Genomic DNA, 137,423 nt, shown 5'->3' with positions numbered 1-137,423 from the left:
CATGGAAAATGGATAAAGGCTGCAGTACTCTTAGCCTAGGAAATAACTAAATTCTTGTTTGCTGGTGTCCTTGAGTGATCAAGTGATCTTGGAAATAAATAAATTTTACTTGCTAGTGTCCTTGAGTCAAAGAACTTGACTATCAGCATGGAGCTGCCCCAATATAGTTGTAGTAATTGCTAGCTGGGTCATTATCTTTTCGTACTGTTATACTCTTGGGCTCTTGGCCCTCATATTCAATACGGTTAGCTATTAACTATTGAAAAGTGCAACAAATTGAGAAAGCGGCTGAAATGTCTTCAACTGGTTTTCTTTTAGGTTCACCATTATTGGGCAGAGAAGGGTGTAGCTGGGTTTACCGTATTTAAGTACCGTCTGAAGCGTCTTCCAGGGCAGCCTAAATTGATCAGTAATCAGGTAATTGAATTTAAGATGTTTCATTTTATATTACTTCAATATCAAGTCTATAATATTACATAACGAGCAACCAAGAGGTAGTTTTCCCTTTTGACAATGTTTTCAGCACCACATTATGCAGCATATGGATACCACACAGCAAATAGCAATACTTCTTTTTCAGAGACTTTGCAAGATCTCTAACAAGATTATTGGAACGGCTTCATTTTCAGGTTTTATATACTAATGGGAAAGGGTCTAAAGCTCAGTCTGAATTACCTGGGTATGAAATTAGTAAACTGCTATTTATATGATTTTCTGATTTCCTCATGCATATGTTGCATACAACAAATGCAAACCTAACGGTATATGTACTTTTAAGGTTGGTGTGCAAGGACATTTGCAATGGTCTAGAAAATATAAAAGTTCCAGTTACCAATATAGTTGATATTCCTCCTGTAGCACCTGAAGGTATGCTACAACTACTTAAATTTTGGCAGACTATATTACTTCTCCAAAGTTATTAATTGTGTCACTGCTGATGACATGGTAAAACTAAACAATGCAGGCCTTACATATATCACAACTACTGAAGTTGCAAAAGGTGTGAAGATTCCACCACGTGCTCATGGGTGCAATTGCCAGGGAAACTGTACTAATTCAAAGACTTGTTCCTGTGCTCAACTCAATGGTGGTGACTTCCCTTACGTTAGCAAAGATGGTGGAAGGTATTGTTTGAATTATGGCATAAACTTCTTGATCCATTTTTTTACCTGCTTCCATCTTACTGCTTTTACTTGTTCGAGTTTTGCCCATCCTTGTTTTTGTATGAAGTAAATGTTTTGATGAAACACATGTATCTCATTGTTTTTAGATTGGTTGAAGCAAAGGCTGTTGTGTTTGAGTGTGGTCCACAATGTGGCTGTGGACCAAGTTGTGTGAATCGCACATCTCAACGGGGATTGAAGTATCGACTTGAGGTCTTAAATTTGAAACCAAGTGTCAATGGAGTAATTCAGTTATTTATTTCATACTATGGTGGATTTGATAAACTTACTATTTCATTGAACAGGTGTTTCGGACACATGACAAAGGCTGGGCTGTTAGGTCTTGGGACTTTATTCCTTCTGGTGCACCAGTATGTGAATACATTGCAGTTCTTAGGAGGAATGATGAAATAGACAATATCTCAGAGAAAGAGAATGAGTATGTATTTGAAATTGATTGCTGGCAGACAATGAATGGAATTGGGAGAAGAGAGGTACTGTCTTAACTATTTGATATGGAATCATTGATCTTCCGATGCTTTCTTCTTTTCACCTCTGATTCAATTATTCTGTTATGCTGGTTTATTTGGATATGTTGTCTTACTGCCTATGCATTCTTTTGAAGTACCTATATTATATTGCAGAAACGAATGGGGAATGTGGCTATTCCAAATAGTGATGTCATATCAGAAAGTGATCCAGAGTATTGCTATGATGCGGGTTCACGTGGCAATGTAGCTAGATATATTAATCATAGTTGTGAGCCGAACCTCTTTGTACAGTGTGTTTTGAGGGAGCATCATGATGTTAGGCTTGCTAGAATTGTGTTATTTGCTGCAGATAACATACCTCCATTGCAGGTAACCATCTTTTCGCGCCTCTATCTCCATTTAAATCATTTCTTCAACAATACGAGAGAGATATTGACAAAGGGTTATTTTGTGTCATAAATGCAGGAACTTTCATATGACTATGGATATGAACTTGACAGCGTGGTTGGTCCCGATGGAAAAATAAAGAAGTTATTTTGCCGTTGTGGTGCAGCAGGCTGTAGAAAGCGTTTGTACTAGGAACATGGAGTGCATCTTGCCCTTTGACCCTCTTCTGTAGTAGTAGAGTCGCACCCATCCCTACTAGTTCAATTCAGGGAGTGAAAATACTAAACCCTGTAATTTTTTGAATGCTCAGTTGGATCAGTTGCAGTTTGCATATTGTATCCAATTTGATTATTTATACTGGCCAAAAAGGCAGGCTGGGTAGGGTTTTTGTGGAGTTAAGTGCTGAAACAAATGGTTTAGGGTACACAGGGTTTTGGAGTCACAGGAAACTATTTTGCGATAGGATTGTTGTATCATGAGCAATTCTGTTCTGCTACTATGTTCTCATATTATCAATCTAATATTGGTTGTTATCCAAGCTTGTTGGGCGTTTGTTTCCATGCATGACATTGAAGCGATTGGGCTGATGATGATCATAGTATTTTTACTGTTACTTGACCATGAAGTCGCACAAAGCACGCTTCAAATAAATGTCAAGATCTTAAAAGAAAAGTTGATTAATTATAAAGGACTTATCTATGGTACCATTGGATTGAGATTGAGTTTGACCAAAAGAAATTTATAGTTCCCAGACATCCATGGTATGAACTCATTCATGTGTCTTCTTCTGTGGGGAAGGTCAAAGATTCTAGCCTATGAGTGAGCATATTACTGAAGATTCTAGCCTATGAGTGAGCATATTAGTCTTTCACTCTTTCTTAATATAGGTGATTAGTCTGTCCGCCACTTAAAAACTCTGTAGTTTAGACTCAGTGATCAAGTGGTGATTAAAGTAATGAGTAAAACGTGGTTATGCGTAATAGAGAAGTAAACCCAATTAGGCTTGGGTTAATCAGGGTGCCCTTTGACAAAGATAGTTATAGCCTAGTGCTCTTTACGTTTTTAACACAACCTTGTGCTTTGGAGTTTGACCTACTGTTTTTTTGAGTATCGAGGATAAACACCTCCCTCCGCCGGCAATTTTGAAGTGGTGTACACTCGTTCGTAGAGTCTCGACAACTGTTACCTGAGTTTTACAATTCATCTCACTATTATCTTACCAACTAAACTTGACTAGAGATGCGCTCTTTTGGTATTAGTGAGAATCAAACTTGGGTGACTACAATTACAGTCAAATCAAATTACGAATGCACTGACTTTTTGGGGTTTGTTTTGGCCTATACAGTTTTCAAATCAAAGGCATGAGAGTCAAGTATAGATTTACATTTACTCGTGTTGCTCACTAGATAATTCAGTTTTTGCATGCTAAGTCCGTGAAACATTGCATGGACTAAGGCCAAGTCTTTTTGACTAAAACATTTTGAGGAAATTAAGAAAAGAACACTCATTTATAATATTGGAATATTTAGCCATTCGTGCATCAAACAATCTTATTCTTATATGCACAAACGAATTGACTATTAAATCTTAGATATTGGTCACATTCAGCACATTAAACCCTTTGAGTCAAAATGACTAATGTTTTTTTTTTTTTTGAAATAGAAGTTGAATTCATTAGATCAACAGCTAAATGGCTAAAGTCATCCATTATTCACACGATTAAAGCAATTGATAAATTTGTAATGAATGCCCAATCTTTTTTGTTTTAGATTCACTCCAAAAAACTCGGACCGCGCGTAGTTTTTTTTTTCAAAATCTCCTAGCCTTCTCGTCCGGCAGCGCTCGTCGGTGGTGGTTCGCCATGCCGAATTGGCTGCTGCCGGGCGGGGTGAAAGCAATGGCCGTGTAGTCTTCTGAATGGGGGTGGCTCGAGGTTTTGGCAAAGGAGTTCGGGCTGATCGGTTTGTGCAGGTTTTGAGCGATCTCGTCGGGGGTCGCGGCCACTACAGGTCTGGCGGTGATCGGCGGCGCTGGAGGAGGATGTTTTGGTGGCTGGCTCGGGTCAACCTTTTGTTGGGCCTTAGGCTGGACTCATTTCCTTGGGCTGCTCTCTTGGGCCTTATTTTGGGCTGGTTTTGTCCTAGTCCCTATTTACTTTGGTTAGTCTTCAATATTTCCCTACATTCAAGGACACTCTAGGCACCTTTGTGCATCTAGTTTAGTATTTGGTCTTGGTCTTGTTGACTTAATTTTCAGTGTCTCTAGTTGTACACCAATTGAGGTATCTAGGCGACTAGATTTGCTGGTTAAGAGTTAGGTTGGGAGGGCCGAACCATTCTAGCGCCTCCGGCGTAGTACCAAAGGGGGATCCCGCTATGTCTGCGTATTGATTGTACAATTAGTTGGTCTATTTTCTATGTACCATTGTGGGTACTATCACTATCTTCTTGTCTGTCTAAATGGCAGCGGAAGGTTATGTAATGGCATATTCTGGCTTTTGATGAATATATATTCGCCTTACTGGCTCCATTATCAAAAAAGAAAAAAAAAAACAGCTAAATGGCTGAAGTCTACCAAAACTTACATAAGAAATCCAGCAAGAAAATCCTGAGTAACCTACCTAAGCTAAAGCAAACCTTTAAAGATCACTGGGACGCTCACATTTAAGCGAGCCTATACAAGAATGAAAAAACCTCGCCTCCTACGGAAAAGAAATCATTCAACTAACCCTCATTTGCCAATCACGCAATTGTGGTACAAATAAGAGACTAGAAACGTCATAGAAGACTCATAGAAGTTAATCCAACCTCACACAGGCTCATACCCTAATACATTAGGGCCCCGATTGCCTTGACCCGAGCCTAAGCCCGTAGGCCCAAGCCCAAATCAAGTCTTGCCTAGCAGGAAGACTCCCCTGCCCCATTAGCCCAAGATTGAGCCCAGGCCCAGAGACCCAGGCCCAAACCCAAGCCAATAGAAGAGAAGCCTCATGTTGCCCCTTTGTCTCCACCGCCATTTGGTCCGGCCGGCAGCCAGCCTATCCACCACTGCATTAGATCTTCGTGTCAAACTCTGCAGACCTCAATGCACTGCGGCCTCCACCACTGATTGAAAGCTTCAGCGGCAATACCAGATGGCCAGACAATGAACCCCGACCACCTCGACCTTAACTTGTCTGTATGAAACACCGGCTAAGACCAGTGCCAATACCACACAAACCCGACGCGATCGGAGCTCGTCCCCACTGGGATCGAACACACCACACCCTCGAACGCCTCAGCCTAAAGCCGCCTCAAATCGGAGCCGTACCACCTCAAGTTGGGTCTTCGAAGAATCCCTAGAACCCGACGTCGCCGACCAAGGAATTGTTGCTTCATCTGCACACCGTCGCTCTGGTCTGGACACCGCACAGTCTCCGCCGCCACACGAAACCCTAGGTTTCTCACTCTCGAGATCGCTCCGTATTGCTCGGAGCTTCGCTTGGTTCGCTTTTTTCAAAATGACTAATGTTATTAAACAAGTCCCATTTTATATAAGTTTTGTACTTAAGGCCTTTTAATTTTTAAACCAGACGGTCAGACCATTGACATGAAACTATTTTTTACCTAACCCTTCATCCTCAAGAAAGAAGAAAAGGGTTGATCACAGAAACATTTCTTCCTCATCCATTTGAATAATGGCCCTTAATTTAAAATATGCTATACCAGCTCTGCATACAAATATATAAGCTTGATTAAAGCCTAGTTCTTTATTTTTTAAGTAGGATTGCTTATTCTTGCTTTCTTAATTCTCATCAAATTATTGGGTGCGTCCTAGAGAATGTTGTGTGGTTAGAAAATAATGTGATAAGCCTTAATAATATCATAATTTTTTTTTTTGAAATTGAATTCTTGGAGTCCGCATTCTATATTTTTTTGATCGGAGAGCACACGAGGGATAAACGTCAGTCATCCAATTTAACTGACCATTTGGTTTATTGACATAAATCTCATTTTTATAAGGGGTCCTGAGTTGAGTTTGACTTAAGGATGACTAGATACATGATATAATTTTTATATTATCTGATGATGAACTTTAAAGGTGACTTATAAAATAACTAAATCATATCTATCCCTAATTGACAAAGTTCAAGTGGAGGGAGACTCAAATATCCGTGTTGACAGCATTAATAAAAGCATTTATATCACTTGGAGAATCGAGATACCTGTTCAAGATATCTCAAGGGGAAATGAAGCGTTTTGACATAGCTTCCCGGCATTGATTAATTTCTAGGCCTAGAAAACTTTTAAATATACTGTGTGATCTCAATAAAAAAAGATTGACAAGTCAATTTCATTCCATTAGTTTCAGACAAATTTGGAGGGAGACTAATTTTGTAGCTGATGCAATTGCTAACATAGGCCACTCAAGAGATATTTCTTTTTGGAAACATGCTATCTTCTTTCGACCTTGCAACCTTATGGTTTTGATGTTTTAGGAGTTGGTTGTTTTAGCAGTAGTTTATTGTACTTTTCTTTCTTATTTGGAAAAAAAGAAAAACAAAAAAAACATCCACTAAAGTGGTGAACGAGGAGACTCATCAAGCCCAACTGCCAAGTATGAATTTTAAAAAATAAAAAAAAATGTATGCAAACTAAGCACTAGAAAATTGACAATTATCTCATTGTCTACCTACCATTTGGTATCTTATATGATTGAATTAAATGGTTGGAACTTGAAAGTCATGAGGGAGTATCCTGATGAAGTTTGACATGCTACCAAATAATGATATTCTTTCAGATTGTTTTCAAAACTTTATGCTACCTTTTGTGCCATTTGGCCTTCTGTAATTGGGTATTTGGGTTTTCAGCAATTTTTTCCCAAATAAAATATGGAATTGGCCATCACTGTGTCATTAACTCATTATACAGATGAGACCCTAATCCTCAACCTTAATAATTCTTACTAATAACTTAATATCCCAGGAAACTCTATAGTACATTTTATCACTTTTAAGAGTTAATTAATCAAACGATAACTTATTTTACTCTCACAAATACTTTATATATCTTGGGTGCTGCTATTCGCACACCCATTTTTTCTATTCACACACCTCCTCTATTATCTATTATTTTAATTTAATTTTTTTTAACAAAGTACCCTAACTACCCTCCTTTGCAATTCTGTTTATTTATTAATTTTTTTTCTTTTTTCTTTTTGGCAAGTCAATTATCCCCAAATCCTAAACCCTTATTTTCCCGCAGGCACAAATTACTTCACGGCTCTCTGCAATTTTCTCTTTTCTTTTCTATCAAAAACTTCTCTAGCATAGTTATTCTATCTCTCTAACGTGATGTTTTGAAGTTTAATTATGGTAGAACAAGCAACTTTAGACCAATCTTTGGAGAAAATTTTACATCTGATTTGTAATAGAGACATGAAAGAAAAATATGAGTTTAATGATCATTCGAGCCCCTATCCATCATTCCTGGTAAGATTCTACTAAAATTATTTGGTGTATTTCAATCCATCGCTCTCCGCTAAAAAGATCAATTACTCAGCGATTCGGTGGATTGAGAGCTTTAAATGTGTGCGTTCTGTTCGTCTTAGTTTGATTTTGGTATGACTTGCTTGCTAATCATGATTTTGACTTGAGTTGATTGATAATTTTGAAATTGTTGACGCTTTGATTTCATTTTGACTTTAATCATATCATCACTCTGCATGGTGTAGCGGATAATTTTGACTTTGATTTCATTTTGACTTTAATCATATCATTTTGACTTTGATAATTTTGAGTTGATTGATAATGAGGTGGATGTCGGACTTGTCTGGTGTAGCGGTGGTCTTCTCCTGGTCGTGCGGTCGCTGTTCTTTCCGGTTTGGCTGGAACACGAAGGATGATGATTTCTTCATTCTCTTCTGGACTGGATCGACGTGGTGGTTGCAGGTGGCGTTCTCTGCTAGGGTTACTTTCTAGGGTTCTAGAAGGCAAGCTACAATCTGCCATGGATTTGGATATTCTAAGTTGGAATTGCAGAGGGATTTGCAACGACACCACAACTAGGGCTTTGAAAGATTTGATCTCTCAAAATTGGGGTCAAATCATATTCTTATGTGAAACAAAAATCAGCAGAACGGAGGATTTCCAGAAGCTGCATCGTGCTTTAGGGTTTGCTAACTCGGACACTGTCTTGAGCGAGGGGCAATCAGGGGGCCTTGCGGTCTTCTGGAATGATGATGTTAGAATCAGAATGGGGACAAAATCAGCGTATCACATGGATATGGTGGTGGAGGGTAGTCTGGGTGATTCGACCTGGAGACTGACTGGATTCTATGGCTTTTCAAGAACGGTGGAGCGTAATAGATCTTGGCAGCTGCTGAGAGAGTTTGATTTGGATTCATTGCCTTGGATTGTGGTTGGGGATTTTAATGAAATCCTTAACAATGATGAGAAGATTGATGGCCCGATGAGGAGTGAACGGCAGATGCGTGGTTTTCGTGAAGCGTTCGGTTACGGAGATCTCCTGGATTTAGGATTTCAAGAAACTCGGACGACTTGGTGGAACTCTGATACCAAGCTATGTCTAGATAGAGCAGTATGTACACCTTCATGGTGTGATATTTTTAGCTATGCAAAAGTGGTTCATTTGCCACCTAGTGACTCTGACCACATTCCTATATTATTACGGGCCAGTACAATCCCAATTGCTCAACGTCAGAGGCTACACAGATTTAAGTTTAAAGCTTTTTGGCTCCAACATTCTGAGTGTGATTCTCTAGTGGAAGAAGCATGGCAAACTGATGTCACAGGGATCCCTATGTTTAGAGTTACACAGAAGATTAAACATATTAGGATGCAACTTAATAAATGGCAAAAGAACATTTTTCGAGTTAGGCAGCAATCCATGTTGGGAGTGCGTGGTAGACTTGAAGAATTGATGGATGTGAATGTTAATGAGGCCGTGCAGGCCGAGAAGAAAGAACTAATGAGTTGATTGCAGACTTTACTTTCCCAAGAAGAAACTTTTTGGAAGCAACATTCCAAAGTGCAATGGCTGAAGGAAGGTGACCGTAACATGGGTTTCTTCCACAGAAAAGCTGAGAATAGAAAGAGGAAGAATCTGCTTCAAGGATTGTATGATGAGAATGGATCTTGGTGTGAAGATGACGCTGGAGTGGAGAGGATTGTCTCTTCCTATTTCACCAAAATGTTTACTGCATCAGAACTTGATTTTGAGGCCATGGACACCACTATTTCTGCTATACAATCTTGTGTCTCTCAGGAGATGAATGAAGAGTTATGTCGACCTTATAGTGGAGAGGAGATAAAATGTGCTTTGTTCCAAATGTATCCTACAAAGTCACCTGTACCGGATGGAATGCCTCCGTTATTTTTTTAGCATTATTCGGAAACCATTGGAGAGGAGGTGACTAAAGCTGTTCAAGATTTCCTTCACACGGGTCAGTTTTTGAAGCAGATTAATTTTACACATGTATGTCTAATCCCAAAAGTGAACAATCCTGAGAATATGTCTGATCTTAGGCCTATTGCCTTGCGCAATGTGATACATAAGTTATGTTCGAAAGCTATTGCTAATAGATTGAAAGTTATCTCAGCTTCCCAGAGTGCTTTTGTTCCAGGAAGATTAATAACAGATAATATTTTGGTGGCTAACGAGATGGCTCATTTTATTCATAATAAGAGGGAAGGTCTGAGGGTTTTATGGCTTTGAAATTGGATCTTATCCAAGCATATGACATGATGGAGTGGTTATTTCTCCGAAAGGTAATGGGACGGTTTGGTTTTGCTCAGTCTTGGATTGATATGGTTATGTTGTGTGTCACCACAGTCAGATACTCTTTTCTGGTTCGAGGTAAGCAGCGTGGTGTCGTAACTCCTTCTAGAGTCTTAAGGAAAGGGGATCCTCTTTCCCCTTACTTATTCCTTATTGGAGCTGAGGGGTTTTCAGCCTTGTTGCAGATGAAACAGAGAGATGGTTTACTTTCTGGAATTGAGCTTTGTAGGGATGCACCATCAGTTAATCATTTGTTGTTTGCTGACGACAGCATGTTATATGCTAAATGCCGGTTTGGAGGATTGTTATCAGATACAAGACGTAATTGAAACATATGGAAGAGCTTTTGGGCAGCTTGTGAATTTTAATAAAAGTTAAGTTGTTTTCAGTAAAAATGTGTTAGATTACATACAGGAGGAGGTGTCTAGTCTATTGGGAGTGGAGAATGTTGATTCACATGAAAAGTATTTAGGCCTCCCAACTTATGTTGGTAGGGAAAAAACTTCAACTTTTCAGTACATTAAAGATAATTTGGCCAAGAAGTTGAAGAATTGGCAGGGCAAATTGTTATGCGGAGCTGGGAAAGATATTTTAATCAGAGTGGTTGCTCAAGCCCTACCTACGTTTGCTATAAGTGTTTTTCAACTTACAAAATGCTTATGTGAAGACTTGGAGCAAATGTGCGCTCGCTTTTGGTGGGGAAGCTCTCTTGAAAAAAGAAAGATACATTGGTAGTCCTGGGATGCTTTGTGTAACCCTAAGGAAGAAGGTGGACTAGGATTTCGCAGTTTATCGGAGTTCAACTCAGCGATGTTAGCAAAACAGGCTTGGAGAATTATAAACAATCCTTCATCATTGATAGCTCGTATCTATCGAGCGAAATATTTTTTTGGAGGTACTTTTTGGACAGCAAAGGCGCATGCTTCCCTTCTTATTCTTGGAGAAGCATTATTTCTACAAGGGAGTTAATCCTTCAGGGTTCTTACTGGCAAATTGGAGATGGGGAGCAGGTGCGAGTTTGGGGGATCTTTGGGTCCCTGGAATCCCAAATAATATGCCGGCTATACTTCCTTCAACTGTGACTACTTCTCTCAAGGTTAGTGACCTTATGCTTGACTCTCTTGCTTGGAATGATGCTTTGGTAAGAAGTACTTTTTCTGTGGGAGATGCAGAGGCTATTTTGAGTATTGCTCTGAGTACTAGGAGAGTTGAGGATAGGTGTGTGTGGAGATTGGAAAGTGATGGGGTTTTCTCTGTCAAAACTGCCTATAGTCATTCTTTCTCACTCTCACCCTCTAGACGTCCGAATACGCTTAATGTCAATGGTGAATTTTGGAAAAAGATTTGGAAGGGTGGCATTCCAACTTCAGTACGGGTACATGCATGGCGTGTGTGCAATAAAATTCTCCCCTCTTTGGAAATGTTAGCCTCTAAACATGTGGAGCTAGACTCTCATATATGTGTCTTGTGTGAGACTAAGCAGGAATGTACACTCCATTTATGTTGCAACTGTCCTTATACTAAGCTGGTGCTCCAGACTAATAGCAGCGTATGTCAAGTGTGCTTTGATGCTCAAACTGAAGGCTTTGGGATCATAGAGTGGCTGAGCTTCTGTGCCAAACAACTCCCTCAAAAAGCTTTTGAGGAGCTTCTGTACTTATTGTGGAATGTGTGGAACGAAAGAAATAATAGGGTGTGGAAACAAAAGAAATCTCTTGCTATTGATGTTGCTCTACGAGCCTGTGCCGGGCTTGCAGAGTTTCGGCTGCATAATGTGAGAGCAAGGTTCTAAAAATCAGCCTGGGCGGCGCCTAGGCGCTAATCGCCGGTGTACCGTTCCGATTTTGGCTTGGGCGAAGGTATTAGGCGCTGGCCTCTTAGGCGCCCGCCTAGGAGAGCTAGGCGGAGGTTAGGCGGCCTGAGCAGAGGCTGGGAGGAGCAGGCTTGGCGCTGGGCGCTTGAATTTTTTTTTTTTTATCCTCATTCGTCAAATCAACGATTGTCTTCTCTCACTCTCTTAGTTTGCTGACAACCTAGAACTGAAAAATCCATATTGTAAGCACACAAATCACAATTCAAAATCAGAATCATCTATTTGGGTGCAGAGAAAACATAGGATTCCGCTCTTTGGTTCAAGAAAAGCAAAAGCTTCAATCTTTACTATAATCCCCAATTTTCTTGACCACATTTTCTGGGCAACGAAACAGAGAGAGAGTAATAGCTTACTGTTAAAGAGTGGAAATTGTAGGTGGAGATCTTGGAGGTCTCAGATCTGTGGTGGCCTTGCCTTGGGTCTTGACGCAGAGAAATGGAAGAGCTTGCCTTGGGTTTTGATGTACAGAAATGGAAGAGAGAGAGAGAGAGAGAGAGAGAGAGAGAGAGAGAGAGGTAGTTGGTTTGGTTTAATTAGTACTTTAGTGGGATAGGTTGGAATTAAGCCGAAGACTCAAGCTTGGAATTTATTTATTTATTATTATTATACTTATTGCCCAATTGACGTCTTTGTCCATGCCATTCTTTCTATTTTCATACATTATATATATCTTATATTTTTATTTAAATAATTATATGTTTTAAAAATAAAAATAAAATATAAAAATAAAAACCGTCTAGTTCCCTAGGCGCTAGTCCTCGGGTCACCGCCCGACTAGCGCCTAGCGTTTTTTAGAACCTTGTGTGAGAGTGATGAATACGGGACAGCGGTTTGCACTGGCATCTTGGAAACATCCTCCAGTGGGGATTCTAAAGGCTAACTTTGATGGGTCTTTTCATTCGGAAACGAAGAAGGAGGGTTTAGGTTTCGTTACCAGGGATTCATTTGGAGCCTTGATAGCAGGAGGGGTAAGCCACTTGACAATCTTCACTCAGCTGAGCATGCTAAAGCATTAGTGTGTCAAGCTGCTTTGGAGTTTGCTAGAGATCATAGCATGATGCCAATTATTTTGGAAACAGATTTTATTTTGGTGCAACGTCAAGTTTCATCTGGAGCTATAAGGAATACTTCCTTATTGGGAAGACTTTATGAGGACATTGTGGAGGTATTGAACTGCTATCCAAATGTTAGTATACTACATACCAGGAAGGGGGCCAATCTGGTGGGTCATCTTACAGCAGATTATGCCAAGTCTTTACGGCATGGGAGCTTTTTCTTTTCTTTACCTAGTTTCCTTGTAGCTGCAGTTGCAGCTGATTATAGTGCTGTGTAATTCTTCCCTATTTCAATAAAGTATGACCTCATTTTACTCAAAAAGAGAAGAGGGCTTGCTCACCATAACTGAAATTTTTTACTTTTATACCCTAAAATATTAAATAACTTTATATATCTTTCTAATTATCAAAGATAAAAAAGTCAAAACTTAAATAAATAATTAATAAGAAATTTTATTATTTTCAGAAACTAACTACCCACTTCTAAACGGGTGACCACCCACTTCTCCACACCCATAGGGTGTGAACAGATTCCTAGTATTATCTAACAAAAGATCATATCAACATAGGTTATCAACGTGAAAAGAGAAGAGGTTGGAGAACACGCCCCACGCGTTGGTGTTTTTCTGAGAAGTTGATGTTCCGTCCAGCAGCGCGTCCTTAGGGCCCTGTCGTCGGACGGGCCTGTGAGGTTACGGTGAGCACTGGCGAGGTTCTATGGCTTAGGCGTGGCTTGAAAAAGGTGGATGCAAGGTGTATGTTTGGTTGGGCAGATCTATTCCGGTCTGACCTTCTGTGGTCGTGGGCGAGCACAGGGATAGAGCAGCGAGGCTAGGTTGTTGGCCGGCGGCAAGATCGGGGGTCACAGTCTCCTGCATTCTGATTGGGCGGATCAGGGCTTTGATCTCTTGGCAGAGGCGATCCCACAAGGGATCTGTCGTGCCTTGAGGTTTGGCCTCCAATGGCAGCCGAGATCGTTGGTTGGCAGTGTGGGAATGCAGGGTTGATGACGTCGGTTTGTTGGCGGCTGAGTTGGTGGTCGGATTGGAGGATTGTAGCTCTGGAATTCCTTGGGGAGTTTGGAGGTTGGGTCGGGCTTAGGGAGTTGGGCCCTTGCTGGTGGGCTGCTGTTTTTAGTTGGTTCATTAGTAGTTATTTTTTTATGGTCTGTTTGTTGATTATAATAAGTTTCTGCCATAGTTTGGTAGGATGTGATGGGCTTCATGTTGGTCTATGCACCTTGTCTGCTCTAGGTAGGTGACGAGTTCCTTGCATTAGCAAATGGTCGCAACCTTCTAGTGGCAGTAACGTGTCTGCTCTAGGTAGGCGGTGAGTTCCTTGCTTGGTCAAATGGTCGCTGCTGCCTAGTGGCAGGGTGAAACTAAGTGTCACCGGATTTATTTTCCGGTGGCAGCATAGTAGGAAAGCTGTGTTATTGGTTATGATGCTTCTTATCTTTCTGGTATGTCACCACAATTGTAAAGTGAATGGAGTAGCCAGTAGAGCACTCTTCGCTATTTGGTGCTTGCTAGAATACATTGTTTTAGTTGAGACTCTTGTTATTATCTCCGGATGTTCTCTTATTGCTTATTGTAATCCAGGGTTTATGCATCATGTCCCCCCCCTATGTATTCTGCAGTTTCATTAATTAAAGCTTGAAGCTAGCCGGCTCTTAAAAAAAAAAAAGGGAAAAAAATACAAACAGTACCCAACCTATGGCCGACTCCGAATTTCTGTACCTAAATTTCCAAAACTATCACAATGGTACCCAAGTTATCTAGCCCGACCCAACATATGTACCTGCCGTCCAAGACGGCGTTAACCAGTGTGCCACGTGGCGTATTTGATGGGTATTTGTGTCATTTACTTATTGTTCCTCTTGATAATCTCCTCCGGAAGAATATTCTCCTTCTTCTTCTCCCTTTCCTCCTCTTCTCCTCCTTGTTCCTCTTAATCTGCCCCTTCAGCTCCGCCATTCTCTCCTTGTACGCCTTCTTCACCGACTTGTTCTTCCCTCTCCTCGAATGTCGTCCCCTTCCGACTCACCTGAACCGCCGACGACCTCTGCTTCTGCGTCTGCTTCCACTTTCACCCGGAGACCTTCCCGACGATCACGACTGGTTTGTCCGGATTGTCCGAGAAGGACACCACAGATCGCTTCGCCGGAGGTGGGTAGGTGGCGTCGATTTCCATGGCGGCATCTTCGTCGTCGTCAGCGGCTTCGGGGTTCTGCTTGCGCTTGTAGGTTTTGCCGCCGAAGCCTTCTTCTAGGCAGCGGAAGTCGATTGTGCAGGCCATACAGTGAAAACTAGGCTTACCCTACCCAATTCTTGAGTCCGTTTGTTCTCTTCCTCTCTCTGCATCTCTGCCTCTCTTTCTCTATCTCTCTGATTTGTTCTCTCTCTCTCTCTTCCTCACTTGTTGCAGAATCTTGTTGGGATGTTTTGTACAGTTGATATTGGTTATGTGGTTCGGATCGTTGGGATCGTTGTGGAATTTTACTTTTGTGTTTATTCCTTGGTTGCAGCTATTCATATTTGGGTCATTCTCTGAAGATGAGACCAAGTCATTGCTTCTAAAGCAATCACCGGGGAAGCCGTCGCCTGTGAAGGATGAAAAGCCAGTGGAAACAAACGTATTGCAGTTTGGTTCGATAGATTTTGTTACGGATAAATCTTTAGTTGAGTTGAATGGTGAATCAAGTAGACAGCAAAGTTCTTTGAAAGGGCTGAGCAAATTGCAGTCTCTAAATGCAGATAATAAGCACAATGAAGTTAAGACTGCAAAAGCAGGAGATGATAATTTACTGGGATCAGTAGCAAGTCCCTTTGCTCTCTTCCTCTCTCTGGATCTCTGCCTCTCTTTCTCTCTCTCTCTCTTTCTCAATCAAGATACATAACTAATAAAAAAATTTCAGTTAAAGAAAAATACTAATAAAAATTAAAAACTAAGATTAAGGTACGGAAGGACTAAAATGTCCCTGAAATTATGCCACCTAGCATAACAGTCATAGACGGCAGGTACATATGTTGGGTCGGGCTAGATAACCTAGGTACTATTGTGATAGTTTTGAAAACTTGGGTACAAAAATTCGGAGTCGGCTGTAGGTTGGGTACTGTTTGTATTTTTTTCCAAAAAAAAAAAGATCATGATCCTCGTAAATCAAATCAACAAAATCGAATTCCTAAAAATAAAAAGAGTGCTTTGAATATCACGAGTTAGCTACATAATACATCACGCGAACATTTCATTACACAATATAATCACATAATTTAAAAATTTTCAACTTTTAGGTCATCCACCAAACCTCATTCTTGAAAAACTCAGATCATAAAAGATAAATGGACGATTCTAAAGCACTTATGGAGATGGTATACTAGTTAGACTTCTAAGTTCATGAAGGATATTGTCTGGATTCAAAGTCTTATTAAAAGTCATAGGAGTAGCATTGATGCACTCGTAGTTTAGTGAAAGAACTCAAATCCTTGTCAAATTTCCATTGGTTTACAGAAGCAAGACAATTGTATCAGTGCCTTCCAATGAAGAGTTATTTTGATTATTAATTTCATAATCTCAATTGTTGAGGTCAATTTTGTTGAATTAAGACTTCAGAGAGGTCTGTTCAACTTTGAAATTGGACTTAAGGGCAAACTTTCCATATGACTATTTTTGCATTTCTCTAATGAGTCTCATATTCCTTGTATCTGTCAGGTGATATATTATGACATTATTTGGATGATGATGTGAATGACCCAAAGTCTTATTCTACCTAATTACCCAATAACCAGATATATTGTGCCTCAAAAGGCCAAGTGATTTGTTTTCCTTTTCCTTTTGTAGAGAAAAAAGGTAATTTGCAACTGTTTGAGATCACAAAGGTACAATAGCTGAGATGTGATATGTTGTTACTTTTGATTTCGAAAATGAGTCACATATCAACAGATAGACGTACAGGTGAGTTTATTAATTTCCAGTGGGAGCTTTCTAACAGTGATTTAATAGGAGGATCTGGTCTAGGGTAACCCTTAAACTAATGGTTTGCTAATTATGTTTTTGTTAATGGACATCTGGTTAGGCAAACCTTAAGCAGCAGGTTAGGTCCGTTGGGATAGATTAGTGTTCGATGGATCCCTGCCGTAGTGTCCCTGAAAAGAGTTTGATAGAATATATAAGAGTACGGTTGATCTTATTGAGTGCATCACTATTTGTCAATTGCTTCATGAAGATCACACTAAATGCAATTTATTCAAATAAAATGTCATCCCATCAACCAAACAATCTAGACATATTGCTAACAAATTTACAGCCTGTCCCCATTAACCCTTAGGGACACAAGTCGAGTTTTATACATTTGAATTGACCCATCCGTTTTGTGCTTGATGGTATACATCCATTAATTTGCATTCCGCTATTGTTATAGTTGCGATTTTGTTGTAGGCAAGTTTACAATTGATGACTTATTCACGTAATTCAATTTTCATTTCATCAAGAATTCTCAGATATTTGTCCGTACTTTATAGAACCCACAACCATATAATTCAAATAACAAATATTAAAAACATCCATGAATCCATGATCATCTCTTTGTCTTCTTCACCGGTACGACTCGCCATGCTTGCCCTAGAGCTCTTCCCTAGGTTCACATCTTTCTTAGGGTTCACGAGCAAAGATATGGCTGCCCTCTGACCCAAACTTCTCAAACTAGACAATTACAAAGACCAAAAAAGAGAATACCATGGATGGCGATGGAAAACAAATATGAGAAAGACCTTAAATTCTGAAACAATTATTGCCACAAGGCTACCTTGTGGCGCAAGAAAAATAGCAAGAACTGGCCCTTGCCGTGTAGGGACTATTTGGATCACATTTTAACCCCACTAGGCCACTAGATTGAAGACGACCCGGTCCTATAAGTCCTATATAACCCTCTCCCTAATATGGACAACCCTAGGCCTCACCAAAGCCCATTTACAATATGATTATCCTGATTAGAGAGAATTAACTATTATAGAAGTGGGGGTTACGAAAGAGGCATGTATTAGTTGAAGGAAGGAGAGAGGGAGGGGTCATTAGTGGTACCACCCTCCTGAAATTATTGTCCAAAACAACAAAAAGAGAAAAAAAGAGGTGGCTTTTGAATGGGAGGGTCCGACCCCCATTATCATAATTAAGCATTAGCGATTAAGTAAAGATTAGGGCAAATGATTCAATGGGATAAGACTCTAAGAGAGGTTGAGAACGAAAGGAGAGGTGGAGAAAATTTTACTTAAGTGGTAGGGTAGGATGCCCTTATCACCTTATATACACAAGTGTTTGTATCTTCCACTCCATCAAATTGTCATTAAGCCACTTCTTTTTTTTATATAATTTTGTCACATATATAGTAAAATATATGTGTTTTATTCCATGATTCGAATCTTCGAAACCGAAATCAAAATCGAAATCCAATAATTTTCAAAAGTCTTGAAAAAAAAAATAGATTCAGATATTACAAAAGCTTGGACCAAAAGTCATGAGTAACATACCCTCCCCCAAAATTCAATCCATGGACAAATTAGAAACAAGCAAAGGTTGATAATCCAAAAATTAAAGATAAAATGTGGCCCCCTTGTCCAAAAACATAACGCGTTTAGTATGATATATCATACATAAAAATATAGGTCATTTTCGAGCGCCCTTAGAGATTCCATGCTCTTAGACAAATGAAATTAAAGTAAATCACCCTTTGTATAGTAACAAAATTAATTCAAAAAAATTAATCCCCCATTGATTAAGATTTTAAAAGATATGACTCTCCACAAATTAATTACAGGTAAAAACAACCCTAATTAGGAATTAAGGGGATTAATAGCAGTAAAAAAAAAAAACAGACCCTTATTATCTATCCCTTATCTCTCTCTCTCATATTAAACCACCCAAAGCCCTCAAAACCTCTTCCTCTCTCTCTCTTCCTTCTCCTCCCTAATTTCTTAGATAAACAACAAAACCCTTGAGCTAAACGGCGTAGAGGGACCGTGCCTTCCCCTCCCCCCCCCCCCCCCCCCCCCCCCCCCAAAACGGCGTTTAACCAAAGGATTTAAGTCACGTGCGGATTCAAAATAAATTCTTTCTATTCGCTCCGGCTTTTATATTTATGGTCATGGCCTTGGAGTTCGAGCAGCAGCAGCAGCAGTTGAGTCTCACCACCAACCCCGTTGACGGCGACACTAACGGCGTCGACGCCGCGGCGGGGCGAGCCTCAGCCGAGGCCGGGGATGACGCCAGCAAGGCGCCGAGGCTGCCGCGGTGGACCCGGCAGGAGATTCTGGTGCTGATAAAGGGGAAGAGGGCGGCGGAGAGCCGGGGCGGCGGGGGGAGGACGGCGAGGTCGGAGTTCGGGTCGGGTCAGGCCGAGCCGAAATGGGCCGCGGTGTCGTCGTACTGCAAGAAGCACGGGGTGAACCGCGGGCCGGTCCAGTGCCGGAAGAGGTGGAGCAATTTGGCCGGCGACTTTAAGAAGATCAGGGAGTGGGAGGCGCAGAGGAAGGACGAAACGGAGTCGTTTTGGGTGATGAGGAACGATTTGAGGAGAGAGAGAAAGCTGCCGGGGTTTTTTGATAAAGAGGTTTATGATATAATGGAGGCCGTTTCCGGCGCCGGCGCTCCGGTTACGCTGGCTCTGGCTCCGCCGCCGCTGATGGTATCGGAGGCCGAGAACAACCTGAAGGAGGGTCTGACCGATGAGGTGGAGAAGCTTTTTGACAGCAGACAGGGGCCCACTGACGACGGGTTGTTTTCGGACTACGAGCAAGAGGAGTCGGGTCGGAGCCCCGATAAGGAAGTCCGGCTCAAAAGCCCCACCGCGATCCCAGCTCCTTTGCCAATATCAGGTAATTCACACTTTGACTAAAAATACTTTTTTAATAAAGAAAAGTTTTCATCTTTTTGGGTGAATTTCAAACGTTGTCGCTAGTTTTGGGTTGTCCTGGATTTTTATTCATTTATTGGTGTTTGGTATTGATTTCTAATTTTATTTTTATTTTTTTTGAAAAAGGGAAGATTTTTTGGTGAGGAGTAATCAGTGATGTTTATAGAGTTGGTGATGGAATTTCTATCGGGGATTTGGGCCATGGTGGGGTGGGTTGAAAATCAAATAGCCTGTTTGTTTTGTTTTTTTGTTTGTTTTGTTTTTGGAGTATTTGAACTGGTACATAGTGTGCTTTTGGGAGTTGGGATTTTAGGGGCACATTGTTGGCACAATGATAATGAGGACAAGCAAAATGCTTATGTTGTCTATTGGATACTGTAGCTGACTCTTTGAAACGTGACTGTCGTGTGTTTTACAGAGAAGCTGTTCAAACCAATACAAGCGTCCCAAGGACAAGGTAATGTTGCCTTCCTCAACCTTTGATATTACCTGTATATGGTGAACGAAGAATACGAATATGTGTGGAAACGTTTAAGGAACGGCGAGTTAGGAAAAAAAAATAATAATAATAATCAGACTAGCACAACCAAGTTTCATTACATTTCGCTGTTTATCTGGGATTGTGATGGTACTTTTTCCAGGTTCTCAGTAGCTGGTTTTGAGTGACTGCACAAATCACTGATGAATTAGGAGTCACTGTGTTCATCAAGTATCTGCCTTGCAATTAGTTTGCTTGTCACAATCTAATCCATCATATATGTTATATTGGCCTAGGTTTTTGGTTGCGTTTGAGCTTACTCTTCTAGAGCCTAAAATGCACGATTGGCACTCATTTGATAATTTCACACATATCATGAGCATTTTCTACTGTTTCATTGTCAAAAGGGATAGGTAACAAATTTAAGGTTCTATCATGATGGGAAAACAGAAATCTTCTTGGTTATTATTAAATATTCTATTCCACCTGCTTCTTAATTTCTATTTGTTTCCAGAGCTTGATCTCATATGTTTTCCAAGTTGAAATGGATCAAAATTTAAACAAATATATTTGATTTTTGTCGAATTTGGTAAATGAATCTGATTGCTGTCTGCAGGTGCAGCAGGCCAAAAACAGCCACCTTCAATTCCCGAGATGGGTTCTACTTCTCAAGACCGAAAAAGGAAGCGCTTTGCAGTAGATGGAGAGGAGGAAACATTCAGTTTGCAGAATCAGTTGATTGAGGTCATGGAAAGGAATGGTAAAATGCTGGCTGACTATTTTGAGGCTCAGAATTCTCATTCGCAACTGGATAGGGAGCAGAGGAAAGAACATTCTGATAGCTTAATTGCTGTTCTTAACAAGCTTGCAGATGCTTTCATGAGAATCGCCGATAAGTTGTAGGGAAGGCAATCAGAAATCAGTGTACATAAGAGAAGTCTCTTCAAGACTCGTAGATGTTAGCGGGGCTGAGAATTGGTGGATCAAATTTGATCATTTATCTCGTGGGAGGGCACTGACATGTTCTTCTACTTATTTATTTACTTTAAATTTTTCTCCCGTCTTTTTGGTCTATGCTACCTTTGTGGCATAGTTCCACCATCAAATGCATAGAATCCATACACAGATAATGTCTAGAAATTTCAAAGGGTTAACACATTTCGGCTACTTTTTCTTAAATGTTTAGAATTTCAAAGATTTAGCACATTGTGATGTTTTTCTTTCATATATCCAGCTCTAATGGAATTTGAATTTCCCTGTCAAATGTCTCGGTGACTGTACAGGTTCTTGATATCAATAAGAATGTTACATTGTCAGTTACGTCTACTGCTGTTCCTAAATCACTTTGCGAGGGCATTATAAGTTGTAAAGTTTATACTTAAGGTTCTTCCGGGGGATCAGATGTGTATACGGACAAAGGTATTAAAGAAAAATCACCAATACATTGAGATTTATGTTTAAAAGGAGAATCTTCTCAGGACGAGTGTTAATATACACATTATCATGGTTCAAGAAAAATAATAAACACAGATTTGCTGCCAGCACAGCCCGTCTGAATCTAATGAAACCTCATTAATCAGACTCATCATCTGACATTGGCTTGGTTCGAAACTTCCGACCACTTTTTGATAAACAATCACTTAAAACGGCTGCATTTTGCTCTGACTTGTCTTCCTCCTCTGCCGCACTGATTTCATTTTCTTCCATAGCTGCAATGCCAACAGCGACGCCTTTTATATTTAAGGACTGCTTATCATCATCTTCCTCGTCCTGCTTTGTTCTTGTGCTACCATCGACAGTCTCTTTCTTTGGAACAAAAGTCACAGACTTGGGAAGTTGAGGTGAAGCATCCTCCATCTCCATCTCTGACCCTGAGGTTTCAACCTGAGTAATGTAGTCCATACAAGCCTTGGTGTTGCCACCTTCATCAACTTCACTTGTTGAATCAAAACTATAACACGTATACTTTGAAGGATTCACCAAATAATCAGGAACCTGAGAAGCCGTCTTTTTCTTCAATGAAACCCGGGAAGCAGTTAATCCAGAACCATTATCCGAAACCAAGTTTTGAACTTTTCCGGATGATTCTTCACCATCACTCTGATCTACAAAAGCAGGGTCAAACCTAACACGTTTCCGGGACTTGCTATCCGAGGAATTGTCTTTCCTTTTCAGTATAGGCTTTGGCTGACCGCCATCTTCAGGTGATTTAGCAAACTGTTGCTTAACTAGTGCAGCAGAAGCCACTGGTGTAGAACTAGGGTTCTGAGCTTCAGCATCATCTTCTTTCAGCCTGTGCCTGGCAGCCAGGTGATTCGCACGCGAATCCTTACCAACCAATACATTGTAAGAGTTCAAATAAGAGGCATGGTGGGTAACATCGTCCATAAACAAACGATCATCATCAACAGCTTCAGCACCCGAAGCCACTTTGTCATATTCATCTTCCTCTTCCTGCACAAACCAGAAGGTAAGTAAATTTCAGTGACCCACTTTCCATAAACAGCAAAACCAAAATGTAAATTCAAAGAACAGCAACTAATTTGGTTTCTCAACCAATTAGCCAAAACTCCAAAATACACAGCAATTTCAAACCTAGTAACCAAGCTCTAGTCTTTTTGATCCAATTAGGTAACCCGATCAATTTCTACGAACAATGTATGTGTAGGGGGTCCTATTTACTTATATATATATAGCTTAATTTTCTATGAATGAAATACTAACAAGAATCAGAGAAAAGGAAATACTGACCTCGAAATCCAGAGTAGGGTCCATGCCTATGGAAGATCCGATTCCAAATTCACCCTGAAACGACGACGCACAGGGCGTTTCGTCTCGGTCAGGGGCGTCGGTGGCGCGCCTCCATTGGCGGCGCTCGACCTCGGCGCCGGCGACGGACCAGGGAGAGGACTGCGGTGGTTGGAGAGACGAGGAGAGCGACGCAGAGAGGGATCCGAAAACCTTGTCCGCCCGGAGTCTGAAGCTGTCGTCGTCCATCGGGATTTTGATTCTCAGTTGGATTTTTGAGGCACACCATTATATTGGAATCGGAGCCAAAGAGCACCGGCCCTTGCTACCTTTTCCTGGTCAGAACGGGTTTGGGCCAGATAATTGACTTAATGGGCCGAAAGCCCATTCTTCACTACCCCCCTCCTCTGTTGGAGTGTGTTTTCTCAACGTGACAATGCTAAAACTGCACACTGTTGAATATTAGCATTTAACCTTTGATGATCATCCTTTTCTTCTTTATGCTACCACACAATCATCGGTTCATAGTTTTTCTTATCACGCTACCTAAACAAATTGAGAGATTGAAGAACCACATAAATCATTGATCCTTTTATTTTTCTTTGACAATACGATCATTCACAAAATTTTATGCATATATGTCATGCTATTATTAAGGTTTCAAATAGAAATATCTCCTTTTTGATAAGATTTCTTGTTCATCAAATATGGTATCATTGGTATGCATTTCCCTTGGTTTGTATAGGAGATAGCAATTATTTGGATGTAGATGCTCATGTTATATTATTTAACCAAGACCAAAGAAGATTTATCATTGTTTAAGGCAAGCAACACAAGAAAAAGGAAGGCAAAAGCTCCTATACCAGAATGGCAGGGGTACACATACTTTTTGAGTTCTACATAAACCCATGATCATGACCATGCACGTAGCTTAATAATATATGGATCCAACTTCAAAGAAGAAGCAAAAACCCAGCAGTCCACCACAGAGACTACAGAAATACAGGGAAATAATTAACCAGAAAGACAACAGAACGAGGTGTCGGCACCCGACATCGACAAGTTTGTATTCCAATACAACTCTACTCTTTTCTCATAACTGCATCAAAATCTTGGACGCGAGAGTTTAACGAAATTTCGCAGGGAGGCATATAGGTTGGGGGATGGCGAATGCTAGTCTCCGGAGTGCCCCCATTCTTCACTATAAAGGCAGCGTCCATACCCCAACTCAAGTGCTTTTCAAAATGACAATGCCAAAACCATACACCTAGAGAAAAGGAAAATTATATTAGTCTTTTAACATATAATGACCATAATCATCACATGCATTTCTTGTAGTTTATCTTGTACATATACATGCACACTAGCAAGGTGCCCGCGTTTTTGGGGGTGATATTGTGAGGTTAATGAAAAGTGGGTCGATAAAAAGGAATAGTGAATTTGGACATAGAATAGTGGTACTTAGGTTAGTTTTTCAAATTTACACTTTTGTCTATTTATATTTTGTTGGCTTTTATGTAAGGATATAATGTGTTACTTTAAAATTTGGTGAAACATTTTAACACCAAAAGAGAGCCTCCATTCATAATACTACTACTACTAGTAATGTGTGTATATCAATATCAATTCATCTTTCTCATGAGCTACATGGCACTCGCGAGATGGAATCGAGAAGCACATTATATAATAGAAGCTAGCTAGCCTCCATTCAAAATGATAAACATATATATAATGTGAAAATTCTATAGTACTTTAGAGTATTGAAATTCTGGAGTCGAAAATCGTTAAATTGTAAATTGTTTGCGGTGTACCCTCACCCAATGAGCTATCTAACTGCACTTCAAAGTTTCAATACTCCAAAACACTATAGACAATTTCATATAATGTAAGATTTCTTCAAGTGTACGTTATGAAATAGTTTGCAACAATTTGCAATGGTACGAAGGAAGACATACCAGGATTATTTGCAATAAATCTGATGGCCAACCATCCATTCTTTGGAATCGCAAAGGTAGTTACTTGAGGAGGATCAAACAAATTAAATCGTTTTGGGTCAGTCTCGTTGTCATAATTCCCAAAACCATATCCGACCACGTAGAAGCTATAGCCGTGCAAATGCATTGGATGACTCATGGAATGGTCTAGAACGTTAGTGCCTTGAAACACAATCTCAACTGATTCGTTGTAATTCAAGACCTTTACCTTTCTCGCTTGGTCTGTGAACACAATATCAGGATCAAAATTTACATCTGTGAAGTTATAGGAAGAAAGTGGTTGGTCTGGGAAATCTGTTGAATAAACTCAGCTTATGTTTCTGCATCAAAATGTTCAAATTAGTAATTTCACATACTATAAGATAAGCTACAGCAAATCATTTGTGAAGCTGAACACTCTTCCTTCTCATCCCTCTAAAGGAGTCAATGTGAATGAAATAGTATCACATTTTAAGAGATTTAATTACCTAACAAAATAATCTGCATGCATTATAGAAGTGTGCTGTATGTCGACCACTACTAATGAACTTATATATTGTGGCATGTTAGAGAATAATCCAACAATATGTATCAAAGCTATCGTACCAAATCAAAGTTGCTTGTGCACACAAATATTAGAGACGGATTAAAATCTCATTTAGCCATAATATATAAGAAGAGTGGAAGTGGGAAAACCTGTAGTATGCCTGCAAAACATCTATACCCGGGTTTGCCCAACTTATATTGTTTAGGCTTGTAGCGATTTGTTCGTCTGAATCACATCCAGAATGTTCACAGTATAGGGAATTCATAGACACTGCTATATACATTTTGGTAGTAATGTTCATCGGAACATTGACAGGGTATTCCGGAGTCGCTAGGCTTTTAATTTGGTCGGTAAACTTTAATGCTCCAAAATAATCCAAATATGAGGGAAGGGTACTCGGAAAAGAAGGAGATGCTGGAGAGGTATAGTTGCCATTGTATTCAAAGATCGCAGTAGCATTAGCATGGTCAAAATTATCAACTTCAGAATCCTCAGTCCAATATATCCGAGCAGCCATGTAATATTGGCCAAGAGGCTGATTTGCTTCGAATAGGACATCCATTGTTTGTCCGGGAAGTGTTATTATGTAGGCTGTGCTTATGGGTTTTATATAGGCTCCATCAAGGCCTACCACAGTAAGATTGTGTTGAGCAACTGCAAAGAAGACTTCTGCATTCAAGTTTGCATTCACTATACGAAGAAGATAGGTCTTGCCATAATCTATCTTACGGCGATAAGTTGTTTCTGCATGCAATATGAAAATAATGATCAATTTCAGCAATGGATTTCAGTTTTACTTATATATTGCCACATATATATGCAACAAAGACTGGCAAGACATGTATGTCGCGAGAGGATGAACGACTTTAAAGTAACAAATGAAGTTTATACATGAGTAATGTTTATATTCCAACTGTAAGAGAATGTGAACAGGAGATCATCCTGTTTATGGTAATAATCGAAGCAGCAGGTTTATGTCTCATCCACAAATTTGGATACTGGAAAAGTTGTTCATGAACATTCTATATAGAGTTGGAGTGCTAGCTAGCTACATCATATGAAATTAATTAGCCTACTTAAATATTTTATTCCAGATGTTCTTGTCTATCTACAATTTAAATCATACAATTTTTTTTTTTTTGACCAAACGCTAGATAAATTTAAAGACCAAACTTCAAAGACAGAAAATATCATATGGATAAACAGCAGGGGCTTTTTTTTTTGACCAAACGCTAGATAAATTTAAAGACCAAACTTCAAAGACAGAAAATATCATATGGATAAACAGCAGGGGCGGATCCAAGTACACCCTTTGGGGGGACTCAAGTCCACCCGAAATTTTTGAGCTTAAAAAAGAAAACCTATATGTATACTTCTTCTTTTTCTTTGGTAATTGGGTGCAGGCTTTGTCAAGCCCACCCGAAGTCCCAACCAGCCAAACTTGAACACCTGATGAAGACTGTCACTCCCTCTCAGTCTCTCGTTCTATACTTCTCTCAAAGTTCAAACCTTAGATCCGTAGTCCGTTGGCTCCGTCCATCTCTTTGTCTTCTACTCTTCTTCTTCAATTTGGGGCAATCAATTCAATGTAAGTATTTCAATTTTCGTCAATTTAATCAGTTCAATTTGGGGCAAATTTTAGGGTTAAGGATTGATGTCGAATTCAATTTCGTGGATTTTGACTTAGCAATGGGTTGAGGATTGTTTTAGGGTCTTTCTAAATGTATCCGGTAAATTTCTATGTAGACCTAGCAGGTTTTTTACACCCAATAAAAAAATAGAATTTATAATTATACTCAACAACTTTTCCAACAATACCCTTAGCAAAACTCACACCCAGCAAAAAAGTCGTACCCAACAAATCTCACACCCAGCAAAACTTGGATTATCTCCGCATCAATTTTTGATGTTGATTGTTGCAGTGTGCATTTGAATGGGAAAATGTTCCGTACGGTACCCCGCCTTTAGCTCCTTATAACTTTTGGTATCTGACAAAAAAAAAATATCAATACGGTACCTGAAGTTTTCTGCCCGACCGAAAATTGGTACATATGACCGTTAGCTCCGTTACGTCGTCTGCCAGCTGGCAATTTTTTAAGGGTATTTTCGTCCTTTCATGCCTTAATTTTTTATTTTATTTTTTCTAAGCATCTCTCTCTCTCTGTTTCTGCATCTCTATGTGCCGAGGAGGAGTAATAACTTCCTCGTCTCCTCCGGCGTGGGAGGACGGCGGCTGCTCTGGCGCATTTTCCGACGAGGCCATTATAAATATTCCCGGAACTCAGATCCCCGAGCACAAGCTCAAGGCCCTATCAGAATATCATGCACAGCCGAATCAAACCCCCAGAACCCAAAATCCAATTCCTACTCGTCTTCGAAATCATTCACCAAATGAACCCCAAATTGGGGAGTTTGGCTGCTTCAAATACAACATTTCATAATCAAATTCCCAATTAGTAAACACAAACACGAAAACAACGAAGCTCCTCATCCACCACCTAAAGAAACGGCGATGGTGGACGGAAAACCACCTAAAGAAACGGTGCCCTGCACCTTCCTTTCACTTTTCTCAGTCCTCACACTTCACCAGCTTCAATGGTGAGCCGTTGGTCCGTCGCCGGTCAGAAACGGTGGCTCCCACATCTGGACACGTGGAGGCAGATTTCTCCGACTTTTGCTCACCAAACGTCGTTGTGCCCAGAGTGATTTCGCTAATTTTGAGGTCCGAGTTGCCGAGCTTCCGGTACTGCAACGCCGTCTTCTGGTCCTGCTTGGCAATGATGGTGGTTGGTCTGAGAGAGCCTTCTCCGCCTCCGGAGGCTTCTTACGGTGGTTCTGGTCTTTCGAGGCGAGTAAGGTGAGGTTAATACGGCGGCGTGGTTGCAGAGGAAGGCGGTGGCGCACGAGGCCATGGCAATGGGTCAGCTTGCTCCGTTTGCTCTCGGCCCCTTATCGAAATTTAACCGTTAACGAAATCAAGGTTCTAGACTGTGTGACTCTAGTGCGGCCATTACAAGGAGCATAAATTCATTGCCCCTGTTTCTTTTGCATTGCCTCCAGATCCAAGGAGCATAGCTGCGTTGTTAGCTAGAGATATTTTAGTCATCCTTATGGCCCAACTATCTGTTTTGTTTGCTAGCTATTCCAAATAGCTTATGTACTGAAAGTCTGAAACGAGGCCATTATTCAGGCATCCAAGAAATGAAGTTAATATGCCCCAATTCTGGGTTTCTTCTTTTGGAAATGGTCTGGAGAAGATGATGCGTTTGAATCAATGTAAGACACAGTAGAGCAATACCCAATGTTCAGTCGAATCAATTCGTTAACCGAATTTGAAAATTCATCAAGAACTCTAGAAATTCCACATTTTGGGAATTCTCAAAAGATTAAACCATAAGCTTCAAAACATACCTCAATGGATTCGTGATGCAAAGAGTAGTAAAGACCCAGAAGGATTCGCATCAATTTGGTTTGTAATTCCGTGAAAAGAAGCTTGAAAATTACAAAAATGGAGGAGAACTGAGGAAAAAACGTTCAAAAAAAAATTGAGGAAAAAACAAAACAAAAAAAGAATAAAGGGTTATTTCAAAAAAATAAATAAATAAAGGGTAAATTGGTCATTTTATGATCAAAATTGCCAGCTGGCAGATGAAGTAACGGAGCTAACGGTCATATGTACCAATTCTCAGTCGGGCAGAGAACTTCAGGTGCCGTATTGATTTTTTTTTTTTTGTCAAGTACCAAAAGTTATAAGGAGCCAAAGACGGGGTACCGTACGGACCATTTTCCCCATTTGAATTAGCAAGTCTTAAAGCTCTTAGGTACGTTGACTCGGTAAATCCACTAGACCTTGAAGCAATCTGTTGCAGTAATTTGGAGGAGTCAAATCTTTGCATTCGTCGCGCCATTACTGAAAAATATATCCAGGAACTTATTCTTAGATTTCCATGTCTTTCGGATTTGGCCTTGCGGGCCAATACTTTCGGATCAATAGATGGTGAGATCAAACTTTCGAGTAACCAACTCAAGTCATTAAGAATAACTGGATATATCTGCGCAAAGAACATCAACATAGATGCTCCAAATCTCCTTTCTTACCATAGTCATGGTAAAGAAATTCCACCCTCCTTTGGGCTGAACTCCGTGAAGCTAGACTTCGTTCACCATAGTTTTCCTGATGTATCGATTCTTCACACCAAGTGGTTTCTTAAATTGCGAGAATACCTTGCAAAGTTCTCACCTACAACAATCAACATCAAAATTGATGCGGAGATAATCCAAGTTTTGCTGGGTGTGAGATTTGCTGGGTATGAGTTTTGCTAAGGGTCTTGTTGGAAAAGTTGCTGAGTACAATTATAAATTCTATTTTTTTATTGGGTGTAAAAAACTTGCTGGGTCTAGGGATGACAAAAATCCCCAGCGGAGCGGAGCTCTATTGGATACCCGCCCCTAATGAGGGGAGAATTCGGAGACAAATGGGGAATGGGGATGGGGATCCCCAATCCCCGCTACCTAAGATTGGGGATGGGGCGGGGATGGTATTGTGATCTCCATACCCAAACCCGCCCCAATAATATATACATATATTTAACTTATATATATTGTAATTTCTTTTTTATAATAAAAATCATAAATATATACATTTACTACTTTACTTTAATGTCTACACTTTTATTTTAATAGTGTTTTGACTTTTGCACTCACTGAATTATGATTTATGAATTTAATCATATTTTAAATTTATTTGTTGTAGATTTTGATTTTAAAAAAGGCAATATGAGAAAAAATTATTTTATTTATTAAATTCTTATTAGGGATTTAGGGCGGGTATGGAGGCTTAGTCCCCAGTGGAGATGGGGACGGGGAATCCCCAATATATTTTTATTGGGGATTGGGGCGGGGATGGGGGTAGAGAATGACTCCGGAGATGGGGATGGTATTGTGATCCCCATCCCCAACCCGCCCCATTGCCATTCCTAGGCCTGGGTCTATATAAAAATTTGCTGGGTACATTTAGAAAGACCCTTGTTTTATGTGCCATCGATATCAGAGGAATGATGAGGGCAGAGTTATTTGCGGTGGAACTTGCCAAAGAAAGTGGTATGGATTGTTTAATGAATCTGGGTTATTTTTTTGTGATTCCTTAGTTTAATGAACCTGAGTTGTTTAATGAGGCAGAGTCGTTTGTGATTACTTAGTTTAATGAATCTGGGTTATTTATTTGTTGGATTGGTTTGTTAGTTACTTGGTTTAGTAATTTAGTTGGACTAGTTGCCGACTTGCCGCCGTAATTGGAATGATCTGGATATGCATGTACGATTGGATACATGTCTTGATGATTACTCTTTTATGTAGCAATTTTCTTTATTGCATAGATACAGAGGAAACATGATGGTTAACCTCCAAGATTATTAGCATGTTTCATAGCAATTAGAGTGATATATCTCCTAATACAATAAAAAAAAAAAAGATGTGTATGGTTTTGGTATTGTTATGCTCGAATTCATGTATGGAAAACCAATTTTCAGGAATTATCGACTTGTTTCGATTATGCTATACTAATGGAATTCCAGCCAATTTGAGAGAGTTGAGCCCAACTTAATATGGCATTTCATTCTTCATGGCATGTATCTGCTTACCTATTTTTTTACAATTATTTTGCAGATACGAATCAAACATATGATTAGCCAAGGAGTTACAGAGCAAAGCTCATTGACATCCACCGTAATACGAGTCAGATGTTGTTTAGTTTTGTATAGATATGCATTTGAGGGGTAAGGCTCACTACGTCCCTGTCTCGGTGTATATATTTTTTTTTCAACTAATAAAATTCTCTCGCACCGTCGAGATTCTCCATAATTTATTTATTTATTATTATTTTTAAGAAACCCAAGCTCACCCAAGGTTTAAATCCTGGATCCGCCACTGATAAACAGTGATTTTCAAAGAAAAATAATTCGATGGGAGAATGAAGAATTCTTAATTAGATAATTACTTCTTCAAGTTTTAGTCATGCTCTGGTTAATTGGTTTTCTAAGAAGAGTATGTACCACATTGTTTCTTTTAATTCATTTTAATTGCAAATATATATTCAGTTATATTGCGTGTAGATTAACATACCACTGGAACATGGACAAAGATCCCCTGGCTGGCCATTTATAGTGTAAGCATCAGAAGAGGGTAAGTCGCTACCGGTTTCCATAGCCGTATCAACTACTGCTTCCAAATCTCCCATGTACCAAGAGGCTGAAAAACACCAAATACAATATACAACTGTAAATTGTAAACCAATACCAATGTATACATAAAAGTAGTTGTGTCTGAACTTTGAAGTCTGGACTTTGATTAGTTTTGCATACCCAACACAATGATCTCATCTTCATCTGGTTGAGGAAATGGAAATGTGGTTCCAACAGCAGGCAAGATGACAATGGCACCGTGAACAGACGCTCTTGTCCAATCACTATGAGCATGCCACCATAGAGTTCCTTCTTCTTCGGACAATATGACTTCATAAGTAAAATTAGTCCCGGGAGAAATTGGACATTGTGTTATAAATTCTGGACCATCTGACCATGGATTTCTCGGCTGTCTAACTCCATGCCTGTACATATCTCTTCATGAGAACTAAATTATGTTCATGTTTTATCGATGCATTGGAAAGAGAGAGGAGTGACTAAGGCCCTTTGAAAGAATTAAGAGCCATGTGCCATCGCACATGTATTGGAACTTGTTAAGAACAGGCTCTGATTATAAGCAATATATATGACATACAGGTGATGCATGAATGCAAGAGACAGGTGATTTAAAATACCAGTGAATAGTGAAACCATAATATCCTTGGTTATGAACATTTACATAAACCGTGTCTCCTTTGCGAACTCGTATCTCCGGACCTGGAAAGCTGTCATTTACGACTAGCATGCTCTTTGTTTCACATAGCCTAGTGAAGTTCTTCTCCCTAACCTAAACATTAAAATGTAAACCAATTAGTACACATATAAACAGCTGCTAAATCACCAGTTTGTATATACGAGTGTGAGATCGAGTATTGAACTCGAAAGTATACTGTCCACTTACAACAAATTCATAGTGATGCACCTCGCCATGAACCACCAGCAAGAACAGAATAGTAAGAAAAAGAAACCCTAAAATCTTCGTCAATGGAGAAATAGTCATTCGGGATATCATTTTCTCAGTCTCCGACTCTCCTCTACTCAGGAAATAAGAAGACACTGGCTACCTCTACTTGTTGGCGACTTCGATCCAGTCTATGACAGCTAGCTCTTTATACAAAATCGGTAGGTTCACTACTCTGTGTGTGTGTGTGTGTATTGGAACCGACGGTCAAATATGTTTAATTAATTGATCGAACTGTGATCCTCTAGTCTTGAATCAATTTTATGGCATGGTACTATATTATTTAATCACTGTGTGTGTGTGTGTCTTGCAACCAACGGTCAAATATGTTTAATTAATATTGATCGAACTGTGATCCTCTAGTCTTGAATCAATTTTATGGCATGGTACTACTACTATATATATTCTTTAATCACTTATATCAGTCTTATATGTGAACGGTGAGTGTATGTTATCGGATCCCTAATTCTTTTGATCGATACATCTTTTCTTATAGTACAAAAAGGTAATTCACTCTTAATTAGTTAAGTATCTCTTAGGATTAGTTAGTTAGGCATTCGTTTAGTAGTACTTGTCCAGAGTGATCATACATGCAGTCCTGATCACCTGGTCAGCAACTGACCAGGTGATCAGGATCATCATACATGTTCATGTGATGGGTAATACTTTTTGAATGCTCAATGCATTCATGTGGTGATATGACATGAAAGAGTCAACTATTGTTAAGCTAGTTAAGTTCTGATATGATATGAAAAATAGGGACCTTTACTGCAAATGTGTTTATAAGAATTTAGACAACTCTAACCATTGCGAATTAATTTTGATTGTAAAGCACGTCATCCTCAAATCCATGGTCTACAATAACTGATAAATGGGCAGTTAAGGTCCAAATCTATGTCGCAACTTAGGCACAACATACCCGACCTCCGCCTTAGTAGCTAACAGCAGCCATGGCAGCACCTGCAACGTTTTAAACGCGCGACCATCTGCCGCAACCCTCTAATCCAACCTCACGGTGAGGTTCTGAAGCAACCCCACAAGCACCACTAGAGGAAGGGGGCGAAGAGCCAATCCTAGAACGAGAGCATTTTGTTGATTCTTTTTATCACTGAGCGGCATTATTAGTTTGCTACAAAGTAATTAGTTTAGATATCCGTTACATATTTTTTTGAAGGGAGATATCCGTTACATATTAGACCTTGTTAATTTGAATGTTTGTTCGGTCGCTCGATGGCTCTGATGCTGCTTGTACAGTCGGAAATATAGCTTGTTATCTAGGCACAGAAAAAAGTGTTATTATGTAATCCTCTGACCAGAGATCGGGTTATACACTTGTAAACTATTCAAGCCTTGCTGTCATTTTTGTTTCTTAATTTGGTACTATTCTTCTCACATACCAATAAATAAGAAACTTTTTTTTTTTTTTTGATGAGAGGTAAGAAACAATTAAGTTGTGGGTTGATGCCTCTAGTGAGGATGATAGCTTTGCTAGCATTTCTCAGCGGTGTTCTAGCAAGTTTGGGCAGAGGAGTTGGGTATTCCAACGAATCCAGCCACAATGAAGACGATGGAAATGAGAGTTTCCTGTGGAGTCGTCTTTTTTGGATTATTGGGAGATTCTATTCATACCTCTAAAATTGATATTTAGACATCCTCACTTAATAGACCTCCAACTTACTTTTACAAATAATCAATATGCTATCTACACCTCCTTAATTTTCCCATAATACCCATCATCCAATAATATCAATAAAAACTTTTTTTTTAGAGTGTTCTATTCATATACCTCCAAAATCGGTAGTTAGACCTCCATCAATTTTTGAACGTTTCACAATATTATTTAACTCTTGATATAACTAAGCTGAAAAAAAAAAATTAAAAAATCTTTCAATTGATAGCTCTCCCCCACCTGCTTATTATTGTATTTTGTAGGCATACGCATCTTTAGAGGCTAAGAGCAGTTCATTTTTTCAACTTCCTAAGATTCTCTCGTTTCATATATTAGCTCAAACAGTACGCTGCAATGGATGAGTATGATTTTAAGCGAAAGTGGCCTGTTGGTGTTTTGGTTAGAGAATATTGCATATCCGAAATTGACTCGAGGAACTACAAAGTAAGGAACTGGTTAGTTGATTTCTCCACTGCTTGGTAAGGATGAAGATCATAACAAAAACAAAAGGGAAAAAATAGCATGAGGATGAATATTTGTTGATTTCATACCTCTAAAAGGGAAAAGACTTTTTTTAATTTTTGTTTTTTCTCTTTTGTGTCTTTATTGGTAATTTGACATGAGTTGAGAAAGTCAACTATCACTTGAAAAAAGAAAGAGGTCCAAATGCCAATTTTGGAGGTATGAATAGAAGCTTCCCTTATTCTTTTCTTGTATGCCGTGATTGTGGGCAGCGGCGGGTTTGACGTGGAGGTATCTGGTAGCGCAGTGGTGAAGTCAGGATTTGATGTCAAGTGGGGCACTCACAAAATATTAAAACTCATAAAAGAAAAAAGAATTTCATTGACAACTAAAAGAAAAAAAAATTGAGAGTTGACTCAATTGGCAAGGGCGGACTTGAGGTGTAAACCCACACAAGTTCGATCCCCGCTACCAACAATCTCTCATTTGGTGGGCAATCTAGATGTCCTGCATAATTCCATACCAATGGGCTGGGCTGGGACACTGGCTAGTTTCGTAAGTCTTGTTGGGTTGAGGTCGTAGGTTTGCCCTGGCCCTGGTAGTGTAGGGAAGTCTCCCTCTTACCTAAACTTTTTTGTAACCAAAAAAAAAAAAACCCAAAATGATATCTTTTAAATTATCTAAAGCAATTTGTCAATAATATACTATATTAAAAGTAATTCAAAACTAGTATTAATGTCCAAAACATAATATATATTATATATAAAAGATAAATTTTCAGACCAATAAAAAAAAAACACACAAAAGCTATCCGTGCATGGAAGTTCAAACCCAAGACCTAAATGTTGCTAACTGATCAACTTTCCACTATGCTAGACCAGTCACAATATATATTAGTCAAACTAGAATATATATAATCTACTAGGTCACGGGACCTAGTACGCCCCAACGTGGCTCCGCCACTGTGGTAGCGTGCTCAGGCGAGGACCGGATCAGGCTGAAACCGAGGTTGGAACGATCGCCCTAGGCGGGGTTTTCGGTGTTTCTACATCTGAGGACGTCATGGATGATAGGTTGAGCGATGGTGACGGAACCTATTAGGGATGCGAAGGTGGTGTTCAGAGCGATTCCGGTTTGGGATTGTTTTTTTTAACACTGGTTTATGCTGTAGCAGCTGCATCATAGCTGTGCTACTGGGGGTGGAGGCAGCGACAACTGCAACGCAGGTGGTGGCTGGATCAATGCAGTGGCAACAATACTATTGTCGTGGCGGGTACTGTTCGGGGTGCCCTTAGCAAGTTTTGGCTGCTTTTGGTCTCTAACTTGGTCTGGGCCTCATGGGCTAGGGTTTGGGCTTCAAATGATGTTAGGCTTTGGGATCTAGGGTTGCGCTTTTATTTAAGGTCTAACTTTGGGTATGATTTTCTACTTTTTTATTTCAATTTATTTGAGCTGGTACTCAGTGTCTGATATTCTGGCGATTTTCTTCTTTTTTGGGAAGGAGTTGGTAGGATCTCAAATGAGCCAAGAAAAATTACAATATTTGTGCCTTTGATTTTCCATAGTCAGTGTTGATTTTATTTTGGACGGGGTTCACAAGATCTTAGGATCTTAAAAGGTTGAATTGCTTATGTAATAGCTTCTTCTGTCACCCACCCTCCCCCGGGGAAATTTGTTATGTAATTCCGTTGAATTAATGAATTGTCATGTTTCTAAAAAACAAAAAACAAAAAATTGTGGGAGGTTGACATTAATGCTAAAATTACACACTGTTGAATATTAGCATTTAACCTTTGATGATCATATTTTTGGTCCTTTTCTTCTTTATGCTACCACACAATCATCGGTTCTACATAATCATATGTTTATCTTTCTTATCACGCTACCTAAACAAATTGAGAGATTGAAGAACCACATAAATCATTGGTCCTTTTATAATATGTTGTAAATATTATTATCTATGTGGCTGTCCACTTTTAATACTCATTAGTTATGTACTTTGATGTAAACTCTACCTCTATATAAAGGCAGTGGCGGACGCAGAGTTTTTTTTTTATAGCGAGCTGAAAAAATTGAAAGATAACAAAACAAAACTTCGATGAATGAGACAAAGTTTCAATCTGCATATTTCCTAGCAAATAAAAAGATTGTTTTTTCAATCAATGCATTTCTCAATACACAAAATTTTTTGCAATCGGTTACAAGAAAACATTCAATAAATTTTCCTTTTTTTTTTTGAGTTGAAGGAGGTTAGACTTTATTGATAATCAAAAAAAACTTTAGGGTAAACGCTCTTATTATATTTAAATACCAAAGACCAAAGAAGATTTATCATTGTTTAAGGCAAGCAACACAAGAAAAAGGAAGGCAAAATTTTTATTAGCTCCTATACCAGAATGGCAGGGGTACACATACTTTTTGAGTTCTACATAAACCCATGATCATGACCACGTAGCTTAATAATATATGGATCCAACTTCAAAGAAGAAGCAAAAACCCAGCAGTCCAGCACAGAGACTACAGAAATACAGGGAAATAATTAACCAGAAAGACAACAGAACGAGGTGGCGGCACCCACGTAGCCTTGACGGCACGTCGGCACCCGACATCGACAAGTTTGTATTCCGATACAACTCTACTCTTTTCTCATAACTGCATCAAAATCTTGGACGCGAGAGTTTAACGAAATTTTGCAGGGAGGCATATAGGTTGGGGGATGGCGAATGCTAGTCTCCGGAGTGCCCCCATTCTTCACTATAAAGGCAACGTCCATACCCCAACTCAAGTGCTTTTCAAAATGACAATGCCAAAACCATACACCTAGAGAAAAGGAAAATTATATTAGTCTTTTAACATATAATGACCATAATCATCACATGCATTTCTTGTAGTTTATCTTGTACATACACACACACACTAGCAAGGTGTCCGCGTTTCTTGGGGGTGATATTGTGAGGTAATGAAAAGTGGGTCGATAAAAAAGAATAGTGTTTTTTTTTTTATTGGACATAGAATAGTGGTACTTAGGTTATTTTTAATTTCAAATTTACACTTTTGTCTATTTATATTTTGTTGGCTTAATTTGATAATTATGTTATGTAAAGATATTATGTGTTACTTCATAATTTAGTGAAGCCTTTTGACACTAAAAGAGGGTCTCCATGCGTGTATTGTATATATATCAACATCAATTCATCTTTCTCATGAGCTACATAGCACGCGAGATGGAATTGAGAAGACACATTATATAATAGAAGCTAGCTAGCCTCCATTCAAAATGATATATATATAATGTGAAAATTCTTTAGTACTTTTGGAGTATTGAAATTATGGAGTCGAAAATCGTTAAATTGCAAATTGTTTGCAGTGTACCATCACCCAATGAGCTATCTAACAGCACTTCAAAGTTTCAATATTTCGAAACACTATAGACAATCTCATATAATATAATGTAAGATTTCTTCAAGTGTACGTTATGAAATAGTTTGCAACAATTTGCAATGGTATGAAGGAAGACATACCAGGATTATTTGCAATAAATCTGATGGCCAACCATCCATTCTTTGGAATCGCAAAGGTAGTTACTTGAGGAGGATCAAACAAATTAAATCGTTTTGGGTCAGTCTCGTTGTCACAATTCCCAAAACCATATCCGACCACGTAGAAGCTATAGCCGTGCAAATGCATTGGATGACTCATGGAATGGTCTAGAACGTTAGTGCCTTGAAACACAATCTCAACTGATTCGTTGTAATTCAAGACCTTTACCTTTCTCGCTTGGTCTGTGAACACAATATCAGGATCAAAAGTTACATCTGTGAAGTTATAGGAAGAAAGTGGTTGGTCTGGGAAATCTGTTGAATAAACTCCGCTTATGTTTCTGCATCAAAATGTTCAAATTAGTAATTTCACATGCTATAAGAGTATAAGCTATAGCACATCATTTGTGAAGCTGAACACTCTTCCTTGTGTGCAACCTCATCCCTCTAAAGGAGTGAATGTGAATGAAATAGTATCACATTTTAAGAGATTTAATTACCTAACAAAATAATCTGCATGCATTATAGAAGTGTACTGTATGTGGACCACTACTAATGAACTTGTGGCATGTTAGAGAATAATCCAACAATATATATCAAGCTATCGTACCAAATCAAAGTTGCTTGTGCACACAAATATTAGAGACAGATTAAAATCTCATTTAGCCATAATATATAAGAAGAGTGGAAGTGGGATAACCTGTAGTATGCCTGCAAATTAAACATCTATACCCGGGTTTGCCCAACTTATATTGTTTAGGCTTGTAGCGATTTCTTGGTCTGAATCACATCCAGAATGTTCACAGTATAGGGAATTCATAGACACTGCTATATACATTTTGGTATTAATGTTCATCGGAACATTGACAGGGTATTCCGGAGTCGCTAGGCTTTTAATTTGGTCGGTAAACTTTAATGCTCCAAAATAATCCAAATATGAGGGAAGGGTACTCGGAATTCGGAAAAGAAGGAGATGTTGGAGAGGTATAGTTGCCATTGTATTCAAAGATCGCAGTAGCATTAGCATGGTCAAAATTATCAACTTCAGCATCATCAGTCCAATATATCCGAGCAGCCATGTAATATTGGCCAAGAGGCTGATTTGCTTCGAATAGGACATCCATATATTGTTTGTCCGGGAAGTGTTATTATGTAGGCTGTGCTTATGGGTTTTATATAGGCTCCATCAAGGCCTACCACAGTAAGATTGTGTTGAGCAACTGCAAAGAAGACTTCTGCATTCAAGTTTGCATTCACTATACGAAGAAGATAGGTCTTGCCATAATCTATCTTACGGCGATAAGTTGTTTCTGCATGCAATCTGAAAATAATGATCAATTTCAGCAATGGATTTCAGTTTTACTCATATATTGCTACATATATATGCAACAAAGACTGGCAAGACATGTATGTCGCAAGAGCATGAACGACTTTAATGTAACAAATGAAGTTTATACATGAGTAATGTTTATATTCCAACTTTAAGAGAATGTGAACAGGAGATCATCCTGTTTATCGTAATAATCGAAGCAGCAGGTTTATATCCACAAATTTGGATACTGGAAAAGTTGTTCATGAACATTCTATAATCTATATAGAGTTGGAGTGCTAGCTAGCTACATCATATGAAATTAATTAGCCTACTTAAATATATAGGCTTGTATACACAAACTTATTTTCTCTATTCACACACCTCTTCTATTTTTCTATTACTTTAATTTAATTTTTTTATATAAATTACCCTAACTACCCTCCCTTGTAATTATGTTTATTTTTATTTTTTATTTTTTCTATTTGACAAGTCAATCATGAATCAAACATCATTATACAATAAATTAATTCTTTTCACCTATATAAATGAAGGAAAAATAACAGGTTCATTAATTAAGTGGAATGACTTATATTATTAGACAAGGAATATGTTTCCCAGGTAATTACGTTCATCCAACTGAATCTAAATTGCAAATGTTAGTGAGCCATGACCTGTTGGTTAGCTAGCCTAACTAACATCGTGGATGTCACGAGTTCAAATCTCATTGACATCAGGGGTGGGGAAAAAACTGTCGTCCAGAATAAAAAAAAAAATTAAAAAAAAAAAACAGAATCTAAATTGCAAAGTTTATCTCTTCTACTACGTTTAGATTCTTCATTTTCAAAAGCATGCTTCATACCCCTCCTACTTGTATGAGGACAAATTTTGCAATTTTGATTCAGTTGATGAATGTATTATTTTTCCTTTATTTATATAGGTGAAAAAATTGATTTATTGTATAATGATGTTTGATTCATAATTGACTTGTCAAATAGAAAAAAGGAAAAGAAACATAATTACAAAGGAGGATAGTAGGGTATTTTATATATAAAAATTTGAATTAAAGTAACAGAAAAATAGAGGGGGTGTGTGAATAGGGATGGCAAAAATCCCCCGCGGGGCGGAGCTTCATTGGATACCCGCCCCTAATGGGGGGAGAATTCGGGGACAAATGGGGAATGGGGATGGGGATCCCCAATCCCCGCTATCTAAGATTGGGGATGGGGCGGGATGGTATTGTGATCCCCATCCCCAAACCCGCCCCAATAATATATATATATATAAATTTATTTTTTATTATATAAATCACAAATATATACATTTATTACTTTACTTTAATGGCTACACTTTTACTTTAATAGTTTTTTTTTTTACTTTTGCACTCACTGAATTATGATTTATGAATTTAATCATGTTTTAATTTTATTTGTTGTAGATTTTGATTTAAAAAAAGACAATATGAAAAAAAAATTATTTTATTTATTAAATTCTTATTGGGGATTTGGGGCGGGTTTGGAGGCTTAGTCCCCAGTGGGGATGGGGACGGGGAATCCCCAGTATATTTTTATTGGGGATTGGGGCGGGGATGGGGGTGGAAAATGACCTCGGGGATGGGGATGGTATTGTGATCCCCATCCCCAACCCGCCCCATTGCCATCCCTATGTGTGAATAGCACCACCCAAATTTTATTCCAGATGTTCTTGTCTATCTACAATTTAAATCGTACAAATTTTTTTTTTTTTGACCAAACGCTAGATAAATTTAAAGACCAAACTTCAAAGACAGAAAATATCATTGGATAAACAGTGATTTTCAAAGAAAAATAATTCGATGGGCGAATGAAGAATCCTTAATCAGATAATTATTTCTTCAAGTTTTAGTCATGCTCTGGTTAATTAGTTTTCTAAAAAGAGTATGTACCACATTGTTTCTTTTAATTCATTTTAGTTGCAAATATATATTCAATTATATTGTGTGTAGATTAACATACCACTGGAAAGATCCCCTGGCTGGCCATTTATAGTGTAAGCATCAGAAGAGGGTAAGTCGCTACCGGTTTCCATAGCCGTATCAACTACTGCTTTCAAATCTCCCATGTACCAAGAGGCTGAAAAACACCAAATACAATATACAACTGTAAGTGGCGGAACCAGGATTTGATCTTGGGGGGGGGGGGGGGGTCCAGACATAAAGTGTCGGTCACATAACGGAATTACTATAACGTAAGTTGGAAGTCAAAAAAAAAAAAACAATAGTATAACAATAATCTAAAAATCTTATTCAATAGAATTCGTAAGCGGTAAGCCAACAATCATGAAAAAATAAAACACAATTCCTACAAAAAAAATCCAACCCAAAGGATGAGTAGAATATAGTTAACCATATATCAAAACATAACTCGACGTTCTTGCATGTCTCAAAAGTCATCTATTATTGAGTTGATGGTAAATTTTTCTGCAATTTCTTTCTCAATGTACATCAGTAACGAGTCTGTAAGGAAGTCATTCTCCATTCGGTTACGAAGCCTTGTTTTGACTATATGCATAGCAGAAAATGATCGCTCTGTAGTTGCTGTAGACACTAGAAGAGTAAGCACAAGCACAATCACTCTATAAACAAGTTGATACCTTGTTGATCTTTTAGTTCTTACTAACCACAGAGATAAATAAGAAATAGTTGAAATACTTTTGAACTCTTGATCTTTAACCACATCATACTCAAAAAATTCAAGTTGTTTCTTGAGTTGCAGCTTCTCAAGACTGCAAAGCCATGTGGATAGAATTTTTCTACCAACTGACATATGGCATCAATCTTGAAACACTTGCTTATTTAAGTAGGATCCAGAGCTGAACTAAGAGTAAGTAGCTCTACAACATGCTCATTAAACCGGTTATTTAATTCTTGCAATTGAGAATCTATGGCAACATAAAATATATCTACCTGGTAAAAATGTTGAACTGTCCAATCATCTTGTTGGTGACGAGCTCGACCTCCTCTTCCAACATAACGAGCATTCATATATGGGATATCTATGTTACGTGCCTCACAAAAAGAATTTACCTTAGCAAATAAAGTATCCCATCCATCATCTCTCAACTTTTGAATGAATGCTTTAGTAGAGGACACAAGACTCATGGCATTCAAAATGTCTTGAGATTGACTTTGTAAAGCTAGACAAAGTTCATTAGTATTCTCCATAATTTCTTCCATGAGATGTTAGATGAAGACAAATTGATACGATGTCATTGACTCATAAGTTGAATCTGCATCTCCTGCTTGAGGACTCTTCCCTTCCTCAATTATGTTCCAAAGAACCTGACAAGTTGGGCTAAATCTTTGTCTCAAACTAGAAATAGATCTGAAGTGCGAACTCCAACGAGTATCTCCAGCACGCTGCAAGGTTCCAATTTGGTTAAGTCCTCTTCCGGTCTCAAGTTCATCAATTGAAGTCAAATATGCAATCTCTTCTGCTTGAGCACTTTGAAATTCATCATTACGCTTGCATGAAGCACCGAGAATATTGACAATAAAAGTCAATTTAGTAAAAAACTTTTGGATAGGAATAACTTCTCTCGATGTTGCTACTAAAGCCAATTGCAATCTATGTTCTAAACAATGAACATAGTAAGAATACGGACAATCCTTCAAAATCAAAGCTTGTAGCCCATTCCACTCACCTCGCATATTACTTGCACCATTGTATCCTTGGCCTCGAATATTTTGGATATTTAAATTGTGATTTGATAAGACTGAATATATTGCCTTTTGCAATGTCGATGCCTTGGTGTCCGAGACATGAACAAGTCAAAAAAAACGCTCCCAAATAAAACCATCTTTGTCAACAAATCTCAATACTATAGCCATTTGCTCTTTCTTTGACTCATCATGAGCTTCATCAACAATTATGCAAAATTTTGAATCATCAATTTCTTCCCGAATGGCCTTTTTTACTCTTACTGAAAATGCTTGTCACTACATTTGTTTTTAAATCTTTGGCGACATGTAAGAAGCATTTCTTGGAGCATTCTGTAATATAACTTCAGCAACTTTTTCATTATATGAAGCCAACAATTCTAAGAGTTTCACAAAATTGCCAGGATTGATTGAATCAACGCTTTCATCATGACCTCTAAAAGCACAACCTTGAAATGCAAGCCACAAACTGCTTCAATTGAAGTTTTGACTCGTAGACGGTGTCTGCAATTTGTTTTGAAGTATAATTTTCAACAGCATTCCGTATATGCTGGGGTTGCTTCATCAAGTCGTCACAGGCTCTTATAGCATTCTTATGAAAAGAGTCAGAATCTTTACCCATATGACTCAGAAAAGCACAACCCTTTCCATCTCTTACCTTCTTCCAACTTTGAAATCCCTAAATAGTGAAAGCTTTGTGGCCAGAATGGCCCGTGGGCATATTAAAACGAAAACACGGTAGACAAAAAGCTTTATCTTCAGTCGGAGAATATTCTAACCATGAAGAAAATAGTGCAAACCACGAAGATTGAAAGCTACGGTTGCGCTTTCCTTTTGGTGGATTTGATGAAAGTAAAGGCTGATATGGACCAAGTTTAATATAAGCACGTCGGACTTCATCTTGTAGATTAGGATGATATTCCCAAATTTGCGGACGTTTTCCCGGATCACGTTCTAGTGAATCAATCTGAATTTCATTGATTTCAGTTCTTGGAAATTTAGCACGATTTTCAGCCTCTTGAGTCTCAACATCAAATTGTGGTAAGGTAGCACTAGATTCGGCGTTTTCGGGTGTTTTTCTTTTAGTAAAACATTTATCAAGTGTCTTCTGTGTGGATGACTTTTTCATCTACAAATCAAAAAAAAAATTGCATATTAACAATGGGTATTCAAATAAAATCAATCGAACAGAAGCATAAAAAAAAGGGAAAAAATATAATACAGCACAAAAAAAAACAAAAAGAAGAAGAAGGATATCGCACCTTTCACAATTCGGTTGCTACAAATTAGAGAGAGAAAAATAGGTGACAGAGTAGAAAGTGGGATTTTTTTTTCGATCACAGTAGAAAAGAGGGATTGCAAGCCCCAACTTATATAGATAGCTGTCAGAATCCTTTTTGTTTTTTTTTTTTAATAAAGGGCTTGTGCGGTTGCCCTCAAACCTTGATTAATAAAACTGTCGAATACAAGGGGGGGACATTAAGCCTGAACCCCTGATTACAATAAGCATCTAGAGAATGTCCTGAAAAACTATCATGCGTCTCTACCAAATAATTGTATTCAACTAGGCACCAACTAGCAAAGAGCGCTCCACTGGCGACTCTATTTGCTTCAACATAGCGGTGACATAACGGAAAAATAACTCGATATGTAACCCGATTACAACATAGCATAATTACCATAAGCACAGCTTCCCCACTATGTTGCCGCCGGAACATAAATCCGACAACACTTAGTCTCACCCTACTACTAGGAGGCAACGACCACTTGACGAAGCAACGAACTCGCCGCTTACCTAGAGCAGACAATGCACTTTGAGTGCATACACAAGCAAAAAGCCCGGCTGTCAGAATCCTAATCATACAAGAATACTTATTTATTACTATATTGACTTTCTTCTCTTATTTTATTAGTTCTTTATAAACTATTATTATTGTTTTTATTTGTTTAAATATGACAATCACGTGGGTGGGTTTAGAGAGTGGGAGAGTTCCTTTTATTAGTTCTTTATAAACTATTATTATTGTTTTTATTTGTTTAAATATGACAATCACGTGGGTGGGTTTAGAGAGTGGGAGAGTTAGTAACTTAGTATATTATATATTTATGTACAATTGAATTTGGGGTGGGGGGGGACATACATAAATCATTAGTTTAATTAATAATAATATATACTTATATGTATCTGCCGAAAAGCTGGGGGAGGGAGGGGGTCCGGACCCCGTCAGACCGAATGACGGGTTCGCCAGTAAACCAGTACCAATGTATACATAAAAGTTGTTGTATCTGAACTTTGAAGTCTGGACTTTGATTAGTTTTGCATACCCAACACAATGATCTCATCTTCATCTGGTTGAGGAAATTGAAATGTGGTTCCAACAGCAGGCAAGATGACAATGGCACCTTGAACGAACGCTCTTGTCCAATCACTATGAGCATGCCACCATAGAATTCTTTCTTCTTCGGACAATATGACTTCATAAGTAAAATTAGACCCGGGAGAAATTGGACATTGTGTTATAAATTATGGACCATCTGACCATGGATTTCTCGGCTGTCTAACTCCATGCATGTACATATCTCTTTGTGAGAACTAAATTATGTTCATGTTTTATCGATGCATTGGAAAGAGAGAGGAGTGACTAAAGCCCTTTGAAAGAATTAAGAGACATGTGTCATCGCACATGTATTGGAACTTGTTAAGAACAAGCTCTGATTAATTATAAGCAATAGGGAGAATATCACAAATGATCACTCAACTTTTACCTATTCGACACTTTAGTCACTCACCTCTTAAATATATCACTTTGGTCACTCAACTTTAACTCTGTTATTCACAATACATCGCACTTGGAACTTGTTAAGAACAGGCTCTGATTATAAGCAATCGGGAGAATATCACAAATGGTCACTCAACTTTTACCTATTCGACATTTTAGTCACTCACCTTTTAAATATATCACTTTGGTCACTCAACTTTAACTTTGTTATTCACTTTAGTCACTTCGTTAATTTTTTTCATTAAAAAAAAATTATTTGCTACAATATTAATGATATTTTCGTCCAATCAATTGTGATAAATTGATAAATCTGTATTAGAATGATTCGGAGAAGTGATTAAAGTGAGATAAAATGCACCTTGGGTGACTAAAGTGATTGACAGAGTAATAGTTGAGTGACTAAAGTGATATATTTGAAACTTGAGTGACCAAAATGTCGAATGAGTCATAGTTAAATGACCATTTGTGAAATTCTCCCTAAGCAATATATATGACATGCAGGTGATGCATGAATGCAAGAGACAGGTGATTTAAAATACCAGTGAATACTGAAACCATAATATCCTTGGTTATGAACATTTACATAAACCGTGTCTCCTTTGCGAACTCGTATCTCCGGACCTGGAAAGCTGTCATTTACGACTAGCATGCTCTTTGTTTCACATAGCCTAGTGAAGTTCTTCTCCCTAACCTAAACATTAAAATGTAAACCAATTAGTACACATATAAACAGCTGCTAAATCACCAGTTTGTATATACGAGTGTGAGATCGAGTATTGAACTCGAAAGTATACTGTCCACTTACAACAAATTCATAGTGATGCACCTCGCCATGAACCACCAGCAAGAACAGAATAGTAAGAAAAAGAAACCCTAAAATCTTCGTCAATGGAGAAATAGTCATTCGGGATATCATTTTCTCAGTCTCCGACTCTCCTCTACTCAGGAAATAAGAAGACACTGGCTACCTCTACTTGTTGGCGACTTCGATCCAGTCTATGACAGCTAGCTCTTTATACAAAATCGGTAGGTTCACTACTCTGTGTGTGTGTGTGTGTATTGGAACCGACGGTCAAATATGTTTAATTAATTGATCGAACTGTGATCCTCTAGTCTTGAATCAATTTTATGGCATGGTACTATATTATTTAATCACTGTGTGTGTGTGTGTCTTGCAACCAACGGTCAAATATGTTTAATTAATATTGATCGAACTGTGATCCTCTAGTCTTGAATCAATCCTATCATTCCTATGTCACTTATATCAGTATTATATATATATATATATATATTTTTTTTTTTTTTACGATTCAGTATTATATATATATGAACGGTGAGTGCACGTTATCAGATCCCCAATTCTTTTAATCAATACATCTTTTTTTATAGTACAATTCTTTTAATTAGTACTATATATATTCTTCAATCACTTATATCGATCAGTCATATACATAAACAGTGAGTGCACGTTATCAGATCCCTAATAAAATTAGATATAAACCCAAAAATATAAGCTAAAATTGAGAAAAACTCATAGATATTTTTCTTTCAATTTACACCCATTCTACATAAGCAAACCTCCATATAGAGTATATATCTATAATTAATAGTTTTTCTCATTCTTTGATATATCTAATATGCCCGTCTTCTGATTATGGAGAGTTAAATTAAGTATCTTGCTTAATCTTATCATCCATTTGAATTTGAAATATTAAGCAAAAAAATCAATTCATTTTGACTTTATCATAATCAATTACGTCCTTAATTTCTTCATTACCCCATATTTGATTACTGAGTTGAGTATATATTTCTATATATGCTCATTACAATAGTAGTTCATTTCCAGCACAAATTTCAATTCTTGTTTTCCTTATATGTAGCTATTTTCTTTTCGAATAGATTTTCAATTTTCTTTTCCTTGATGGGGTCAATTATTGTTTCAAAAGATGGAAAGAGATTTTGATTCAATCACTGGGAGAAAATGTTTTCCTTGCTTGAAAGAAAGGGCGGGGGGCAAGCAGGTATGATACTTCTCGCTTGTGTCTATGAAGAACAACTAAAGAAATGTTCTTAAAGAAAAGAAAAGGATTTGAGATGGGGTCAAGAAATGGGGAAAAAACTTTTGTTATTGTGTTTTCACTCCTAGGCTCACATTTGGTGCCTCTCTATATTCTCAAAAGATTTCTAATTGTAAGGTATGTATCTTGTTCTTGGATTACTTTCTTCTTCTTTTTAGGTATATTGTCATATTAATCCCATGATAGCTTTTTACTCTCAACTACTACAATTCTAATTTACCTACTAAGTAATTAGATGAAAGTGAGGCTAGAATTATGGATCTTTGAATTATGTAAAAAAAGATCCATAATTCTAGCAATCATGATGAATTTAATGAAAATTGCAATAATAATGGGACCAATAAAAAAGATTTACAATTAAGGTATTTAAAGATGACGTTAATTTTGTTTGGACCCAAAATGAACATTTTGGCCTGACAAGGCACGTCTTGGAGAAATTGAGCCAATGTCAGTGGCTCAAGCTATATATTGTCAACAAGCTCGAAATATATATTTAGAGGCTAAATAAAGCCTACTATGGAAGTATGACAAGTCAACTTTAGCATATTTTCCTACTTCGGCTAGGAAAAACCGAGCTAGACAAGGAAGGAGGGGTGGCAGACTAACCAAATGAAATCGAAATGTGCTAAAACTTTCCAGATTAATTCTAGAAAGCCCAAGGATCATTTCTTATGAAGAATGTCAGAGCTAGATTTGAGTGGAAGGCCTTCAAACAATCAGTCCAATTTTCTACAGAAGCAAAACTGGAAAACTGGACCTGTAAGAGGTCCAGCAGCATTTCCAGCCGAACCGCATGAAATAAAGCTCTAAAAATTTGTCAGGATGATCTACACTCATAGTGGAACATTTTTTATGAAAAAGTCGAAGGCTCATTCTGAAGGCTTGTTGGAGAAATAATTGAAGGAATAAAGGGACAGAAACTGACCTAAAACCAGCTCAATATTCACATGTTCATGTTTCCTACCCACATGAAGAAAGCTAGATGCTTTTCTTTTTTTCCTTGGATATATTTTTCTACAACAATCTCTTTAATAGATCATCATCACTTCCATGTTTTTGCACCTTTATGCCTTGCTTTCATTTCATCATTTCTCTATCTTTTCCATATTTTACAAATCACTTTCATACTCCACTTTCATTATTTTTCTTCCACTCATCATTTCACTCTTCTTTTTCTTCCCTATATAAACACCTTCTCCTCTCATTCTAAAAACACTCATTCACAACACAACATCAAAACATCTCTAAGATGATCTAAGTTCTCTCTAGAGCAACCTCTCTAAGAGCAACTCCTCTCCTTCTCTTTCTCTTACCGGTGATCACACTCCTAGTCCTAGTCTTCTCAGAAGCCGACTTTTAGTGCCACCAAACCCTCTGTCAACGTACTTCGGTCCTAGTCTCCTCGAGAGCCGATTGTAGTACCACGACCAAACACAGACACCCATTCACATACAACAACAACATCTCTAAGATGATCTAAGTTCTCTCTAGAGCAAACCTCTCTAAGAGCAACTCCTCTCCTTCTCTTTCTCTTAGCGGTGATCACACTCCTAGTCCTAGTCTTCTCAGAAGCCGACTTTCAGTGCCACCAAACCCTCTGTCAACGTGCTTCGGTCCTAGTCTCCTCGGGAGCCGACGGTAGTGCCGCGACCACAACGGTTACAGAACCAGCCAAGCAAAGGTAACGCCCTAGCAACCCAGCCAAGCTAAAGTCACGCTTTAGCAAGATCTCAATACTTCCCGGTGATTTCGCTCTGCTCAATCTGCAATATTGAGTATCGACTTGTGAACAAGAAGAAACTTCAGCAAAGTCCTCACCACGAGGCAGAAAGAATCCCACGACGAGGTTGGTGCTCTCCTCGTCTACAATCGCTTGAAAGAAGTCAGGTCAAGGGACACCCCCGACGACCGCACCCGAACGGTGCTGGCACGCCCGCGCAAGAAAAGAGACTGTTGACCAGCTGCAGCAAAATTGGAGCCAAACAAATTTCCTTTCAAAAAAAAAAAAAAGATGACGTTAATTTTGCTAGTTGACTTATGTCTGTCATATTTAAATTATGGCAATTTGTGTAATTCTTCTAAAAATGAAATCTAATATTTTATCATAGTTGGCAATAATTGGGTGTAGATTGAAAAGAAATAATAGGTGGGTTTTTTCCATTAAATTTTCTCGAAATTGGGTATATAATGAAATGCCCCCTCTTTTAATTAGTTAAGTATCTCTTAGGATTAGTTAGTCAGCCATTCGTTTAAGTACTGTCCAGAGTGATCATACATGTTCATGTGATGGGTAATACTTTTTGAATGCTCAATGCATTCATGTGGTGATATGACATGAAAGAGTCAACTATTTTTAAGGTAGTTAAGTTCTGAAATGATATGAAAAATAGGGACCTTTACAATTGTGTTTTATAAGAAATTAAGAATTGAGACAACTCTTAACAATTACAAATTAATTTTTGATTGCAAAGCACGTCATCCTCAAATCCAATGTCTACAATAACTGACAAATATATGGGTGGTTAAGGTCCAAATCTATGTCACAACTTAGGCACATACCCGACCTGCGCCTCAGTAGCTAATAGCAGCCATGGCAGCACCTGCAACGACAGCAACGTCGACGACCATCAGCCGCAACCCGCTAATCCAACCTCACGGCTGAGGCTCTGAAGCAACCCCACAAGCACCACCCAGAGGAAGGGGGCGAAGAGCCAACCCTAGAACGAGAGCATTTTGTTGATTCTTATTTTCATCACTGAGCGGCATTATTAGTTTGCTACAAATTAATTAGTTTAGGTATCCGTTACATATTAGACCTTGTTTGAATGTTTGTTCGGTCACTCGATGGCTCTGATGCTGCTCATACAGTTGGAAATATAGCTTGTTATCTAGGTACAGAAAAAGGTGTTATTATCTAATCCTCTGACCAGAGATCGAGTTATACACTTGTAAACCATTCAAGCCTTGCTGTCATTTTTGTTTCTTAATTTGGTACTATTCTTCTTCTCACATACCAATAAATAAGAAACAATTTTTTTTCGATGAGGATAAGAAACAATTAAGTTGTGGGTTGATGCCTCTAGTGAGGATGATAGCTTTGCTAGGATTTCTTAGGACGTTATCAATGGTAGGTTGAGCGATGGCGACGGAACCTGGAAAGGGTGCTACGGTGGTGTTTAGAGCGGTTCCGGTTTGGGATTGTTTTTTTGAACACCGATTTTTGCTGTAGCGGCTGCATCATAGCTGCTTTACTGGTGGTGGTGGCGACGGCGACTGCGACGCAGGTGGTGGCTGGATCAATGCAGGTTGCGGCAACAATATTGTTGTCGTGGTGGGTACTGTTCGGGGTGCCCTTAGCAAGTTTTGGCTGCTTTGGGTCTCTAACTGGGTTTGGGTCTCATGGGCTAAGGTTTGGGCTTCAAATGCTGTTACGCTCTTTAGGTATGTTTTTCTCCTTTTTATTTCAATTTATTTTAGCTAGTACTCAATGTCTGATATTCTGGCGATTTTCTTCTTTTTTGGGAAGGAGTTGGTAGGATCTCTGGTTTGAGACATGAGCCAAGAAAAGTTACAATATTCGTGCCTTTGATTTTCCATAGGTAGTGTCGATTTTATTTTGGATGGGCCTCACAAGATCTTAGGATCTTAAAAGGATAAGATAGCTTCTTCTGTCATCCCCCCTAGTTGTTATGTAATTCCGCTGAATTAATGAATTGTCATGTTTCTAAAAAACAAAAAACAAAAATTGTGGGTTGATGCCATCTTCTTTATTTATTGGACTAAATTCAGTTTGCCCCCTCCAACTTTGGGACAAACATCAGTTTGATCCGTGATTTTTTTAAAATACGATCATCCATGCACTTCTAATTTCCATTACCCCCGCCCAAATTTTAAAATTGCCTCCATTTGTGATGTCATAAGCTGACTTGGCACCGACATGAGGGACTTTGACCCTCAGTCCGGACGAAATGTCCAAACTACTTTTGTTACCCATATTCTTCTTCTTAAAAGACTTGACCTTTATCTCTCTCTGTGGTTTCAGATGGAAGACGACGATGACTCAACCACCTACCACCTCCTTCAGCCGCCCCTGCGCTGCCATCATCATCGACTCTCCCTCCCACACCGACCACAAAAAACCTGGGTGCCCCAACCCGATCTACAAACTCCACAACCAATCTCTCCACAAAGGATCTAGGATTAGTAACTGCAAAAATTGCAGATTTGGTGAACCCTTATATGGGTTTAGCTTGGAACATGTTCTAGATTAACCAAAATATACTTGAATCTGCCAACTCATCATCGTCATGGACCAGCTCTTCTGAGACCACAAGGCCCCTTTACGCCTAATTATCATCTCCTGCTTCGCTCCACTTCTGAACTGCTCTATCTTCCCCCAATACTCATTGGAATCAAGAACTTCCATTTGTTTGCATATCATCATATATTCAAATTCAAACTCTCTCAAGCTCAAGCTCCATTAACCAAATCAAGACATAATATTGATCACAATTACCTCGGCGAGAGTTGAGATTACAGATCAAAAAGCAAGGAGTCGTTGCTGGGTCCTCAAAGTTTTTATATTATTCTCGAAGCTTTTGAATGGTTAAAATTCCAATCCCACACCTTGGTACGAAAAGGAAGTAACATCTTATCTTGATTTCTTTGAGAACTAGAAAACCAAATCAGCTATTGCTGGGTCGGTTTGGGAAGAGCTTGGCCTCCTCCTCCTGCGGCGAGCTTATTATGATTGACATCGGGAAAGACCCAGGCATAAGAAGAGGGGGTTGTCATTAGGGGAGAGGAGAAGCAGGGGGATTAGAGAGGAACTGGATCTAATTAAAAGGAGATGGGAAGCAGTGCCCAAGTTCTTTCACTTGGGGAAAATAGTGAGAGAAATAGAGAGGAAGAGAATTTTCATTTTCATTTTTGAGATTATTGAGGTTAAACGTCCATTTTACCCTTCTAGGGGGTTGAAAGGCTGAAAAATGGGCCCTCATGTCTTGCCAAGTCAGCTTGTGAGGTCACAAATTGAGGCAATTTTGAAATTTTGACGTGGGTGGTGGAAATTGAAAATGCAGGGACGATCGTGATTAAAAAAACAAATTTGAGACTAAACTGAATTTAGTCTGTATTTATTTTATTATTATTTGCTACAAGAACAACAGAATATTAAAAAGAGGAACCCTTGATGCACACCTTCACCATTTTCAGGAGCTACAGAAGTGGGAAGCGGATTTTCCCAATAATATAAGAGGAGAATGGGCATCACCAAAAGTACATGCAGTTTAGGGTTTAAGAGTCATTGGCTGCATTAATTCACCGGAAATGTAATATATACCAATTATACCTAAAGTTCCATGCCCAACAAACACAAGTAGCTCAACATATAGGACTAGCTTGGACTATATTGGAGACAGACCAGGACGAGAGGTATCTATATGCTAAAAGCCTAAAAGGTATAAAGCCAATCACTTATTATTGAAGTGGTGTTAGCTCAGTGGTTAGAGCACCCACTACCTATGTACGAAGTCATGGGTTCAAGTCACCATGGGAGCAAGAGTGAAACCCTTTGATCCTCTTTTAAAATGTAAGAAAGAAAAAAAAAAAAAACTTATTATTGAAGCCTTCGCTTGAATTGCACTCGTAATGGGGAGAAAAAGAGTTATGTCAAGGCCCGGACATTTTAGCCTGAAAGTCCAGCCCAGCTTGTCTCATCTCGGCTCGGCCGATGTGATCTGGGCCTTGTTATATAAGTTTTGTGAATAACGATTCAGTTTCGGTTCGAAGTTTATAATAAATAGTCTCGGTCGGGGTCCTAATTTTTCAAAAAAAAAAAAAAAAAAAAAAAGCTCATTAAGATCTAAATATTGAACAACGGTCGTTGTATATTCACAGAATATAAGGCTGTAAATACTAAACAGATGCCATTTACTCAAACGGGTGGCTTGTGTATATGCCATTTACTCAAACACCTTCTCTGGCCAAATCCTCCTCTTCAATTCACAGAATAGATGTTTGTAAAGTAAAAATTCCACAGCATGAAGCATACGCAATTTATAAGGATCTAGAACACATAGTTAAGTGGCAGAATATCCGAAAACAGGGTTCCCAAATTAGAATGATGTTGCAATTTGGACCTGAACATCAGCCACTAAAGTTAGGATGAAAGCATAAGATAGGAGTTCTAAAACTGCTAGGATTCTTCTTTTTTTTTCGGAAATGAGTTTTTGGGAGGGGGGAGGCAGGTCCCCCGACCCAGGAACATTATGATCAACCATTGGCCCAATTACTTGAGACAGGCCTTGGCAGGAGCCCAACTAACATTTGGGCCCCGAGCCGGTTACAATTGGAAGTAGACAGACCCCGCAATGTCCCAAAGCCCACACTACCACATTGAAGTGGTCAAGTAGTAGGACCCGCAGGCATCCGCAATCAAGCCTACGAGATGACTTAGACACCCGTGAAGTTGTCACGTTTCACCAGCGTTCACATGGGCCCTGCAAGACCTTGACACTCAGCAACCTACCAATAAGGGATAAATTAACAACTATGAGGCTCAAACCTTGGATGGGGGTGCCAACCAAGGCAAGATCCTTGCTTTTGCCAATCCTGCCAACCCTTGTTCGTAAACCGCTAGGATTTTAACATAACTATAGGGACCAAACATCAAATAATTATTTTATTTTACATTAAAAAAAGTGTTTCTATAATTCTATTCATACCTCCTCATTTAGTCTTTGGACCTCCTTTGATTTTTGTTAAAATCTAATCCCCATTTTACCCCTGTAGGCTGTAGGAAAAGAAAAAAAAGAATTTCCAACATAGTCGTTTCTCTCTACCCTTGGCGTGCGACTTTGATCATTGTGAAGAAAGCTCAAATGGGTTGTACTATAGAATTGCATTTCCAATATTCTAGCAAAGAATATATTAATCGATGTGTTTTAATGGTTTTGTATTGGATCTGATATGGTGGAGACTGGGAACAAATATGAATATGGATTTCTTTGTTTTTGGGAATTTTTTGAAATGATGAATAATTCTATCTTTGTGTAATTTTGGGAGTGTAAGATGTTTAAATAATTCATTTGTTTCATTTAATTATAACTATTGATTTTGGTAACCAAATGTAAGAGTTTGCATTGGTCATAGATCATTCATTCCTGAGAAAAATTAATAAAAAGGAAGATATTGAAGGGTTTATCGTGGAGCAGGAGAATTAGGAAGATAATGAAGTAGAACTGAGGACAAGGTAGAGAGAGACGAAGTCTGCTGCAATATGATTTTTTTTTTTGTAAATTTTGTTAAAAGGGTAAAATAGGGATTTAATTATTACAAAAATTGGAAAAGGTCCAAAAGCTAAATGAGGAGGTATGAATAGAAGCACTCTTAAAAAAAAAATTATAGCCGCATTGCATCGTGTAAAAAAAAAAAAAAGGGTTTTTGTCCATTTACCCCATTTCTAGAGATTTTTTTTCTCACTTACCCCATTAAGTTTATTTAATTCCCTCTTACCCAAAACACTCTAAGGAGGTCTTCCCTAATACCCCATTAAGGTTTTTTTTTTGTTTTTTTATTTTTTTTTAATACCATTTTACCCTCATCCCTTTGTTACTTAGAGAGAGAGAGAAAATGGAAGAGAGAGAACCCATAGAAGACTTCGCCGGAGCCGGTCACCGGTCGCCGAAATCCGATCACCGATCGCTGCCCACCGAAATTTTCTAAAAACATCTATTGCCCCCAAATAGAGGGACAATAAAATTCTATTGCCCCCCAATAGACGCCTATTACCCCTCAATAGAACTTTCGATAGCCAGAATGAGAACTAATATTCCTAAAATTAGACAAATAAAACTTTGATTAAAGAAAAAATGAAGAAATTATATCAATTTTAAAACGTCTATTGCAGGGCAATAGACATTCAAAACTTTTTTTCTTTCCTTCTGTCCCATTACTTAAAAAAAATAAAATTTGGGCACATATAAGCACATGCTCTGCCCTGTCCACATTCACATCCAATGCAATGTGTATCTACATAGCACAACGCCAACCGTGATGACAACAAACAAATAGACAAGAAAGACTAATGAACCTACGGAAATGCATCGCAAATGGCTTTTCTGCAAAAACCCCAACCACCCGAGAACTATAACAATCAAAACCCATTATGGATGTGCTTCTTCTTTTCTTTCTCATGCTTTGCGGCGCACCCTTCTTTCCCTGCCCGCCCAGCGCAACCCCGAAAGCCCATCCAAGATCCACGCCCTCCTTCACGCTCAACCTCCAGGATCCGATTGGCGCATGGAACTGCTGGGATTTCTCCACGCCCTCCGCTCCCTGCGATTGGCGCTGCATCTTTTGCGACGATACTACTCGGGTCTCCGAGCTCCGCTTGCCTCGCCTCCAACTCGGCGGCCGACTCAGTGACTCGCTCGTGAATCTTAGGATGTTGGGGAAGCTGAGCCTCCGGTCAAACTCCTTCAAACAGACAACAAACAAAACTCGCCGATCTCAGGCCTGATTTGGTGGTGATGATGCTTCTCGATCGAAATGCCGCCACCGCCGACGCCGTCTTCTGCCATGGACTAGTACTTCCGCTTTCAGAGTGGCTCGATCGGAGCAGGAAGACTCGTAAATGAATCCAAGGAAGGATCCGGTGTGAGGGAGGGAGAGAGAGAGAGAGAGAGAGAGCAGATCGTGGAGAAAGTAGAGAGAGAAAGAGAGAGGCATAGAGGGTACATGTAATTAATTAGTTAAGCTAAGGGTAAAACTGTTATTTTGCTTTAAACAGGGTAAGTAAGAATAAAAATTTGTTGTTGGGGTAAGTGAGATATTTTTGTTCAATTTTGGTGCTTTGGGTCAAGGACCAAAAAAAAATGATTAGACTTGAGAAAATTGACCACAATGGATAAGAAGGTTCAAGATTCATCAGGAGAGATTGCAGTTTTTCTAGTGGGACAACGTTTTATTCTCAATTGGATTCTGTTTTGTTTTCTTAGATAGGTTACATTTCCTAGGTCTCTTAGCTAGGTCTAGCGTACCTCATTCTATTCTCTATAAATAACGGCCTCCTTTGGAACAACAAACTCAAGTACTAGTACTTTCGACTGCTTGGGAAAATCAAATGAATCTTCTTTCGTTTCTGCGCAAAATACATGAGAAGATCATCTTATTAAGATGTTTGGGGGGTATCAAAATGAGGAGCGATTACACCACCAAATCGGAAGGCCGGAGGCAGAGAAGGGGAGAGGATGGGATCTATCACCTCAAGGTTTCTCTTCAAGATCTCTACACTGGCACAACCAGAAAGCTTGCTGTCACTCGCAACAAGATCTGCACCAAGTGCAAGGGCAAAGGGTCAAAGTCAGGCGCTTCATGGACGTGCCGTGGTTGCCAAGGGCATGGTTATAAAGTCATTGTACGCCATTTAAGCCAAAATTTGACGCAGCGAACGCAGCAGTACTGCTATGAGTGCAAGGGCACTGGCCAGACCATCAGTGCAAAGGACCGCTGCCAGCAGTGCAAGGGTGACAAGGTTGTACTGGAGAAGAAAATATTGGAAGTCCATGTGGAGATAGGAATGAAAAACGGGCAGAAGATCATATTCCCTGGCGAAGCTCACGAAGCGCCTAATACCATCACAGGTAATATTGTTATTGTTGTCCAACAGAAGGAGCATCCCAAGTTTAAGCGAGAGGGGGATGACCTAATATTTAAGCATACATTGTCCCTAAAGGAGGCACTCTGTGGGTTCCAATTTAGGTTGACACATTTGGACGGTAGGCAGCTTCTGATTAGGTCTCAACCTGGAGAAGTTGTCAACCCTAATCGGTGCAAAGCTATACATGATGAAGGCATGCCAATCTACTCGAATCCATTTATTAAGGGCAAGTTGTATGTCCAGTTCACTGTTAAGTACCCAAATTCCTTGAACCCAGAACTGTGCAAGGTACTGGAGGCTGTGCTGCCTTGCGGGTCTGACTAGTCACCGCTTATTGATAAGGAGCTAGACGAATGCGATGAGACTACGCTGTATGATGTGAACATGGAGGACGAAATGAGAAAAAAGAAAGCAAAGCAGTCTCAAGAGGCATATGAGGAAGATGAGGACATGCATGGAAATGCCGGTGTCCAATGCGCTCATCAATGATTCCAGACTTCCAGTTACTTTGTTAGTGATTTAGTTTGTGACGTTATTTCTGTTATCTGCTCAGTTCTTGCTGTTTATTTCTGGGTTTGGGTTGTTTATGAATCTTAAAATAAAGACTGTAGCTTGATATGAATGGTTACTTACATATTGAAAAGGAGAAAGAAAAGTTTTTCGAGTAAAAAGTTTTATCTTCATAATATATCCATCAAATTCACTTGCCAATCGTGCTTTCATTTTCTTGCTGCACATATGTTTATGGTCCACCTCAACGGCCTTATATGCTTGCTTCAAATAGTGCAACTGATTGAAAGCATTGCATAGTCAACATAGTCGACTCTTTGTTGCATATGAATTTTTCATTTTTGTCTTCAAAATATATACCAAAAAAGAACATCCAAGTGACAAGCATTGTTGTATATATTTAATGTGTTTCTCTTTAGAGACAGCAAATCTAAATACTAAAAGAGATCTAATAGTCTAATACATGACTGCTTGACTTGAGCCATGTATACATTGATCTCTTCTTGGGGCTAGATCGTGCGATTGACCATACTTCCATAGTTCCATGGCTAACTAAGATGAGATCAGTGTATATATAGTACCAGCCCCATCTTGAAGCCTTCTGTAGCTAGGCATTTTTGGGTTCATGAAATCAGATCCCTAGCTAGCAGCAGAAGCTAATTCCAGGGCATTTTGACTTTGGTCTTTTTACTACTGAGAAGTAAACCTAGTCTAGAGCGTGCAATTGCAGTCAGTCCACTGTTCTTCTCTAATAAGTTCGTTCATTTGTTTCTCTTTTGTTTGTTGGCTTCAATTTCAGGCTAACAAGTATCTCTTTCTCTGAGAGCTATTGCTGCCTAATTGCTTAGACCGTAGGTATTGATATAACAGTTTCAAATTGCTAACAAATATTAATATATTCCATCATTATCAAGTCATCGTCTTGATCAGAATCAGTTAAATTTATTTTTATTAGGGCGTCTTAATTTTTTTGTTCTCAGCATCTGGTCTGCTCTCTGTTACTTGGTGTTTATTTCTGTTTGACAAACCCAATCCTAACTTGGGGAGTTTAAGACTACTGCTTTTGAGAAGAAAAAAAAAAACTCTCACGCCTATATTTCTTTGAAGCTATCTCCCGCTGTGGCAGGGCGATTTATAGTCTCCACTGGCTAGCCTGTCTCCCAATTCAGTTTCCGTGATCTTGGGCCATTTGTGTCAGGGTTGAAAGGTATAGAAAATTGGGAAAGCTGAATTGATCAGCTGAGGTAACGAGAACCTTGTTGAGTGTAAAATCAGACACTCCCTAGTGACGAGTTTCAGTGTGAAGGACTTCAAGTCCCCTTAAGTCCAGCTTCAATTTGAAAAAGAATCCGATACTCAAACTCGACTAGGTGAAACGTTATCACTTGCTTCTTGAATGAAAAGAAGCACTGTTACCATGGAGGTATCTTAGTTGCAGATTAGAACATTTCATAGTTTGGTTTAGATCTTCTGAGCTTACTTCCTTTTTCCTAGTTTGGTTGTGTTTCCTATTACTAGTTGGATTATGTTTCTTAATCCCTGTCTAACTCCATGTTCTGGTTCTAGCTTACTTCAATTTTCCTAGTTTGATCGTCTTTCCTCTATCACTAGTAATCCAATCTATCCTTGTTTGGCTACATTTTCTGGTCTAGCTTACAACAGCTTTCCTAGATAGTTCAATAAAATTTTCCTATTACTAGTTTCTGTTTCTTAATCCTAGTTTGATTAGATTTTTAGTTATATAGCTTGCTTATAAATTCTGAAATACTGTTATCGGTCCAGTTCACTGTGGATCAGTCTCCGAATTCAACTGTGAGGTCCTGGACTTGCTGCCTTATAGGATGAAATGTGAAGTACTGAAGTTGAACAAGCACAGAAGACTTAACAGCCTAGGCATATGACTAAGATATGAATGTTGGAGCCGAAATGCTAGGGTCCAATGTGCTAGCTCAACAATGATTTCAGTGACTTGGTTAGTGATTTTATTTTTGCTGTTATTTCTGTGGTCTGATCTTTGTACTTCTTTAGTGTTTCTACCAATCCTAATAAAATTTGTAATTTACTTCTCTTATGTCTTGGATTACTGCTTTTATATTTCACACGCTAATGCGATCTCGGTAGCAGCAAAACAAAATGGAATGCATAGGATGGGAAGAGTCTTATGCAATACTAACAAGAACCAGGACATTTGATTGAATAAAAGTGAGGAGATGCACATACATGCATTAGCACAATTGCAGTGATGAGATGTTTGTTGGAAACAAAAATCTCATCATGATTTAGCAAGAAGTTTGCATATACTAATGTCTGAAGCTCCCATTATTCCTAAACAAAGCTGTCAGGCCGATCAGTTGATAGATTATTGACCAAAGAAAAATTAGAAAGGGCAGTAGATAAGCTTCATGGTCATAAATGCTTTGATTGTGCGTCTCCAGGCATATACCAAAGGGGCTGGATTGAAGCCATTTAGTGAACACCTTCCTTCTCCAAAGACATAGAGAGTTTAAGTGCAGTCGCACTAAACCTGGATTCTGTCATCATGTCGTGATATAAAAGCTAAAAAAGTGGGAACAATTCTATATCGACAGACATACAAGAATATAGAAATATTGCCGGATTCATATTTGAAACAAAAAACTTCCACCGTTCCACATGATGAAGCATGCATTCTCATACTTGTCTATTAAGGCTCGAGATAAACACACAATTATGTGGCACACAACTGCACAAGTTTTTGGAGCCAACACAGGTCTTTCCGACATGAAAAGCATTTGGAAATGCAGTCTAAAGTCTTCATCTCAAAAAGATGTTTCATCCTGAAAATCACTAATACTAGACAGTCTACGTGTGCTCAACATTTTGTTCAAGGGAATTTATTTACCCACTAGACCAACTACTAGTTGCCACAACCCAATTCTGTTATGTTGTTGAAGAGATTTCTTAACCATCCGACTCACCACAGATTCAAAGCCCCAGTTTATGTTGCACTTGATGGAAAATTAGAGATCAAGTTCACAATCTTTTGTAGACCAGGGGAGAACAAATCTAATCAGTTCTTTAGCAGAAAAAGAGAGATGCTGCATTAACCAAAGAAAATTGGCAATTGCCGAATATCAAAGCTACTTCCATTTGGTTGAGTCAGCAAGTAACAATGATAAGGATAGCAACAGTTAAAACATGCTTAACTATCTAAAAATTCCACTTAGGAATGCCTACTGATCAGGAAGATATCTTATGAAGCATTTGAGTGGTTGGCATAAACAGGTGCCAACAAAGGGCCTGAATTTAAGCCATTTGCTCAAACATCTTCTTTGGCCAAATCTTCCCATTCCATTCACAGAATAAGGTTGTAAATACTAAACAAATATTTGTAATATATAAAGAACCTCCACGGCATGAAGCATACGCAATTCATAAGGATCTAGAACACTTGGTTAAGTGGCACAAATATCCAAAAACAGGGTTCACAAATTAAAATGATGTTGCAATTTGGACCAGCACATAAGCCACTAAAGTTAGGATGAAAGCAAAAGATAGAAGTTCTGAAACTGCTAGGATTTAATATAACTAGGGTCCAAACCAAGGAGTCTTTCTGCTGTGCAACTACATAACCACTGCCACCTTTTTGATTGAAGGGTCCTTGCGCCTTGCTTCTTCCAAGATAGCCTTCTCACAGTCTCTAGCTATCTGTTGACTTCCTCTGACCTCTCCAATTCCAGCTTCAGTCCTGAAGCGGATGAGTAGATGATATCCTGAGATTACTGCCCCCATCTCAGCTAACCCTTTCATTCCAAAAATGATGTCATATGCTGAAGGCTTGTCCATCACCACAAATTCCACCATGAATGTACGGAATCGGGGCCTATCACCAGCTGTGACATTGAGAGTTACTTTCCCCACCGACTTGTGTTCTTCCCCCAAGGCACCTCGCACAGTCTCTTTCTGGGGGCGAAGATCTTTCTTGCTGATCCCCAATCGCTTCAGAGTGGAAAGATAAATGATACTGTGGGAGAAGCCCGTGGTACAGAAAATCTTGTCCAGCCTAGTGTTTGCCACCATCATGCTCACAACAAGTGCATCGTTGTGTGGGACTTCAAGTCCCCTCAAGTCCTCATTTGAAAACTTTATGTCATCATCAGAGCCAGACATGATTCACCTGCTTCTTGACTGGAAAAATGCCATATAGATCATTTACCACTCGTATGAAATACCATACAAATCATTAAATCAATCACTATTCCTTCATTCCAATTCTCAATAATAAACTCTAGGAACTTGATTGCATAGATTACTAGAACTACATAACAACAGAAGCTCTTATTTTTGTACTCGATCCATGCCAAAGTAACAAACCTCAAACAAATTACAAATGTAAGTCCCATGCAATTCATCAAATCCAAAATACGAATGAAGTTTCACTCTGATCAAGGATATATAAATAGATAACACTCAAGATCACAAAATTCTCTTTTCCAATTTTTATTAGCAGAATCCAGCAATGGAATGGACAAAACCTATCATAACTTTTCTGGTACAGAAAACCTAGGGTGCAGATCACAGATTTTCCTAGATTAGATCAACGATCGATCAAAACTTAGCTTATATAAACTAGTCCTTACATGTCTGTCATGGAACATATGACTAAAATCGAAAGCAAAGTCGTGAGTTTCATACCTTATGGGAGTTGCGGAGCGTCGAGCTTGTTTGCTATGGCGGACGATGGAGAGGAAATTTTGGTTCTGAGAAACCCTAGGGTGGCGCTCTGTGGGTCTCAGCTGATCGAGTGAGTGTGCTTATAAAGGAGGGGGGGGGGGGGGGGGGTGGGGACTCTGGGAAGCCCTAAAATTTGGCACAAGCAGAGCATGTGATCATGGAAACGACGCCGAGCACTGTACGAACTAGGCTATTTGATTTCAGATGAATAATTTGAGAAATTGAGAGTTTAATGCAGCTTTAGCTATAAGGTTTGTTCTTGGCTAAACTACAAAATAATGCAGAATCGTAAGCTTTTAGGAGGGAAAGTATTTGGGCCGGTCACCAAAATGTACCAGTATTTGGGCCGGTCACCAAAATGTACCAGTATTTGGGCCGGTTCGTGTAGTTTAAGATTTTGGGTGATAAGTTAGAGAATCTTATTTGGTCATTTGGGTAAGTCCTACTTTAAGGGGGTAATGATTTGGTTCACCACATATAATCGTGATCATCATAACCTAATTATTTTGAGATAAAAAATTATAAAACAAAGGTGAAAAGAATTTTGAGATTAAATTTGAAAATTTATCTCATATGTTTCATAGGAGGGTTATCCTAAGGTGTTTTGAAATCCGATTTCGACTTTGATGTGCTTGTTCAATCCAATACCAATCATGGTTGTGACTTTGCATGCCCCCAGTTCACGAAAGAAAGTCTAAAAAATCAATTTCTATGTGTCTTTTTAGAATGATGGGAATATAAATTCGGAAAATTCTACAATGTGTTAACGTATGACATGCATACAATTGTCTTAAAAGTGGTAAAATGAGTCCTCAAAATAGTAATATTAGTCCTCAAAGTGGTAACATGAGTCCTTAAAGTGGTAAATTTTCTTAGTTACCACATGAGTCCTCAAAATAGTAATATTAGTCCTCAAAGTGGTAACATGAGTCCTTAAAGTGGTAAATTTTCTTAGTTTACCATATGAGTCCTCAAAATAGTAATATTAGTCCTCAAAGTGGTAACATGAGTCCTTAAAGTGGTAAAAATAGTTGATGTATGAGAAATGTTAACATACCATAGCTTTACCCTATAAATTCATCGTCGATACACTTACTTAGTTTAATAGGAACATTCTATTGTCTTTGCAAATAAAACGGATCAAGACTTGCATTTTTCTCCCACTTTTTTCATGACCCATAATATGTTACCAAACATAGAAAATAAGACTTTACATAGAAATTAAAGTGACACTTTTCTCTATTCTCAATCTCTGGGGGGCTATCCAAACATAGTCCATAAAGTTGAGGAGAGTTTGTGCATGATTGAGAACACAGAAATGACAAGAGAGAATGCGACCTCCAGGTAAGAGCTAATGGTGGGTTTTGGAGCTATGCAAACAGACTCTTCTGCAAGTTCAATAAGGACAATTAGACTATTTGGTCACACTATAATTGCTCAAAACACAAAATATATACAAGGCTGTATAACCAACTGGGATTTGAAACAGATCTTAAATGGGCCTCAGCTCTCCTAGCTCTAGATAAAATTGAAAGACAAGTGGGATTCTTTAGGACCCCATATGATCTGGCCATGTTCAACAGAACCCTCTACTACCATGCTTGATACTTCAGAATTTTGTTTATGAAGATTGCCCAAATGGGTACTGTGCTAAATTAACCAGATACACCTACTACCATCCTTTAGTAACACTTTGATTTTTGAAGAGTGTTATATATGATTCTAGTTACTTCATTATGAATTATGAGAAAGGAAAACAAACAAATCTCTTAATTCAAATCTACACTAAATTAATCGAAATTGAAAGCCGTAACTACCTCACTAAAAATAATCGTACACTTGTCTATCATCAAAGCATTTCAATGAAAAGCAAAGGGTCCTTTTTTTCACATTCCATCACCACTTGTACTATGTTATCCCCAACAGCTCGGAACTTTCCTGAATTCATTCAAAGTGATTCGAACGTAATCGGTTTCAATGCCAGACTCGTCCTTCAATAAACCAGATCAATGCATTTCATTTGCTAATCGGGTAAGTTTTACTTGTTTTAAGATTCTAATAATTTGGTTCACCATAGTTTATTAGTATCATCATCTCAATAAAGATAAGCAGCTAGATAACGCAGGTTAAGTAGCAAGACATTGAAATATTACAGCCTGATTAAGCGGGGATTAATAGTTTAAACCCAAAAGCAAACTAGTTGATGATGTACAAGAGCAAAAAAGCAACACAATGTTTCACTTTAGTTCCATCTTCATATGGGATGTCGTTATCTGTCGGCTCTTTAGCTCCCCTTTCCTTCTCTTTGGCTTATTTTTCTTCATCCTTTCTCTTTCTTTATGTGCGTAAATCTTTCGCATTGCAATTTCGATGATCTGTTGCCTTTTGAGTCTGTATTGTCCTATAGGTCTTGGTTGTCACTGAATGCATCACACGTGTTCGATTTGATTGAAATTATGGCTTCTCCTCTTCCCCAAGTCTCAACCAAAAGAGATGGTTGGTTGATTGATCATTGCAATGTCTTCTCTTTTGGCCAAGCAATGGCAAAGGCTTAAGTTGATCAAAGGAGACAAGTTCAATTCTCTTTTCGTTCTGTTGTTCCAATTTGAAAACTTACCTCTATAATTAATAAATTAAACTATTTAAAGATAAAAATAAATCTACACTAACCTATTTAGGAGTGTATCAAGTGAAGTGAACGCATTCGCCCCGCTCTAATTTATGTTTACTCAATAAAATGTTTAGCAGCTCCGTATGTTTTGCTAATTTTCTTTAAAGTATGAAGACAAATGTTCAACAAAATGCCTTAAATAAAGAAGTTAGTAGTTCATTTAGAAAACATATTGAACTTTAGATATTTTTACTCTAAATCGTTAGATTTTCAATGTCAACTTATCTTGTCGTTATTCACAAAGAAGTTAAATTTTTTTTTTTTTTGAATAAAGGGCTGGTGCGGCTGCCCTCAAGCCTCGATTAATCAAACTGTCGAATACAAGGGGGGGGGACATTGAACCTAAACCCCTGATTAGTGATTACAATAAGCATCTAGAATATTTTCCAAAATAATATCAGAAATCTCTACAGAAGACTTGTATTCTAACAAGCACCAACTAGCAAAGAGTGCCCAAATATCTACTCCATTTGCTTTAACATAGCAGTGACATAGCAGAAAGGTAACTCGATATGTACCCCTTGTACAACATAGCATAATTACCTGCTTTAGCACAGCTTTCCTCCTATGTTGCCGCCGAAAAGTAAATCCGACGACACTTAGTCTCACCCTGCCACTAGGCGGTAGCGCCCATTTGACGAAACAAATAACTCGCCGCCGGCCTAGAGCAGACAAGGCACGTAGAGTGCATACACAGGCACTTAGCCCGATTAGTCCTACATAATATATGTAGGATATTATTGCTGGCATAGCCATAATTAACTAATAATAACGAAAAATAATAAAACAGAAAGTAAACAGAGTTTGGGCCCAGAGCCCAAGCCCAGGCCCAAAATCCACTACGCCCAAGCCAAGAATGGAGTCTGCTGAAGGCAGCACGCCACCGACCCGCAAGCAACACCCCCGCCGACCCTCCACCGGCGACAAAGCCACCGCACCGAGCAAGCACAGGCCGCTCCTCCATCCTCCCATCCTTCCCAAAACGCCAGCACGCATCGCCGCCAAGACCAGCAGATCCCGAACCTAAACAGAACCCGATCGAAATGCTCCGATCCTATATGGGCCCAACGGATCCCGCCTTCGCCACCACCTCCTGCCGCCTTGGGGAGAACGACACCAGTCCCATCCGCCAGACGTCGCACCCACGCTGCTCATCATCGGTCGGATCTCCTCGCGATTTGGATAGCGATGCCACCCTGCAACCTGCACTCCGACTGGGTTTACGCCAGTAACATCCACTGCCGGACACGGGGTCCACTATGGCCTGTCCGACGACGCCGCCACGAGGGCGTGCAGTAGGACCGGGCGTATGCTGACGACGGAGGACCAAATGTGCCTCCTAGGGTTTTGAGAGAAAAAGTCGAGAATTAAACATTTATACAAAGAAGTTAAAATAGATGTTAGTGGATTCGAGGGTGCAAGTTGGGGTGAAGAAAATCACCCCACTAACATACATTCACTACTATGTTAAACTCTGTTTTTTTTTAAGTCTAGAGGTTAAGTCTACGACAAATTGCTCCAAAGATATTTAGATAAACACAACTAAACAATAAACACAAACTAGTGACATTGTTCTTCTACATCTTTCCCCCCACATCTCTTACTGTCCTTCTGAATTGAAGGGTTGACAGAGCAATCGGCCATTCTCAACAAAATTATTATGCAATTGATATTTTTGTTCGTACTTGTTTTTCTTAAAGCGCACACTACATGTTCGATGAAATGCTTCTTAGAGGTCAAATGCCGGCAACTGTTTGCTCTTGAAGAAGAAGCATTGGATTCTGTACTCGAAACACTAATCCAACTAAATGCTGCAGCAATCACGTAACTGCAAGAGAGTACTACTCTTACAGTTTACTTTAAAAGATAGTCAAGTCCAGGTAAAATAATACAGTCTAGCCAAACAAGACCTTGCATTTCCATGATCCCTCTATATGATTTTTCCTCAATCATGACTGCACTACATGACTATATGTCTATATACATTATACACAAACCCTGAATTCCTGGTACAAAGATTCCCCAGCTTGTGTCATGTTGCACATGCTTGGTTAAATTCAAGTTTTTGTCTGCCGACCCCCTAGCAAAATGGGTAAATTTATTTACTATCAGTCATTTACCTGGGTAATTAATTGGTTAATCATTGTGCTGGTAAGGTAAGGGCCGGGGCTTCAACCGTAAAAGAGAGAAGCAGAAAAGAGTCGGAAATGGTCAAAAAGCGAACAACGTTGCTAGGCCATGGTCGAAGATCATAAAGCCAAAAGTGCAGCCAGTTCCATCTCCACACTGATATACATAGTCGCACATTCTTTTGCTTTTCTTCTTTTCACGAAGAAAAATGCTACTCATTGTGTGAGCATTCACTTTGCACAGTGTTCTCTTGTACACGTTCATACAATTAGGCTTTAATGACCGTTCACTGATCCACATAGAAATTTTTTATAGTGCTTCAGAATATCGATTTTCTTTTCATCTCAGACACAGTTAATCAGTGCTCAATAATATGTAGATACGATTTAGTCCTAGTTACCATGAAGTTAGAACAAAACTAAACATGAGATAAGCTTATTCAACCAATCGACTTCCACCCACAATTTCTTTAGGGCCCCAAAAATTATTTCTTTCACATTTATAGAAAAAACATATTAATCATGAAATTCTAGGCCTACATTTTGTATATCTACTTTTTTAAAGTATTTATCTGGGAACTTAAAATCTCAGGTCCGGGAGCACTATAGACGAACAGAGGCAGATATCTTAATATATGTGCTGGAAATGGAAATTGATGCGACTGGCTTTGACATAAATAAAGTGATACCAAATCAACACGGAGCTGCTAATCTTGTTAACCAAAACAAGAGGAATGGTATTGAAAGGTAATCTTGTTGTCTCACTCTCATCTGCAGTTATGCCAATCATGCCTATATTGTTTGTCTCGTTTACCTTTTAAACGTTTGGGCCTATACACTGATGATGTCGATGTTGTAAGATTGGCAATTTGGTGACAATTCTCATCTATAAATATATATATATATAACATGCTGCCAAGGGACAAAAATCTCGAGTTTGTAATGGCTAGGATGATGATTTTCTATGAAGACAAAAGGTAGTATTAGTCGAACCACAATTTCATACAATGACACAACTAACTCTAACACATATAATAATCTGATTGTTCTTGTAAGTATCAAAAACAAATAACACAAGTTTGGTTTAACTCATTTATACCATTATTTATAAGTATCGAAAAGAATATATGTAAGACTGATTTTATAATCAAAATATATCATACTTGGATGAACTATACAACGTGTAACTATTTTCAATTATTTTGTATTGTGATGGATTGAAGTACCTTATCTAGTCTCACGTGTCGAGTATATATGACAATGTCGTGCTTAAATCAAATCAAGGTTGGTTGAATGTCGTTTTATTTAGGTGCTAAAGATCCGAGATTTCAATCGTATGGTTTTTGGTTTCACGTGATAGATGGGGTTGGTTCGAGTTGTTGGTGACGAAGTTGTTCGTTTGGGTGAAGAACTACAGTTGACAACTTCGCCTGAGTGGGTGTGATGTTGTCTCTTGTTGGTAGCATCTAGGATCCTTCAGTCCAAATTGTGAGAACCATGAGGCTTAAATGCGATACGGACAAAGATGGACATGTTAAGTTAAAGTCATGTTTAAAGATAATTTTTCATTAAAAGTCATTGTTCTCGAAGAGATATGGTTCCATCTAGCTTTGTTCTTTCTCAATGTTACCCTTAGTAATGAGAGTTGATGCTAGATCTTTTACCTTTTTTTCACCATTATTGGGCATTTTCATCCTTATATTTTTTTTATGTATTTTAATATTTTCTAGAGACTTTTGTTGTAGCATCAATAAATAATACGTTACAATGCATAAAATGCGTCGACTCATTTTTATTACATGTTTCTGTTAAATTTATAGAATAAAACTAACTTATTCTAAAAAAAAAAAAATAATAAGACTAACCGATATTCAACTCGAATTTCCGTAAGCTATGTTCCGTTAAATTTGTAGAGTACGACTACCTCGATATTCAACCTGAATTTGCGTAAGAGATTCTCCAAACATCTTAGAGCAAATTAGTCTTAATCACCATCATAGCGTTGCTTGAATTCTAATGCTGTACTTGAAAGTGTGGTCAGCCGGAGCATCAATAGGAGTACCCATTAGGACCACCCTAGTGGTCCATGGTCCACCTGATTTAGGCACTTGAGAAAAGGGATAGATCATTTTCCTAATTTTTTCCCCCTAATTTTTCAGATCTGAGAAAAAGAGGCAATTTCGTTGTCAGGTATTTTATTATTTTTAAAATTAAAAATATTTTTTTGTTTATAATAATTAATATTTTAAAATTCTGTTTCCTCTCCCATTCGAAACTCCAGTTCGGGGCATGGATATATGGAGGGAAATTTAATCCGCGGGCCCCACCTCCATGAAGTGCTTAGAGTGTGCGTGCCAGAAGCATCTAAATCGAGTCCCACTCCCACGCTCCCCACTCCGCGGCGCACGCGCGTGGAGCGCAACCGGCGTCTCTCCACGGTCCGATTCCCACGACGGGATTAAAGAAATGAAGAAACCGTACTCACGGGCCCCCACTCCACGAGTCAGCATGTTTCCTCCACGCGCCGAGTGAAAGCGCGTATACAGGAAACGGTCGCCCTCGTTTTTCGTACCCTGTAAAGTTAGAGAGGACTCTCACAGCGCCTGATCGACGGACGAAACCGATGCAATCGAGGATTTTTTACCCCTCAACGACGCCGTTTCGCCAGCGGTTAAACTGCGGGTTAATTAAATTAGGAAAAGAAAAGAGAAAGGGTTTTGGGGAAGGGAAGAGAAGGGGTTGTGTGCTGTGTTATTATTCTTCGCATTTATCAAAGAGACTGTGTCTGTCTTACTGTCTCTTCGACATTTCCAGGTTAATCAACAATCCAAAATTGCCTAAATCGACCCCCACACACACTCAATTCCCAACGCCTTTAGCTAAATAAAAAAAAAGAAAAGAAAAGCTCACAGAGCCTTATGTATATGTTTCTCAATTTCCTTTCTTAGGGTTCATTCTTCTTCTTCTCTATTTGTTTGTGTGTTTTACTCTTTTGTTTGGGCCGGTCCTACTGGTGGTTCTAGGGTTTTGAAGCCGGAATAAATTTTGGTTTGGGAGAAGTTTGGAGCTGTGTTGGTATGAATGGGGTGAAGTTGATGCAGCTGGAGGGTGAGGATCTCTGGTGAAGTGGTTTTGTTTGGGGAAGATGGAGCATTGGTGTGATGCTAATTGACATTTGGTGTCAAGTCTGGGGATAAATCAAGCTCTTCAAATATGCATTTCGCAAAGCTCGATGATTCTCCTATGTTCCGCAAGCAGGTTCTGGTTCTCTCTCTCTCTCTCTCTCTCTGAATTTGCTTTTGTTTTCCGAGCTTGAGCTACTTTCTTCGATTGCTGATTTGTTTGTTGGATTAGAATGTAGTGATGTTAGCAGTAGTATTAGTCGCTTGTAGTTTCCTGATTTGGAAGACAGAGTGAAATAATAAATCGAAAGATTTCGTACCGATTGCCGGTTGCTTTTAGATTAGTTTGATGGTCGGCATTCTGTAGAAGAAGTTGAGGTTTTGCATTTGAAAACATTTGCAGGTTAATCGGATGGTGATGGTGTATATTATACCCCAACTTTAAAATATGCTTCTGTTCTGCGCAGACTTAATATGACTCACTCTCAAGATATCAATGTAGAAATTGTTAAATATAGTCCCGCCCCCCCCCCTCCCATCCATATCACATTTACTTCGTGACACATGTGATAGAGTTATACTGTAATGGTTATTCAATGAAAAGGAGAATGTTGCTATCTCCATTGGCAATTCCCAGATATCTATCGTTATGGACGGAGGAAGATATTCGTTATGTACACGTACGAGTCACTGTGTTCATGACATAGTTTCTAGTTTTGAACTGTACAGGAATTATGCAGTCCTTGATTGCTTTTTTGTTGTTCTCATAAGCAGATACAGGGCATGGAGGACAGTGCCGAGTCATTGAGGGAGAGAAGTTTAAGGTTTTACAAAGGATGTCGAAAATACACGTATGTCCTACTTGTTTCTGATATCTTTTCATCCTTTTCATTTCTGGTCATCTTTTGCGGTATGGGAGCTGTTACCAGACTTGAACATTGAGTTTAAGAGGGAAGTACTTACAATTCCTTGCCTGCAGTGAAGGTCTTGGGGAAGCTTATGATGGGGACATTGCTTTTGCTAGTGCCCTAGAAACATTTGGTGGGGGGCATAATGATCCAATTAGTGTTGCTTTTGGAGGTAAGCTGACTTGTTGGCATCTTAAGTAACTTGATTGATTATTTTAACATATGCTAATTTTGCATATGCGCACTTCATTTCATTGAAGCGTATCAAACATCAACTTTTATTGATTGCTCTGTTCTATCCTTTAGGCCCTGTTATGACCAAATTTACTATCGCATTAAGAGAAATTGGGACATACAAGGAAGTTCTTCGTTCCCAGGTATTAACTTTATTGTATTTGTAATCTAAATGTCAAATCCATCCTATAAGCCAATTGATTCGGTTTTCCTAGGTTTTTCCAATCACAATATTCTGGGTGCAGTTCCAGAAAATGAATTGAATCAAGTTGAAATGCTTGCTTCATACGTTGGACTTGCAATAAATTCCCTTTTAAAGGACAACCATCATTTATATCTTTTAAACCTTTTGCCTTGGATAGGTTACTTTACTTTTGACAGGAACTGAACTTTATACATGTTATGGCAGTTATGTTGCGGCTTCTGTTTACAAATGTCTTTCTTATATTATGTGTATTAGCTTACGTAGTCCTTTCATATTTTAAATGTTTTTCATGCTCTTTGTTTATTTTCAATAAAAAATGTGTTGCTCCTCTTTTTCCAGTCCCTGTGTTTGTTGCTCTGTTTGATGAATTGTTTAATTCAAGTCCTGAGTTATCTTGTATGACTTGTTTGTCTTTTCTCTCTTCCAGGTTGAGCATATGCTAAATGACAGATTGTTACAATTTGTGAATTTTGATTTGCATGAGGTCAAGGTTTGTGCACATTTTCTGTATAACCAGTCTTAAGTCTATCTCCTGGTTTTGTTAATATCATTTGTGCCTTAGTGTTGAATGATCATTCTCTTTGTGCAGGAAGCGCGAAAACGGTTTGACAAGGCTAGCCTTCTTTATGACCAGGTGTGTGATTCTGGTCGTGAATTAATTTTACCTCCTTTCTTGTGTGGCTTCCCTGTATATAAGGAGCTTTTTGTCGTTTTTAAAATTTCTAATTTGGAACGAGCAGTTGTAGAAAAAAAATTGCCAACATTCACATGAGTGGAATCTCCGACAATTGTAGGAATACATTCTTTTTATCTTCTTAATGTCCTGATCGAGTCTGAGGTATGCCTATAAGTTTACTCATCCATTTAGGCCTGTAAGATAGTTCATGAGGCTAGTTAACATTCAGCAGAAATCCACCAGAAACATTTCTGTTTGTCTGCAACACAGATGACAGAACTCTGGTGACATTGTTTATCGATGGATAGTCTGGGAATTCCATATACCTTGATACAGGAGTACAAGTCTGCAACAATGGCCTATGGTTTTAAGAATTTAACTTGACATGTGATAGATGTTGCTGCTATAGTTAGATTAGTGTAACAATATGAGAATAATGTAAAGTTCTGCTTATGTAGTTTGATGCTTATATTACTGCAGGCTCGCGAAAAATTTCTCTCACTGAGAAAAGGAACAAGGAATGATGTAGCCACCATGGTAGAGGAGGTACTATGAACTCCTAGTTTTAATCTGTAGTCCTCTATAGTATTAGAAATTCACCATTATTCAGCATCTAACACAAATAAGAGATACTCCAGGAGCTTCATAATGCAAGGTCTACATTTGAGCAAGCTCGTTTTAGTCTTGTAAGTATTTGTTGTTCCTGTTGTCTTGGCAATCAATGATCCCATAGATTGAGACCTTATGAGGAATCTTTTATTTACAGGTAACTGCTCTTTCTACTGTTGAAGCAAAAAAGAGGTTTGAGTTTCTGGAAGCGGTCAGTGGGACAATGGATGCCCATCTTCGTTACTTCAAACAGGTGTGTGGATTGAAAGGCAGGTTTTCTGTCATTTTCACATGCTTTCTGCTAGTATACCAATCTCAAGCCTTTTTCCATGTGTAGGGTTATGAGTTGTTGCATCAAATGGAACCCTATATTAATCAGGTTTGTTGGACATGTGTGTATATTTTGTCAAATATTAATTCTCTTCTGTTTGCAATGAGAATCATTGAAAATTGGGACTTGTATTATTCTCAGGTCTTGACTTATGCTCAACAGTCAAGAGAAAGATCCAACTATGAACAGGCAGCTCTTAATGAAAGGATGCAAGATTACAAAAGACAGGTCGATAGAGAGAGTAGGTGGTCGTCCAATGGTTCTAATGGGTCTCCTAATGGAGATGGGATACAAGCTATTGGTAGAAGTTCACATAAAATGATCGAGGCTGTTATGCAATCTGCTGCAAAGGGAAAGGTTTATATACTGCTCTTATTGATTAATTTGATATCAATTATATTTATTTATTTGTTTTTATCTGTACATAAAATACAATAAGAATTTAACAATTATCATTAATCAGGTTCAAACCATTAGGCAAGGTTATCTCTCAAAGAGGTCCTCAAACTTGAGGGGTGACTGGAAAAGAAGATTTTTTGTACTTGATAGCCGAGGAATGCTCTATTACTATCGGAAACAAATCAGCAAATCATCTGTAAGTGATTTGCTCAAGAAATAATTTGGAGGCAAAAGGGTTGAAGTTTTTCCTGGGCTTGATGTTAATATCAAATTTTCGTTTGTTTTGTTGTCTCTATCTTCTAGGGCTCTGGTAGTCAACTTTCTGGTCAGAGGAATAGTTCTGAGCTTGGTTCTGGACTGTTGAGTCGCTGGCTTTCTTCTCATTATCATGGTGGAGTGCATGATGAGAAATCTGTTGCTCATCACACAGTGAATCTGCTTACATCAACAATCAAAGTTGACGCTGACCAGTCGGACCTAAGATTTTGTTTCAGGATCATTTCACCAACAAAGAACTATACTTTGCAGGTTCGATTCACTTTAGCTGGCCTTATGGACTTGGACTTAAGTTCTTATATAGTTTCTAACCAATGTTTTGATTGTGATTCTGCCTGCAAGGTGAATGATTGATGGTTACTGTAGTATTGTAGTTCTTGTAATGATATTTATTTATGCTTGTCAGTGCAGGCAGAGAGCGCACTTGATCAAATGGATTGGATTGAAAAGATAACGGGGGTTATTGCTTCATTACTTAGCTCTCAGGCTCCTGAGAGGGTAATTATTCAGAAGTTTTCACATAATCAAATATGTGGCCATTGATTTCATGGCTGTGTTGATGATTTTGATTCAATTGTGTTTCAGTTTCTGCCTGCTAGTCCCATGGGAAGCCATCGTCGTTCTGCCAGTGAGAGTAGTTCGTTTGAGAGTTCTGATTTTGATCACACTGCAGTTGAAGAACTTGCATCGGACAGAAGCCTGAATAATGCTGACCACCGCCAATTAAGAAGTTCGCAACAGCAACGGTCTTCTTTAAGAAGTGAGAAGACAATTGACACTCTACGACGAGTATGTGGGAATGATAAATGTGCTGATTGTGGTGCCCCTGAGCCAGATTGGGCATCATTAAATCTTGGCGTTCTTGTTTGCATCGAATGTTCTGGTGTTCATCGTAATCTTGGTGTTCATATCTCAAAGGTTAATAGTACAATTCTTTCTTTCATGGTCTTGGGCATGCTTTCTTTAAACAATTGTTTTGTCATTTGCTTGTCAAATAACCAACAAGTTGTGTCTGTGCTTGTTGCTTGATTCGGTATGCATAGTTGGGAGTCCAAAGAACCCTTCCTCATAAAGGATTCAGTATTGTGGTTTGATTATCAACATAATTAGATTTCATCTAGAAAGGGCTTTGAAGTTTGAATGGAGTTTGCAAACGTTCAAGTGGCATGTTAAAATATTTTCCCACAATTTGCATTGTTTCAATGATGATTTGTCAGTACAAATGTAGTACGATTCATTATCTATACAAATAGATTTGGTAAAAGAAAACTATGATATGTTGGAAATAACTAGATTTTGTGAGACGATTTTTATAACTTGGTAGACTGTAAAGTCCTGATTTGATAATTTTTGTTTACAACTGGGGGAAAGTGGACATGGTAATCATATATGTTACTGGTCCTTTGAAAAACAGAGATATGTACTGGTTGCTTATTTCTGGGAACTTGTTCTTGGTGACTTTTACTGCAGGTAAGGTCTCTGACACTGGATGTCAAAGTATGGGAGCCTTCTGTCATTAATTTGTTTCAGTCATTGGGTAATGCCTTTGCAAACTCTGTCTGGGAGGAACTTTTGCAATCAAGAAGTGCTTTTCAGCTTGATCTTATAGCCACAGGGTAGGGATTCTCTGTTACAGTTCATGCAAGTAATCTTATACAACTCTTCTTTACTTGACAGTTGTAAACATTCACTTGTATTCTTCCTGTGAAGGTCACATAAATCTGATAAAACACAGCTAGTTTTTATCAGCAAACCCAATCAGACTGATTCAATATCGGTAAAGGAGAAATTCATTCATGCAAAGGTACGTCCTCCAACTTAATCATGCTTCTTTCTTAACAGTGGATACTTCAAAACAGAAGCAATCACTGACATTTTTGCAATACGTTAGATATGTGTGGATGTATAGGTGTAGATATTTTATTATTATTATTACTAGGGGGCCGTGTTGTTATTATTATTATTATTATTATTATTATTATTTTAAGTCCCCAGTCCACCCAACCCTAAGCAAGTTAAATTCAGAGTAGATAACTTCATATATCAAGAGATTTTAATTCTTATGGTCTAATGGCTAACAATGCAAGTATTCAATGCTAGGTTTGAGAATGTCAGCCCAGTTGCAAGAAATATGTTTGGTCAACTCTAAGATATGAAGACTGAAGAGTAATTGGAGACTACAAACCCTTTTCAGCTTTTAGGACATACTTATTATCCTCGTTCTTGTTACTTTTAAGTATTGTGTTTTTGGCATCATGCAAGAAGGGCAGTAGAATAATGGCATAGAATTATGTGTATTTTTCCTCTTTTATCTGGATTAGGCTCAATTGAATTCATTTTGATCAGCTTAAATAGGCTTATCATATAAGATAATTGCAAAATGAATATGTTTAAAAATATCTGCAACTAACTGATCTCCCCATGTTACCTGCTATAGTTGAAAATTTCGGACTCCTTTAGAACTACTGACTTATATGTGTGCTTTATTTTGATCATAGTACGCAGACAAGCTTTTTGTAAGGAGGCCAAAGGATGGACAGTATACTCATTTAGTGGCACAACAGATTTGGGAGGGTGTTCGTGCTAATGACAAGAAAGCTGTGTATCGTCACATTGTTAATTCTGAACCAGACGTGAATGCGGTGTATGAGCAAGCCTCGTGTGGCTCTTCCTTAACCCTTGCAAAAGTAATGCTGATGCAAGAGCAGACTAGCCATGACCAAAGCTCTAGCTGCTTAGCTGGGGATTCATTGGAGAGGTCTTCTGGTAGTTCTTCAAACTTGAGTGGTACAAGTGAAGTCCAGGCTATGGAGGATCTCGACGGGTGCACCCTTCTTCACCTTGCTTGTGAAACTGCAGACATTGGTATGCTTGAACTGCTCCTACAATATGGAGCAAATGTAAATGCGACTGATTCAAGAGGTCAAACACCACTCGACCGATGTATTCTCAAGGGCAGAAACACATTTGCAAAATTGCTTCTTACAAGGTGCCTATATTTCATGGTTACATGAAGCAAATTTTGTTATTCAGTTATACCATTTGTGCATAGTTCAAATGTTTCTTGTTTAGTTTGTCATCAATTTTAGTTAGAATGCTGTGTTTTTACCTCTTATTTATGATCTGCTACTGAGGGATTTTACTGCATCTACAGGGGAGCGGATCCACGAGCACTAAATGGGGAAGGTAAAACCCCCCTTGAGCTGGCAGTTGAGTCGAACTTTGATGATGGCGAGGTCCTTTCTATATTATCAGACTCCCGTGGATAAGATATCAAATTAGGAACCACCCAAAGGGAAACTACATTGATGCTGAATGGTCCCATTAATAGAAACAAAGGTATTGCATTGTATAATTATAGTTCATAAACTTGAGAGCTGGTTCTCCTTTGTATGAAGTGTCAGTGTTTTATGGGTTTCGAGAGTGGTAGGATGGCATGCCTGCCCTATGGGCCATGAGGGCATAGTTGAAAATGGTTATCAAGGGTTGGAACTTAAGATGGCTCAGGTGGTCTGAGCCGAAAGCCTCCGGTAGCTTTCAGCTGAGGGGGTCTGTAATGGTGTTGTCTTTTGTTTATTCAGTTTTCTGCTTCCTTACTTGCGAAGTTGCGAGGACTTACCGATTTAGTTTAGGCCATTGTGTATTTGTACATTATTTGTTCTAGTGAAGCTCTTTTTTTTTTTTTTTTTGTGGGTGTGTTTGAATGCACAAATGATCAACCCTGTTATTTATAGGTTTAGGGGGAAGATGAAAGTAATATGAAAAGAACCACTTCTGCTACCAATTTTTTTTCCTATTATTATCTTTGCAAAATCGAATAGAAAAACCAGTGCAGAAAGTAACAAATTTGTGAAGTTTCAGTGTCAATTTCCTGATTTAGGTATCAATGTCAAAGTACAATGCAATGAATTTCAATTATCAAATCCCACCCACCGCGAACTATACAACAAAATGAATTAATGAAATGTCTGGACTGACACCTCTGCAAGTCAAGATGTGAATCCTGTGATGTTACGTTCTTGGCTTATCATTCAAATGTACTAATGTAGCAAACAAATTATCGCGTAGTTGGTATGCTTTGCTTCTGCAAGTCAAATGGTACTGCTTTCCGCAATTTGTTTTCAAATATTTGAAACTGGTGATAACGTTAGTCTTTACTCAACCGCTACATAATGATTCTTTTGTTCTCTATTTCATGAAGGAAAAGAAAGTCAGGAGAGAAACTCTTCATTGTTTGGAATCGATAAAAGCGCTTTTAAAAGAAGCACTTCAAGTACTTTAACATAAAAGACTTAAATTTTTTATAAAAGCATCGACGTGCTTTTAACAAGGTCGTTTTTAGAGAAATATTCAAAAATTGAAAGCAGAGAAAACTTTCTCAAGAAGGGTGCTTTGAATCATTTTCGCTGATGCCCTAAATCTGCACAAGTATCAGCAACAAAATTAGCGTCCCTTGACACAAACCGGAAAGTCAAAAACCAATACATTTGTTCAAAACACACAACATTTTAGTTTTACTTGGGTCTATTGTTCAATGTTTTTGAGAAGTATTTAGGGTTTTTCTTGTAGAAATACTGAAATAGGATGGCAAGGAGGGTGGTGAAAAACCCTGGCCACACGTGCACGCGTGTTAGGTCTTTCACTTGTTTCGAGACCTATGATGGGGGGTAGAATTAGAAAACACTGGAAACCAACCAACCATCCAATGGGACGACGACCCAGCAAACCCTAAAAGATTATTCCATTTCCACCCTACAAAACATTCCACATTTCAATTCCTTAAAACTTTCATTAAAAAAAAAAAAAAAAAAACAAATACACACTTTCTACTTGGTACCTGTAAATCCATTGTTAACAACCAGAATAAATTCCCCTATTGGTTCTTTCTCAACGGTCGCGATCTCCTCCCACAACCCAGAAACCGACGGTGGATATCGACTCGGCCTTCTCCTTCCTCCCTTTCCTTGTCTCTCACACAGTTCGATGTTTCGCTTTCGGCCTCGTGATAGCGACACAGAGCCAACGTGGCCTCATGGGCCCCACTTCAGTACGGGCACTCTCTGTAGTCCCAAAGGCGGGAAGCCCAGTTCTCTCATGTGGTCAGAGAGAGAGAGAGAGAGAAAAGAAGAAAAAAAAAAAAAAAACAGGGGAGCCTCTGAGAGAGAGAGAGAGATTTTTTTTGTTTTCTATTTCGAAAAATTTGAGGGACAATAATAGTGGGTACTGGGTAGTAGTATTAGGACGAGTAAGGGATTGGCAAGTCCAACTCTCTCTTTCTTTTCATATTTCTTTGGCGACCATTTTGGGTTGGGTTTTTTTTGGTACTGGTAATATTTTTGATATGGTAAAAGAGTCGGAGATAAGGAGTGTAGATGATGATGATGATGGGTTGTTGGAGAGGTAAAAGATGCGAATAGGTGACGAAATATATGATTCTTTGCGTCTTTTCTTGAGAGAAAATTCCAGAACAATTCGATTTTTAGGTGATATTCCTCCTACTTCAAGCCTACTTGAAGCTTCTCTCTCATGGGTTTTCTCTGCACTTTTAAGCACTGGTGGACTGGGTTGCATTTTCTGCGTCTCCAATCTCCACGGAGGTTAAAGCCTTGAAAAAACAAAGGCTCAAAGATTTCAGCTTTTTGAGACAAAAGCTGAGAGCTTTAGTGGTGGTGGTGGTGGTCTTGTTCATTTTCATCTGGGTTTTATTTGTTTAGCTTCAAGCTCTCTCTCTTGGCTTTGTGGTGGTACTATAACATGTGGGTTTCAGTTTAACTTTTTGTGAAACTTGCTTCCTTTGCTTTCACTGTCTTGCAACTTTTGAGAGATTTGTGGCTTTGTTGTTTCACTCCAATGGGTAGAGGAACAAGTACTTCAAATTTGAAGTCTAGAATCACTAGGCTGCTTCTGCTTCTGCTATTCCTATTCTGCTCAACTGTTCAGTGCCTAGAAACTGAGCCTCCATCGCCGTCAAACCACCCTCACTCCAAGAACAACGAGCTTGAAAGAATCATTCTTAGTCTTGTGTTGGGAGTATTGACCGGACTCATACTTGCTCTTATCTCTGCTTTCATTGTCCACTGCTTTGTTCGCTACATTAGCAGAACCCCAATTCTCAAGGGCCCTGTAATTTTCTCCCCGAAAATCGCTCCGAAAACGCTCCAATTAGCACTGGCGAGTGAGAATCAGTTGCTTGGTTCGAGCCCAAATGGCAAGTACTACAGGACTGTGCTTGACAATGGGCTCATTATTGCAGTGAAGCAGCTGGAGCCCTTTTCGGAGTGTGGCTCACCCGAGGCTCAGAGCAAGTCTGCCAAGAGAAGGATACAGCAGGAGCTGGAAGTGCTTGCTGGCCTGAGACACAGGCATTTGATGAGTTTGAGGGCTTATGTTCGCGAGCACGATAGGTTCTCTTTGGTTTATGATTTTGTGCCCAATGGGAGCCTGGAGGATGCTATGAATAGAGTTAGGGAGAATCAGTTGCAGCTCAGTTGGGAGGTTCGGCTTCGGGTTGCAGTTGGGGTGATTAAGGGGCTTCAGTATCTTCATGCATATGTGCCTCAGATTATGCATAACAACTTGAAGCCGAGAAATGTTATGTTGGATGCTGAGTTTGAACCGAGGTTGGGAGATTATGGGTTGGCTAAGCTCACTCCCCATTTGGATGGGGCATTATCTGGTTACACTGCTCCAGAGTGTTTCCAGAATGACAGGTACACTCATCGAAACTCTGACATGTCCCAAAATTGATAATATTAATGTTCTCTACAATTACTGGTGCAGTTTTATTCAGGTAGCTATGCTGATATATATATCGGACTAGTAGTAATTGGGTTTTAGGACTCGAGAGATGAGTTTTTCTGATAATATGTGTCCGTATCTCCCACCAAGTTCTTTGCTTTTAGAATACTTACAAGAGTTTGGTATTCCACTTCTCGTATGTTGATTGAGGGCTGAAGTTTGGGGAAGGATTTGGATAGCTTAGGATTGAAGCCCCACTTTCTTTTTCGTGCTTTGTTCTACTTTGTGCCGGAGAACAGACTGCTCTCTTCCAATACATTTTTTTTCTTACTCAGGAAGTAAATATCAATTTCATAACTTAGGGTTCTACAATGAATTTTATAACTTGTTAAGATTTAAGGCCTTCTCAAACTTGGGGTTATGGACTTTTGTTTGTAGCAGTTGTCTACCATGCTATATGAGAGCTTAGCTGCATTGCAATTTTCATCATATTAGATATATGAACTTACCAGGTTGTAGTGTGCTAAATTGCTAATTTTGAAGAAACCTCCTCCCTTCTGAAGGAAGGTTGGATGGAAGAACCAATAAAATTGGGACATTCTCTATCGAATCAGATATGTTCTTTTACTGATGTCACCTATAATCTATTTCAACAGGTACACTGATAAGAGCGACATTTTCAGCTTTGGGATGATATTGGGAGTTTTACTAACTGGTAGAGACCCAACTGATCCCTTCTTTGGGGAAACATCTAGCGGAGGAAGTTTAGGACGCTGGCTGCGGCACTTGCAGCATGCAGGGGAGGCACGGGAAGCGTTAGATAAGAGCCTTATTGGGGAAGAAGGAGAGGAAGATGAAATGTTAATGGCGGTGAGAATTGCTGTCGTATGCTTATCAGATGTGCCAGCAGAAAGACCCTCAAGTGATGAACTTGTTCACATGCTAACCCAACTGCACAGTTTTTAAAGCAAATGTAAGTATTTTGATTGAAGCTCCTGTTTCTGTAGATTTAGGGGAACTAGACTCCAGAAATATTTGCTTCAGGTTTTGGTCCAAATCTGCACATTTCTTTTAAGAATTGTATGCTTCCTGGTGTATTATGTGTATATTGGCTGCGAGTGAAGAAGCTGCAAGTCAGTCGGGGACACTTTCAACTTTAGAGTAACAATGACCAGATCAACCCATGTGGGACACTTTCTCCATTATTGTGTTTTCACTTCCTAATGATGGTAGGGTTTTTCCGATTGCTTTTTCCGGACAAAACTTTTTGAATTGGGCCCTTTTAACCCAAGATTAGACAATTCACCAGACTTCTGCCGCAGTCACCATTACTATGTGTAAATGCACAACTTCTAAAGCATAGAATCAAGCTTCTTATTTTTCCAACTGCTTCATTTTTTTCTTCACTAGCCATGACTTTAACATGAGCATCTCAGTCATTTGATAACCCTACTTATGTTATTCATCTTTGCAAGTTTCTTTTTCACTTTCTTGCTGTGATCCTCATGATTCTGTTCTGGAAGCCGGTATTAATTTAGTTTGTCTTTGCCTAAAGTATTGTCAAAAAATGAATCCACCACATGTGAGTATACCAGGTAAAGTCTGGAGGGAAAAGTATGTGGTGGCCCTGGTAATTGAGAAACTAGGCAGCTCATGCATCTGGGGCCAAAGCTAGCATGCCTGGGAAAAAAAAAAAAGGGGGTTAAAAAGCATGAGGGGAGTAAAACAAGATGAGGTAACCACTTCCAGCTGTGAATGCAGCAATGCTTTTGGCCATAATGCCAAGTATTGGTGGTGTGACTGGTGTTCTTGGCTTCTTATTAGTCTCGTATTACAATTTCATAGACATGTGAAATGGAATTATGGAACTGAAAGTTGCAGTAATTAAATATTTTGAGGTCAGTTCATGTCCCTCTGTATGGGGAAATGACCTGGGGGTATTTTCCCACATTTGTTTAAAAACACTCCCCATTCAATGATTTCAATCTTAAAGTAACGAACAGTAATATTGTACTTGATTTCTAGATATCATATGTTGATTGAAACATTTTTAGTCACCATGCAAGACAAGTTTTATAGGTAAGAGTAATTTGCTTTTTCCAAAGTTAAATTGGAAAAAATACTCAGCATTGGAGGACATGTCACTTGGGCAATAATTTGAGGATAAAATCGAGACTTTATGAACAAAGTGGTGCAATGGAATAACATGGTGATACTCTTCACTTCAAGGTTGTGGAACGAGTCTCTAAATCTTCAAGAAAATAGTAGAATGGATTTCCGAAGGTAATACCATTCACTTCAAGGTCGTGGAACGAGCATCTAAATCTTCAAGAAAATAGTAGAATGAATTTCCGAAAGTGTTACTCTCTCTCTCTCTCTCTCAATTGGACGCTGCTTGGACTCATGACATGCCTAAACCAGTAAACCCATAGCATGTCAAAATGTGTTGAATTTGATCAACAATTTTTTTTTTATTGAAATTCTTTGATGGCATAGGTTAAACATGATTTTCAAGAGCTACTCCAAGTGACGGACCGCAAAACTCTTGACTCAAATTTTGATTTTATGATTTTTCTTGGTTTTCTGATTTTGAAAATTCATTAAAAAAAATTAATTTGAGATTTTTGAGTCTCTCTCTCTCTCTCTCTCAATTGGACGCTGCTTGGACTCATGACATGCCTAAAGTAGTAAACCCATAGCATGTCAAAATGTGTTGAATTTGATCAACAATTTTTTTTTTAATTGAAATTCTTTGATGGCATAGGTTAAACATGATTTTCAAGAGCTACTCCAAGTGACGGACCGCAAAACTCTCGACTCAAATTTTGATTTTATGATTTTTCTTGATTTTCTGATTTTGAAAAATCATTAAAAAAAATTAATTTGAGATTTTTGAGTTCCATCAGTTTTGAAAATTGCTCAAAAATCATGATTTAAGGGTGATAAGATTTTAGTGAAAAAATAAAAATATTGCAATTTTGGCAAAAAATCTGTGTGCTAGTCTCTATAATTTTGGATGAAGAATCATGGTGTTAGATAAATTTTATATTTTTCAGGAGAAAATTCTTGGGTTGGTTCCTATGAGATTGGAAAAATATACAAAATCTTTAGGACTCTTGTAGACACACTATTAGCCTCACTTACGTTATTAGCCTCGCTTGCATGGACGTGAGCATGAACATGGGCACTCATTCTAATTTTGCTAATGATTTAACATTGATAAGAACACAATTTGAAAACATTTCTAATTTAGAAAATTAGGAATAGAAAGTATTTTGATAGAAAAATCCGAGTTGATGGGCACCTCTCAAGGTCTTCACACCATGATAAGCAGATAATTCAAATCTTATCCTCACTCAGAAAATATCTTGCCACCTTATCCATACAAGTCATTGACTCATTGTCTCATTGGTCAAGCTGATCATATATTACATCTCGGAACCTTGATCTTCCGAAAGCAGCATACCAGTTTCTCACAGAAACCATCAGTTTTATCAGAATGCAGGCCACACTACAGCTCTCACCACCATCACTCCTTGCCCTTCTAACACCGACCACCACCACCAAGTCCCTGGTCTTGCCGTGTAGGTCCACTACTCCAAGGGCAAAATCTTCGAGATACCCCCTGCTCAAGGCGGCCAATAATGTGACCTCCGATCCTTCAACAGTTGATTACAGCTCCAATGCAACTTCGTAAGTCAATCCAGAAATTTTCTCTCCTTGGTTTAGGTATTTTCTGATTGTCTCTCATCAAGCATGAAGCACAGTTAATGGTGAAATTTGCAGGGTTTTTCCAGCAGAGGCTTGTGAGACTGTCGGAGGAGATGCTTGTGATGCCGAAATGTATCCTGAAGTGAAGCTTGAACCACAAGAGAAGAGCACCGCAGCCAAAACTGTTAAAGAGCTGCAGGATAGAGATTATCTAGAGTATGACAGCCCCAAGACGTAAGATCACAGTAACAGCGTTAAACCAACTCATCTTTTAACTTCTTCTATGATGGTAAACTAATAAACGTTTTATCCTGATAATTGTTGCAGGGTCTTCCCTGCAGAGGCTTGTGATGATCTCGGAGGAGAGTTTTGCGAGCCGGAGTATCAGAAAGGAGTATACTAGACGTTTATCTATAATTTTGTGAATAATTACTACTTGGAACTTTGGATGTGTACCTGACAACTTTCTTAAGGTACCTGAACTTGTTGTAATAGCCTACTTGGGAGAATTCAGTAGTTACTAATTCTTATATCAGTTGCAAGTAGTTGATATTCGAATAACTCAGAAAAATAAGGGATATTGATCATGCTGATGATTAGAAGTATAGAACTAAGAAAAGATGAAACAGAATTTCTGGGACAGTGGTTTTGCTAGCTTGAAATACTGATCAGATCACATAGTTCAAGTATTTTATGCAGAACTAACATTGTGATGATAGAACAATCAATGAAACAAAATGCGAACACTGACAGAGTGTGATTGTGCTGTCATGGAGGTTTGAGTAATTTGTAAATGCGATATGCCTACTATCCACCATCTTCATCGATCTCCTCCAAAACAAGGTACTGGAGAGCTATGGAGTACTTGGCAGTCTTTCTTTTCCTTGAGCTGCCACTCCCTGAATGGTTATAGTCTTTTAGGAGAAATGATCCGGAGCCCTCACCTGCACAAACACACACCAAAATATGTCATAATCTTTCACAAAGCTCTTTAGGCTTTAAATGTACCAATACAACAGGCAATTCTTAAACTGCATAATTATCATATTGTGAAACCAACCCTGAATTTTGAAGATGGTCGAAACCCATCGTTTGTAGATGAAGAGCAACCGCGGGGAGTCTCCATGGTGTGTATCTGATAACAGAAGCTTGCACGGCCTTGTTTTACTACCATTAAAATTGAAGCATATAACAGCAATTGTTACCACTAAAACAGCGAATTAAGTTACCAATTATAACCGAAAAAGGCTGCTCACTTTGCATGAACCACGGCATTGTGACACAAAGCTAGTGTCCTCACCATTGCCAAGTCTCTTCCTCGTGGGTTCCCATATCTCTGTTGGCAGCTCCTTGAATCGAAAGCACGAAAGAATTAAAAAATCAAGGATGAAAACAAAATCACAGATTCTGTCCATGAAGAAAAGGAAGTACCTTTCCTCAAAGAAATCTCCAAAATCATCAATAACAACCGACACAGGAAATTCGTCATACAGATGGAACGCAGCAAAGAACTTCTTAATTCCTTCATCATCATCCACATACCTATATAATACACACACATATATATATACAAGCTCTTCTCAGAAACCCCATACATCATTATGATCAAGAAGGCTTCAAAGGGTCAGTGACTCACTTCATTTTAATGAGCTGAAAAGTCTCACAGGATGAATCAACGCCCTGAAAATTATTACCATTAAAAACTTGGAAGAATATAATGCATTTGACACGATACAGAGAAAACAAAAAGAGAAAATGTACCTGGGAAAGATAAGGAGGTTTTGCCTCTAACCGGCGCCGGCTGCAAATAAAGATGACAAGTCCATTGCTGTTGTGGGCTTCGTTGAATGCGAACTGGAATAGTAGAGAGGTTTTTCCGCTGCAGAAAAGATAAAGAGAGCAATAAGAAACAGAGAGGCTAAGAGAGAGAGAGAGAGAGAGAGTGGGATTGTGAATACCATGAAGGAGGACCAGAGAGAAGCATAATAGGGTGGTTTTGTTGGAGGTCAGTTTGCCTCACCGAGAAGAATCTCTGCACCATTATTGTTGAAGCTCAAGACTACCTGAGCTACATTGTAACCTTCATATGGGATTTTATAGTTTGTCCCAATCCCCGAACTCGGGCCTAACAGAAGCCCATCTTGGTCTTTGTTTGTTTGTTTTTTTTTTTTTTTTCCTTTTTTTTGTCAATTTTTTTTTCCAACTCATCCCAATTTTTTTTTTTAAGCATTGAATTTCCCATTTTACGTCGACTTCTTTTACAGAAACCTATTTATGTTACACAATGATTTTTTTTCTTAAAGCTTCTCCAACACATTTGAAACAACACACAGGCTTTCAAGGGATTCAAATGGTGATGGCTCGTCATAAAGTTGGCACTGTCAGGATCAAGATCAGATTTCGGTTCATTTATGACAAAAATGTAGAATTCACAGGCTTTCGAGGAATTCCAACGGGCATATATGGCTCTAAAAGGAACTGTTGGATTACATCATGGATGTTTCCACCGGCAATGGTGAAGCTGCGCCATTCCCGAATCCGCCTTCTAGTACTAATTCAGACAGGTCACCGCTTTCAAAGAAGGCATGGTGAAGGGCATTCACGCAGATTTCAGCTTCACTGTCATTTACTATCAATGAGATGTTTACCTGGTTTATAACAAATCAAGTATTAGACAGCAAGAAGAATGCGGGTAAAAAAAAATTACTAACAATAATGAATGAGTGTGACTGCGAAAGATTAAGATAGGAAGAGACCTTAGATGCCCCTTGTGAGATCATCTGCACATTAACTTGATTCGTTCGAAGAACTTGAAATGCCTGTGAGAAGAAATAGACAAATTATATCAGATAAGAAAGAAGAGAAAAATAGCAAGACAATGAAAGAAAGTAACACTAGTGTAACAGATTCTAGAGTATGGCAGAGTGAAATACAACACCTTCTCTAGAATCAATGAAGAATACTGAACATTCCCTATGAGCGAGATGATTGATCTCTTCTGCAGAAGATTTACGTATGCAATTTTTTCAAGTTCTTCCTCCATTTTGTCAAGTTCCTGTTACATATGGAAGATAGAGGGGGTTAGGATTTTAACAACAACGGTAGCTTTATGTTTTTTAGAGGTCGTAATCTGCATAAGGGGGAGGGCAGGTTCAGGATTAGTTTCAGTTCCAACCTCCCCTTTTCTTGTGACAATTCACACCCACTACAGGGAAGGGCAGGCTGGATTATCAGTCGGGTCTAGTTGTCACCACCAACAGACTGAGTTCCAGACAACACTTTTAACTACAGATAAATCAGAGTTTGGCTCTTAATAATCAAAAAAGTTGGTGGGGGACTGCATATTTGATGTCTATGGTGTTGAGCACCATATTGTGTAGTTCGCAACGGGCAGCCTTAATTTCTATATTGACAAGGACCATGGAAAATAATACACATGGCCATACACGAATTACAAGTAAGCAAACAGGAACTCATAAACAAAGAACATTATTTCTGAGCTTGCCTGCTGAATTAGTTCTCTACTCCAGAATTTTGATGGATCCAACGTCAAAGATAAACTAACTTCACTTGTTGCAACAACATCGACAGATATGCCCAAATCTTCAAAGGTTGAAAACACCTATTTACATGAGGAAATCATCACATCAGTTACAATCAAAATTTACAAAAAAGAAAAAAGAAAGGGAAAAAAAGAAGAAGGCAAAACTATGCCACCAATGAGTCTCTCACCTTTGCAAGAAAACCAACTTGACCAAGCATGCGTGTGCTAACAATATCCAACAGAGTGATATTTTGCTTCAGGACTATGCTGGTTAGAACAGCCTAAGCTTGATATGTGTTAGAGTACATGGGGGGTAATAAATAAGAGCGACAATGTTCAAATTCTTTCACACACTTCATTTTCTGAAGAAAAAAGATTAAGCTGCTACAAACCTTGCTCATATCTCTTGTTTTAGTGATGATTGTACCAGGAGCTTTAGGGTTATAAGAGTTCTTGACCCTAACAGGAATATCACCATCTCTAGCTGGTCTCATAGATTGCGGATGTAGAACCTGCTCACCGCATTCAATGTTATTTCTATTCAATACCAATAAAAAGCTACATGTCTAGTTCCCATACTAGTTACTAAGTAAACGATTTCTCTAATCAGAAATGATATACAAGATAACAGGTATTGGCCATGACAGATGCCATGCTTATTATCTGAAAGTAACTAGACTTGGCAACAGTCTTCATGGACAGAGTTAGTCTGAATATAAAGTAACATTAAACATTCAAGGAGAACATCTAACCTGAGCACCAAAATATGCAAGCTCAGCCGCCTCATCGAAAGTCAAATAAGGAACAGGTTGTGCATTAGAACATATACTAGGATCGCAGGTCAAAACACCATCAACATCCTTCCACACCTGCTAGAACTGTCAAATTAACTTCTATATATGTTGATCTTAAAACTTCAAAATGACTGTATTAGCATACGGTTGCTACAAACAAAATAGATGCACAATCTCCACTAAAGTACTTGCCATTTAGCTACATCCATAAACAACCAGGCAACAATTCAGCATGTACATGTATGTATTCAAAATCTAATCTCACCTGGACTTCTCGCAAGCCTAGGGCTTTACCAATGGTTGTGGCTGTCAAATCACTACCACCCCTACCTAGGGTAGTAACTGCACGAGATTTTGAGGCCTATGATCAATACAGCATATGCAATGTTAGAAATCCCAGCTCATAAATGTTATCTTAATCAGAAACTGAGACTTTAAAGAAAGCATTTCAGCAGGAGTTCTGTCCAGCAGCTACAGAAAGACCTTTCCGAGAAAGCCAGTAACAATGGGAATCGCAGGATCACTAATCCAATCATCATTTAATCTTTTAGCAACAGATGGGTAAGTTCCCTCTAAAATTTCAGCATTGGTGAAGTCATCTGTTGTTATGAAACCAATGTCAAATGCATCATACTGCAACACATTATGTAGCAACCATCATCAAAGAAGATCTTAAGTGGTAAACAAACAAGAAGAGTACAGAGCTATTATAGATATGTCAAAAGATAATGTCAAAACAAATTTGCTGAATATGGGTATACATACCTGGCGCGCCTTAACACCAATCTTATTCAGATAAGCTGCAACGATTCGTGTGGACATGCACTCTCCAAATGAAACTAGATAGTCTCTTGTGCGCAGAGTCAACTCTTTCATCATTGCTATCCCCTTCAGAAGTTGCTCCAATTCTTGCAAGTGTCCTGCATAACGTCTCATAGAAAAGCAAACATCCAAATTTTCCAATGAACCACCATCCTTTGAGAAAGTGCTTAACAGGAAAATGCACACATTTCCCCCTTCCATTAGGAAAGTGCTTACCCAAAACAACAGAAGGATCAACTCCAAGTTCATCAACAGTCCTGATCACATGCAACGAAATCACACAGCTTTTCAGAGAACACCACTAACCCACGATTGAAAAACAAGAACAAACAAATTTGAGCTTACTTGAGATGCAGTTGTTTTACATAGCTCAATTCTTCGATTTCAGAAGCATTCGAAACCCCGCAACTGACAGCTTTCTCCCCAGCCTAGCATCCACCACCCAGTTTCATAATCAAACAACTAATTACAATTAGAGAGCTAAACAAAATTAATTAGATAGTGATAGAAGAGTGCATTACAAGTAAGAGGTTATTAGTGGTCTTCCCCATTGCAGAGAGCACAACCACAGGCTTCTCCTCCGGAAAACTCACAACCAGCTCAGCAATCTCTCTTATCCTCTCCGCCGTCGCCACCGACGACCCTCCGAATTTCATCACGCAACTAAACGACGCCGTTTCATCGCCTTTCTCTTCTTCCCCAACCACAGCCACAGCTTCGATTCTCTTCCCCCGTCTCCCAGCTCTCAAGCCTCCGCCTTTACATGCATTCTCCACCGCCGCATACAACGACCGCGACGGCGAGGCCACGGCGGAGGACAGCCGTCGCACGCGCGGCGAGTGTGCGGCGAGTCTCGGAAATCTAACGCCGCGGAAATGCAGTGAAGCCTCCATTTTTCAAGGGGCTTCGATGACAATCAAATCTAGGGTTTTGGCTGTGGAAATGTATATGAGAAGGAAATAAAGAACCAACCTTTTGTTTTGTGTGTTGCATAAACGGTGCGTTTAGTCTCCCCTAAACCCCAAGTCAAAAGTCAAAGCTTTTCCTACCATAATAAGTCTGCAACAAATTCAAAGAGATCTGGAAATTTTTGGATTGGTGTGGTTAAGGTTTTGGAATCACAAGCTTAATTTGAATGTCTTCTTCTTCTTCTTTCATCACAGTGCAATGTTCTCTGCTACCTTCTTGCTCCTCAAGTCATCATCATCCCCCTATAAAAGCTGTAAACTTTGCTCAGATTCCATCATGGGTCTCTCTAAAATCCTCTGCTCCATTGTTGGATACCCAACAATTACAGACTGGGCAAGTCGAAAATGTTCACTTGGTTTCTTTATCGAAACAGGGGAAGATGAAAGAAGCACGAGAATTTCTACAGCAAATGAAGAAGGCTGGTGTGGCGGTTAGTGCTCAGTCGTATAGGTGTTTGTTTGAAAAGTGTGGATTGATGGGTTCGTTATCGGATGGCAGATTTGTTCACGAGTGGTTGCGAACAACTGTGAAGAGTCCAGCGGAGTTTCTTGAGAATGATGCTCTTCAGATGTACTGCGATTGTGGGAGTTTAAGGGATGCACAGAAGGTGTTCGATGAAATGCTTCACAGGGATTTGGTTTCTTGGGTTATAATCATATCCGCTTATGTGGACAAGGGTGTTTTGAACAAAGCTGTTGCTCTGTTTTTGGATATGCTGGAGTCTGGGGTTAGGCCGAATTCGTCTATTTTTTTTACTAGCTTGTTGAAGTCGTTGAATGAGTTTTCGCATTTGGAGTTTGGGAAACAGATGCACTCTTATGTTATAAGAACTGGGAATGCTAGTGGTTCGGTTGAGACGGCGATTGCAAACATGTATGTCAAGTGTGGATGGTTAGATGGTGCTAAACTAGTGTTTGATAAGATGGGTGACAAGAAGAGTGTGGTAGCTTGGACTGGGTTGATGGTGGGGTATACTGAAGATGAGAAGCTGGGGGAGGTTTTAGAATTGTTTGCTGAGATGGTTAGGGGAAGTGTAGAGGTGGATGATTTTGTTTTTTCGATAGTTCTCAAGGCATGTGCAGGTTTGGAGTACTTGAATGCTGGAAGGCACATCCATGGTTACAGTGTTAAACTTGGATTGGATTCTGAGGTCTCTGTAGGAACTCCTCTTGTGGACTTCTATGTCAAATGTGGAGAATTTGACTCTGCTCGGCGAGCATTTAAGAGGATAAATGAACCAAATGATGTTTCGTGGAGTGCTATAATCTCTGGCTATTGCCAGAACGGTGAATTTGAGGAGTCTCTCGAGATTTTTCAATCTTTAATTGGTAAAGGTGTTACTTTAAATCCATTCATCTATACAAGCATTTTTCAAGCATGCTCTGCAATTGCAGACATAAATTTGGGAGCTCAAGTTCATGCGGATGCAATAAAAAGAGGGTTTGTCGCATTCTTGTATGGAGCAAGTGCAATGATTACGATGTACTCAAAATGTGGCAGATTGGACTATGCCTATCAAGCATTTGAATCGATAGATAAACCTGATACCGTGGCCTGGACTGCTATAATTTGTGGCTATGCATATCATGGCAATGCCTCTGAAGCTCTTCGGCTTTTCAGTAGAATGCAGAACTCTGGCATAAAGCCAAATTCAGTTACATTTGTAGCAGTTCTAACTGCTTGCAGCCATTCAGGTTTGGTAACAGAGGCCAAGCAGTATTTGGATTCAATGAGTAGTGTATATAATGTGGAACCAACCATTGATCATTACGATTGTATGATAGATGTGTACGCTCGTGCTGGACTACTACAGGAGGCACTTGAACTGATAAAGACTATGCCATTTGAGCCCGATGCAATGAGCTGGAAAAGCTTATTGGGTGGATGTTGGATAAATCAAAATCTTGAGCTCGGAAAGTTTGCAGCTGAAAACCTCCTCCAGATGGACCCAGAGGACACTGCTAGTTACATAATCATGTTCAACTTGTATGCATCATCGGGAAAATGGGAAGAAGCCGCCCGTTTTCGAAAAATGATGGCCGAAAAAAAATTGAGGAAAGAAATAGGTTGCAGCTGGATCACTGTCCAGGGCAAAACACACCGGTTTATAGTTGGCGATAAGCACCATTCTCAAATAGACCAGATATACTCAAAGCTAAATGAGCTAAGCATTTCTTTCAAGGATGCTGAAGATTCACTTCTAACTGAGGAGGATGTACTCTCTGGTTTTCCTGAAAGGAAAGAACAGCTTCTTGACCATAGTGAGAGACTTGCTATAGCATTTGGGCTCATTTCCACACCAAGTAATGCCCCTATTATGGTCTTTAAGAACATCAGGGCCTGCAAAGACTGTCATGAGTTTGCAAAGCATGTTTCCATGGTGACAAGGCGTGTAATTATTGTGAGAGACTCCAACAGATTCCATCACTTTAAGTCGGGCGAGTGTTCTTGCAGAGATTATTGGTAACTTTTGCAATTCCATGAAAGCCTATGCAACGATCGGTGTTTTACGGTGCTCTATAGCATTGACTGTGTTCCGCAGTATTGAAACTCAAGATGTGAGTCGCAGCCCACCATTTCATGTGTTACTGCAGACATGTCACTTTCTGGTTGCGGCATTAAGATGAAAGCTGCAAGTACACGAATGACGAACCAGAGGGTGCCAGAGAACCCTGTAGTGCAAAAGATGAGTGAAGTCTGAGGTAAGAATAACAGTGACCTCTTTTTCTTCCTACTTGCAGTAATTTAGTGGAACTATAAATTATGAAAGGTAGAGTGACATTATCTGTGACGAGTCCTGTTGACACGTCTGTGTATGAGAATCTCAAGATTTTGTGTGAGAGATATCATTTCCGCTTTCTCTTGTGGGCTCCAAAAATAGGGTCATTATCATAAATGATAACCATTACTTGCATAACTGTGGATGAAACCTCCTAAAGTCAATTCAAAGTTTCTGGGCAACTTGGTGTTTGAAGCCTCATACTTTGATGGTTTTTCTTTACTGCGCTGTTTTCTGGTGTGGTAAAACCAATGGTGAAAGGTAAATTGTAATAACCTCTTCAACAAAGCAAGTGGTTCAGTGGCTGGCTGGGTGGCAAATTGGCAATGGCTCTGGTAAAAGTTAAGCCGCCAGGGTAAATATTTTATCCACTGAAGATTGAAAGAAAGGAAAAAGAAGAAGCATTATGTATTTTTTTACTATTCAGAAGAATCCAACTTCCCAATTTAAAGGGGTTGAAAACCAAGATTCATAAACTAAGAAGCAAAAGCTTCCAAACAACCAGTATAATAATAGAGTTTGGGATTGGGTTAGATCAAAGAATTAAGAATGAGAAACAAACGGAAATCACCTCTAATAGGTTTGCGTCATCATCGGCATGGATAATTATTAACCAATTAAACCACTTTACTGAAACTGAAAAAGAAAACAAACATGGTAATGGTATTGTTATTGGTATTGGTAGTGGTATCATCAGTTGGCGCCAAATGACATCTCATGGTTTGGATAAAGTCCTATCCACTCTCCTACGGCTACTGATGGTTCAGCTAACCAATCCCCGTCACACTCCTGTTGCTTTCTCTTCCCCTATAAATATATATAGAGTTCATCTTTCACTCACTCTCACAGCCATTCATTGCTTACACTCAACTCCCTTCTGGGTTTCATTGTCATCTCTCCTCTCATAATTCAAGCAAAAAGACAGCCTTTGCTTCAATCCATTATTCTCATTTTCGAATCTTTCTCCTGGGTTGTTATCATTTCTCACCTTGTGTTACATAGAGCTTTTTTTTGTTCTGGAACTCTCTGGATTCAGTCCAGACTTGAAAGCACTTTTGAAGTTGTATTTGGGTTAAGCACTTTCTTCAAGTGATCTAAGCTCATGGATGTGGGAGAAACAAAATGTTCCTTCAAGTACGGCAAGCCTCCGTGGATTTTCAGAGGCAGGTAAGTGTCCTAATTAACAACACTCGGTGTTAATTTATTGTCTTCTTCTCAATCTTGAAAGACGACTCTACACATTGCCTTGGTTATTTGTCGAATCAGAGCATTGTATCAACTCCATTTGGTCAAGGCAGCGACTATTCGAGCATGCATCCCTAAAGAGTTCAGATTGGTTGAAGCATTTGGGTAAATACTAACATTGTTCTTTGTGGATCACTTCCACTTTTTTTATTTTGGTTTTGGGAATTTGATCACCAAAAGATATTTACGGTTAGCAGATATACTCTTGGCGGGTTTTTTCTTGCTAACTATGATGACAGCCCAGCTGGAGTCTTTGATGAGGTTTGCATATTTCCCTGTTTATTTGTCTGATCCAAGATTCTTACATCAGTCTTGGTTCAGCACTTTGTTTCGCAACAGTTGTCCATTTTATTCAACTAGTTACTAACAGGACATGTGCATTTACTTCTCCCACTAAGCTTGTTGTGATTGCTGGACTTATATGGAGCCCTCCAACGTCTTGCGCGTATGTTTGGCTCAACTTTCTCTTGTTTTTTTTTTTTTTTTTATATTGAGTTGATAAGTATACAATCTTGTTAGGAAAGGTTTGTACTGAGCTAGTCAAATCCTAAGCTTGCCCTTTAAGTGGAATACATGTACTTAAAATGCGGCTACTCACAGGTCCTTCCTTGTTTTACTCTTGTTAATTAGAATGAATGATATAGGTAGTTGCAGAAAGCTATGTTATGAATGTATGATAGAATGGGGTACTTTATTGAAGAGCTGCTCTGACTTGTTTTTGTCAAATAGATGGGCAGCAAAGGTACTTGTGAATAGCAAAGAAGCTTGTGATCATGGGCGAAAGGTGGGAGGCTGCATTTCTCTCGAAGCAACATTCAATCTTATTTTACCTCGAACTTGTTTTAGCTTCGGAATCTATATATCTGATTTTAATTGCTTGCAGTCCCCTCTTGCAGGAAGTAGGCCTTCCAAGTCAAGTTGCAAGGTTTTCTAAGGTATTTGCGATATTTGTTTTCTTTCTGATTTATTAGCATTTGTATATAGTTGCATAGAAATCTTGAAACAAACAAACGATGACTCTGCCTTGCTTATATGTTTCTGCATTGTAAACTCTTCATACAAGGGGATGCATTTTCACTCTATTAAGTAGTACTTGCAAGAAATCCGTTACTGTTTCCTAAAATCAATTGGTTTCTGCATAAACAGAGAATTACAGCAGTTTCAAGGAAACCAAAGACCAAACAAAGTGAATTTCTAAACTTAATTGGTATGAAGGGTGGTTTCTCTGATCCACGAGAGCAGGTGAATGTTCAAGTGACTGAAATCATGGGTCAAGCCTCAAAAGATACCTGTAATGTCAACCTTACCACTTTCGGTGAGTTAAATCTGAACTTTTCTTCTTTTCTTATACCATATACGTTATGCTGACATCCTTTTGAACTAGTTAGAGAGGAACATCAGTTCTAACTAAAAACGTGCTTAGACGTACTTCTATCTCATCCTTCTGATAATTTGATCATCCATTTTCATCGTGGTTTATGGTGATGGCAGTGCCTGCATTGGACATTAACAAGTGGATGGGACCAGCAATCAAAATGTCACTTCCAAGTTTTAGGTAAGCTCCTCTCTTGGATTTGTGGCCGAGTCTCTTTCTCTACTTCTCTATGATATTGGAATTGGATTTCCTTGATTTATTACATTGTGTTGTGAAATTGCAGCGGTCGTACAGAGTATTATCCTGACCTTCTTAAGTACTCTTGCCAGATCGACTGCAGGTTATGCTCGTCAAGCGTTAAATAATATGCTTATTTGGTTGAATGTGGTGTCTTTCATACTTTATCAATTGCCATTGAAGGATCGAATTATCGAACTCTGCTTCATGGTTATTGTATAGGGTGCGAGTAGTGCATCCAGCTAAAGTATCGGAGCCATCTCCTGTGCCATCGAATGAGAACGAGAACAAACAATGTTCAGAAATTCATAGCTGCAATACGCCTCCTGTGCCATCGAATGAGAACGAGAACAAACAATGTTCAGAAATTCATAGTTGCAATACGCAGAATCAAGCAACTAAAGAATTCATGGACAATGAGCAGAACCTTACCAGAGCCGTGATGCTATCAAAGCCCATTTTGGCATTGGAGTTCAGTTCTATGAAAATGCAGGTTGAAGCTCCGGTTGTAGTTTCCAACTACTTTAAGAACTCTTTAGCAACCTCTTGATTTCTTGATCATGTTGTGTTTTTTTTTTTTGAGAGAAAATAGATAATTTCATTAACTTATCCATGGCCAGAAGGCACATACATCACAAGCTGCCTCATACCAACAGTTCTAGCTGGCACGAGCTGCCAAGCAAATGACAGGGGACCCTCACTGTAGACAAATGCGCTCACTTATTACAGTACCTAGCTAAATGCCCAAACCCCAAAACTATCTAAGCTTCTTGTTATAACAACCCTAATCGCCTAGAGACCTCAATTGGTGTACAATTAGAGAAGCTAACTTACATAGCACTAGACTCTAGAAAGCAAATACTAGGCACAGAACAGGACCGGGAAATCAAGAGTTCCCATTGCCCATACCTTATCTCGAGAATCCTCTGTCGTTACCAATCTAGAGGATTTGCTAGAGGCACGAAAGTGCGTAATTCCCTAACAAACGTAGAGAGTACAAACCTAGGGTTCGAAACCAAGGTAAAAAAGAGCCCGAAAACACAGCCCAAGAAGAAGACCCCAGCTCAGGCCCAACCATGAAAGCTTGACCCAAGCCCATGATCCATCTGCAGTCTCCAATGAACGACCGCTGCCACCCGAAACCAGATCCCGCCACCGCAATCGGCACCAGCCCTCGCCACTGCCACTGACTTCCAGCCTCGCAGCCGCACCGCTAGCCCCAGCCTCGCTGCCTCAACCCGGGTCGAAGCCGGACCGAAACCACGTCTAAACCAGTCCAAAGCAGCCCGATTCCGGACGTCGCTGCCACCGTCCAACTCCTCGACCACGCTGCCGATCATGGAGATCCCGGAGGTGCCACATCGACCCTCGACCCGCGTTGCCCCGCCGCCCACTGAGCCCAAGATGTCTTCCGGTGCTCGTCGCCAAAACCGTCCAGCGCCGGACACGAGCCGTAATCCCTCTCCAAGAAGCTGCCGGACCACTAGTTTTCAAATTCCCGTCCGGCAGTCGCGTCGAGCAGGCGAGGTGAGCCAACGCTTCCCAAGCACGCCGCCGGACAAGAAGAAAAGTTGCAACCCTAAACCAAAAGCGATTCCGGGTTTTGTGGAGCACTTTCAATGACTGAAGGAGGAAGCTTGATCATGTTGTGTTACTTTGATAAGCATATATAATATTCCATTTTCTTTCATTGGCATACAGTAGTTCTGCACATTAATATCAATGGATTTCAGTGGGAGGAATTTACATTCAACTTCTTGTAATAGAAGTTTTAAATTAGTATAATTTTTAGGAAGCTCATCAATTATTTGAAACTAATATACAAAGGGAAACTTGAAGACTGACAAATAAAGCACTTCATTTCTTTCTTTTCATTTCTTTTTCCTTCTGATGTTTACAAAGCTCATCTACTTTCCACAGCATGGACAAACCTATGTGACAAGAAACAAATAACAAACAAATGAAATTCCCATGCTCAGATAGCAACCAAACTTCTTACAATCTCAATCTGGACCCTATCTAACTGATCAGTAGATCAGAATGCTTCTGGTAGCGGTCGGCCCTCCAGAAATGATTTAAACAGTACAAGTGACCTCTCAGGCTGCGAGAATGGTGCTTCATGCGATGCTCCTCTAATGGTGGCGAAGGAAAGCATATTACCATAAACTTGAGTCCACCCACCAACCTGAAAACAGCGAAAATCCTTTTATCAGGTCATAGTTCCTAACACAATCACCTGAAAGTTCTTGAGTTCTAGTGATTTGAAATAAGATTTACCTGCTGCCCCTCAAACCAGACTCTATAAGGAACGGTGGTATTTAGTTTTAGTTCCTCTGCAAGTCCATGAACTAATGTTCGACTACCGGTCAATGGAATAACAGAATCTTGGTCGCCACTGCAAGTGAAAAAAAGGCTCAAATTTTAGTGACCTTCTATGACCCTTAGAAGAATTCAAAGTAGAGTGATGTTGTCTAAATGCATAAAAGTATGGAGTAATACTTAAATAGCATGCATATACCTGTAAACCAAGACTGATATTCCTGCCTTAATGAGTTTGCCTACAATTGTGATTGTTGGTATCTCCAAATCCAGCAGCTCATAATCCAATACACTGTCATGAACACAGAAGACAATTAATAAGCAAATCAAGCTATCAGTTCAAGCTTCTTTCAAATTTATATAGTTGAAGACAATTACTTGCTGCAAACTGCCCATTTCCGAACACCAACAAGGCGAGCATGAAGTGCCTTCTGCACATCCAGCCTGTTTAAATAGTTGACTGTTTCATCTTCCACGCATACATCTATTGACTCAGTAACTTGCTGCAAGAACAAACAAGTCAAATCAATTAGAAGATAGATACCATTAGTGTGAAAATGAAGGCCGAGTTTCATGTTGTGATAAAGGGTAATTCACCTGGGGACTGAGGACTTTGGATTGGGAGAACACAGATGATATACAAACATCAAGAGTGACATCATATTTGTCAACAAATTTACTGGTTTCTCTGCTGACTTGACTCATCACCTTGGAACAAATAGGTGAAACCGAGCCTCTATAATATTCACTCACATATCTTGAATAGTTACAGACTGAAGTGAACATTTTGTACGTTGAATCTGATATCAATCCATGAGACCAAAAGAACTCGGATCTTGAATTGAAGTCAGTAGCATATTCTAGGACTGGATTACCCAACTGCAATGGGAACAAGAATTTTAGTCCAAAAGTATAGACATCGACAAAGTTCTAAGTTAGAAATTTGGTAAACTCAGATTTTAGTACTCACAGCAATTCCTTTTAAATTGAAGTGATACTCCTTGTTGAATTGGAGCATGAGTTCTGCTAGCTGGGGAACATAATGACCTAGTAATAATAAAAAAAGGTATCAGTTCCTCTATAGTGTTATTATAGTCATCTTGATTGAGAATAGTAATTTTTCACAGTAAACAAGACAATCATACCAGCATAGCTTTCTCCTGTAATAAACAAGCTTCTGTTTCTATATTGAGGGAATTTGTCCAGCCACTTTTGTAAGAACATAAGATTGTCCCTGGCTATAGATAGATAACAAGGACACATTTTAGAAATTAGAGGTAGCCTGTAAAGGTTAACTTTTGTTAATTCAGAAGAAAAATCCAAAACATCTATAGTGATCATAAACATGGCACATCTGTAAAGTGAACCCAATAAATAACTTAGCGCATCCCCATCATGAAATATTCTCCTGAATCTTCAGTGTATATAAAAAAAGAAATGAAAAGATTTCAAACGGAACTTTGGGGTAAAAAAAAAGAAAAGAACATACATAAATAGTTTCTAATTTCTGGAGAAATGATAGGAACATAAGTTGACTTGAACGTTCGGTACAGACTAAAGAGAGAGAAAAAAAAAAAAAAAAAAAAAAAAAAGGGGGTTCTTTTTTCTTTCTTATCATGCAAGACTTCTACTTTCAGGGAAGATTTGGAAGAAAATTCATGTCAATAAAATCACCCAAAAATGTAGACAAATAGAAGAATGAGAAACACACATGCCTGTAATACGGTCATTTACAGACTCATAAGAAGCGGTATCAGTTGAATAAGAGAACCCAACTCCAATTGGTGTCTCCAAATAGAGCATGTTTGCTTCTGCAAAATCAAATCAATGAGAATGTCAAACAATCAGAACCATTGGATTGTTATCAGTGAAATCACCAGACTCCGAAAGAAGTACATACCTCTATTCCAACTATATTCGTTTTTAACCAATACCTCTCCACTAGGCCTAAATGGCCCATTTTCAGAAAATGCTCCAACTCCCAGAGAAGAACAACCAGGCCCTGTACACCAAAATCAAAACCCAGAAAGAAAGAAAGAAAGAAAAAATTCCAAAAAAGATGGAAACTTTGTGAGTAAGAACTAGTGACCAACCTCCATTGAGCCAGAGAACAAGAGGCTTTGAAGCTGGTTCAATTTCAGCTTCAGCAAAGTAGTAAAACAGAGCTCTTTGTTTTTTCTCATCAACGGTAACATAACCCGAATAGTGCTGGAACCCGACTTGGGGTTGACCCGGCAACTGGGTAATTCTATCAAGTCTAGAAAGAGGGTAAGCTTCTGTAATTTGTAGCAAAACCAAAGCCATTGCAATGGTTTTCCATGGTACAGAAATCATGGGTTTAGTGCAGAGAAGAAGAAAAGAGCGAAAACAACCTTGAGAGAAGGATTGAATTGGGTTTTGGGGGGACAGCTGAGAAATGCTTGATGCTTATTCAGTGTGGGGGCTCAAATATAAAGAGGGGAGGGGGTATATCTTGTTTTTTGTAATTATTATTAATTATTAATATTGTTTTCAAGCTTTTTTCTCTGGGGACATACAGAAACTTTGGACCCTGAAACAGATGTGTGTGATGATCATGTGAGAGACTGTGGAAAAATGGGTAGGTTGAAATTTGGGGGGTAAATGATGAGTCAGCAGCATATGGGTGTTACTGTTCATGAAAATGAAAAGAGAGAATGTGATGTAATGTATGCACAGATGGCTACTGTATTCGTTTTCTTGTGGTAGAGAGTAAAGAGTAAAGACCAAGAAGTATTGCCAAAATCTACAACTGGAACTGGAAAAAGTGTTTTTCTTATAAAAAAAAAAGTGGAAAAAGGGTTTTGATTTTGATCAGGAAATAGTTGAAGGGGACGGGCAGTGGCAAAGAATTTCCACAAACAAAAAGAACAATAGTAGTTTTTTCGGTTTTAATTTATTATTTTTTTATGATATGAAGATTTTGGCATATTCACAGGCGTAAATGGAGCGAAATTTTAAATTTTAAATTTTCATAACTTTAGAGCATTGTATTTAGATATCGTTTAAAGACATGTAATATGTCGTTTTGAAGTTTGCGACAAGACGGGATAAAATTGAAATGTAACTTTTAGCCACTATAAGTGAGGAATATGCTATAGGCACACATCAAGATTCTTCGTCTCACCAAATACGTTGACACGCTATATTACCTCCCTAAATATTATAAAAAAAAAATAATAAAAACTATCAACATTTGTACCAAAAGGTGTAGAGTGAGCTACGAGAAACCAAAGTTTTTAAACTTTTAGCTCAGGTTTCCTTCTTCGGTCTGAATAAGTACATATGTAATAACTGATAAATTAATTCAGTAACTATTTAAAGTAGTCTTCAAAAACAAAATAAAAGAATTAGTGGCGATAACACATGAGCCAAACTATTTTCCACATTAAATGCTTTGGGTGAAGGCAAAGATAGCTTCGCCATTATTTTAACATGAAATAAGACAATATTTTGGCATTATAAATTTTATACACTTAATAATTTTCATGTTTTAAAGAAGTACAAAACGATTACCTTCACCAACACCTGCTTTAGTACAACATTAAAATTAACATCAACTAATTCACAATCCTCGTTTTATGTTGTTTACCATTACATTAAATTAATATTAACCTTGGCAGTTAACGCTAATTAAGCGGCATACAACCTTTTCTCCATGGTTTTGTTTATCTCACTCCAAAATACGACAAGACATATTCCGTTATTCCATATCGGTTTTCTTGTGAGTTGGGTAAAGTCTCCATCTTCCTCATTGCAACTTGGAAGTGTCAAACCCTATACTATTCTACTGAAAAAGCATCTTCATTGTTCAATACAATAACTTGGACTACCCCAACTCGTGTGTCGTTTTTTATATATTCACACTTTTACAGCCTAAATCCGCATGCACATTTTTTGTTTCCATCTCCACCAAACAAAATATACTTGCCTGGAATATTGCAGCATTTCTGCCTTTTGGGTCAGTTTTGAAGCAAGAGAGAGAGAGAGAGATAGAGAAGGTTGGGAAGTGTGCCCAGAAAACAGAGGTGGAGAGCAATGAGCATAAGCACTGTGCAATCGTTTTCTCTGAGTCTTGGGACGGAAGCAATGGTTGCACCTTTTCCTTCTCCAGCTTTTTGTTTATTCAAATTTTGGTTTGATGGGTTCTTTTGATTATGGTCAATTGTTTACAGGGGGAAAGCTTGGTGGCTTTTTAAATTAATAATGGTCTATTTTTCTATTTGGCCTAGACACGCATGCTACAACCCATAAACGAATGCCTTCGATCCTCCATTGGGCAATCTCAACTTGTCAACTGATGAGGGGCTAAGATAGCTCCGGGCCGAAATTTTAGAACCCTAAAGACTACATTATAGCCCCATCTCTAATCTAACTTGCATTGCATTTAGATTTTTAAACTCGATCATTTTGAATTTGACTTTCACCTGATCTTCACTGGAGATATATAACCATCGTGAGTAGGTATGTGTACTCACTAAAATACCATATGATGCTGGTGTGTGTGGACAAAAGAAGACGGTACGTACTACTTGAATGTGAATGCGATTAAGGTGTGAGAAATAGACGACCGAGCCTCTTTCCCATGAAGATTATGCCAGTTTTTATATCCATTCTAATACTCCGTAAGTTACTTTGGAACATAGAAGTCAGAAGTGGAATAAGAATTTGGTGAAATCATGAGGAAAACTGGGTAATCTAACAGAAGTCAGACCAACTTTAACTTGACAAAATGGAAGAATTAATTATGGCCATGATTAACAAGTGAAATCCAGAAAAGAGATCGAAACTTTGAAACTCTTATTTGTGTCTGGATGAGTTGTGTGTGGTAATGATGGGGTCAAGAGGGTAATGATTTTCACTTGAGCGTGTTGGAGAAAACATTTCAGTCCATGCGTGGCATGACAAGCTCTATAATGTGACGTTTATTTTCTTTTTACCCAAAGCTTATTTAGAGAGTAGAAGGAGACCTCTCATTTTGCAGAGACAAAAGGCAAAGATAAGCCTATCAAAAGGGTACTTGCCTACCGCATTGCTTCAATTTTTCATCTTGGAAACCTCCTCCACCACTTTGCCTTTTCTTTTCTTTTTTTTCTTTTTTCTTTTTTTTATTAATTTTTTTTTAGGGTCCCATCTCAGCTAACTTCAATACAAACTTTCACAGCCAAAGAGAAAAGTGCATTTATAACACTACTCCGCACCAAGCCAACCCAAAGCATAATCCAACCTACATCATGATTCCAGATACCAACTGTGATAATTATGAGGAAAAACATGATTTAAACGCCTAAATGTGGGGTAACAGGGTTTAGCGTGATTGATATAGGGTGATCTTGACAATTATATACGACGATGGATTTAAATTTTTTTCGCTATGGATGTAAGATGAAGTAACGCTTACTTCATCTTAATCTCTTATCCGGATAAGTTCCAAAGTGACTAGCTAGACTTCTTCACAATGTTCAAAAATAATAAAAAAGATTAATTAGCTTTTAGTTTGACCATTACTATAGTGGATGAAGATTCAACATAGTGCAAGCAGGTAGGTGTGTCTAGGAAGCTTCACATCCTCTATAACCCAGAAAGGGAAAAACCGATAGATGATGGCATTGGGTCAAAATCGCCTTTAGAATTCTAGTGTCTTTTTCTATAATCCTTTCGACCCTTCCCCATGCGTACCTTTTCACACAATTTCACCAAAAACAAATGCTCTCCTCTCTCATTTACAATTATTGGGGTGGAGTGAGAGTAGTGACCACCAAGAAGGGCCATATGGGCACTATTATATTCAACCTGCACATGCCTGTATCTAGCTTATTGATCCAAATGGTTTGTTTGGTTCTTCTTCTGATCTTACCCAGTTGCCCATACTTTAGCTTAGGGTAAGTTTTTTTGTTTGTGGAGTTTTGGCCCTACAATATTTTAGTACCTGGGTAGTAGTGGCTGCAACAGGACCTGCAGCGCGTGCTTAAGATGCCCGTGGACCAAGTGAAAGAGACTGGACACAGAGAGAAGGACTAGAGACAGAGGGGGAGGTTCATTTGAGAAGGGGACCGAGACCGAGCTCTACAGTACGTCTACAGAAGTGTGTATAGTCTTCAAGCTAGCTTTCCAACGGCCATCTTGACAAGGCTCCATCTATGAAATGACAAAGCCAGCTTCCAAGAGCTCTTATTGGATTAGATAGCTGAGCTCCTTAAATGATATATCTAATAATTCAAGCATTTGTTTTCGTTAGAAATTTAGAAAAAAAGATAAAGAATATTGTCATCATTTTTGTTGTAACTGGATTGTTGGTTATCTCTGGCTAACTCTCAAGTTTCAAGTATTAACTACATATTTCGGATGTAATTTTCTTTGGTTAATGATAAGATGTGTTTGGGTTGAGTCTCCCGGGATTGATTGACAATGATAACTTAAATAAATTAAATACGATTCTACAAGTCCTCCACTGCATGATTATAAATTTATAATACATAAATCCGTAGATGTGCTTGGTTGTTGTTATTTTAGTATTTTTGAGACATGAATACTTTAACTTAATCACTTTGCACCATATACTCTTTACTCTATTAACACATTTTCTCCTCTCAGTGGCCTGATAATATGGAGACTCTGTACAAAGTAAATCCACGGCGCTAATATACACCGACCAATGTCAAAAACTTTATTAAGTCAACCTTACATAAGGGTTGCATAGGTAGATGAGCGAATTCGAATCTTTTTTTTTTTGTTGGCAATTGAGAACTAAGATCAAATCACTTAATTTTGACAAATAATCATATAGATTTCATTAATACGGTAAGGCCAGAATGACCATTACATTCATAGAATAGTTTGTGAATTCCATTTGTGATTTGAAATTAATATGTGTCATGACATGAGCTTAGTATACTAAAACATGATTCTTAAAGGGTGTTTCTAAATGTACCCAACAAAATTCTTAGGGGTTTTGTCCATTTACCCCATTTCTAGGGATTTTTTTCCCCCTTACCCCATTAAGTTTTTTTAATTCCCTCTTACCCAATGCACTCTAAGAGTGTGTTTGGATGAGGGGAAAAATGATGTAATTTAATTGAAAGTGAGGATTTCATAATTCCTACAAGTTAATTCCCTCGTTTGGCATTATCAGATTGGAAATTTTAAATTTCTCTGTGGAAAAAAACGAAGGAATTCATTGTTTAAATTCCCCACTTCAATTTCCACCAAAATAAGTGTCATTTACGAATTCCTTTGCAATATTCAATTTTCATTTCCAAAACAAGGTTTTTTTCTATTTTATTTTTTATTTATTTTAAACTTTCTTAATTTATTACACATTTCAAATCCTAAATAGATACACCCAAACAATAGAAATTGCAATTAATGGAATTTTAGATTGATGGAGTTAAAGATTCCATTATTTATAAATTCCTACGGATTTCATAATTTTCTCATCCAAACGCACCGTAAGGGAGTCTTCCCTAATATCCCATTAAGATTTTTTTTTTGTTTTTAATTTTTTTTTAATACCATTTTACCCCTCACCCCTTTGTTACTTAGAGAGAGAGAGAGAGAGAAACCATAGGAGACTTCGCCGGAGCCAGTCACCGGCCACCGGAATCCGGTCATCGGTCGCCGGAATCCGGTCACCGGTCCCCTGATGCCTCCCACCGGAATTTGCTGAAAATCTCACCGGAAAGTTTTGTTGCCCCCAATAGACATCTATTGCCCCCTAATAGACGTCTATTGGCCCCAATAGACGACTATCAGCCATGTATTGCCCCCCAGTAGACGTCTATTGCCCCCCAATAGACGTTTAGATTACCAAAATGGTAATTCATCTTCCTAAAACTACACAAATAAAACTTTGATTAAAGAAAAAAAACGAGGTGATTACATCAATTGAAAACTTCTATTGCCCTCCAATAGACGTATATTGCCCCTCAATAAACGTTTCGATTACCGAAATGAAAACTAATCTTCCTAAAATTACACAAATAAAACTTTGATTAAAGAAAAAAAATCAGAGATTGTATCAATTTAAAGCGTCTATTGCCTCCCAAGAGACATGTATTGCCCTCCAATAGACTTTTATCAGACATCTATTGGGGGGCAATACACGTCTATTGCCCACCAATAAAACTTTTTTTTTTCTTTTTTTCTTTCCTTCTGGGCCTTCTGCCATCATGAAACTGGCCTCCATCTCATCAACTCTCTTCCCAAGGACCCCTTGTGCAGCTATTTCCACTGCCACCTCTTCAGACGCTTCATCCATCTTCATATCTTCCAACTACACCAAGATGCACAACCAATAATCAATGTAATCCAAAATTCTAATAACTAATTCATCATTCACAATTATGCTTATCCACTTGCTTCATTAATCAATTATTCAAATTGCAAACCGAAGATTTAAGAAAAAGAACAACTCCTGAACACAATCCAGCAACAAAAACCAACTGATTCGGTCTATATCTAATTTCAATTTCGTTTTCCTTTGCTTCAATTTCACGGCAAATAAACAAAAGGTAAGCAAATTCCAGAAAGTGATAAACCGGAAAAAGGAAATTGACCTTGGAATTTGATGGTGAGGTGGCCTGGATCTGGAATCGCCTGCAAAATCAGCCAAGATTGATGAACCAGATCATGTACAAATCATATTTATATATAGGTGAAATTGACAACTTACAGCAGGAACAGATCCCGAGAGAGAGCAAGCCGGCAATCTACACGGAGAGAAAATCACAGCGAGCAAAACCGAGGCGGAGACGAGGAGAGAGAGCAACGCCGACAATCTGCACGGAGAGAAAATCACAGCGAGCAAAAACACAGGCGGTGACCAGGAGAGAGAGTCTGGCGCAGGCGATTGCACCGAGGAGGGAGAGAGAGAGAGAGTTTGCGTCGTGTGTGGAGAGAGAGAGAGAGAGTGTGTCTGCGTGAGAAAGAGATAGAGAGGAGAGAAGGACATGTGGTTGTAATTCATTAATTAGACTAAGGGTAAAATTGTTATTTCAATTCAAATTGGGTTAGTGGGAATAAAAATCTGTTGCTGGGGTAAGTGGGATAACTTTGGCTCATTTTGGGGCTTTTGGTCAAGGACCCAATTTCTTAATACACCCGGCTACAAAACAATTGCCTACTAATTTCCAATTTTACCCTTATTTAAACCCAGCACCGGTACGCCGACCGTCGCTGACAACTTCAAGCTCTCAATTTCTACGTTTTCTCTCCTCTCTCACACTCATTACCCTTTCGTTTTCATTGCCTTCTCTTTTCAAACCCAAATCCAGAATTTTCACCCACCTTTTATTCCATTGTGTTGAATTGTTGTGGAATTGGGTTTTATGAGATATGAATGCCAGTCGGTTGCAATGGGCATCCTCGCCTGCCCTGAGCACTGGGCTCGAAACGTCGTCGTCTTGTTCGAAGCTGGGTTTTGTGAACTTTCGCGAAGGCGGTTGTGGAGATAGCTTGAAGACGAAGAAGGGTTTGTTTGTGATAAAGCCGAAGGATGTGGAGGGTGCGAGAACCGTGAATTTGAATGGGCACGCTGGGATTCAGGTAGTTTTTGAATTTGGGGTTTTAATTTTTTATTTTATCAAAACCATTGTTTCCCGACAAATTAGAAGACAACTTTTTGTAATCGATCCTCAATTCATCCATGAAGGGCCGTCTGGGTCCTTCAATTCTAACAATTCTGCTTGTGTTCTTCGTGGCTTGAAAAGTTGAAGGCTTTGGACTTTAGAGAGAGTCAGAGAGAAAGTCTCAAGCTTTGGACTTTAGAGAGAGAAAGGGCTCTCCTTTTTGAAGAGGCAAAAACGTTTTTGTAAGAGAATGAATGAATGACTCAGGTGAGGAGTTGAGGACTGCTGGCTGAGCATTTTTCCAACAATAGGGGTAAAATTGGAAATATAGAAATAATTTTTACTTGCTGGGTCTACATAGAAATTTACTGGGTACATTTAGAAACACCCTCATTAAAATATCATTATTTCATGATCAAAAAATTTTGGCAAGAAAATAAAAACTTGCAATTTTGGCCCGAAACTCGTGCAATTTTAGGGGCAAAATCATGGTGGATAAGTGTTTTTTTTTGTTTGGTAAGAGAAACTTATGAAATACAATTTTCATGGGATTAAAGCATGAACTGTAATTAGTATATAGTTTAAATTTGAAAAGACCATTTTTTCAATGCTTCAAAATAAGAAACTACAATCTCACCGATCAAGGAAATATTCACCCAATTATTTAGCGATCAGGTATTAGAAATGAGTCTTGGATGGTCATGCTGTTTCAGACTAGTTCAATGTGATCTTCATGATAGTTAACCTTGTAGATTATAAATCAGAGTGGAAGTCACAAAAAACTGGTATATTCAAATACATTATATACATTTGTAATAACGACTTACACATGCCTTTCAAGGCACAAATTAATGATCGAAACGGTACCCTTAGTTGCTGGAAAAAGAAAAACAAGAAAAAAGCCCTCCACTTTTCATGAGTACCAAGGGATCTTGACTATCAAGCCAGTTTTACCGTGGAAGAGTCTTGGTCAATTGTCTTGCGTGATTCTTCCCAAAGCCGGTGCTCGATCCCCAATTTCCTGAGTTCCATAAGCCCTTCCTCAACTGATAGTAAACATAGATATAAGCAAGAATCCAATCAAAAAATCCACTGTTAAATCTCAAAATATAGTGCATGTATTTTTTGAGAGGACCATGCGTTCATGTTTGGTGATAAGCGGAGATCACTGAACCTAGTCTGCTCGGACTATCTTAAAGATTGAATCAGTGACATTTCAAGGACTAGATTAACAACTGTGCATGCACAACCAGTGAAAAGTCCCCAAAGAGGAAGTTGAGCATTACTAAACAGGGGACTTAAGCATACGACACTAGGAACAAATATACATTACCATCAACAGCATCATGTGAAGTTGGTGCATGTCCACTGCGGTTAATCCAAAACTGAACTCTTTCTTTGGCAATGTTCTCCTCTATTCCATGTACTTTCGCTCTTCTCCAAAAGTAAGTAAGCCAAGCCTGTAAGAGCTGAATGTTGTAAAATAATTCGATTGTACAAATGTCTATGTGGAAAATGTATCATAAGAAGTATGTGAAGACTAGTAAGTAAGCCAAGCCTGTAAGAGCTGAATGTTGTAAAATAATTTGATTGTACAAATGTCAATGTGGAAAATGTATCATAAGAAGTATGTGAAGACTCGTGTGTCTGTAAACTGAAAAAATAAATGAAGGACTAGAGAGTTTAAACCATGCTATGATAAGAGACTATTTGAACATGTCATTAAAAAACCATGTTACTCGGTTTTGAAATAGTTTGCTTTATTCTAGTAAGAGGAGCCCTGTTATGAAGTGAAATGTTTAGCAAAAGAATTTGGTCAAAATAGAGTGCTTCAATAGTCTAGGACTCTAGGGCAAAGGTTGATGAAATCAAGCTCATTTATAAGACCCAATTGGGACAAAGGACTTATACCTGAAACAGACAGGTGTTCTTTTAACCATGAAAGTCATACTTATTGCAGTTAAAGCACACATTTAATTTTATGCATACACAATTTTAACTGAATGAGATACACATCCAGCTCAAATGAAAATGCACCTCCTTAAATAGAACATCCTCAGACTCCTCTGGACTCAACTCTGCAAGAAAACAATTGAACACATTCAGGTCATTATCACACACTATTGGAATCTTATCAACAATGTGGAGAAACTAGCGCTCAGAATTACATAACGGCACATTAACAACTGTCAGCGCATAATCTTTCCAGTAAATGCACATTCTGTCCAGTAATTTTAGTGCATGTTGATGCTATGGTTACTGATTTGTTGTTCTAGAATGAAACAACAGATTCCAAAGTTCATTTCTTTGTTATTGAAATACATTCAGTTCCATATCTAGGAAAAAGAAAGACATACCAATTGCCTCCATAAACTTTGGATCAGCCGGTGATTTCATATCTGAAAATATCAGTTATGTATGACAACAGTTGGATTGGGTAGCAATTATTACAAAATCAAACCACACATACCCAACAGGTAATAGAAGTACAATGCATACCCGAGAAGGATAGCCGAGCAGAGTTTGGTCGTCGTTGTTGGGCTAATGCAAGCACAATATTCTCCTCAACCTTCATTATTATATCCATTACACATGTTAACAATAAAGCAGTACATTACCAAAAAAGAAACATGACAGCTATATAAAGACAGACGATCCATGTTAATGATAATGCATGATGTCTTACTTGGAGAATTGCACAAGAAAGAACGATATAAGAGTGAAAGAAAGAGAGCAATGTATTAGAAATGAACCTTCAGGAAAGCAAGCTCCTTTAATCCCATTTCAACTGCAAGCATACTCTCAATGTTTCCTTCTCCAGTTAAATCGTTCAAGTCCTGAACAAGATTGTTTCTCTTGTCAGGATCATCATCACCTGTTCAATTCATGAAGTATTAAACCCTGGCTTAACTACTCCTATCACTACAGAAAAACAGAAGAATACCAACTGAAAACACAAAAGATAGTTCACTAGCCTTTTTCCCAGGATTCTTCCTTGGCTTTTTGTCCGGCAGATACAACCACCTCAAATGGAAGAGGAGCTAAGGACGACCAATGTTCGTACTTGGATACTGCAATATCTGCACATATACCTAAAGGCATAATAAAATTTGTGTAAGATAGAGAGTGAAACACAATAGATAAGCACCATAAATTCCAATTATACAAGAAGAAGCTTTGATTACTTAAGGTTGCTTTCTTTTAATCGTCTTGTATAGATGGTTAGTTGTTAAACTTATGTTTATTGATAAGCAATGATTAGTCCAAATATTTTTAAAGACTCATCCAAAGAGGACATTGCATTCTCTACTAGAAATGAAGATGTGGAAAATTCTGTAGAATACCATATTTTGCAGCCAAGCCCCAGTTACGTGCTAACCAACATCGCTTCAGAACTACTTCTTCCTGAAAAGTGGATTTAACAATTAAACCCTAGATGAATACTAAATAGGCTCCATGCAGGTACCCAGATGCATTACCATCTCTTTTTGAGTCAACACCATTCTTTGAGTCATGGATCGAAGGGCTTTAACTTCAGATTCAGCTCCATTAAGTTGTTTCATAATAGCTGCATTTGCTTCTTTTGCTTTCTGAATCAAACAACATTCTGTTATGCTCCAGAGTTAGCAATTCTTTAACTAGGCTGGCAAGTAAGGCATCATAGCATAGTTACCTGCACTTTAGAGTGAAGAGATGCGGCCTGTGTAGCAACTCCACCCTTTGGTTGTTTTAAATCTTTGAGAGCAGCCTATAAAGAGGAAGAAACCTCCTTAGAGTGTTAAAAGGAAAGGAATGTGCTCAGAGTGTCCTATGAACAATTATAAGTGGCCTAACTCAAACCCCATATTTAAGGTATGACAAAGGAATTTTGAAAAAAAAAAAAAATCAAATTTCCTTAATTACCTCTTTTTGTCGTAAGGCAGCTTCTTTCCTACAAAGTAAGGATAAGTACTATCAATAAAGAAAAATGACTGACAGGACAAAAAGCATGCATGAATGTTGATTGAACATAAGCATACCTGCTTAAAAGTTTAGCTTCCAATGACACACCTTCTCCAAGAGCAGCAACCTGAAGATTTGCAGACAGCACAGTTATCCATTAATAAGCCCAACTAAGACATTATGATGCAGCTTAATGTACAGAAATTACCTGTTTTTCAAGTTCCCTAACTCTGGCTTCTACTTCCTCACATCTCTCTTCTTCGTGCCGGAGCTATAGGAAATTTCCATAATGCAATAAGTTACCAATAAGTTAAACTACACTAATTACTAAATCAAGAGAAAACAAGGGGGAATTTGTGCACCTTATCAAGATTATTTTCATGCTCTTCTTGTAGCATTTCGAGCTGCAATAAAATGGATACTCAGAATACAACTTCAAGGAAAGGAAAAAAGAATAGCCTTCTTATTTCTTTAAAATAGATACAATGAGACACAGTTTGGATGCAGAAAAGACTGGAATGAATGTGGTTGGTTTTCGTACTTCATCACGCAGTGCAGAAGCCTCACGTTGATCTCCTGAATCTTTTGATTTATAATTTCCTGTTTCGGATACGAATCTGCAAGAAACCCCATCCATTATGTTCAAATTGTTGATCACCTAATCCTATACTTGTCTCCTATAGCTTACAGAAGATATTTGTTTAACAGAGTCACACCGAAAGGATTTGATCTGGCAGAAAAGCATGGGTAAACGGCATAAGTTTTTCCAAAAGCCATAGGAAATCTACTTTTTCATCTTTGATCAGGGTTATTGTATCAAAGCCTAAAAAGATCCTATTAGCAAGATACTGGACTCCTTACTCCTTATATTGCAGTCATGTGTTCAAAAGCTTGAAAATCATCATCAGAATCCAAAAAAACAGATAACAGTGACAGACCTTAAACAATTATATAAATGAGATCAGAAGAATATTATTTACCGGTTTTCTTTTTTCCTATTAATGGTAGGAGGGTCCAGCGGTGGAATAGATGTTGCAGTCTTCAATGTTGTTCGAGGTGGCACCAATGGAGGTGCTGCATGAAGAGCCCTTCCAGCTGAGGTTGAGCGAACTGATGCAGTGTCCTCTAAGTTCCGAGCTAACTAATCAAACAACAGAGAAATCCAATTAGATATACATCTGAACAGCTTAGTTTCTGGCCAAGCCCACACTCAATCAAATCTTCAACATTCAATTAAGCGAAGCAGAGTTATAAAGTAATTGACAGAATTCAAGTATAGTCAGACTGAACACTGCAGAGTCTATCATGATTCAGTGTAAATCAGAACACACAGAGCAATGTACTGCCAGAATTCAAATACAAAGAGCAACCAAAAACAACATTCTTGTTACTCAGACTCGATCGAATTGCATTCCGATCAATTCAGCGGATCCTAACTATCACCACAGTAAAAAAAAACAATAATCTGAGTAGAAGCGCAAAATCGAACTCTGAGAAATTTACCGCGGGTGAAGCCGATCTAGTAGAACCAGTCCTCCCGGACGGAACCGCAGGTTTAGCACCGGGACTGTTGGCATTCCTGACCAGAGAGAATGGTGGCGGAGCACTGTACCGGAATCCGAGATCGTCCTCATCGTCATCGTCGTCATCTCCGGTGTTCTGCGAGGCCATTACCTGAGCGAGGCGCTGAGCAGCGGCCTTGGCGGCGAAGTTCTGAGTGCGTTTGATGTTGGAGATTCCGCTGGCGGAGGAGGACCGCGCGTGGTGGCCACGCACCGGAGACATTGCTGGAGATGTGGCTCCTCCGGACTCGCTGGTCCATTGGCGAGTGTAGACCGGGCTATCGGTCCGTCGACTCCGGTCCATCTAGTGTTGGAATATCTAGTGGAGCTAGATCGTCGCGGACACCAATGCTCGGTGCTCGGAGCCTTAAAGACTCTGAGAGAGAGAGAGAGATATTTGGGGTGTTGATTGAAGAGACCGCAGTGTGTGAGTGAGTGTTGAAGATGGTTAAAATTTATGGTGGCGGTCATTTTCTGTTTACCTAAAAGAAAGACGGTCGTTTCAAAAAAAAAAAAAAATTAGAAAGACGGTGATTTTCGGAAATTGCAGGGAGATTCCTTGAATTTTCCTAATTGACATGAGTTATTGTTTATTTTTCCTTCTTTTTATTTGTTTATTTTTGTGTGTGTTCCATTTAAAAGACTTTTTTTTTTAAGGAAAAGAAGACAAACTATATTAAGTGAAATTGAAAAGTACATGGAGCGATGTAAAAATATCGAAAGAAAAACAATAAAGCATAACAAGATACACAAACGCATCTATAAAGTATGAAAATAATAAAGGATAGCAAGACGCGCAGACGCATCTAAAATTAAAGGTAACCATGTGACTTGATGTTGGACGACATCGCTGCACTGCATATGTCACGAGAGCAGTGTAAATATAGGAGTAACCGTAACCGTAACCGGTGATATGATCACCTAGGAAATGTGATTCGCTCACCGGGAGTTCGAAAGTAACCGAGGGTGTCAAAAACTCGAAAATTAGCAAACGAACTCCCAAGAACCAAAACAAATACCAGATCAATATATATGAGCAGCTGTCTCGGATCCAAGATCCGGAGTTGAATGCGACCCGGGTCCCAAATACGGATCCAAATCCAAAGTCAAATCTGACGGGTCAAACTTGATAAAGGCCCAGGCCCATCTGAAACCGATCTGGGCACCCATGCTTCAGCCCGACGTCCGGCCACCCTTCCCGAGCTGCACCGCCGCCCAACTGAGCCGCACCGCTGCATCGTCGACAAGGCCAGGCCGACCCTGGAAGGAGACACCCATCGCAATCCGTTGACCCAAGCGCTCCAACCTTCTGTCTCCCAAGATCCCGATCGCAGAATCCATTGCAACCAGGACCGCCGCCGGAGATGATGATGCAAAGTCGGACATGAATCCATTTAAAAGACTTGAAAGTTAATAAAAGAAAAAAAATACTAATAAGAGAACATATTTTATTGTCATTAAAATACCTCTTCGACAGATTGAAAATCAGGATGAATGTCGCGTGACTGAATTACTTAATATTATCATATATAGAATCCTTTCTTTTTTTTAATCAAAGGAGGTCAACCATTTATTGAAATTGAAATATTACAACGATTCGATGCCAAAATGCATCAATAAGAGAATAAAACAGTACGAAAGGAAAATTACAAATGAAATATAAAAACTTAATAACGCAAGAGCAGCAACGTCGAGACGCAGTGCTGATTTTACATACGGACTGCAGCCGTGTAGTGAATTGAGTAGTCGGTGGTTTGACTACCCATGCAACTCCAACGCACAAATTGACAAAAACCAACTTGGCGCCGGAATGAGGGCACTCTCTCACCTAAAGATCGAAGCCGGCCAAGGGTGTCAGAACATGGCCATGTTGGCAGACGATCTTTCACGAACAGATACCATAAAATTGGGTCCTGTAACCAATACCAGTAAAGCACAAGAGCCCCAGTCCATTCTAGCAAATGACAAATAGCCCAACAAAGATAGTGGGCCACAGTCCAAGCCCAAACTCCCACCCGGATCCCAGATCCGGCTCCATTTGCAAAGCCCAGCCAGATCCGGATCCTGTCGCCAACTAACAAGGTGCCAGCGCCGTCACACGCAGCCCCATGACTTGCAGTGAAACAAGCCGTCTTACTGCTATAGTCATCGCCGACCAAGATGTCGCCGCCCTCGTAGCCCCAACAAGACAGATCCCAAACTCGGAACCCTTTGCTTAGTCGGTGCCGATCACGGAGCCGCGAAATCCAAGACCAGCCCCATAGCGAATCTCGTCGCCGGCACGATCCCTTGCTGCCAAACCGCCTGCGACTTGGAAAGCACATTGCAGAAGAACGAACACCTGCAGATTCAAAACCAGAGGCAAGCAACCCAACCAAGAAAGGATCAATTCTTGTCAAACCACCGAGACCATCGTGACTACAAGGAATCCAATCTAGTACACCTGGATCCCCCAAACCCCAACAGGTTCCACCTCCATCTACCGTCGCCCATTCCAGCCTAACGCCTGCCCGACGACCCAACCCGGAGCAGCCACCGTAAAAAAATAGCACCAAACCCTCAAAATACTGACTCCACACTAACCCATTGCCCCCGAAAACGACAAGGGCGAACATACATAGGCCAAAGCCTAAAGAAATCTCCAAGAATGGAGTAGTTTCAGGCCGCGACCCCATATGAGGCGCCGCTCCTTAAACCCTAGCAGAGAGCGTAGGGGCGGCAGTCTCTTTTATCAAAACAATGATATATCATATATAGCATCCTTGTTAGCTAGGAAAACGTCTAAAAAAAAAAAGTAGAAAAATGTCACCTTTATCATTTCTTAGCATACAAATGTTTTACCAATCGTGTCACTTGGCATGAATTATGGACAATGATTTCCACATGTCTTACACATACGCGAAAGATGCCAAACATGATTGACATATCTCTTTAAGATGTCCAGTAGGCGAGGCCTCAAGCACAGTCCTCTTGCAAAGCTCAGTTTAGTTTGTATTTAAGAACATCACTTATAAAGGGCAAAATAAAAGTATAAGGTTTTCAACGAGAGACTCTAAACAATTTCACAATAGTTCTATTCAATCTATAGTCTTATTTGAAATAGAAAATGATATTCAGTGATAAATATGTAATAATTAAAAAAATATCAATGAGATGGTGAACTCGATCACTGTCGCCTGTCGGTCTTTAATTTTGAAGAAGCACTAATGTAGTTTAGAGTTGAGAGTATCATATTCGTCTGAATTTAATGATGAAAAAATGGAATACATGCCAAATTTCCATTAACTTATCTAGGGGTATAGGATTTGCAGCAGATCAATATGGTATGTCGTGTTCTTCCATTAGTTTATTCATCGATCAGCTATTGAATTTACCCATTTCGTTACATTTGAATATGACCCCTACATAATATGCTCTTTCACCCCCTCACTCAATCTTGTTCTTTCTTCGCGATATACTTCACCATGCACGGTCTTGCTAATCTGGTCCTGTTCCACAAACTTCCTGACAATGTTTAACCCTACAGATGCAGGCCAACCAGATAGTAGCCACAACGGTGACAGTGTGTGCCCCAAGATAAAGATCATAATAATCTGTTGCAAATTCAAGTGCCTCCAAGTTGCTTCTCCAGACAATGACGGCGTTCGATCGATGAATCGCTTCTCATCGATCCCATATTCTCAGGCAAAACCATCTTCTTGTAACCTTGTCTTCATGAGGTCGGATGTGATGTTGTCTTTTGAGTGCTAGTTCTATTGCCAAAGATGGGGGGGACATTAGTCGTTGCCAAAAGTTCAAGAAGACGATGAGCCTTGTAATATTGGCAATGCGTTCTGGTTCAAGAAGAAACGCCGCCCTTCTTTAAAGCCGGTACTCCGGTAGCAGCTCCGGCCCAAGCTACTTGCAACTCGGAAGCGTGGTTTTCGGATATTTGCAGAATAGTAGTAAGTCTCACTTCTTCTTTGTTGTCCACTATCGCTTTTGGGTTGTTTCTTTGATCACTGCAGCAGCTTCTGAATTGGAAACTTTAAAGCAAAAAATTGATGGACAAAGCTAGAAACGGGCATGTAATAGGGAGAGAGTACGATATGAATGCTTTTGATACTAGTTGATGTGAGTTAAGCATGAGATGAAGTACAAATGAAATCATATATGGTTCTTCAGCAAACTGAAAACATATGGATGATTTACCAACACAGGAAAACATATGGATGACTACTTGTGGTTTTTTGGCCGAGGATGTACAATTGTATGACAAATAGCATGCATCCACTTGTCTAGATTTTTGTTATGCCTCGATACATGATCGAATTCTAAGCAGTGAGCTTGTAACTTTGAGTTTAACGATGAATAGAATAAGGTAATTACATTGAAACCTTGTTCACACAAAGAGAAATAAAAGTTACAAAACCGCAGACACAGAAAAAGAATATCATTTGCATCCTGAAAAAACAAACAAACAATCGTAAAGAAGACGAGAAGAATAGCATCTGATTCTTGTATACCAATGATCCGCTAATTGAGCCACGTGATCAATGAAAAGGGTACTCCAGTGAAAATTAACGGGCAAGAAAGAAAAAACTAAAAGAGAACCAGCCAAATTAAGCACAATGCATGCTAACCAATCAGAAATAAAGGACACAGAAATTGAAAACAAGAAAAAACATATATTAGTGTGTAACCCAGAACAAGCAGTTCAATGTTTTGATGACAAACAACCCAATTTTTTCTGAAGAGCAGGAATAAAAACCTATGTGATCGATTTACTAACAAATACTACCATGATGATAGTAGATAGATAATACATATTCAAAGTTAAAACAAGTTAAGGAGATCGAGTGCATCCTGTGAGCCTTCCAATAATGAAAGAGGGCCCTTTGGATTTGGACTTTGGACGTTCGTTTTTCTTCGTATCAGTAGCTCTTGCCAGCTGAGCTCTCAAAATTCTGTTCTCTTCCTTTAGCTTCTGGATTGTCTCACTTTTATCCTTAATACTCGATATCAATTTCTCCTGCTGATGCGTGTTTTCATCTATCAGTTCTGACACCTTTTCCTCCCATATTTTTGCCTTCTCTATACTGCGTAATTCCTCGTCCATGTTGCCATCAAGTCCTCCTGCCTTCATAGTCTTATCACTGCCAGCTGAGGAGTCCTTGTGATCACTACTCATCAACACCAACCCATCATCCAGCTTTTTGTGCAGGTACTCATAAAAGTTAGCATCATCGGAGCTGCATGTTGTTTCGGTTTCAATGGTACTGTTTGGTAGTGCCTTGAGTTTCAAGTATCCTGAGATTTCCTTCTCGCATTTTTGGATTGTTTGGGCTTTGATGGAGTCTAATGAAGAAAATGATCTCAGCTGAGCAGCTTGAATCAATTCAGATCTTAGCTGATCGTAGTTTTCAGCTAGTGAACGGTACGATTTGTAGAAATCTTCCAACCTCGTTATGAGCTCAGGTTTTCTTTTAAAAAACATCTCAGCTCTCTTTGCAAATGAATCTCCATCTTCTTCAATAATATTCAGCATCAGTTTAGTCTTCTCATCCAAATCTGCAATTATATATATCACCATAACCATGTTTTTATGTTAGAATTCACTTCATCATATGGGTAACATGCAATTCAAATATTCAACACGTAATGAATCATATATGTAAATACATTGATAAAATACTCATACGCAAATGTCTTGTAATGCCAAAAGACAACAGGAACAATATCAACAACTCATGATAGGGGAGTCAAGTGAGGCAGCCGCTTCGAGTCCCCATTTTACAATCAAAACTGGGGCCACCAAATCAAGTCTGACTATTATTTGAGACAATTTTATGCTTATAACACCCCCAAGTAAATCGGCAGACTAATTTTTTGAAATTATGTATGGATGTAATAGTTCCTTATCAATCATAACGAAGGTGTCTTCTATCTAAAAGTCAGAATATGTAAGGGAGCTACTATTAATCCATGAAGATCAGGTAAACGGAAATACGGAATGAGGGTTACTGGGTTAGTGGTTCCGGGGTTTAAGAGCATTTATCCTTAAATGATCAGAAATTTTCAAATTCTTAGCGTCTGGGAAACTCTAGGGCAAGTCCAGGCATGGATTAAAAAAAGGAGAAAAGCATAAACGTATAGCGGTATAGGTGTGAAAAAATCAACCAGACAAAAGCTACGAAGAGCTTATGGTGTAAACCCTAAATCCGAGTACTGAAAGAGGTACAAACCAGAGAGGGTAGCTTGAAGCCACTGAGAATGATGGGGACGATTATGACTGTCCCACCACCATGAAAAAGCCGCAGCCTGGTCTTCTTTGTTCATCGTCGACGTCTCTTTTGAATCCACCATTGTCTTCTCAGTGATCGATCTCCTCCTACTGATCAGATAAGAAACCCTATTTGGTATTTATATGGGCAATCACAGCCTAATTTCAAGGAACAAAACAAAGTACTTGCCAAAACTTGACAGCTTTGTGAATTGTGATTCCTTTTTGAAACTCTACTTACTGTACGTGGACTGTTGATTTGAGGGATAAAAAATAGAAAAATTCTTACATACGGCAGCCGCACCACGTGGCCGTGCGGCTGCCCAATCAGAACCCACTAAAAATTTCTTTCATTCCGAAACTGCCCCTAATTTTTAAAGTGAAATACCCAAAATACCCCCTTCTAAGGGTCTGATTGGTCAGCCCTTACCACGTGTTCCTTGCGTCTGCCGTATGCAAAATTTTCTCAAAAAAAATAAAAATAAAACACTTAAATCTCGGCTAACATCAAAAGTTGCCTATAAATAGGACTGGAAAGTGAAGAAAATCATCATTTAATACAAATAAATACGCATTATTTTCTCAATTTCAAAAATTATTTGGTAAGATGACAATCTTTTATTCTTTATTTATTCTCATTTGTATATGAGAAATACACATGTTATGTCATCAAATTGCTACGAACTCAAACATGATATCATGAACTCGAACAATATTTCACATATCATCACAAAGTTGCGAACTAGGACAATATTTCAAAGGATCCGGCTGTTGCCACCCTATCATTTTCTTAGTTCACCCTACAAACATTTGAATTATTAAAATACTATATTACTCAAGTGCAAAAAGACTAATAAGTACACTAATTTTTTTAAAATCCAAATATGCAAAAAATAATTCAAAAACTACTTAATTTCTCATTTGATAACATTAATCTTTATCTTCTCCACACAAATTTGAATTTATTACTATTTTTTTGTCTTTTTGTTGCATCCTCATCCTTAATTCGTTATTCAATTCACAAAACCATTACCTTTAACTTCATCAAAATCTTTGCAATATTCTTTGTGAACACCGAAAGTAAAAATTTAAAACACAAAAAAAAAAAAAAAAAATCAATCTCTTCTTCATTGATCATAGTCGTAAATTTACTAATATTTTTACATAGATTGAAATAGAGAACATTGAAATTGAAAGAAAAAATAAAAAAAATGGGAGTAAATCAGATTATGATTTTAATTATTAGGAAACTTTAATAAATTTTAATTTTTTTATGAGTATAAATTAAATTAGAGATTTTCGCTAAAAATATTTATTTTTTAATTGAATATATTATATAAGGATATTATTGGAAAGAGAAATAGGTTAAATAAGTAAATTTAATAATTAAAATTAAAATGTAGGGTGTAATGAGCAAGTAGGGTGAACAAAGAAAATGGTAGGGTGGCAATAGCCGCACCCTATTTCAAATCAAACATAGTTATACCAAATCATCCGTTCTAATTCAATATATAAAACGTGTTAGAGGGATTACATATATCCATTCATGCACCGTGTAAATATGGTCAATCTTGATGGACTTATATCTGGAAGACTGGAACCAAGAAGTTGTCTTTTGAGAGGTTTGTATTAAAACCATTCATGTATCATCTGGGAAGTCAAATATTTAATGCAATAAATGCAAATTCCAGGAATTGTTCCTCTTTAATATAGGCAAGTCTCTCTAGCTATCATTTAGCCAAGTTTAGTTGAAGTAACAAAAATTTAGTTTTTTTTAGTAGAAACGGCAACTTTTACCACACTCAACTGATCCCATGATGTCTATCAAATTTGAACCTATGACCTCCACATTATCGATTATTCTAAATAACCCATAAACCACAGCTCACCAACGCAAAATGTCTAGTTTAAAATGTTATTCTCTCATTTATTTTGTATTCAATGAAATCAAAAGTTTACTTGTTACTTGAAATTTGTAGTGAAATAAAAAATGGTGTTCACTTAAGGAACTATGAGAGATTAGTGAATCTCAACCTCATGTATTAAATTTAGAGGTTAATATTTTAACGACTTAAGACAATGCATCTAATCTTGGCCGTCAAATTCATTCGTCCCATAGAATCCCTTAAAAATTATTCTTTAGATGAGTAGGGCTAATAGAATAAATATTTTAAGTTGATGAAAATAATGGAGTTATTTTGGCACTCATCATCTAAAGAGAGACTTAAATATCAGAACTATATTATTTGTGTCGTTGAACTTTCAATTAATCACTCGTGATATTTAATCAATGTCATCCAACTATTACATTTTCTGTTAATTATTCTGTTAAGTGCTAATGTGTCATAAACAGACTCAATTCTCTAATAATAAAACGCTAACATGTCAACAACTGCTGAAATCTCAACAAAAATAACAAAATTATCAAGCTACACTAGTCATATTTGTCCATATATGTTAATTCATGATTTTTATGCAACACTCTTGATAATTATGAGAATTGAACTTAAAACCTTCCACGATTATTCCACCTACCAAAGAAATGTTTGCCAGTTAAAATACAATATAGAAAAATAATTATATAATTGAACTAAATTTTAAAACAGATAGACATCACTGAGTAAGTTAATAGTTGAATAGTAATGGTTCAGTGGGCTCCCATTCTTCATAACCTTTGGTCACTAATTGTTAAAATTAGCCTCTCTCTTTTTTTTTATTATTTTTTCTTTTTCTTCAGCATTTATCATTACTACGTTAGACGGGTTTAAGTCAGCTAATAATCTGTACGTGTTCCTATAACTTCAAAATCAGTTTATTCATGCAGTAGCTCTTGACGAGTACCTCCCGTAGCTTCGTAAAGTTTTATGTGTCATCATCATTCAAAATTGATGGATTAGAATTCTCTTGCCTTGAACTCGAGGTTCTAAAAAGGAAAGTCCTAACAAGTCTATGATCGTAAGGCAACACATGGTTTAAGCTTAACCAATGGACAGGGTCGATACAACTTTTCTTTTCTTTTCTTTTCAGTAGAAAACTTGTCATTATCGACTACATGGTAAAAACAAAAGAAAACATAGGTTAAAACCTGCAGAAAACTCTTCTATATGTAGTAAAATTCTTTTACCAACTTATTCCCCATGTTTTCTTTGTGCAAAACCAATTTAGTTAGGTCGGGACAGAGTGAAATAGAAAGTTAGTCAACGAGCCCAGTCAACTATGATAATACCGCACCAAATTCAATTCCAACCCCCGCTCCCCTGCAAGTAGGCACTTCCTTGGCACAGGCACGGTTTTACTTCCAATCCCTCCCTTCATATTGTCATCCTTTTACCTCCGAGCAGTGCCGGATTTGTCACCGGATTTCAATCTCTTATTTTACGTTTTGGATCCTCACAAACACACATTCATAAACAATCCTGATATCCCACTGGCTATATACATCTAATGGCTGGAAGTTGTCAATGGAATCAGGTTTCTCAAGATTTCTCTCCTTTTCAAGACGAAACCTGTTCGGGAAACAATGCTCCAAGCCAAAACATAATCACCATGCTCAAACCCACCATGATTACTACTTCATTCTTCTTCAGGGCAGTCCACCATGAAAGCAGAATTTTGAAGCTCGGGGCTGTTTCATATGCTTGGGCGAATTGGCAAGGCAATTTAGGGAGCAATTGCCAATTAATGGATGGGCATACGAATCAAAACAAGGCCAAACAGTGTCAGGTCTAGCCCGATTCCTGCAAGACCTGACCTAAGGTTGGAGTTCCATCCCGACTTCAAGGTGATTCGTGATTCTATGTTCATCAGTTTTAGTTTACCAAAAGGGTTAGGATGTGGTTCTTTATGCTTTAATGGCAAAATCTTGCTCATTTGCCCTCCGATAAAGCAAAGCTGACGCTTCCACCCTGATTAGTTAAAAAAGGGAAAAGGGAATATCAGAACCGAAATACAGAGTAATTAAATATAAAACAGAAAGAAATATAACATATCAAGCTCACCAGCCAGGATGCACAACATATTTTCCAGAAGAAAGTGCCCAATTCACCTGCTCAAAACAATTAATGTCATACATAAAGAAAGCGGCAGAGAGGGCAACACCAAAGTTCAAAGCATTAGCTATGGTTCTGATATCAGAGTATTAGAAACACCTACCTTGTCAGTCCCAAGAGAATTGGCAACTACATGGGTAACCTGATCATCTATCTGGTTGGTGCACACAGCACCAAACTGTTCAGCTGTCTGCCACAAAGGATGTAGGTGAGGATTGACCTCACCAACTGGAAACACCCTGCTAAATACTATACGACAACCACCCAAAATCTTTTGCTGCTCAGAGGCCAGAATATTTCTAACATCTGCTTCATCTAGGGAAGGATGGGAGAAGAAGATCTGATGTATCTTTTCAATAACCTATAGAATCACAAAAACATGTAATCAGCAAAGAAGTCGCCAAGTTTTTGCAATCTCAGAACAAGTTGAACACAATCCTCACCGCCAATGAGGATGCCAGAGTTCCATCTTCATGTCTCTCATCATGATCAATCTCAAGAAGGGAAGGACCTAGAAGCCCAAATTGCCGTCTGCTACAAGGAAAGTAGGTATACCTGTACAACATCAATGCACAAATGCATAAGAATCCAATGCAGGCAAGGATGCCATCCAACATACGATTCAATTAAATCTTCAATTTTGAATATAGGCACAGTTACCTTTCTACAACTATCAAATTCAGTTTGTTATGTGGCCAGACCCTCACAGAATCATCTATAATTACAACAGCTGATTCCATACCCAAAACTCCTTCCAGATCCTTACTCTTAGGAACCCTCTCATCACCATCATAAGGATCCCCATCATCACCTCTAGAAATAACTCGTCCAGCAAAAAGTGCCCCTGTTGGATCTAGCACTTTTGCCATTTCTGTAGCATATAGCTTGTTACCCATTGTGTAAAGATGCATCTCAAAAAGATGACTAGCCTGATGTCCAAGGAGGTAAAAATTGCTCAACTTTCAAAGAAAATACAAAATGAGGATTTATGTCAAGACCAATATACAGATAAAATTACCTTCTCTAAAAAATTCCACACCCCAGGCCGCAATTTGGTCCACATTCCCATATGTTGAAACCGGAAGAGATGTCTTTGTGGCTCTTTACGATCCTGTTCCTCTTTCTTTCTCAAAATTTCATCATGCACTGGATCTACTTCTACAAACTGAGTGATAACAAAATTATGTAAGAAACAACCCTTCAGAACAATTGGTCACAAAAGACCATTTCCATACATCACGACGACATTACCTTAGCTGAATTTAGAAGTGTGTGATCTAGATCCAGCACAAGGCACAGCTTGCGTGCTGCAAACATTTTCTTCTGTTCTTCCATCCTTCTTGCTCTCTCTCTTTGGATAGCTGCTTTTTGCTTGTCATCATATCCTTCAAATAGATGCTCAACATCTCCCCATGTGGCCGGCGAACGAGATGGACCTGCTGCAGTTGGTTCGGGTGCAGATATACTTACAGTATGCTGGTCCTCAGCTTTCTGATCAACTTTGTCTGGGTTGATTGGAACAGGTTCCGTAGATAGATTCTGAGAAGGTACTGCTGGACTTGTTGATACTTGGGAAGATACTTGGGAAACAGACATAATATCAGCAATATTTTTAAGATTCTTGGTGAATTGGCTAGCAATGTCAGGGGCTGCTACAGCCACTGACTGAGGAGGCACTAAATTGTTATCTGCCTGACTATCTTGCTTTTGCCCATTAATATCATCCTTGTTTGTCTGACTGCTTGACATTGGGGGTACAATATTTCTAAACTGTTCATGTCCCAAGCTTCCACTCTTTTGAAGTGCATTACCGTGGAGAAGTCGGCGAGGATCCCGGAGTTTCATGCGGACTTTTCCTGCCTCATCCTGCAAGATTTGTAAATTAATAAAAATGCAACCTATAATAGGACTTCAGAATTAATTAGCAAAACAAAATAAATGAATAACCCTCCCAAAGGACAGACATTGTAACAGAAAATTGAACTTTCACCAAACTACTGACCGAAGTACCCTATTTTTCTCATCTAACGAGTGAAAAGCAACTAAAATTGTGTCCTAGAGATTACGAACTAAGTAGGAAAATAGCAAAAGAAGTGTATGCTTATATCAAAGGGATACAATTAAGCACCCACCGTTGGAGCTTTTAGTGAACTAATGGTTGGTGTCAGCAAAGCTCCAGATGTCTTTGAAGGATCATTCACCAATGCAGCTGCTCCAGGTATTGAACTTGAGCTCGGAGGATATGTCATACTTTCTGCAGGCACAGCAGCCTTCTGCTGAGCTTCTGCTGCTCTTTGTTGTTGTCCTAACTTAAGTATGTTAATCAACATGGTCGGATTCACAGCAATGTCTTTCAATAATGCAGGCAAGGAAGCTGAGCTTGCAGCCATTAATGGCACCTGCTCATTTGCAGTATTTTGGGCATTGGCGTTGCCTTCGACAGTACCAGGAGAACTTGAAAAATTAATCATTTTTCTGGGATCAGCTTCTTTTTTCTCCACAGTCTGGGTACCAGGAGAACTTGAAAAATTAATCACTTTTCTGGGATCAGCTTCTTTTTTCTCCACAGTCTGGTTCCTGTTAATTAAATGAGGTCCAACACTACTGACGTCCTCCAACCAGCCACCACTTCCGAAAGAAGTTTTTGCACCCCTACCAACCACTGAGTTTGCACCCCTTTGTCTTTTTGATTCAGGACCATCAAAATTAGACTCCTCAGGGGATTTATGCTTTCTTGAGCTTACTGTGATAACAGAATCCACTTTAGGTGCATTATGCACCGCAATTGAGGATTGTTGGTTAAGGGTCAAAGCACCAACATCAGAATTGGCAAATCGAAGCCTAGGGTCTCTACTCTTAGCTGAAGATTTAACAGGCATATTAGACACCAAACTCACAGAGGCTGCACTTTTTGCAGTAATTGGTCCTTGCAAGTCAGAGCTAGCCGTGACGATGGTAGGAGGAGGAGAAGAAACAACTTGACGACCCAAAATGGGGGGACGTGGAGTTCTCACATTACTAGGCGCAGAAGAACTAGAAACCTCCCCAATCGTATCATCATCCCCATTATCACCCTCTTCTGAAGGAGTTGGGCTTGGAAGTTCACTCGTCAAAAAAGAATTCCGACTAAACTTTTGTTGATAGCTAGAAACAGCCTTAAGAGCCTCAGTTTCATAACCAAGCATTTTTGAACCTTCTACATCTAGGGCCACCCGAGTTGTCTCCAACCCTGATTTTTTTACCATCCCATCAGCAACAACCGATAGTTTCTGGACAGGAAAACCTGCTGGTGGTTCTCGTGTAGGAGATGGAAGGCTATCTTCATCATGATCCATGTGAAGGTCTAAAAGGGGTAGCATGAGTCCTCTACCCTTAAAACTAGATGTTCCTGATCTTGGAACTTCGGATGATATATTAGGATTGCTATGAACCACAGATACAGGTACAAAATCTGAAGCATTATTAGCTGAATAAGTGAACACATGACTGGCATTTGCAACTGAAGTATCTGAATCCATATTGTTAACCCCATTGATAGACTGTATCTCGTTGCCCTTAGTACCTGCTTTAGTTTGAGGGAAAACAGCAGGGGATTCCATAGAGGATATCATCACCTTTATCTGGAAAATAAAAATGTTCCACGTCAGTACTTCCTGGCATACCAACAATCATGCTAAACTGAATGCAAACAAGGACAGTGAAATGGTCCTGAACTACTCTTAACATAAAAGCACACCTCTTTTAGCTGCTCGGCGGAAAAAGGAGAAGGATCACTCTTTGAAGAAGAAAGTATCCTGTTACCAAAAACAAGACAAAGCAAATAACTACACAAAACATGGCTTTAAAAAAAGTTTGATAACAAATTAATGATCATAGAAACTAATATAAACCTTGCTAGAACATCTTTATTCTGCTCCTTCCGGTCAGGGCTCATCGAGCAGAAAACCTACAATAAACAGCAACCAAAGCTCCACAACTTCAATAACCAGACTATGGAAATACTTAGCGAAAGCACTAACAATGTCTTGGGAGGCTTACCGAGCTAATAGCTTGTACGGCAGTGAACAACTGCTGAACAAGAGCTTCTTTAGTAGACACAGTTATATCCGAAAGCACTCCTCGCAAGCTTTCCAAACTGCCAAGAAACCGGAGACATACATCTCTAAATGACCTGCAAAATATCAACCAAGAACAACAATCAACCTCAAGACAATACATTTCCCTCAAGAACAAATTCAAATTCGGCGATCATTGCTATCATTCCACTGCCAACAGATTCAAAAACCAATCAGCTCACTTACTTCTCGGCCTCAGTAATAGTCAGAGACTCCAATGCTTCCCTTAGCAAGTTCACTCGCTTCTCCCACACCTCATTCTTCACACCACCCTCTGAACTATCAACATTCATATCAGCACCAGCACCAGCTGCCTTTTCGTTATCGGCAGACTCCGAATCCAAATCAATCTCCCCCTCCTCCAACTCCCCGTCCTCCTTCTCAACATCCATCTCATCACCACTGTCAATAATCACCACTCTCTCCTCTCCCTTCGCATTGCCGGAACTCACCGGCAGCGAAGACGACGATCGCTGCTGCTGCTGCTGCTTCGATTTCTCTTCGGAATCAACATCCATCACAAAGAGCTCATTGAGAGGTTTATTCTGCACGGCCTGAGCCCAAGCCAGGTTAACCAGACCGGACCCGTAGCCGCGAAACCCCGGGTAGTTGTAGATGTCCCGCATCGTCCAAACCCTACCAGCATCTCCTCCTCCGCCATTGGATTTCGGCTCAACCTTCAATTCCTGCTTAACAAAATCCTCCTCACTGATCTCCTCCACTGAAGTCGAATCGGAAATTTCACCTTCTTCAACATCCCCAACCTCTTTGCTACTCTCATCCTTGCCCATCACACCCCCTAGGGTTTCTTCGATTTCTATGCAATTGTTCCACCCAATACAATTGGATCCACCAACGACCATATATCCACAAATCTTTCCACTTTCAGCAAACCAAAATCATTCGCACACAGCAAAAATAAAAAAAAATTTGTCAATGGTTTAATCTTTTAGGTTATTTGCCTCCTTTAATTTTGCCCAAAGATCTGAACTTTAGCGCCACGGATTAAGAGAAAGAGAGACAAAACAGAAGATTTCGGATTCAGATCCGTTCGCGATCTCAGGATTATTGGCGCTGCTTCGAAGACGAAGAAAAGGAAAAGGAAGAAGAAGAAGAAGAAGAGGAAAGCCGATGATAGAGAGTACAGAGATTGAAGAGAGAGAAAGGTTATAAGGACGAGGGAATCTAGTCCAGGGGAAGACTTTGAATCCGGACCGTACACGTCACGGATCCGGAAAGGTCTAAGGCCTCCCATTGTGAGGTTTAATGACGAAATCAAACTTTGGGTGCGGTGGATGTTGTGACTTTTGAGTCATCGGACTCCTGGTGGCTCGTGACATGGCCCTACGCCCCTCCCCCTATTCGGGTTTTTTCTTTAATTTTTTTTTTTTAAATGAAATTAGAAGGTGTTTAAGACAAGAATTCATGTCTAATTTTCTTACCAGAAGAAGGGATGGAGGATTAGCTTAAAGTTTATGTTTCAATTAAGGACGTAAAGAAGTTGTCTTTTTTTGTTATGTTTTATTATATTTTACTTATAGTAAATTGTGGCTTTATGCCTGAAAATTCACCAACGGTGTCTAGACACTTAGGGGACTTTCAGAATGATACATGAACTTACAAAGTTATCAATGTGATACCTGGACTCATTTTTTCGTATCAACATCGTACCTATGACCAATTTCCGTAACGGCTCTGTGACGAAAATTGGCCGTAGGTATCACATTGATACGAAAAAATGAGTCCAGGTATCACATTGATAACTTTGTAAGTTCAGGTATCATTCTGAAAGTCCCCTAAGTGTCCAGACACCGTTGGTGAATTTTTCCCAATTTTGCACGTGCGATGCACGTGAGTCACTTAATGAAGACAAAAGGACCGATTTACCCTCAAATTCTTTCTTTCTTTTCTTTTATTTTTTTCTTTATTCTTCTTTCTTTCTTTCTTTCTTTCTTCTTCTTCTTTTCTGGTTTCTTCTCAAGATTCAAATCATCTTGCTCGTCCGATTCCCACCGCCGATCGCCGATCAAACACCGCCGCTGCGTCTCAATCCACCTTCATGCACCACAGATGTTTCTAGTTCCCCCAACTTCAAATCCTATAGCAAATTGAAATTGTGCATTGAGGCTTCACCGCTCACTCCGAGTTCATCCCCGCCGCCAATGACTTGACCACCACCATTCTCGTTCTCTCCTCCGACCCCCTTTTATACACCATTGATCAGAAACTCAGACTCCGCCAGCCCTCCACTCTCAAATCACAGCTCCAATCCCACACCTCCATCCTCTCCTTCGTTCCCGACATGCAACACCACCTCCACACCATCCTCACCTGCAACTTCATCGGTTTAGCCGACAACTTCGGCCTCTAGCCCAACTTCGATCAGAGGCAATTTTAGGCAGACAAAGATTAACAACTTCGGCCTCCACACCATCCTCACCTACAGAAAATTCGAGCTGTTCTTATTCACCAGCTTCGCCACTCTGCTGCTACCCACCATTGTGCCTCGCAGATTAGTAGACAAAGAACTCGGAGCCTCCACCATCGAGAAATTGAGGCTCACGTTCTGCGTGTCTTGCGCGGCGGATATCGGCATCGTCGGAGAAAATGTTGTATGAACATAAATTTAGTTTGGGTTCCACGGTGGCAGCTAGTCAAGCTCGTTGATTGCGGCCTTGGCTTTCTTGATTAGCCAATCGACGACCTTGCTAGGCTGGTCGTATCCAAGCCGGTCCTGCATGTCGTAGAATTGAATGGCGGTGTGGGCGACGAGCCTGATGCTGCGGTCCCTGGGGCCTTTGGTGGTGCAAACCTTGCTGTGGCGGTCCTTCCGATCAGTGGCCCTTAGAATGTGGCATTGAGCCTCCATGATTTCGCTAGCGGTGGAGGAAGAAGCAGTCCTTATCCCCAAACCCAATCGAGAAGTAGCGGAGGACGACGTTGTTGTGCGGTGGTGGAGGTTGTTGTGGTCAAGTCATTGGCGACGGCGGCGGGGATGAACTCGGGGTGAGCGGTGAAGCCTCAATGCACAATTTCAATTTGCTATAGGATTTGAAGTTGGGGGAACCAGAAACATCTGTGGTGCATGAAGGTGGATTGAGACGCAGCGGCGGTGTTTGATAGGCGATCGGCGGTAGGAATCGGACGAGCAAGATGATTTGAATCTTGATGATTCAAATCAGGGGAAGAAGAAGAAAGAAAGAAAGAAAGAATTTGAGGGTAAATCGGTCATTTTGTCTTCATTAAGTGACTCACGTGCATCGCACGTGCAAAATTGGGAAAAATTCACCAACGGTGTCTGGACACTTAGGGACTTTCAGAATGATACCTGAACTTACAAAGTTATCAATGTGATACCTGGACTCATTTTTTCGTATCATTGTGATACCTACGGCCAATTTCCGTCACGGAGCCGTTACGGAAATTGGCCGTAGGTATCACATTGATACGAAAAAATGAGTTCAGGTATCACATTGATAACTTTGTAAGTTCAGGTATCATTCTGAAAGTCCCCTAAGTGTCCAGACACCGTTGGTGAATTTTTCCCGCCTGCAATAATATCCTACTACTCTTGGGTAGGACGAAGTGGGTTTTATCCCGGTATGCACACCCAGTGTGCCTTATCTGGACTAGAGAGGCGGCGAGCTATTTGTTTGATTAAATGGACGCAATCTCCTAGTGGCAGGATGAAATTGAGTGCCGTCGGATTTATTTCCGTGCGGCAACATAGTGGGAAAGCTGTGCTATTTGTAATGATGCTTCTTCGTTATAGAGTTATTTTTCAGGTATGTCACCGCTATATTAAAGCCAATGGAGTAGCCTTTCGTGCACTCTTTGCTAATTGGTGCTTGTTAGAATACATAAATTTTGTGGAGAGTCCTGATATTATTTCAGGATGTTCTCTTTATGCTTATTGTAATATGGGGTTCAGGCTCTACGTCCTCCCCTTGTATTCCTGCAATTTCATTAATCAAGGCTTGAGGACAACCGCACCAGCCCATTTAAAAAAAAAAAAAAAGTTGTCTTTGATGACGCTTAATATAGTAAATGAGAGAAAAGTAAAGTATAAAGTAGTCTAAATTAGACAAACATTTTTGTTTTATTATAGCCAAAAAGAGTATATTACAAACAAAAGCACTAACTAAATTGCCAAAGGTAAAAAAGACAGGATGATGAAAAGGCAAAATACCTAGCCGCACTTGCTGCTGGGAATGAGAAGAAAACTAGGGTTTCCCCCATTTTCTTGTGCAAGTTTTCTTCTGTCCATGGCAGAGGAGATGGCAGCCACCGAAATCTTGGCTCTTACAGAGGATACAGTTGTGGATTTCGGATCGTTTGGGTTCATCTGCAATAGCGGAGGAGGGCTTTTACCTAGTGAGGCGGATGATCAACCAAAAATCAGGAGATGAGAAGGGTTTGTTGGGAACGCTTGTGATGGTTTAGGGTCTGAAAGACCGTCTGACGATCATGATGTAGGAGGACGACCCTTTTTTGTTCAGGCTCAAGCAGAAAGATGCAACCGGATCTTGCATGGAGGTCATAATAATAATTTTCCCTTTATGTGGGCCCACTAGCTCAGTTTGTCGTCGCTGCCAAGTCACCACTCACCATTTAATGTCTAATTTGAATGTCTCTGATAATTTTAGACACGGCTGATTGAAATGAGAATATTAGGGGTGTTGCTGATTAAATTGAAAAGGAAGAGACTAACATGATATTGGTGGCAAAGTCAAGGTGGTAAACTGAAATTTGTCATTTATTTTATTTTTCATTTCAATTTCAAAGTTCGGTTTTATTGTAAAATTGAAAGTTCATTTCAATATCATCCCTTTTCTTGGGTCTTGTCAATGACCGAAAGCAAAGCATGGTTCATGGTCTTTGACGGGTAGCTCACATAGCTAAGAACAGAGATTACACCCATTTAACTAGCCATGTGGCCAAAAGCAATAACCGTCCCAAATCTGCATCAAGTTTATAAAGTTAGTTGGAAACATGACTTGAACTTTGGTGGTGTTGTGTAGCAGCTACAATCAAATAAGATTAGAGAGCCAGGTGAAATTTGAAGTGTCATGTCCATTTGGGGTGGCCAAGTACTAAGGACACCCAACCAAAAAAGCAGCAGCAACAATTCTTCAGGTTGAAAATCTTTTATCTCATAACGATCCTAATGTACATTAGAAGTACATGGCAACCTAGGTGGCTAGGTGAACTGAAGCTATGAACGTACTATAGAAATTTCGAGTAATAATGCCAACATGGAAACGTCATAGACTCATAGCAACCTATAAAATCCAAAGCAGCTGCAGTATATCAACCTAAATAACGGGTATCCTTAGCAAAACAGCAACACAGAAGTGATACTTGAGAATAATACGAAAAGCTCGATTAATAAATTCTGTACTCTGAGTTTATTTTACATGTAGTGGAATCAGAAGATCAGTGATAAACACGACACTGATCCCTTATTACATCAATTGAGTACTAGAGTAGTAATAGACTTATAGACCATGATCTTTTCGGTGACCAAACTTCACAGTTTCAAGTCGACCTCACAGCTTCAAATATTCGAGTCCACACACCCCATTGATCAACGCTTTCCTGTAGTGGCCTATATAATCTATCGCACTTGTTCCACGGTATATTGGGGGATTTTTTTCTGATATCAACTCCTTAATCGGCTCCAAGAGTCTCCCTGCAGAATTTTCTTGTGGAATGTGATTGAAAAAACATCCCACAGAAACTCTTGGACCTTCCTTCTTGGCAAGTACTCTATGCATGACGCTGATGTATTTATTGTTTGAGAGTAGCTGCACCAACGTATAGCCATTTTATTAGAAATTGCAGAACAGCTCTTCGCAATTAAATAGGCAATACAATTAACAATGAATATATACAATACAATGCTTGCCTGCAAGAAATCTCCAATATTCACCACGAGAGCTCCGGGCACGGTGGGGACATCAATCCACTGGTTTTGATACGAAAGGAGTGCATTGATATTGTCTTGAAGTACGATGCTGAGAAAACCGAGATCTGTGTGTTGACCATTGTTGATGGTCAATTCAGGCTCAGGGCATGGTGGATAGTAATGACCAGCAATCAAATGTCCATTTGCACAGCCCAAGCCCAGAAGGTGGTCAGGTTTGAGCCCCAGTCCCTCAGATAGCAATTCAAATAAAGTGACACCTAATTTGTGAACACGTTTTAAGTACTCCATAGTTATGTCTCTGCAAAATTTTAACTTTTCACAATTCAATATCCTCCTGATGATATGGCTTCAAATCTAATTTACATGTTTTGTGATTTTCATCACTCTAAACAGGAGAGTAATATTGACTAATGACCAGCAGTAAAGTTAGAACGAGATTACGAAAGATCTTTACAGAAACGTCTTGTGTTTCTCTGTTTCTATTCCTTCCGTTCCTTCTAGCAAACATATATAGAGACCAAGAAATCTCATAAATAGCTGACACTTAACGGAACCAAGCTACTTGTTAGTATAGTTTTGATGTATGTTGGCATTCCTAATATAAAAGCTAGAATCATAGGTATGCTAGAGTTATCAAGTGTAAATTGGAAATGATATGTGGTCATACAATGCTCCAGCTGACTCTTCGATGCACTCTAGGTAAGAGCATTTGCATTTCATAAAGGTCAATCTACATGCATACTGGGATTGTAATCTGTTCTGCAATCCCTGTCAGGTCAGGTCGTTGGATATTTGCATTTCATAAAGGTCAATCTACATGCATACTGGGATTGTAATCTGTTCTGCAATCCCTGTCAGGTCAGGTCGTTGGATATTTGCATTTCATAAAGGTCAATCTACATGCATACTGGGATTGCAATCTGTTTTGCAATCCCTGTCAGGTCAAGTCGTTGGATGTTATTTCTTCTTTTTCACGTTTTGTGCGCATACATTAGTTGAGTTTTAAAAGGATATTTCTCTACATGATTTGATTTGTTAAGTCTTATCGTCTTTATTAAGAATAGAATCATGTTCACTTGTTGAATATCTTTTTATGATTTGTTCCTTCCATATTAGGAGTCAATTAGGTTTTGGAGTCTTTATTGCCCAAGGTTTTAGGGGGAGTCTAAAATATATATACAACGTGTATAACCATTCATTCGGTGACTTTTTGAGCGTATAAGTTTTGTGCATCTATTGAGTCAAAGTTTTCTCTATTAGCATTGTGAGAAACCATGTGCTTCAAATTCGAGTCTATGAACTACTTGTTCCATGTTTAAGTAGATCATTGAGTCAAACACATTCATCATTCATTACATTCTTCACATCAAGTGCTCTCGAGGTCAGTTGGAGTCGTTGATGTGCGTCCAAGGTTGAAGGTTGAGGTCATCACCTATCAACAAGTGAAGACAGTTCAAAGGTACTGGTGAAGATCTACAAGAACATGATCAGACAATCTACTAGTGTGTCTAGTAAGTAAGCCGAGGTCAGAGCTTTGGGTTGTTTGTAAAGAACTTGTATTCTTTCATCTAGTGATTTGTTTTCATTAGGGTCTTTAACCTTAAAGGCCCCGTAGTTGTTGTCCTCATTTTTGAGGTTTTTACTGCGCAAACAATTCTGCTCTCTTGGTTGCTGTGTGTTTGTGATTATCTTGGTTTGCCTAGTTATCTTACTGCTGTTTTGGGATCCATACCTGTGTTTCAATCCTGAGTATTGTTTGTTACGTTTTGAATTGAAAGAAAGTGTGATTTCTGCGAGAAGGCCCCCCTCTAGGCATATTTGTTTCATCCTAGTATTTTCACTACTAAACCAGGAAAGAGCATATCAGAATCTTAAACCTTACGAAATCTTCATATCAGTTGGGGGGGCTTCAACTACGTAGTAATGTAGTATGAAACAATTAATAATAATCATTTTATATGTAGAGAACTAGTTTAACAGTAGAAAACTCATTGGACTTCATGCGTATACGCACTGTAACTAAGATATTCTACGTCGAGAGCCGGTGGAGGAAGGGACTAAAATCCTGAGGGCTTAATTAAAATAATACATACCTGCAAATCTCAGGCAATTCTTGAGGATCAAGAGGCTCAGAAATCATGTCACATAACAAAGAGTCCCTCCATGGTAGAGAAGTTGGTTTACCGAGCTTATGGCTACCAGCAGACTTGACCTTCCTCTTGGGGTCTATACTATAGTAGTGAGCTTTCACTTCCTTGGGCAGCTCATGAAACCCACGGATCGCCTGCAGCATCTCCTCCAATACTCTCTTAGGTATCCCATGGTTCACCACCAGGAACAACCCCACAGTCTCCGCAGCCCGCCGGACTCCCTCAGCCACCTCCGCATGCCTGCTCATGCCAACCGCGGCGTCAGCGAGGTCCACCACTGGAATATTGAACTCGGTTTAGGTTACTTGGCTGGGATGTATTGGCTGATGGATGAAAATTTGTGGGATTTTCGTGATTCCTGCATCGACGAGCCCTTTCACACCAGCTTTCGATTCGTAAAAGGCCTTCACCTGTTTGAGAAGAAGGTCTTCTTGGTCGCTTGAATTCTCGGCCAACATTTTGTGGTATCTCAAGAAGGACTTTAGATTATTAAGTGTTCTGAATAGCGCCCCCAATAATTTGAACACGAAAAGAACTACAACAGTTTCCGGTGGCCGAACGACGTTGAGACAGCAGGTGAAAGTTGAAACAGCTCAAAGTTCTGACTCCCACAAACATGAGAAACGTTCGGCAAATGAAGAACCTGATCGAGGCATCGTTTAATTCATGGTATAACTATCAATAATTGAGTTCATACAATAACTATTAAAAAATGGTTTTTTTTTTTTTTTTTGGTCAAGTATGCTTATATTCAAATAAGAACACCATTATAAACAAAA

General features: G+C 39.0%; 18 protein-coding genes and 3 pseudogenes across 24 annotated transcripts in view; 10 read left to right on the top strand and 11 right to left on the bottom strand.

Annotated features, from left to right (window-relative positions):
- Positions 1-2,573, top strand: part of LOC133710522 (histone-lysine N-methyltransferase, H3 lysine-9 specific SUVH4-like) — a 6,624-nt gene extending 4,051 nt beyond the window's left edge. Inside the window, exons 10-17 of one of the 2 annotated variants that reach the window (XM_062136610.1) lie at positions 319-417; positions 630-679; positions 779-867; positions 965-1,124; positions 1,271-1,376; positions 1,469-1,657; positions 1,808-2,023; positions 2,120-2,573. In XM_062136610.1, the coding sequence (XP_061992594.1) occupies positions 319-417; positions 630-679; positions 779-867; positions 965-1,124; positions 1,271-1,376; positions 1,469-1,657; positions 1,808-2,023; positions 2,120-2,233 (1,023 nt within the window). In that variant the 3' untranslated portion in view covers positions 2,234-2,573. The remainder of the gene's footprint in view (positions 1-318; positions 418-629; positions 680-778; positions 868-964; positions 1,125-1,270; positions 1,377-1,468; positions 1,658-1,807; positions 2,024-2,119) is intronic. The other variant, XM_062136611.1, reaches the window with a different exon arrangement.
- A 6,526-nt stretch (positions 2,574-9,099) lies between these two features.
- On the top strand, positions 9,100-10,554 carry LOC133711206 (uncharacterized). The gene is made up of 4 exons (XM_062137361.1): positions 9,100-9,390; positions 9,502-9,733; positions 9,874-10,140; positions 10,223-10,554. Exons 1-4 carry the CDS (start codon positions 9,100-9,102, stop codon positions 10,552-10,554), a joined length of 1,122 nt encoding a protein of 373 aa, XP_061993345.1.
- Positions 10,555-10,738: 184 nt separating this feature from the next.
- Positions 10,739-11,611, top strand: LOC133711205 (uncharacterized). The gene has a single exon (XM_062137360.1). The coding sequence runs from the start codon at positions 10,739-10,741 to the stop codon at positions 11,609-11,611; it is 873 nt and encodes a 290-aa protein (XP_061993344.1).
- A 7,172-nt stretch (positions 11,612-18,783) lies between these two features.
- Positions 18,784-21,195, top strand: LOC133709179 (trihelix transcription factor ASR3). Its single transcript, XM_062134845.1, has 3 exons — positions 18,784-19,616; positions 20,073-20,111; positions 20,749-21,195. Exons 1-3 carry the CDS (start codon positions 18,881-18,883, stop codon positions 21,033-21,035), a joined length of 1,062 nt encoding a protein of 353 aa, XP_061990829.1. The 5' UTR covers positions 18,784-18,880; the 3' UTR covers positions 21,036-21,195.
- A 341-nt stretch (positions 21,196-21,536) lies between these two features.
- Positions 21,537-23,172, bottom strand: LOC133709178 (uncharacterized). Its single transcript, XM_062134844.1, has 2 exons — positions 22,884-23,172; positions 21,537-22,586 (listed from the first exon to the last, which is right to left on the bottom strand). The coding sequence occupies exons 1-2, from the start codon at positions 23,127-23,129 to the stop codon at positions 21,705-21,707; spliced, it is 1,128 nt and encodes a 375-aa protein (XP_061990828.1). The 5' UTR covers positions 23,130-23,172; the 3' UTR covers positions 21,537-21,704.
- A 511-nt stretch (positions 23,173-23,683) lies between these two features.
- On the bottom strand, positions 23,684-32,679 carry LOC133710749 (putative laccase-9; annotated as a pseudogene).
- A 4,354-nt stretch (positions 32,680-37,033) lies between these two features.
- LOC133711204 (laccase-14-like) lies at positions 37,034-43,207 on the bottom strand (annotated as a pseudogene).
- A 14,042-nt stretch (positions 43,208-57,249) lies between these two features.
- Positions 57,250-58,224, top strand: LOC133712980 (dnaJ protein homolog; annotated as a pseudogene).
- Positions 58,225-61,550: 3,326 nt separating this feature from the next.
- Positions 61,551-63,185, bottom strand: LOC133712121 (uncharacterized). The gene is made up of 2 exons (XM_062138203.1): positions 62,920-63,185; positions 61,551-62,412 (listed from the first exon to the last, which is right to left on the bottom strand). Exon 2 carries the CDS (start codon positions 62,392-62,394, stop codon positions 61,849-61,851), a length of 546 nt encoding a protein of 181 aa, XP_061994187.1. The 5' UTR covers positions 62,395-62,412; positions 62,920-63,185; the 3' UTR covers positions 61,551-61,848.
- Positions 63,186-70,442: 7,257 nt separating this feature from the next.
- LOC133712771 (ADP-ribosylation factor GTPase-activating protein AGD3) lies at positions 70,443-78,204 on the top strand. Its single transcript, XM_062138882.1, has 20 exons — positions 70,443-70,572; positions 70,782-71,016; positions 71,655-71,731; positions 71,860-71,960; positions 72,095-72,165; positions 72,655-72,717; positions 72,817-72,861; positions 73,384-73,449; positions 73,542-73,589; positions 73,670-73,765; positions 73,850-73,891; positions 73,985-74,200; positions 74,307-74,438; positions 74,546-74,770; positions 74,930-75,016; positions 75,104-75,436; positions 75,989-76,134; positions 76,229-76,322; positions 77,017-77,507; positions 77,673-78,204. The coding sequence occupies exons 2-20, from the start codon at positions 70,972-70,974 to the stop codon at positions 77,785-77,787; spliced, it is 2,493 nt and encodes an 830-aa protein (XP_061994866.1). The 5' UTR covers positions 70,443-70,572; positions 70,782-70,971; the 3' UTR covers positions 77,788-78,204.
- Positions 78,205-79,645: 1,441 nt separating this feature from the next.
- Positions 79,646-82,642, top strand: LOC133712773 (inactive leucine-rich repeat receptor-like protein kinase CORYNE). Its single transcript, XM_062138883.1, has 2 exons — positions 79,646-81,228; positions 81,913-82,642. The coding sequence occupies exons 1-2, from the start codon at positions 80,369-80,371 to the stop codon at positions 82,220-82,222; spliced, it is 1,170 nt and encodes a 389-aa protein (XP_061994867.1). The 5' UTR covers positions 79,646-80,368; the 3' UTR covers positions 82,223-82,642.
- Positions 82,643-84,688: 2,046 nt separating this feature from the next.
- On the top strand, positions 84,689-85,502 carry LOC133709877 (light-regulated protein 1, chloroplastic). The gene is made up of 3 exons (XM_062135815.1): positions 84,689-84,949; positions 85,043-85,201; positions 85,295-85,502. Exons 1-3 carry the CDS (start codon positions 84,756-84,758, stop codon positions 85,368-85,370), a joined length of 429 nt encoding a protein of 142 aa, XP_061991799.1. The 5' UTR covers positions 84,689-84,755; the 3' UTR covers positions 85,371-85,502.
- A 127-nt stretch (positions 85,503-85,629) lies between these two features.
- LOC133709876 (uncharacterized) lies at positions 85,630-87,177 on the bottom strand. Of its 2 annotated transcripts, none has more exons than XM_062135813.1 (7): positions 86,926-87,177; positions 86,729-86,846; positions 86,604-86,647; positions 86,399-86,509; positions 86,224-86,316; positions 86,028-86,134; positions 85,630-85,911 (listed from the first exon to the last, which is right to left on the bottom strand). In XM_062135813.1, the coding sequence occupies exons 1-7, from the start codon at positions 87,006-87,008 to the stop codon at positions 85,775-85,777; spliced, it is 693 nt and encodes a 230-aa protein (XP_061991797.1). In that variant the 5' UTR covers positions 87,009-87,177; the 3' UTR covers positions 85,630-85,774. The 2 variants fall into 2 exon arrangements, with proteins under 2 accessions (XP_061991797.1, XP_061991798.1); XM_062135814.1 differs by having other exon boundaries at positions 85,773-85,911; positions 86,028-86,102.
- Positions 87,178-87,346: 169 nt separating this feature from the next.
- On the bottom strand, positions 87,347-91,028 carry LOC133709872 (aspartokinase 1, chloroplastic-like). The gene is made up of 13 exons (XM_062135806.1): positions 90,649-91,028; positions 90,473-90,555; positions 90,344-90,384; positions 90,071-90,225; positions 89,789-89,938; positions 89,571-89,666; positions 89,264-89,380; positions 88,904-89,023; positions 88,700-88,792; positions 88,473-88,589; positions 87,906-88,022; positions 87,724-87,786; positions 87,347-87,615 (listed from the first exon to the last, which is right to left on the bottom strand). Exons 1-13 carry the CDS (start codon positions 91,018-91,020, stop codon positions 87,454-87,456), a joined length of 1,686 nt encoding a protein of 561 aa, XP_061991790.1. The 5' UTR covers positions 91,021-91,028; the 3' UTR covers positions 87,347-87,453.
- A 231-nt stretch (positions 91,029-91,259) lies between these two features.
- LOC133709871 (pentatricopeptide repeat-containing protein At5g13270, chloroplastic) lies at positions 91,260-94,474 on the top strand. Its single transcript, XM_062135805.1, has one exon. It carries the CDS (start codon positions 91,263-91,265, stop codon positions 93,561-93,563), a length of 2,301 nt encoding a protein of 766 aa, XP_061991789.1. The 5' UTR covers positions 91,260-91,262; the 3' UTR covers positions 93,564-94,474.
- A 236-nt stretch (positions 94,475-94,710) lies between these two features.
- On the top strand, positions 94,711-97,293 carry LOC133709875 (protein NEOXANTHIN-DEFICIENT 1). Of its 4 annotated transcripts, none has more exons than XM_062135808.1 (10): positions 94,711-95,042; positions 95,142-95,225; positions 95,318-95,381; positions 95,491-95,565; positions 95,850-95,904; positions 96,017-96,055; positions 96,267-96,435; positions 96,612-96,675; positions 96,779-96,835; positions 96,955-97,293. In XM_062135808.1, the coding sequence occupies exons 1-10, from the start codon at positions 94,982-94,984 to the stop codon at positions 97,280-97,282; spliced, it is 996 nt and encodes a 331-aa protein (XP_061991792.1). In that variant the 5' UTR covers positions 94,711-94,981; the 3' UTR covers positions 97,283-97,293. The 4 variants fall into 4 exon arrangements, with proteins under 4 accessions (XP_061991792.1, XP_061991793.1, XP_061991794.1 ...); XM_062135809.1 differs by having other exon boundaries at positions 94,712-95,042; positions 95,519-95,565; XM_062135810.1 differs by lacking the exon at positions 95,491-95,565 and having other exon boundaries at positions 94,712-95,042.
- Positions 97,294-98,570: 1,277 nt separating this feature from the next.
- Positions 98,571-101,491, bottom strand: LOC133709873 (serine carboxypeptidase-like 45). Its single transcript, XM_062135807.1, has 10 exons — positions 101,145-101,491; positions 100,952-101,053; positions 100,763-100,862; positions 100,197-100,285; positions 100,022-100,098; positions 99,649-99,930; positions 99,430-99,554; positions 99,251-99,343; positions 99,010-99,127; positions 98,571-98,917 (listed from the first exon to the last, which is right to left on the bottom strand). Exons 1-10 carry the CDS (start codon positions 101,383-101,385, stop codon positions 98,768-98,770), a joined length of 1,377 nt encoding a protein of 458 aa, XP_061991791.1. The 5' UTR covers positions 101,386-101,491; the 3' UTR covers positions 98,571-98,767.
- Positions 101,492-109,423: 7,932 nt separating this feature from the next.
- On the bottom strand, positions 109,424-114,580 carry LOC133710619 (coiled-coil domain-containing protein SCD2). 2 transcript variants are annotated; one of them, XM_062136732.1, is made up of 17 exons: positions 114,081-114,580; positions 113,558-113,718; positions 113,119-113,194; positions 112,940-112,981; positions 112,786-112,848; positions 112,655-112,704; positions 112,539-112,566; positions 112,309-112,383; positions 112,115-112,225; positions 111,980-112,040; positions 111,611-111,727; positions 111,389-111,510; positions 111,135-111,204; positions 110,993-111,034; positions 110,673-110,713; positions 109,969-110,095; positions 109,424-109,681 (listed from the first exon to the last, which is right to left on the bottom strand). In XM_062136732.1, exons 1-17 carry the CDS (start codon positions 114,441-114,443, stop codon positions 109,575-109,577), a joined length of 1,656 nt encoding a protein of 551 aa, XP_061992716.1. In that variant the 5' UTR covers positions 114,444-114,580; the 3' UTR covers positions 109,424-109,574. The 2 variants fall into 2 exon arrangements, 1 of the variants encoding a protein (XP_061992716.1); XR_009846781.1 differs by lacking the exon at positions 109,424-109,681 and having other exon boundaries at positions 110,029-110,095; positions 110,547-110,713.
- A 4,384-nt stretch (positions 114,581-118,964) lies between these two features.
- Positions 118,965-120,484, bottom strand: LOC133711203 (protein NETWORKED 3A-like). The gene is made up of 2 exons (XM_062137358.1): positions 120,364-120,484; positions 118,965-119,689 (listed from the first exon to the last, which is right to left on the bottom strand). Exons 1-2 carry the CDS (start codon positions 120,482-120,484, stop codon positions 118,965-118,967), a joined length of 846 nt encoding a protein of 281 aa, XP_061993342.1.
- A 2,912-nt stretch (positions 120,485-123,396) lies between these two features.
- On the bottom strand, positions 123,397-129,715 carry LOC133713128 (RNA polymerase II C-terminal domain phosphatase-like 3). Its single transcript, XM_062139249.1, has 12 exons — positions 128,752-129,715; positions 128,489-128,621; positions 128,341-128,396; positions 128,187-128,244; positions 126,583-128,070; positions 125,702-126,316; positions 125,469-125,615; positions 125,111-125,379; positions 124,894-125,005; positions 124,554-124,811; positions 124,400-124,446; positions 123,397-124,306 (listed from the first exon to the last, which is right to left on the bottom strand). Exons 1-12 carry the CDS (start codon positions 129,426-129,428, stop codon positions 124,243-124,245), a joined length of 3,924 nt encoding a protein of 1,307 aa, XP_061995233.1. The 5' UTR covers positions 129,429-129,715; the 3' UTR covers positions 123,397-124,242.
- Positions 129,716-133,923: 4,208 nt separating this feature from the next.
- On the bottom strand, positions 133,924-137,301 carry LOC133710092 (1-aminocyclopropane-1-carboxylate oxidase homolog 1-like). Its single transcript, XM_062136074.1, has 3 exons — positions 136,588-137,301; positions 134,474-134,792; positions 133,924-134,372 (listed from the first exon to the last, which is right to left on the bottom strand). The coding sequence occupies exons 1-3, from the start codon at positions 136,890-136,892 to the stop codon at positions 134,115-134,117; spliced, it is 882 nt and encodes a 293-aa protein (XP_061992058.1). The 5' UTR covers positions 136,893-137,301; the 3' UTR covers positions 133,924-134,114.
- Positions 137,302-137,423: the final 122 nt, after the last annotated feature.

The sequence above is a fragment of the Rosa rugosa genome, chromosome 5 (assembly GCF_958449725.1).
Source record: "Rosa rugosa chromosome 5, drRosRugo1.1, whole genome shotgun sequence".
NCBI lineage: Eukaryota > Viridiplantae > Streptophyta > Magnoliopsida > Rosales > Rosaceae > Rosa > Rosa rugosa.
The sequence above is the reverse complement of the archived record's forward strand: the minus strand, read 5'-3'. Positions and strand labels throughout refer to the sequence as shown.

Bases quoted from the DNA above. Each gene is read 5' to 3' on its own strand.
- LOC133711206 (XM_062137361.1), top strand. From the start codon at position 9,100: ATGGGTTTCTTCCACAGAAAAGCTGAGAATAGAAAGAGGAAGAATCTG. The intron at 9,391-9,501 runs GTACCGGATGGA...TTTTTGAAGCAG, and splicing joins TGTATCCTACAAAGTCACCT to ATTAATTTTACACATGTATG. The intron at 9,734-9,873 runs GTCTGAGGGTTT...GTGTCACCACAG, and splicing joins TATTCATAATAAGAGGGAAG to TCAGATACTCTTTTCTGGTT.
- LOC133711205 (XM_062137360.1), top strand. From the start codon at position 10,739: ATGCTTCCCTTCTTATTCTTGGAGAAGCATTATTTCTACAAGGGAGTT.
- LOC133709179 (XM_062134845.1), top strand. From the start codon at position 18,881: ATGGTCATGGCCTTGGAGTTCGAGCAGCAGCAGCAGCAGTTGAGTCTC. The intron at 19,617-20,072 runs GTAATTCACACT...TGTGTTTTACAG, and splicing joins AGCTCCTTTGCCAATATCAG to AGAAGCTGTTCAAACCAATA. The intron at 20,112-20,748 runs GTAATGTTGCCT...TGCTGTCTGCAG, and splicing joins ACAAGCGTCCCAAGGACAAG to GTGCAGCAGGCCAAAAACAG.
- LOC133709178 (XM_062134844.1), bottom strand. From the start codon at position 23,129: ATGGACGACGACAGCTTCAGACTCCGGGCGGACAAGGTTTTCGGATCC. The intron at 22,587-22,883 runs GTCAGTATTTCC...TGGTTTGTGCAG, and splicing joins ACCCTACTCTGGATTTCGAG to GAAGAGGAAGATGAATATGA.
- LOC133712121 (XM_062138203.1), bottom strand. From the start codon at position 62,394: ATGTCTGGCTCTGATGATGACATAAAGTTTTCAAATGAGGACTTGAGG.
- LOC133712771 (XM_062138882.1), top strand. From the start codon at position 70,972: ATGCATTTCGCAAAGCTCGATGATTCTCCTATGTTCCGCAAGCAG. The intron at 71,017-71,654 runs GTTCTGGTTCTC...TCTCATAAGCAG, and splicing joins CTCCTATGTTCCGCAAGCAG to ATACAGGGCATGGAGGACAG. The intron at 71,961-72,094 runs GTAAGCTGACTT...TCTATCCTTTAG, and splicing joins AATTAGTGTTGCTTTTGGAG to GCCCTGTTATGACCAAATTT.
- LOC133712773 (XM_062138883.1), top strand. From the start codon at position 80,369: ATGGGTAGAGGAACAAGTACTTCAAATTTGAAGTCTAGAATCACTAGG. The intron at 81,229-81,912 runs GTACACTCATCG...CTATTTCAACAG, and splicing joins GAGTGTTTCCAGAATGACAG to GTACACTGATAAGAGCGACA.
- LOC133709877 (XM_062135815.1), top strand. From the start codon at position 84,756: ATGCAGGCCACACTACAGCTCTCACCACCATCACTCCTTGCCCTTCTA. The intron at 84,950-85,042 runs GTAAGTCAATCC...TGAAATTTGCAG, and splicing joins TACAGCTCCAATGCAACTTC to GGTTTTTCCAGCAGAGGCTT. The intron at 85,202-85,294 runs GTAAGATCACAG...TAATTGTTGCAG, and splicing joins GAGTATGACAGCCCCAAGAC to GGTCTTCCCTGCAGAGGCTT.
- LOC133709876 (XM_062135813.1), bottom strand. From the start codon at position 87,008: ATGGTGCAGAGATTCTTCTCGGTGAGGCAAACTGACCTCCAACAAAAC. The intron at 86,648-86,728 runs GTACATTTTCTC...AATAATTTTCAG, and splicing joins AACCTCCTTATCTTTCCCAG to GGCGTTGATTCATCCTGTGA. The intron at 86,317-86,398 runs GTACTTCCTTTT...TTTCGATTCAAG, and splicing joins GGAGATTTCTTTGAGGAAAG to GAGCTGCCAACAGAGATATG.
- LOC133709872 (XM_062135806.1), bottom strand. From the start codon at position 91,020: ATGGAGGCTTCACTGCATTTCCGCGGCGTTAGATTTCCGAGACTCGCC. The intron at 90,556-90,648 runs GTAATGCACTCT...GGTGGATGCTAG, and splicing joins CCACTAATAACCTCTTACTT to GCTGGGGAGAAAGCTGTCAG. The intron at 90,385-90,472 runs GTAAGCTCAAAT...GCATGTGATCAG, and splicing joins GTAAAACAACTGCATCTCAA to GACTGTTGATGAACTTGGAG.
- LOC133709871 (XM_062135805.1), top strand. From the start codon at position 91,263: ATGTCTTCTTCTTCTTCTTTCATCACAGTGCAATGTTCTCTGCTACCT.
- LOC133709875 (XM_062135808.1), top strand. From the start codon at position 94,982: ATGTGGGAGAAACAAAATGTTCCTTCAAGTACGGCAAGCCTCCGTGGA. The intron at 95,566-95,849 runs GTATGTTTGGCT...TTTGTCAAATAG, and splicing joins AGCCCTCCAACGTCTTGCGC to ATGGGCAGCAAAGGTACTTG. The intron at 96,056-96,266 runs GTATTTGCGATA...CTGCATAAACAG, and splicing joins AAGTTGCAAGGTTTTCTAAG to AGAATTACAGCAGTTTCAAG.
- LOC133709873 (XM_062135807.1), bottom strand. From the start codon at position 101,385: ATGATTTCTGTACCATGGAAAACCATTGCAATGGCTTTGGTTTTGCTA. The intron at 100,099-100,196 runs GTATGATTGTCT...TATTATTACTAG, and splicing joins TACAGGAGAAAGCTATGCTG to GTCATTATGTTCCCCAGCTA. The intron at 98,918-99,009 runs GTAAATCTTATT...CGCTGTTTTCAG, and splicing joins TCTGGTTTGAGGGGCAGCAG to GTTGGTGGGTGGACTCAAGT.
- LOC133710619 (XM_062136732.1), bottom strand. From the start codon at position 114,443: ATGGACCGGAGTCGACGGACCGATAGCCCGGTCTACACTCGCCAATGG. The intron at 111,205-111,388 runs GTTCATTTCTAA...ATAATAATGAAG, and splicing joins AGGAGCTTGCTTTCCTGAAG to GTTGAGGAGAATATTGTGCT. The intron at 109,682-109,968 runs GTAATGTATATT...GTTTACTATCAG, and splicing joins TTCACATGATGCTGTTGATG to TTGAGGAAGGGCTTATGGAA.
- LOC133711203 (XM_062137358.1), bottom strand. From the start codon at position 120,484: ATGGTGGATTCAAAAGAGACGTCGACGATGAACAAAGAAGACCAGGCT. The intron at 119,690-120,363 runs GTTTGTACCTCT...ATATAATTGCAG, and splicing joins GCTTCAAGCTACCCTCTCTG to ATTTGGATGAGAAGACTAAA.
- LOC133713128 (XM_062139249.1), bottom strand. From the start codon at position 129,428: ATGGTCGTTGGTGGATCCAATTGTATTGGGTGGAACAATTGCATAGAA. The intron at 128,622-128,751 runs GTAAGTGAGCTG...GATATTTTGCAG, and splicing joins ACTATTACTGAGGCCGAGAA to GTCATTTAGAGATGTATGTC. The intron at 124,307-124,399 runs GTGAGCTTGATA...TTAACTAATCAG, and splicing joins TATGTTGTGCATCCTGGCTG to GGTGGAAGCGTCAGCTTTGC.
- LOC133710092 (XM_062136074.1), bottom strand. From the start codon at position 136,892: ATGAGCAGGCATGCGGAGGTGGCTGAGGGAGTCCGGCGGGCTGCGGAG. The intron at 134,793-136,587 runs GTATGTATTATT...AAAATTTTGCAG, and splicing joins GAATTGCCTGAGATTTGCAG to AGACATAACTATGGAGTACT. The intron at 134,373-134,473 runs GCAAGCATTGTA...ACGTTGGTGCAG, and splicing joins ATATTGGAGATTTCTTGCAG to CTACTCTCAAACAATAAATA.